The sequence below is a fragment of the Biomphalaria glabrata genome, chromosome 15 (assembly GCF_947242115.1).
Source record: "Biomphalaria glabrata chromosome 15, xgBioGlab47.1, whole genome shotgun sequence".
Taxonomy (NCBI): Eukaryota; Metazoa; Mollusca; class Gastropoda; family Planorbidae; genus Biomphalaria; species Biomphalaria glabrata.
In genome coordinates this window covers 3,895,732-3,998,188 of record NC_074725.1, presented here as the reverse complement: position 1 = coordinate 3,998,188, position 102,457 = coordinate 3,895,732, and the positions used below count along the sequence as shown (strand labels likewise).

Genomic DNA, 102,457 nt, shown 5'->3' with positions numbered 1-102,457 from the left:
TTATTTTGCAGACACGTTTTTTAAGCATTATATTACAGAAAACAAGTATTGACCCCAAAACCTCTTCAGTTGGTCTGTAACTCTCTTTCACCCGTACATCCTGTCAACTAATGTTCACACTTTCAAGCTGTTATAAATTCATCTAAAATAGCATGCAGTACTATAAGGTTAATATTTTACCAGTGTATCCAATCCTACAAAGACCGCACCACAAATGAGGAAATTCGAAATTGTATCAGAATTGCAATTGGGACCCACGTGTAACTTACTGTCGAAAAACGCAAGCTTAAACTATACGGTCATATCACGATCTCCTCACGGATCCCTTCCTGTAGCAAAGGCACCAGGGTCATCAAAGTCAAAGATAGAGATTATATTAAATGCAAAAGACTCAGAGAAATTGAGAAAGACAGTCGACAGATCGTGTGTGGTGCGGTGCCACAACAAACTAAGGAATAGTTGAATATTAATCCAATTTCTAACGTAACTCTCTAACCTAAACTGACTAAAAAAATACCTTTTTGATCTACATTTAATTAAACATAATTTATAAAAATATGTCCTATTCCTACTAGTTTTGCGGTAAAGCGCTTGGCTTCCAAACCGGTGTCCCGGGTTCGAATTCTAGTGATGACTGGGATTTTTAATTTCGAGATCTTTAGGCGCCTCTAAGTTTACCCAGCTTTAATTGGTACCTGACATTTGTTGGGGAAATGTAAAGGCGGTTGGTCGTTGTGCTGTCCACATGGCACCCTCACTAACCGTGGGCCATAGAAACAGATGACCTTTAGATCGCAAGACCTGAAAGGGGAACTTAACTAGCTTTGTACCCTGACACTAGTTAAATAAAAAGTAAATTAAGTATGGGTAGAAAAGGCCGACGATGAAGTTTTAGAGACATTCGAGTCAAATTAGATGCAAGTGAGTTTGCTTTAACCGTTGTAAAGCTACAAGTTCGTCTTGTTTTGCCTGCTTTGTTCACGTCAAAGATCAACCGTTCCGAGCTGAAATAAGTAGTAGTGTATTAAGTCTACTTAGAAGGGACGTTTTTTAGCCGATCTTGTTGCAGACGTGATAGAAGTGTACTTTGAATGGACGCCTTTCGCCACTGTAAAAGGGTAGACGTTTTGTTTCATAGTGTTAAATCTTTTTCGAGTCTCAAATGTTACGGCTGTCCCGCGACCTACATGAGATCTCTCCAGCTGTCTCTTTCAAGTGCCAACTATTTCCAGCTGCTTTTCTCTATGCAAGTGAGGGCAAAATGGCACCGTTCCACGTGATGAAAAACTCTAATTACAGACCTACGTGACTGACGTATATTGAGTGGTCTACACATTCATTATAACTAACTTTTATTTTTAAATCTCTGTAGGCCTACTCCTCCATGTATTCCTGATCAGAGGCGGCCTTAGGGATCGGCAAGTGGGGCAACCGCCCAAGTCCCGCGCCGTAAGGGGGGGGGGGCGTGATAAAGAGATTCTTAAATTTTGTCACCCTCAGCCCATCGTAGAGATATTCGTGGCCATGATTTGACACGCCCAGAGCCCCACGCACCGGTAAGGCTGCCTCTGTTCGTCACATCAACATAATCAAGACCATCCTATTCCACACTTTTTAAGATGAAGAACTGGTCTTATCAGCTTCCCCACCCTCCTTTTCTTAAAAGAAAACATCTTAAAGTATTTTATTCTTTTAATAGTGTGTCATATTTGGATTACACCGTCTCATGGAAAATATGTTTATTTAATGAAGATTCATCTTCAATATGACTACGATATGCCGAAATTTCGCTTTGCTAGAAACAATGTAACATCAAGCAATCTGTGCTAGTTATTCAAGCTATCCCTTTGTCTTTCGCAGGTCCGACTTTCACTTACCACGGTATTGTGAAAGGATTTCGGTGTATGTGTGTTTGTGGTGGATGATGAGTGTCATTCTTAAGTTACCCTCCTGTCCTGTACCTGTCCAGTGGCTGAATGGGTCAGCCTAGCGGTGGTAACGTGAGGTCAGGACTTCAGAACGACAGTTGAACGGCTAGGCTGTCGGTGTTGTGAGATAGAAACTAAGTATTGAATAAAGTGTTGCAGATTGATATTAAGTAAAGCTATACGAGTTTCTTGCTTTGATGGAAACAAATACTCCGTTTATTTTTAACACCACGGTTTTTTCGAAGAATTATTCGGCGGCCGCCCGTTGTATATGTACAATATTGTGAAAAAAAAATAAATACGTCATCGAAGCGCCGATACTCTACCGGAGGGGGGTGAGTTTTTTTTTTTTACTATTTGTTATAAATGAAGGGAGGAAGGAGGGGTAAAAGTGCTTTTGGTGTTACGTAATATCCAAACGTTCCCTAAACTTTTCTGACCGTCAAAATTCGGATTTTTAAAATCAATATTGTAGGGTAGGGGGCCCACTTAGCTGTCACCCCCTGAATTGGTGTCGCCTATAGTGTGTTTTATCGTATAAATTTAAATTACAGACGTTATTTCGAAAAAGACGATAATTACGTGATACTACGCTCGCCTAGCGCTGGCATGATTATCTCAACTCTATATCGAGGGTTCAGAACAAATGTCCCATAGAAACACTATACCTATAGGGACCTACTATACCCGCTCAGGGGTCAGCATTATATTTATCATAGACTGGCATTGAGGAACCAGGCGAATGAGGGCAGCTAGAAATATCTTACAAAATTAAAATTGTACAGATGAGAAAAAAGCTTTGTGTCAGAGATGAGAAAACCTGCTGTAGTCTTGCATAACCACATAGATTAACCCTTTAAACGCGTGTGGTACTTTGGCCTCTAAACATCATTCCATTTTGTGTGCAATCATTGTAAAACAGCTTAAAACACTGAAGAACTGTGTCTGGAATAAATACCGCACAAACCTATATAAATATATATTCTGTGAAATACCCTCAACTGCCATTATGCCAGGTCAGTTTGATATGTATGTCTAATGAGCTGTTTAAGAAGTTAACAGAATTGTAAAACATTAATCGTCACTAAATTGCTTGTATGGAATTTATAAAATGATTTATGTATATTTATTAAGTTTATCATTAAAAAAATGAATATTTTTAGTTATATGGCCAAAACAATTAACCTAAAAATGTATGTGCAATATGGCAATAAGAAAAGTCCGTGAAATACTATCGGCATCCCCGTTTTTATTCAGTATTCTATATAATCTCAAACATTAAACCGGATGTTTCAGATTAACGCGTAGTTATTTAGCATGACTGACGGAGTTGGATGAGGAGAAGATTATTACTTCATTTCTGTCATGAACTGAATGAATTGTTTGTTTATATATACTGGATTTGATGACATAAGATCTAGATTAAATCTGACGAATTTCCTAATTTGTGATATCCCTAAGCGACTGACGCTTTAAAGCGTCTTTCGTTAGATTGCTGACAAAGCTAAAACTTTAAAAAATGACGGTCGCAGCTGGATACACTGGAGACTCAAACGCCCCGTTAAGAGATGTGAAAAAGATTCAATTTGGAATACTGGGTCCAGAAGAAATAGTATGTTTTGCTCAAACAATGTTTCCTTTTTTATAATCAGGCTACCTAAGGCTAATCTAGACCTAGAGAAGCTAGTCTACATTCCATCATCCATGCATGTCTTGTGATAAAATCTAAAATTTAGATTTTCATTTTCAGATTATATATTATCATGATTATGAAAAAAATAAAATGACCTAGTTGACAGTTGTAATTCATAAATCTAGATCTATGTACCAATCATTGTTACACTTAAATTTAAAGCTCCTTTCGGATCTTTCATACGATTAACAATGTAACATTCTAGTCAATCTAGAATAATCTAGTGGAGGCTCTTATAGTTTGAACACCCCATCGAATTCTCCTTTTTGAATGGGTCGCTTTTTTTTGTTTGTAATTCATTTGTTTTTATGTTTGGAGCTAAAAACGACGTTTCGGGACTGCGCATGTCCAATTTTAGATAAATTCCGGTAATTTTGTTCCGTTTTTCCAAAGCAGATGGCAGTTATTTAGATTCTCGGTAACCATGTATGTTAAGCTGTTGTTTTAACCTCCCCTGGCAATTCATACCCATATAAGGGATGAAGGCTATATCATGAGCCTGTTTGATCGTAGGCTGATGGGCATATCAAAATAAGCTTCCAAACATCTTTAGAAAGACATTCCTATCACATTTATACCGTTAGCTGTTAAATAAAATTTAAAAAGGGGGTGTCCAAACAAATAATAATGAATTCAGCTCATTCTCCTTTTTGAACACAGCAAAATCGTATTAAGAAATATTATTGGGATTAATAAATCTATGATTTTTTCAATGAATAAACATGACCTAGATAGAGATATCTAGAATATATAACTTATGAATGAAAGAAAAAGTGTGGGCTGCTAATTTGAAGACAGAGACCATGCCCACTGCATGTGATCACGCAAGATAAGCTGGCAGTGAGGAGAGGTATACACTCAGCGTGTAGTGTCACAAACTATCCAACAGGCAGTGGAGGGAAGGGGGAGAGAGTCATGAAAAGAATTATAAGCATCTATGGGAGGGAGGGGATGTTAAGGTTTCACAAAACGAACATCCAAATTATGAAAACAAGAAGAGGGTCCTTGGATGGGAGTTAAAATAAAGACAAAATACAGTTTCTACACATAGATTATATAGGTATTTAAATAAATAAACTATATACCGGGTATATATATATATATATATAAAGAGAAAGAGAGAGAGTATATGAGGAAATAGACTATAAATACATATTGCAAAATTGAATCTACTTCTTTTACTACAATCTAAATAAATAAGTAACACAGATATAATTTATTAGCAATTACATAGTGGTGTTCAAGACCGGTGCTCACTCTTCAACTAAAGGAGAAAGCCCAAAAACTGCGTTCAAAGTAGGAGCATGAAGTGACCTAATTTATTTTAAAATAAAATCTTGACTATGGGTGGTAATTCAAAGGAACACAGCTATTTTTATAGTCCTTTAGTTGCAGAATAAGAGTCTGCTTTCAGTTTTTTTGTAAGTTAAACCTTCACCAAATAAAAAAATAAAATAAAAAATTGACCTAGTTCCCGAAAGTCGGTGTTCAGTTATAAGAATCTACCATAGTTGGTGTACACAGTAGTGAGGTTGAGTGCTCACTAGATTTAGAAATAGTAGAAAGTTCTAGAATCTTTCTAGATGACAATTAAACAGATCTAAAGTATGTGAAATCTTACCATCAAAGAACCCCTTTGCCTTTGAAGAATGGTACATGCAAGAGGGATTTCAAGCTACTAAATTTTATGATTATAATAGAACCATATAATACAATCATATATACAATCATACATTAATTATATTGTCTTTAAGTATTGTAGATCAAACCAAAGAAGAACAATCCTTGAATTGAATCTATCCCTGTTGGATTGTTGGGGCACAATACAAAATTTGTAAACCATCTTTCTCCATTCCTCTCTGTCTTTTGCCTTAGATAGTAAGATAGAACCTCTTTCAATGGCAGGTCCATCCATTCTATTATTTCTATGTTGTCTTCCCAACGCTTTCTCTGCCTTTTTTTTTTTCCCTGGTACTGTTCCATATAGTAAGAAAGGAAGGTCTTCGTGAGCAAAGAAACTCTTATTAGATCTATATAAAATGAATTCAAATACACTAAAATATAAATTATTATGCCAAACTAACTAGAACCTGAATTATTCTTAACCTTCTTAACATTTTGTTCCTTTATGGTTTTTTTTTTAATTCTAGTAGCATCAAGGAATTTCCTGACCTAGATCTATAATTAGCCATTCTAGATTGAGTTGCAAATTTCTAGAAATTACTGTAAAAAAATTAGTGTGAAAAACATTCAACATCTCCCCTGCAGAAAAATCTTTTCTCTTATCAGCTCAATACTTTTATTTTAGAGATCCCAAATAGATACTTTCAGCCTTGGCACATAACAAAATGTATGATTCAGTATGGGGGAAATTATTATTTATAACCCACTGTGCCGTATGAGCCTCTTATTAACACTTTATTTAATAATACTGTTTATATATATATATATATATATATATATATATATATATATATATATATATATATAAAAGTATGACCTTTACATACAAGCATCACATCAAGCAAATCTTTTAATGTTTTTTAATACTTACAAAAGAAATTACTTCACAAGAAAATCCAGACCATCTTCTCCCCTTTTTGTTTTAATAACCTAATATACACACATCTATGTGCAATTGTTTATCAGTAAGGATTATAGACTGTTGTTTTGATCAATACCATTAATTAAATTCCAAGACTATTTGACATTTTGATTGAATTTAATTTCACAACATTTTTTCAGCGTCGCATGTCTGTCACAGACAATGGAGGTATCAAATATCCAGAAACAATGGAAGGGGGACGCCCCAAACTTGGTGGCCTTATGGATCCCAGACAAGGTGTGGTAGATAGAACTTCCAGATGTCAGACCTGTGCTGGCAACATGACAGAATGCCCTGGTCACTTTGGGCACATCGAACTTGCCAAGCCAGTGTTTCATGTGGCATTCTTGACAAAAACAATAAAAATTCTCAGATGTGTTTGCTTTTTCTGTTCCAAACTGCTTATGGACCCAGTAATTATCCTTTTTTTTTTTATTATTATTATATATATATATATTCATAAGTATTAGTAACTTTTTTTTAAAATTATATGCCATTTCTCTAGTTATATAGTCTGAATTCTTTTTAATGTTTGCTTTTAGTCACACCCCAAAATGAAAGATGTTATCAGTAAATCCAAAGGTTACCCTCAAAAGCGTTTGGCACATGTTTACAATCTGTGCCGAACACGAAAAATTTGTGAAGGAGGAGATGAAATGGAGAAAAGGAAAGAGGAGGAGGAAGGTGGAGGTGAAAACCAAGAAAATGAAGCCCCTAAGGTAAGTGATTATCTTTATATTGTAAACACAAATTCAACACAGACTATGCCAGTTAATTTGTCTCGTCCCCTCCCCCCCCCCCCCTTTTTTTTTTTTTTTGCTTTAAAGTGTATTCTTCTTATTTTTCTGTATTCTATCAGTTTTTTTGGCAGGAACACCCTACCTCCCTTATTTTTTCGTTTGTTTCTTCCCGATTATTATACTTTTGGCTTGTAAATTTAAGTATCTGTTATCTGTTAAGTTCAATGAGTATGGCCCACTTTATATAGCACCCCCTCTACATAGCTATGTTGGGCCTGGGAATTCTAGTATATTTTTGTCAGGTGTGGACTATTGTCTAGATCTACATTTTAAAAAGGAATCAGGCTATGGAGCGAACAGGAAGTAGGAAGTATTTTATTTAATAACAAAAGTGTAAATTTGTGATATGTCTGCTTTTAAAAAAAAACATGGGTCAAAATAGCGGATAAAAAAATTGTTTTTTTTTTTTTTAATTTAATGGCTGCGGTTACGATCATAAAAATATCTTAGTTGTTCTACATCCACGGTGGTCCCACAGCAGGTGGGAGAATTAGTGATAAGTGAATGAATCAGTCAGGGCCCTTAGGAACATAAAAATGTCAATCAAGGGTGTAGTGTGTTACTAAAGTAATATAAATTTAATGTCAGAGACCATTTCCTCAGTTAATCAGGAACATGGGCAGAGTTTTGAAGACCAGTTACTTTGAGATTTTAGAAATTTTTATATCATATTAATGTAAAAAAAAAAATCATGTAATTTTAGAGTCATGGAGGTTGTGGTCGTTATCAGCCCAACATCAGAAGAAATGGCCTGGAACTTATGGCTGAATGGAAGCACACCAATGAAGAATCCCAGGAAAAAAAAATCCAAGTCACTGCTGAGAGGGTGCTGGAAATCTTTAAGAGGATCACAGATGAGGAGTGCATAGTACTTGGCATGGACCCTAAGTATGCACGTCCTGACTGGATGATTGTCACAGTGTTTCCAGTGCCGCCTCTCCCTGTCAGGCCAGCAGTAGTTATGTTTGGCTCAGCAAGAAATCAGGTTTGTTCCTTTTTTTTTTTCTAAATACCTTTCTTCTATTGTAAGTCCTTTTCACAAATTTCAAATTTGTATTTGGAAAACTTCTAAAAACTAATGTCCTTAATTAAAAAATAGTTGAAAGTGTTTAGCTGTATCATTGTGATTTAAAATGTTTAACTGTTTGCCCTTGATTTGTATTATAATGTAGGATGACTTAACGCACAAACTGTCTGATATTGTGAAAGCCAACAACCAACTAAGAAGAAATGAGCAGAATGGTGCAGCAGCTCATATTATTCAAGAAGATACAAAAATGTTACAGTATCATTGTGCCACTCTGGTTGACAATGAAATTCCTGGCCTGCCAAAGGTAGGGACATGGATATGTACAAAAATAGTCAAACTTATTGCAATATTTAGGGTGAGGGTTTTGGTAAATGTTATGAGTAGCTTTACTGAAAGTTATGCTAAAACCTTTTTTGCTAATGTATTCTATTCTAGGCTGTGCAAAAGTCTGGTAGACCTCTAAAATCTGTCAAGCAAAGATTGAAAGGTAAAGAGGGCAGAGTTCGGGGAAATCTCATGGGGAAACGTGTGGATTTTTCAGCCAGAACTGTCATCACACCAGACCCTAACCTAAGAGTTGACCAGGTCGGTGTACCAAGAACTATTGCCCAAAACATGACATTCCCAGAGTTGGTCACTCCCTTTAACATTGACAGGTACGTGTGTTAATAGAAGTAACTATTTCATGCTCGTTGTTTGTTATATTACATGTTTTTGTTTAAGTGTCTTTTTTGTCATCAATTTATTCAATGACTGTTTGAGTGATGACTTCTTGTTTTTGTTTCTATTACTGAGTTATCCTTTGATGACTTCTTGTTTGGCTTACTGAATCATGGTGACCAACATTTACTCTAATTTTTTTCTCTGAGGATAACAAAAAAGCCAAAGTTATTTAAGAATAGTTTGCTAATGTTGTATATTGATAAGGAATTCTTTTATGTTTTCAGGATGCAGAATCTGGTCAGGAGGGGTGCCAATCAGTACCCTGGTGCCAAATACATTGTCCGAGACAATGGTGAGCGCATTGATTTGAGGTACCACCCCAAAGCTAGTGACATACACTTACAGATAGGCTACAAGGTGAGCGCACAATTTTGCCCCTACATGTATTAATAGCATGAACCACCTGGATAGTTTAGAGTTAATTATAAACAGCATTTGACAGGGTGAGAAATAATGTCTTGTGTGTTTAGGTGGAGAGACACATGATAGACAATGATGTGGTGGTCTTCAACAGACAGCCCACCCTGCACAAGATGAGTATGATGTGTCATAGGGTGAAAGTATTACCCTGGTCTACCTTTAGGCTTAATCTCAGGTATTTTATTACTGCACTTTACATTAAAAAAAAATTTTTCAAATTAACATACTTAATTTTTTTTGTATAGGATTTACAAAAGCATAATAGACTGAAGCAGGCCTTGTTGGTTCCCATGATGAAATTTGTATTTGAGTTAATCATGATATATAGCAAGACACTCTAATTTTTTTCTGAGGACAAGGCTTGGATGTCTGACATGAATGGATTAGCTTGTATGGATAGTATCAATAAATGTGTGAATATTTCATAACATGTCTTACTGTATTTATAAAGTGTAACAACACCATACAATGCTGACTTTGATGGAGATGAGATGAATCTGCATCTGCCACAGTCTTTGGAGACAAGAGCAGAAATTTACAACTTGGCTGCTGTTCCTCGTATGATCATCACACCACAGGCTAATAGACCTGTCATGGGTATTGTACAGGACACACTTTGTGCTGTCAGAAAAATGACTAAAAGAGATGTCTTCATAGACAGGGTGAGTTAATGCATTAGAAATTCCTTTCCTTCAAGTTGAATATAATCTGATATATTAAACAATGATATTAAACAAGAGCAAAAGTTTAAGAAAAAAAAAAGTTATCAAAATTCTATTAGGAAAACATAGCTAATTGTAAAATCAAACTTGTTCAATTGAATCTTTGATATTAATTAGTTTAATTTGCTGTGCAAGTATAATGCATAGCTGAATTTGAAATAATGAAATATCACTCACTTAAATATTTTGTTGTAAGTAACATTTCTAACAAATAATAGAAACAAATATTTAAAAAAAAAAATTAAATCTTGTATCATTTGTAGCCAGTTTTGAAATAAAAAGTTTTGAAAAACTAATTTCTGTGTAATAATAATTTTTTTTTTTTTTTGTTTCCTTGGACCACAAGTAAATGTAGAAAAGCATTATTTTTTTACTTAAAAAAGTTGATTGCAGTATACTTGTATCAACAGGCCCAAATGATGAATCTGTTGATGTTTCTGCCCACTTGGGATGGACGCATGCCTCAGCCAGCCATTCTGAAACCTGTACCACTGTGGACAGGTAAACAGTTATTCTCCCTTATCATCCCAGGCCGTGTCAACTGTAACAGAACCCACTCTACACATCCAGACTCTGAGGACAATGGTCCTTACAAGTGGATCTCTCCAGGAGATACCAGGGTGTGTATAGCAGATCTTATTTTATTCTTAATAATGTTTCTTTATATCAATTTTACTTGACATAAAGGGAAGGTGTTAAAATATATATATATATAATCTATGGTTCCTGTATTTAGAATGTTAACACATGTCCAGTGATGAAATAACTATTTTGAAGCATTATGAAATATAACAAGACACTCTAATTTTTTTCTGAGGACTTTTTTTTTTTATTAAATTTTATGTTGAGAAATCTATATATTTTTTTTTTTTTTTTATTAAATTTTTTGTTGAGAAATCTATAAATATGTATTCATTGTCATGTCCATCCTTCTTTAATACTGATATGTATATTTGACAGGTGTTAATTGAAGATGCTGAACTCATCAGTGGCATCATTTGTAAAAAGGCTCTGGGTACTTCTGCTGGCTCATTGGTTCACATTGTGTTCTTGGAGATGGGTCATGATATAGCTGGAGAGTTCTATGGCAACATTCAGACAGTGGTCAACAACTGGCTGCTTATAGAGGGCCACAGCATTGGTATTGGTGACACTATTGCTGACCAACAGACTTACCAAGATATTCAGGACACTATCAGGAATGCTAAGGTAACTTTTGTTTTCATGTAAACTTCTCTTGCTCTTGTACTTTTTTTTATAGATAATTTTGATCAAATATTAAATGGACTGGATATGGTCAACTTGTTGAAAAGTCTAGCAATTTTCAATTATTTTACCTCTGACCGAGGTTGTAAATGCTTGGTTGAGCATGGCAAATAAAAGATAAAATTGAAATATAGAACAATAAAGTGTATATATATATTCAATAATGTAGAACAGAACAAACCCTCATTAATACTCCAAGGTGTCTTCACTTTTATTTTAAAAATATCTTAAAATAAACAATAGCTAAAAAAAAACATTATGTTTGTGTACTACAAAATATTCTTATTTCTGTTGTCAGAATGATGTGATAGACGTTATTGAAAAAGCACACAATGATGAACTTGAACCCACACCTGGTAATACTCTTCGACAGACTTTTGAAAATCAGGTTGGCTACTTTTTCACTTGAGTAGTCTTTAAGAATTTCAATGATGCAAGGCCAAAATATAGTTTATTATGGTACACTTTTTTTTTATCCATTGAAGAAAAAAATGCTTAGTTTTTAGTAATAGTATAATTAGTAGTCTATTTGTTATTTCTATGCTAACTAGTTTTCTATAGGTTATATAATGATTTGATGAGTGTCAATAAGTTATGACATCAGAATTCACCATTTGCACCCTTCATATGGGGCAAAAAGAAAAAAAAGTTTATTTTGTTTGAAAACAAAATTTCAGGTGAACAGAATTCTGAATGCTGCTCGTGACAAGACTGGTAGTAAAGCCCAACAGTCCTTGTCAGAATTCAACAACTTCAAGTCTATGGTCGTTTCTGGTTCCAAGGGATCAAAGATTAACATCTCTCAGGTAGTTTTTTTTTTCTTACATAGTAACTTGTACTTTAGTGAAATTATTTCTTAATTGACCATTTTCTTAGGATCATGGCTGCTACAATTTGACTTGTGAAGTCTATTGTTGTCTTTCTACACTAAACTGTGTTTGTATTCAGGTCATTGCTTGTGTGGGTCAGCAGAACGTTGAAGGAAAACGTATCCCATTTGGTTTTAGATATCGCACACTACCTCATTTCATCAAAGATGATTATGGTCCTGAGTCCAGAGGGTTTGTGGAGAACTCTTATCTAGCCGGTCTGACGCCTTCTGAGTTCTACTTCCATGCTATGGGAGGTCGTGAAGGTCTTATTGATACAGCTGTCAAGACTGCAGAAACTGGTCAGTTTTTTGTTTTTTTTATTAAAGAAAAGTAACTTTTGTCTTTTGCTAGATTTAGTGATAGTCTAAAATTTACACTGGAACAGATAACTTAATATCAAACCATTTGAAAATCTTTGTCTATTCTATGATTGAAAATATATTTAAACATTTTGCAATTGTCTGATGATGATAGTTTATATTGATGCTCAAATGATATCAATATATTATTCACTCTAATTTTTTTCTGAAGACTTTTGATATAATATTAAAAGTAATCTTTAACAACATATTGTATTTTAATTTTGCTCAACATTTGTATTTTATACAACTATTTTGTAGAATACATTTGCTATGAATCTGTTAATGTTATAGTGTACTTAACATTTTTAGGCTACATTCAACGTCGGTTGATCAAGGCCATGGAGAGTGTGATGGTCAAATATGACGGCACTGTGAGAAATCAAGTTGAACAACTGGTTCAGCTGAGGTACGGTGAGGATGGACTTGATGCATGCTGGGTAGAGTTTCAGTCTATTCCTACTCTTAAGCCATCAGATAAAGCATTTGAAAAAAGATTCCGTTTTGATGCTACAAATGAGAGGTAGGTTTTATTTCAAGAAGTTACTTTGTTATTTACTTGTTTTTATTACGATGAATGTCAACTAACTACTTAATGTTATAAGGTATACTATAAAAAGTACAAGTGTCTAATGATGATCATCAAGATTGATACAATATGATATCTTATTATTCACTCTAATTTTTTACTGAGGACATTTGATACTTTTAGCAACCTTTAACTGTCATTTTAAAAAGTACAACTTAGCTTTGACATAGATTGATTGGGGTATAAACTTTCATCTCAAAAGCTTCCAACATAAGCTTCCAAAATATTTCAGTCTCTCTAAAAATAATATTCTCGTTCTGTACGAGACATAAATGCACTTAGTAGACAATAGTTTAAAATCTTCTGGTAACTTCCTACAACATAGCAATGTATTGGGAGTTGACAGTAGAACACATTTTTTCGCAGTAGGAGTTCATGTGTTTACTGTCTATTTTATTACTATAAGAAAGCACAAATCTAAACTAGTTAATTAATGTCAGGTCTATGAGGAAACATTTGAATGAAGAGGTGATCAAAGACATGATGGGCGATGCCAGTCTGATGGCTGAAATAGAAAGAGAATGGGAACAATTGAATGAAGACAGGTCTAACATCCGACAAGTGTTTTCAACTGGTGATGCCCGCATTGTGTTGCCCTGTAACATGGACAGAATCATGTGGAATGCACAGAAAATATTTAGAATTGATAAACGCAAACCCTCTGATCTGCATCCTCTGAAAGTCATAGAAGGTTAGACATTTGGTTTATTCCTTTTGAAAGTTGTGACTCAAAAAAAAAAAAAAATTGTAGATATTTGTATTAAAAATATTAAACTAGTACACTTTCTATTTCTTTGATTAATTTAAATGACTAATTGTGACAAAAAACATATCCAGGCTTAGCATTGATAAAATCTACCAATATAAATGCTCAATGATTGGCTAATGAAGATTCACTTTGCATCTCTAGGTGTCAGAGACTTGTGCCGTAGGCTAGTTATTGTAGTGGGTGAGGACAGGATCTCTTACCAAGCTAATGAGAATGCCACTCTGTTGATGAAGGCTTTGATTAGATCAACATTGTGCACCAAGCGTGTGGCTGAAGAGCACTGTCTAACTTCTGAGGCATTTGAATGGGTGCTTGGTGAAATAGAAACCAAGTTCCAGCAGGCAATGGTAAGGCACATTTGTAGGGAGATCATTGAAGCCTCTCAGAACTATTTGAGAATGGGCATGTTTTTATTTTGCTAGGTTTAGGCCTAATTTTTATTTTTAGAAAATACTTGCATCATAGCTAGCTATTTGTTTTTCTCTTGTTAAAATACACTGCTGATTGGTTTGGTATTAGTCATTTGATTTATTGGATTGTTTTTTTTTATTTAAGAATTGACAATCACTGAAATAAAAAAAAATGTGTAACATTGGATGGACATGACATGTCTTGCCAATAAACTTTTATTCAATACTTTTTAGTTTTTTTGGCTATTAGGGTTCTTAATGAATATACTTATTTCTTAAAGGAAAATAAATTCTAAAAGATATACATTTTTCTGTTTTTACTGGTAAATACATTTAAAAAATAATTGATCAAAATGGCCAGTGTCAGTAAAATCAGATGAATTAAATTATATTGTAAATATGATTTTGCTGACATTGTTACTATGATTATTGTCATAAAGCTCTACAGGTAACTACTATGGCTACAAAATATTACAGGAACAAATTTTCACTGAGAAAATTATAGCTTAGTGCATGGCTTTTAAAATAAAAATGGAAACTATAAATTGTTTATTTTACACACACACAATGATAGTACGATTGTTGCAAAAATGACTTACTAAATAATTTTTTTAAAAGTGTGTTGCAATCAGTCATAAATTTGAAAATAGGTTATTGAAATGTGTTGATATACTTAAAGGTAATTATTGAGCTGTAAAAAAAAATAAATCTTGCAGTCTGAAAAAGGATACATCTATTTCTGTAAAGGAATATTTCTTTTATTTCTAGGCACATCCTGGAGAAATGGTTGGCGCTCTGGCTGCCCAATCTCTTGGAGAACCTGCAACCCAGATGACACTGAACACTTTCCATTATGCTGGTGTATCTGCCAAAAACGTCACACTTGGTGTGCCTCGTTTGAAAGAGATTATAAATATCTCCAAGAAACCCAAAACCCCATCTCTCACTGTGTACCTATTGGGTCAGGCTGCACGTGATGCAGAGAGATGCAAAGATGTCTTGTGTCGCCTGGAGCATACAACACTTCGTAGGGTCACAGCCAATACAGCTATTTATTATGACCCTGACCCAATGAACACTGTGATTGCTGAAGACCAAGAATGGGTAAGTTCTTAAGTTAACTAATTTGATCATTTTTTGTTTACCATTTACTAGCTACATGAGTATTCTCTGGAGGTATTCTACTCCTCTCTCAGAAATTGTCTGCATTAGTGTATTGACAAACTGCTCACTCCTTCTTCTTGCCTTAGAAAATTTTTTTCTGGCTGCCTTATTTGCTTTTTGAGAAATGTCTTCACCTTGTCCAGTGTTGCTGCTTGACAGAGCTGTCAAATCAAGAAGGTCTTTGGTTGGTGCCAGGGTCAGGACTGTCCATTATCTTTAATTCACATTTTCTCCTTCAAAAAAATAGTGCTTGCATTAGTTTAAATTTGTCTTGCTTTCAACATATTTCTGAAAATTATTTTTTTTAGGTCAGTATCTATTATGAGATGCCAGATTTTGATGCCTCAAGAATATCTCCTTGGCTTCTTCGTATTGAACTTGACAGAAAGCGTATGACAGACAAAAAACTCACCATGGAACAGATCTCTGAGAAAATTCAATCTGGGTTTGGTGATGATCTGAACTGTATTTTCAATGATGATAATGCTGAGAAGTTGGTACTGAGAATAAGAATTATGAATTCAGACAATACCAAATACCAAGATGCAAGTATAACAAATAGTTGTGTATATTTAGCAGTTCAGATTTTTTAAGTCTTCACGATGATTTTTTTTGTTTTCATCTGCTTTTATTTGTATTTAGGAAGAAGAAGTGGTTGACAAAATGGAGGATGATGTTTTTCTGCGTTGTATTGAAGCCAATCTTTTGTCTGACATGTCTCTACAAGGCATTGAAGCTATTGCTAAAGTAAGTCAGTGTTTAATATTATTAGGGATACTTTTCTGCAAGGATTTTTAAGTTAGATTTGAAAAACATAAATTTACTAAGAGTAAGGTGGATGGTTCACTTCCTTTTTTTCCAGGTTTACATGCATCTACCAAATACAGATGACAAAAGAAGAATTCATATTACTGAAGAGGGTGAGTTTAAAGCTGTGAGTGAGTGGATCTTAGAAACTGACGGTTCAAGTTTAACTAAGGTACTCAGCGAGAGAGATGTAGACCCTGTCAGGACCTACACAAATGACATTGTGGAAGTTTTTGATGTAAGTATTAATGTAAATAAATATTTCGTTAGTTCTGTCACCAATTGGAAGTGTGGTGGCTGAGAGTAATGTGCTTGGCTTTCAAACCCAGTGATTTAATTTTGTGTTCTTTGGGTGCCTCTGAGTCCATCCATCTCTAATTGGTACCTAACACTTGTTGAGGAAAAGTAAAGGCATTTGGTCATGCTGGCCACCTGACACTCTTGTTAACTGTGAGCCACAGAAACAGATGACCTTTACATCATCTGCTCTATAGATCGCAAGATTTGAAAGGGGAAACTTTACTTTTTACTGTCACCATAGACATTTTGAGTCAAATTTCTAATTTTATTTTTAGATTATTCCACAAATTAGACGCTATTATCCAAGCCTTGTTTGAGAACATTTGATAATTTAGCCATAGAAAATTTTATTATTATTAAGCAAAAACCTTTTATCAAATTACATAGTGTAATCAGCATTCATACTAATTACATTACACAAAAACTGACACAGAAATCTCATTCACAACATTGACATAAAATTAACCCAGTACAAGACCATCAACATTCTAACAGATTTTCATTTTGTTTTAAAATGTTTGCCCATACCTGGTGTTAAGTGTACACTAATAATATGTTTCTAGAATGGTACTAGACATGACAATGACAAACTGCCTCTCAAATTTTTTTTACACTTTTGTAAAGAATAAATTAGTTTTTTAAACTTAATATTTCTTTGCTGTACTTTCAGACCTTGGGTATTGAAGCTGTGCGTAAAGCTATTGAACGTGAGATGAACCACGTCATCTCTTTTGATGGTTCTTATGTCAACTATCGCCATTTGGCCCTGCTTTGTGATGTTATGACCTCCAAGGGTCATTTGATGGCCATTACTCGTCATGGTATTAACAGACAGGAAACTGGTGCTCTGGCTAGGTGTTCTTTTGAAGAAACGGTAAGATCATTATTTAGTTTACACTCATTTTATTTCACACCAAAACATTAAAAAAGTCAAAGTAGTGTAAGTCTATATAATTTTGACAGTTTATATTTAATGGTAATGTAATTTCTTTTTCAGGTTGATATTTTGATGGAGGCTGCTTCTCATGCTGAGATTGATCCAATGAAAGGTGTCTCTGAAAACATTATGTTGGGGCAGTTGGCTAAAATTGGAACTGGTTGCTTTGAATTGCTTCTTGATGCAGAGAAATGTAAATATGGTATGGAAATTCCATCTCAGCTTGGCCCTGGACAGTTAGCAGGTACATTTTGGTCACACTATATTCTAAACTCTTTCCAAGCTGATTTAATCAGTTTATAAAAGATCATTTAATGAAATACCAGTCTAATTTTGAAAATTTTAAATATCAATTTAATAGCTAGCTTCAAAAAAAAACATTTTATGAATATTTTAAATAATATTTTATGAATTGCCTGCTGTACAGAATAGACTTGTGATGAAAAATTGTTTTTTACTAATTTATTTTCTAGGTGGAGCTGGAACTGGTATGTTTTTTGGTGCTGCAGGATCACCAACAAGTTCAATGTCACCACAGATGACCCCATGGGGTCAAGTTGGCACACCAGGCTATGCTAGTGCCTGGTCTCCTGGAGTAGGCAGTGGCATGACACCAGGTGGTGCTGGATTCTCTCCCTCTGCTGCCAGTGAAGCTGGCTACTCTCCAGCCTATTCTCCTGGCTGGTCACCACAGCCTGGATCTCCTGGTTCTCCCAGCTCTCCTTACATTCCATCTCCACGTGGAGCTTCCTCGCCTGGCTACTCCCCATCATCTCCAGTCTACTTGCCAAGTTCACCAGCCATTGCTACACCCCAGAGCCCAAGCTACTCTCCAACTTCCCCATCTTACTCCCCCTCCAGCCCTGGCTATTCACCAACCAGTCCAAAGTATTCACCAACTTCTCCCTCTTACTCTCCTACCAGCCCGTCTTATTCCCCCACATCTCCTTCATATTCACCAACGTCCCCCTCTTATTCCCCAACCTCCCCCTCCTATTCACCTACCTCTCCAAGCTACAGCCCAACAAGCCCCTCCTACTCGCCTACATCCCCTTCCTATTCTCCAACCAGCCCATCTTACAGTCCTACAAGCCCATCTTATTCCCCTACAAGCCCATCTTATTCTCCCACTTCTCCTTCATACTCCCCAACCTCTCCTTCTTACTCTCCCACTTCCCCATCATACTCTCCCACTTCCCCATCTTATTCCCCAACTTCCCCATCTTATTCTCCCACCAGTCCTGGGTACAGTCCCACAAGTCCATCCTATTCTCCATCTTCACCCAATTATTCCCCAACTTCTCCTTCTTACTCTCCCACGTCTCCTTCATACTCCCCTACATCCCCATCCTATTCTCCCTCCTCTCCTTCATACTCTCCATCTTCTCCATCTTACTCTCCCTCCTCACCAAACTACTCTCCCTCATCCCCATCATACTCTCCTAGCTCTCCAAAGTACAGCCCATCTTCACCATCTTATTCTCCTACATCACCATCTTACTCTCCATCATCTCCGCAGTACTCTCCAAGCTCACCAAAGTATTCCCCATCTTCCCCTCAGTATTCCCCATCTTCCCCACAGTATTCCCCATCTTCTCCATCTTACTCCCCCTCATCCCCCAAATATTCCCCAACCTCACCAAGGTACAGCCCAACCTCCCCAGACTACTCCCCTTCCTCCCCACATTACTCCCCAACCTCTCCCTCTTATTCCCCTTCATCCCCCAACTATTCTCCAGCTTCACCAACCTACTCTCCATCATCATCGCCCAAGTATTCTCCCACATCGCCCACCTCCTCCCCTGCATCGCCTGGCTACTCCCCAAGCAGTCCAGCGTACTCTCCCAACACTCCTCATTACAGCCCCACTAGCCCTCATTATGGCACTGATCTGGAAGATGATGACCAGCCTTAAGTGCCATGCCAACTGTTTTATTGAATGTCTATTCATATCATGCCAACTGTTTTATTGAATGTGTATGGTATTCATATGCCAACATTTTTTTTCTTGTGAATTGTGATGATTATTCTTCTTCTATTCTAGTGAAGAAATAACAGTTTTCAAAAGTTTTCAACATTAAGTTGTTTCTTGTGTTTTATTTGCATTCATTCCTTTCAACTGGTTTATCATAAGTTTGACTTAAGATAGTTTGTTCTTATGTATGTGGCTTTTGAATTTATTCATTATATCTCACTAAATGTTGGATCTTAGTTTCATGTATATAAAAGAATTACCTTTGTAGATAGTTTCTAATGAGTTTCCTACAATTTGGATGGGAACAAATGAAAGCAAAACTATGTTTCTATTGATTTTTGTTTTTGTAATGACAAATTATGAAAAGTAATTGTGTTACTTGTTGAGATGTCAATAAATGATGGAAAACGTCTCTTGTTTATTTGTCTACATTTGTTGACATGCATACTTTCACTTGTAGTTTTACCATCAAAGGTAGCTTAGGCACATTACTGATTTCATAATGGACCTCATTCACATATCGCCATGTGATAATATTGATAAAACAAAGAAAGTTACTTATCACGTGACAGCCTTTATGGATTGCGTAATTTGTATAGAAGAGATAGAGAATAGCAAAACGTTTGTTTACAATTGGTGAATGAGGTCTATTGTCCTAATGCAAAAAAAAAGACATTTCTTTTAAAATATTTCTTTTAAAAAATGCTCTTACCCAACAAAGTGCACCTGGATTAGGAGTAATTATGATGTAGGCTACAAAACCAAAAAGTCACTTAATGCACTAAATAGTCCATCTCCACTGCCAAATGCCCCCCCCCCCCTCCCTGCCATTAGGAGAAACGTTATTTTTGGTTACGTTTACTCTACAAAAAAATAAGCCTCTAGGGGCTAACTCTCTCAGAACTTCCCTTACGAACCACTGTCGATCTTGTTTCGTACTAAAATTGATGGTAACATCTGGTGTACTCGGAATGTACTGTTTTCCTACCTTGGTGGAAACTTAAGTAACATTACTGTAATAATGGCAATGTCTTCGATTAGAGTGCTCTGTGTTTCACACGACTACGCAAATCCAGTTGTGAGCTGCATTGATTTCCATTTGACTTTCGAACTACAGAGTGCGTTACAGTTGGCACAGATGAAAGAAGGGCTTGCTAGCCCTTTTACCTTCACCCATCCACCCCCAAGGAGCATCGCCACCTTATTTTGACGGGCTCAATACAATGTGGAACTATGCAACAGCGTGGGCAGCCGGACAATGGCTCAAGGACCCCGCCAAACTGACGCAAATGAGCCTCTTATTCCTAGCATCTGGAAGAAATCTGTCCATTTGGTCACAGGTCCTGGCGGCATTTGGCACGATTCTATTCGTGTGTAGGCTGCCGAGTACACGAACCACTGCCTAGTAAATCTCGTTTGTTTTTTTCATAACAAAACTCTTGCATACAATACCCATTCGTAATTTGTTCTAATTAAGTAAAAAAAAAAAAAAAAAAAGATTGCTATTAACTGCTAGTGTGGGGCGGGGGTAAAGCGAAAGGCCATAAGAACCGAGGAGCGTCGCGTCGGGTTTGAATCTCGATGGAGACAGAGATTTTGAATTTCGGGATTTTTAGGACTAGCCATGAGTCAACTCAACTCCAATGGGTTCCTGACATTGGCTGGGAAAAGTAAAGGTCGTTGTGCTGGCCACATTACACACTCGTTCAGTGTCGGACATAGAAACAGATGGCCTTTACATCGCCTGCCTTATAGGCCTAGATCGCAAGGTCTGAAATGGTAATTTTCTCGTTACTTGCAAAATATGGAGAAACTGGATTTGCAATAGCTTTTCTATTTTTTTTGAAATCTTAACGTAACAGAGAGGTCAAACAGACTACAAAAAAATTAATAGCGGCTTTTCCCGTAAAATGAGATTGAAAACATGAAAAAAAAATTAATTAATTATTTATTTAAACAAGATACATGAAAAAAAAATGCTTTAAAAAAATCATATTAAGCTCAGTTGTAGGCCTATCAATTAGTTTGGAAAAGTCATTTAATTCAATTTGTCATAGATCTTATTATTCTAGGCTAACAATAATAAATATGTACGATTAGAAATAGGTGTACCGATTGTTTTTGTTAAGCGCAATGTTATGCTCTTAGGCTGAGCTTCCGCAGTAGGCTACTATGGTCCTATCACTTGTCAGGACCAGTTGGGAAAGGGGTGTGGGAGAAAGATGGTGGTATTTGTGTGAATATTACTGTGATATATTTTTAAAGGCATTAATAAATAAAAAGTTGAACTACCTGAATTCTAACTCCAGAGGCTCTAGACTCCGTAACCCAACACACTAACCACTGTACTAGTATAGCCCATAGACATATATATAGTATAGCCTAATTGCGTATGAGAATATAAAATTTTAGGCCTATATTATAGTTACGTATTGTTATTTTCAAACTATAAAGCAAAGTATAAAGGGAACTTATACAAATTATACCACAATTTATTTCCCTGACCAAACAAAATAATTTACTACCAATACTTAATTAACTAATTGGTTAATTTTTAAATTTATTTTTGTTTTGTCAGGTAAAAGAAATAGGCTACTTGTGCGAAATTTCAGCTTCATCCGAGATTGGGTGTGGGAGAAATAACGTGTACAAACTTTTAACCAGACAGAGAGAGTTGATATAAGAAAAACAAAACAATGCTTATTATAAGGAAAAGCATCACACAATAACTGCCATATCTCTCAAATGCTGCAATGTTTATCTCCCCTTTCCTATTAAAAAAACCACTAATTGATTAGCTAATTGGTTAATTGGTTGGTGGGGTCGATAGTCAGTTGCGTAATTAGGGTGGGGGAGAGGGGGGGGGGTCCAAATTTGAAAATTCCAACCGGGTCCCCACTTGAGCGGTAACCCCAAATGAGTGTCCGAAAATTTTTACATTAAATATTAAGCCATTATCTCATGTCATGATGACGAATGTCAAAATGCAGGGGTCCCTAATGAGGTCAATTAAGCCCCTCGTTCCCAAATCCCTGGCTACGCCACTGGGGATAGTAAAAGTGATAGGCCTTCTAGAATTTACGGCCGTGTGTATCGGAGGTGGGCTTTTCTAAAGCGGGTCTTTCCATTCAAGCAAAAAGTCTGTCAGAAAACATAACGATTGGCAGGGTGAAAAAAAAACAACAACAACAAAACAAAAAGGAGTTTCTAAAGACAGGAAAATAGGAAAAAGAGAGTGCGAAAAAGAAAGAGAATGGCTCTTTCCAATTCAGTGTAACAGATAGTAGAATTAACGGGCTAAAAAGTATGTTTGTGTGGAGGGGATCGTTAAATTGCGGACTGTTTATTGGGGAAAAAAATGTAGGTGGTGTCCCGGCCAAAACAGCCTGGGAACAAAAGTAGTTCGTGTTTCTTTGTGTGTGTGTTGCCTTCCTAATGCGTATATCAGATGGGATCTGCATGCATACGAGCACAGGGGTTGTAGTAGATTTAGTTCCGACATGCTTAAGTATCGCAGATTCGTTTTTAAATGGACAGGCGATATATATATGGGCTTGGCCATCCAGTTTAACCACTAATTCATATGATGATAAACACATGCCAAACAATTTATCATTGTAGGCCTACATCTGTTTGTCATTTTTAATGTGTGTGTGTACTTTATATAGATCTATAGTCTTTCATAAATGTGTTTATTGCTCTGATTTTGTAATATAAGATCAGTTCTACTAAATGTGTGAATTGTGAAATCTTGAATCGTTTATTTAAATAATACACCGCAAGAAAATAGAAACACTGAATGTTCCTTTTTGAATGAAAAATATCATGGACGTTTAAAAATATGTGTCTTTAATTTTACTTTTTTTTATAAAAATGAATAATAATTATTGCAACATACGATATAAATATTTTTATAACACGGTTAGACTCTATAGATGACTGCAAATATTTCCTGGCATAAATAATGCTTTTACACCGCTTACTTCAGCCCACCCTAAAATGGCGTTTACTCTGTGAACGGCGACACTATGAGCACAGTCACAAGGATTAAGTGATGATTTTAGTCACATTAGTATGGAAATATATCTAAATTATAGTGTAATTATGTTCGGAGTTTTCTTTTTGTAAAATTGTTAAGGTAACATGTCTTATCTAGATCTCCAGAGTTTATTTAAGATATTATAATTATAGATCTAGTTATTAAGGAAATTAGAAACTAAGTAAAGTCTTAGTTTTATGAATCTTTTCTTTATCAACTGTATCAGTCTTTATCTTCTTCTTAAATTTAATAAATTACTTCAACTTTCGTCATTTCAGTTAATATTATTAATTAAGTTAATAATTCTTGGTAAAACATCATAACGAATGATAGTCTAAGTGAAGTGTCTCTTAGTCTTATTAAAAGTTATATTATGGCCTGCTAGTTGTTAGACTAGTTAGACTCTAAGAGTCACTCTTTCTTATGTCACTTATGATGTTAATTTTCTCGTTACTTGCAAAATATGGAGAAACTGGATTTGCAATAGCTTTTCTATTTTATTTTTTTTTTGAAATCTTAACGTAACAGAGAGGTCAAACAGACTACACAAAATTAATATTGAAAACATGAAAAAAAAATAATTATAATACATGAAAAAAAAATGCTTGGTAACTAGTTTTAAACTCTTAATAGTCTTACATAAACTTGATAAACTAGAATCTAGATCTTGTCTACAATGTCTACATATACTATCATATAGTATACTGATATAGTCATATATGAATATGATATACTGATATAGACATACATATCTATATTATAATACTTTTTATATGGACATAGAATTAGAATATAGAAATATAGATCTAATAATAATATTATAGTAATAGACTTATCATATCTATAGATCTATTCTATTTATAATAATTATGACTAATTCTAGTAAATCTAAGATTAATGATTAAGTAGAATAGATCTAGACATTAAATACTATTCTATCTAGATCTAGCTATGTCCCAGAGGCCCAGGCCTTTTGCCTAGATTAGCCACTTTGGTTATAGACTCTATTTAAAAAATGTATATATATCATTATATGGGCTAAAATAAAATAGTTTTAATAGTTATTAGATTTAAGTCAACTTACTAGATCTCAAGTCTAAATGTCATAGATACTAACCTTTTTACTTTTGCCTTTTCCTATACATTTGCCCTTAGTCTGTTGGGGCACCATGCAAGATTTGTCGACCATCTTTCTCCATTCCTCTCTGTCTTTTGCCTTAGATAGAACCTCTTACACTGGCAGGACCGTCCATTCTTTTATGATGTCTTCCCATTGCTTTCTCTGTCTGCCTCTTCTTCTTTTTTTCTGGTACTGTTGCCTTAAGGAAGGTCTTTGCAAGCCCCGAGACCTTTTAATATGGCCATAGATTTTTAGCTTTTATTTTTGGTTTGTGATGTGGTCTTTAAATGTGTCTAATAAGATACTTATTAAATCTTAACTAGATTTAATATTCCTAGTTATTAAATAGACATAGAGTTATGGCTTTCTTTTTAATGTTCATTTTCATGTTGCATTTGAGTGTGTTGGAGTCGGGTTGTCAACAATTTGAACAAAGAAAACATCAATAGTATTTTAAAGTTAAATATATAATGATTAGAGGTACCCATACTATCAAAATCAAGATAAGGGCATCGGGACACACACAGCATCAAGGCATGGCTGAAAACAAAATCACCGAAGAGTAATTATGCTTAAATTTTGATGGAAAAGAAATGATACGGACTGTAAAATTCTCTTGGGTTTTCACTTAAATTATTATCCAACTACATGGCATACTATATGAATACATTGCATGGAGAAAAGTGATGATTTTGCTAAACATCAGATACAGTTTATTGGTTGTCATTTCTACATTCTCTACATCTAGGTTTTCTTCACTTACTGGCATTTCTTGTTCTCATCAGATTCTTGGTCACTTCATTTAAGATGTGAAATGAAAACTTATTTTTTAAAAGTTATTTTGCCAAATGTGTGCTTGTGTATCCTAGGTGTAATGGCCTCAAATGCAACATTAGCTTCTCTCCCTTCATAGTGCTAGTTAGAATTCCTGGAGTTTACAATGAAACAAAATTAATGTCTTTCTAGTTCTGTGATTTTCTGAGAAATGAAAGCAAACTTCATAATTTACGACAACAGTTTTTGTTTTTAAATTTGAAAATAGTCATTACTTTAGTGAGACTACTGTAAATGGTTCTGAATATATTAGAGATTTAGTTGAGAATAGAGATGACTAGATACTTGTCTATTTACTTTTTGGGTTATGACATTTTCTTTTAAACATTTCTAGAAAAAAGATACTATACATAATGTCAACATACTTCTCAGTCTAGTTTTAGAAAAATAAATTAGAAATAGTTTTTTTCTGTCTATTAGTCCCATTAATTTTTGTAGCATTTATTTATATATTCAAATTTAAGTTAATCTTACTTTAACATCTGGAGTGTCTAAGTGTGTAGTTAAGGCCTTGTATCCAATATTTCTGACTCAATTATTCTGATCTGGCTTCTGTTTTACTTCATATTCTAGATCTCAAGGCAGCAATTTGAAAGAATTCAGACCACAAAATGAAGGAATATAAAGTAGTTGTGTTGGGGAGTGGAGGAGTTGGCAAAAGTGCCTTGACGGTCAAATTTGTATCTGGGACTTTCATGGAAAAGTATGATCCTACTATAGAAGATTTTTATAGAAAAGAAATTGAAGTCGACTCAGCGCCTTCTGTTTTGGAGATTCTTGATACTGCAGGAACAGAGCAGTTTGCTTCAATGAGAGATTTGTATATTAAAAATGGTCAGGGGTTTGTTATAGTGTACAGCATTACCAGTATACAAACATTTCAAGACATTAAAACCATGAAAGATCAAATACAGAGAGTGAAAGGGATTGACAGGATTCCCATGATCCTCGTAGGCAACAAGTCGGATTTAGACAGCCAGAGGGAGGTGTCCTCCTCTGAAGGGGCTTGTCTTGCTCAGCACTGGGGCTGCCCTTTCCTTGAAACCTCCGCCAAAAGTACAAATAATGTGAACGAGGTGTTTATAGAAATAGTGAGAGAAATGAACTCTACCCCCTTGAAAGATAACAAAGGCTGCTGCACAGTTCTTTAAAACTTGACTTGGATATTTTGTAGGGTAAGTTTTGTTTTTACTTCTAATGAAATATACTTTTGCACTTTTAAACTTATGATATATTGAATTTAAAAATCCTTTTTTTTTTTTAAATTTCACTAGTACTATGGTCTGGTAGACTGCATGCAGACATACTTATTTTTCTAAAGCTGACCAGCAATATTAAAAAGTATTTTTTGGCATCAACATTATCACATCCTCATCATTGCAAATTTCCATAAGGATCAATAAAGCAGTCTTAGTCTTAATAGGATGTCCTAGATCCCTGTACTAAGTTGTCCTTAATCTCGTAACTAGCAATTCACTTAATGAATTATTTTCACCACTGTTTTCCCATTGTACATTGTAGTCTCTCTTTTTAGAGACCCCGAAAGGGGAAAAGACGCTTTTAGTTTTGTGTGGTCTGTCTGTCCATCCGTCCCGTTTAAATCTCGTAAACTAGAAGAGATAGTGAAAATCCGACATCATAATATTTTAGACCCTTCAAAGTTCTGATGCAAAGGCTACTTTTTTCTTTTCTGAAAGCGAAAAATCTCATCATATTTACTTTCACCTATCCCTGTCTTTGTTTTATTTATTTACTCATTCTCTTTATTTAAAATCAGCACTTTCTAAACTTCCACATTTTGAGCTGTTCTACAGTTGTGCTGTCAGTTTTTCTTAGATTGTTTGTGTCATTCCTCTCTTTTAGGTTGACCATACTTTTACTTTGTCTCACTCTCTTGGTAATAATACTAATAATCTTTATTATTGTCTTACAATTTGTGCATTATACAGAACAAAACATGGTTACTATAGAAAACCAAAATATACATTGACATTTGTTACCTCTCTCTTTCTCTTATGTGTTGTCTTCTCCCCCCTCTCTTTCTCTCTCTCTCTCTCTTCTCTCACTCTCTCTATTCTCTCTCTCTGTGTTGTCTTTGTCTTCCCACTTTTGTGCCATCTCGAGCTCACCCCCTGCTCCTTTCTGATGGCCACTGCATGTGATCACATCAGACCTCACCATCTTGTTGTTAGTCCTTGAGACCAGCCCCTAGACCTCGTGCAATGTGTGACCTCTCCTGGCCTCCCTAGAGGCAGCTGTTGAATTCATTAAGCACTGTCTCCTACTTGTGTGCGGTTTAGATTGTAGATGAGTGCAGTCCCTGCCAACACGCCTGGTGTGTATGTGTGTGTGTAGTGCTGGCCTGTTGCGCTCCCTCCTAGAAGTTGAAAGTGTCTCTGTGTCATCATGTTGGCTTTCAGTCTTGTCTTTCCTGAGCTATTTATAAAGCTTTCATAAATCTTATCATACACTTATTGAAACAGCCAGAAGAGTGTTTACAGTAATCTGAGCCTTTTTATTTCCTTATATGTATGTTTGAACACATTATGAAAAAGTTCATCAATATGTAACAGTATTGCTCTTCTCTCTCTCTCTCTCTCTCTCTCTCTCTTTCTTCTAAACTTTATCACAAACTCTAGAGAAGTTTATAGTGAACCGTCTCTAACAAAGTCTTCTTTAAGTTTAAGAAACTGGTAATCCAATATTTTGACTTCATTATTGGATGGGAACAGTCCAATGTATTTGTTGACTTAACACCGGTCTGTGTTTTCGCAATGTTTCCTTATTTCGATGTTGAAAAAAAAATCGCCATGACACCACATTCGACCTTAAAACGGTTTGAACAATGTTCTTTTAAAAATGTCTATTACTTTAATGAAACGTTGTGGCCTAGTGTGGTAAAGCGCTTGGTGGTCTAGTGTGGTAAAGCGCTTGGTGGTCTAGTGTGGTAAAGCTATTGGTGGTCTAGTGTGGTAAAGCTATTGGTGGTCTAGTGTGGTAAAGCGCTTATTTTCCGAACCGAATGGTATCGAATTCCAGTGAGAATTGGGATTTTGAATTCGGGATTTTTATGGCGCCTTTTCCGCCCAACTCGTAAACTAGAAAAGATAGTGAAAATCCGACATCATAATATTTTAGACCATTCAAAGTTCTGATGCAAAGGCTACGTTTTTCTTTTCTGAAAGCGAAAAATCTAATCATATTTACTTTCACCTATCCCTTGGTCTGCCGGACCTTTGGGATACCACACACGATTTGTCAACCTTCTTTCTCCATTCTTCTCTGTCATTTGCCTTTGATAGAATTTCACTCTGATATTCTTTCTGATAATATTGAAACCTGCCTTTTTACCTGCCTGGTTGGACCACTTCGGGGACCGATTTTGAGTTTGTGTTTCCACACAAACTGTCTTGGGCTTTTTCCGCCCAACTCTAATGGGTGCCCGACTCGTTTGGGAAGTAAAGGCGGTTGGTCTTTGTGCTGGCCTTATAAAACCCACGTTAACCGTCCACCACGGAACCAGCTGAGCTTTACATCATGTGCCCCATTGATTGCGGTCTGGAAGGGTTACCTTTACTTTACTTTATTACTTATAAGTTAATATAATAATATTGTCTTGTGTGGAGTGTATGAAGTGTCACTACGTGTATTAGGAAAGTATTTTAACGCCGTGACACATACTTCCCAATAGTGCTAATGTTTCACGTGAAGTCTGAACGATATTCTGTAGAAAGAGTTAAACCATATGAACTAGAAGAGTTAAACCATATGAACTAGAAGAGTTAAAACATATGAACTAGAAGAGTTAAAACATATGAACTAGAAGAGTTAAAACATACGAACTAGAAGAGTTAAAACATATGAACTAGAAGAGTTAAAACATATGAACTAGAAGAGTTAAAACATATGAACTAGAAGAGTTAAAACATATGAACTAGAAGAGTTAAAACATATGAACTAAGTCACTAGGCCTCTCCCTCCTCTAACCTTTTCTCGCACTCGGCTTATTATCGCAAACTGCGTAGCTCAACTCTAGATGTGAAGAGGACGGTAGCAGCTCAGACGTTTATCTCTGACCCTGACATCCCAGGCAGTGTCGAATACCGGCCACTCGTTTGACTGTGGAATCTGGATATCTCTCTACTCATAAGTGGCTAGGGGCGTATTCGTGAGAGGGGAGGTGTCGGCTCTATGGCGGAACGTAGAAAATAAATATGAATACATGTATCTAGAACTAATCGCCAGATGATGCTAATTTGTATTTATGTCCAACGTTGAGATAAAATTATGCCGACAGAAAAATAGAGGCAATAGGCCACACGTGGCGCAGTCAAGTCTACACCATTAATGGCACCCCCCCCGCCCCCATCTCCCACACTTGATGTTGTTGGTCACGAGGAGATTGCTGCTGCATGAGAATGAAGAGACACCAACGTTAGGACATGAAATCAATGTAAAAACCTTCCGACAAAAAAAGAAATTGAGCGTTCTGTACAGAAATCACTCCGCTTCACTTCTTCGCCCTTTAGAAATTAAAATGTATGCTTACTTTTATGACCTGCTTGCATTTGTGCTAGTGCTTAGCATTGATGCTGTCGATACAAATCTATTTTTATTGTAACGTTCAAAAAGTGGGAAGGGCCAAAGACAGCTATTTAAACAATTAAACGTAAAATAGTTTGGCAAAATGCTGGTCCCTCTTTGTCCATCACTGTTACGCTTTTACTATAGATGAGTGTGATCAGCATCTCCTTCCTTCCTTTAAGTCATTGTTTATGTAGTTCTGCCACAACTTTATTTGAAATGTATAATGTAAAAATACAACACTCTACTGTTTGTACATTTCTACTACAGTGTAGTGCGTACTTGTTAGTGGTGGGTGGATCGTTACGTCCTTAGGCAGCGCTACCGTTCCCTCTTATGAAACCTTGTATCCATTCTATTACGACTGTTGTGTCATTCAACGTGTGAATTTCTTGCCTTGGTCTAACGTTCACCTTGCCAGGGAGCGCCCAAGGAGTTACTTTTATTGACTTACCACGACTGTCACACCTACACGCGCGCGCATCCTAGAAAGTAAGACTTAGTGTCACCTACATATTTACCTATATACTTGAGCCCCCTCCCCCCCCTTTATTTTTCGTCTAAATTTTAACTGAAAGGATCGCGAAGATTTCTTTTCCTCCACAAACTTGGTAGATGAATGTGTGTGTGTTGTGTATATTGTAGATGAGTGTGGGTGTGTGTGTGTTGTTGGAGGGGAGACCGTTCATGGTAGATGAGTGTGTTTGTGTTGGTGGGGTGCGGTGAGACTGTGACCACATGCAGGGACCAATCACAGGCCTGTCGTGTCAGTTGGGTGAAGACAGATTAAATTAACTGAGTGGTATATGTCAACAAAACCCGCCCCGGTTCAAGTCCGTGTTTGGCCTACACTACACGGCCGTCTGTCTTCCTTCCCACCACCTGACGTATGCAGCTCTTCTTAAGAGTTACCGGTAGTTTGTATAGTAGGTTTTAATTACCAGCGGGTGAGTTGCCGAGGTAGCAGCAATCTCTTAATGCATATCTTATTGTCAAGTAGGCCTACCTTATGTTTCCATAACTTAACACTGCTTTTCAAAACAAAATAAAATAATTGTCCAATCAATTAATGAATAGCTGATAGGCTAAGAGCGTCTTAGAACAGCGGCTACTCGGGGTATCTTTGCCCCAGTAGTAAGGGCCTCAATAATAACACTCAAATTAGGGGGGGGGGGGGGTATTTAATCCCATTTAACAGTCCCAAACAATGCATTGGTATATGTATTACTATAGTTAGGTCTCTCTATTTTGTCTGAAATATGTCATTTTTTAAATTTAGAGAGTAACTTTTGAAACAAATGCCATAACACGCATGTCATAATCAGTACAACTATAGACAAAATATTAGAACTATTGAAACAAAATGTAAACTAAACAAATAGCAGAGTACTTTGTGTGGAATAAAGTCATAAGGTCCAGTCTAGGGGATAGCATTGAAGAACTTGACAGGGATGTACAAGTTAAGACACAACGACTAAAGCGTCATGTTTTCTGATGTCTCTCTGACGTCATTTCTCTGTTTGCCCCATCACATCCATGATGAACCGTTTGCACCCGCGCTGCATCATTCAAGCCCATGACCTACATAGAGGTGTGCATGAGTGAAACATATACATCACAAGCAAACGTCTGCTTTTCGAGGAGGTATTTACAGCACCATAGAACTAGTACAAAACAATCTCCCGCGTTTCATGATTAAGTGTTTTTTTTTTTATTGTTTTATCTTTCTGCCGATTTCATTGTCTGAAAAACCAGGCCAACACGGTCATCACTTATCTATCTCTCTTTCTCTCTCTCTCTTCTTATTTTCGTGTGTGCAGTTTTTCTAGGTTATCGCCCGGCCCAGTGTGGTGCAGTGAAGCATTAGTATGTCTGAGATAAGCTGCTGTTAGTAGATCAGGGGTAGACAACCCACTCGATGTTTAGTCTGACATAAGTCTACCTGGAATGTGCCCTAATGTCGTCACCGTTACCTTGTAGGTCAAGTCAAGAGGGCCCGAGAGCGATCGTGTCGAGGAGCGCCCTAAATCACTGTCAACTTGCTCTGCAGGGTTGGACGTGTACTACATATAATTTATCATCCAAAATAATTACAAAGAACATGTTTTATTACCCAGGCTCATTTTCTAGTTCACCGTTTTGTCGTAAAGTCCCTGATTTCGATAGCTAAACACAAGGCGAAAGCTACTGTCCTGTAAGGGTTTATATATAATAACTCAAAGGTGTCTCTTCTAGCGTATAATGTATACACATTGATCAAATGAATGCATCATGTTTCATTTTTCAAGTCTTCATTTGATCATCTAACTATTCGGACTAAGGCCTTTTTGTAAATATTACAATTATCCCTGCTTGTACAAAGACGGCATCATGAATGAAGAGATGAGAAACAGGATTAATACAGCAATTGGACCCCACGATGACCTGCTTAACCACTGTCAAAAAAAAAAAAAAGTTAAAATCTATGGACACATCACAAGGTTCTCATGGCTCGCCAAGACCTTCCTTCAGGAAACAGTACCAGGAAAAAGAAGAGGAGGACAGAGAAAGGGATAGCAAGACTACACAAAAGAATGGACAGGCATGTCATTGAATGAAATTCTATCCTAGGCAAAAGACAGAGAGAAATTGAGAAAGATGGTCAACAGATCTTGTATGGTGCCCCAACGGTTCAGCAGACAAAAGGCTAGGTGAAGGAAGATACAGTCTGCAAAGTATGTACTCTGAGTTTGAAACTAAAATTTGGAAAGAGATCAAATGCTTTCGGAAGCTATAAGACCTCACACACAGGAGAGTTATAATTGTGGAATGTAAGTTGAAGATCATGTTGACACGGAACGGTCCTAGAGACACAATAAACAGATGTGTGTGTTAGCGCTAGAAAAGTTCCTCTAGTCAATATTTGTGTTGTTTTTAAAGTGTTATCTTGAAATTACATTTTGGGCCATTGTTTCCCTCAACGTTTTATTTGTGTAGTCCTAACAGGAGACTTTCTGTCTTTAGTGTCTTGTCCGTTTGGTCAGAACATCAGCATTGTTTGGCACGGAGATGGGTGCTAGGAAAATGATATGGTGAACAAAACAAATCTAAGTTTGAATGAGAGACATACATGTGAAAGATTGCACAGATTGAAAAGGTCCAGTCTATTCAATACCGTGTTGCCACTTTGACATCAAAACTAGTGAAGACATCTTTTTGCTATAGTGACTTTTTAATCACTTAAAAAACAAAATGTATTTTGGCGCTTTAATGAGGAGTGTACCGACCAATCCTTGGTGGACAGCATTAGAAGACTTGACCATCCGATAGACAAACGTTCATTGTTGTTGTTTGCCATAATCAAAATCAGCATTGAAAAGTCAAAAGGTTGATTTGGTGTCCATGGCAACTACGCTTTAAACAATATTGTTTTGTACAGCGCATTTGAAATCTCGCTCACCAAGTTTGTCGCTATCTGGTCTGGTCATGACAGACAATACGACAATACATGGGGTGGTGGTGGTGGTTGTGTATACGCACAGAATGAGTAGGGCTGCATACTCTTCCTGCATGAGTCAGTTGACTCAAATGTTTACACACCCCTCTTTTTTTCCCCCCACTCTGTCGCTAGAAGCGTATTATAAAGTGAATGGATCATGTCAACGGTCACACGTGTACGTATTGGTAACACCCCGACGTATTACACATGTGTGAGATATATACACATCTGCGAGATGAAATTATTTGTACGCTAGTTCGTACACTACGAGAAAGATTCCATCTGCTGGTCTTCTCACACGACTCGGTAATTCCATCATATGACGTCATTTGCTGCATCAGTCAGCCGGACGTGATTATTGAAAGGGGCTTAGTGAAATATGTTGAACTCGAAGTCTAGTCTAAGCCGACACTGGACTTTAACAAGTAGTCACAGAGAGTGGACCGACCTTTTTTTTTTTAAGCGGCCCCCGAATTGGGAAAAGACGCTATTAGTTTTGTGTGGAATGTCTGTCCGTCCGTCTCGTTTAGATCTCGTAAACTAGAAAAAATAATGAAAATCCGACATCATAATATTTTAGACCAGTCAAAGTTCTGATGCTATTAATAGTAACAAACACGGGAGGCTCCTTAGTAGGGGAGATGCCTATTTACCATAATTTTAACACATTTATGCAAACGGTTTTAGATTTTTTGTAAAAATATTTTTTTTTTACATTTTTATTGCTAAGTTAAGTAAGTTCTGTTATATTAACTACTACATTTACACACACAATTTTTTAAAAAGTTTTTTGAAGAGAAAAAATCTATTTAGTATGCATATAATTTGGACATAATTTAAAACAACAATTAATAAGTATTATTATATATGAATTATCGCGTGAACAGTAGCAAAACTAAAGAAAGGGAATTTTTTTTTTCTTGACAAAACAATTAGAGCAATTATATATTCATTATAAGACATTAGTTACACCAGGTTCACATCTAACTTCACATTCACTTTCACCCATCCTTTGGTCTGTTGACCGCTGGGGCACCACACAAGATCCGTCAACCTTCTTTCTCCATTCTTCTCTGTCATTTGCCTTTGATATAATTTCATTCTGATTTTCTTTCTGAAAATATTGAAACCTTCCTTTTTTTTTTTTACCTGCCTGGGTGGACCACTACGGAAATACCGCCCATGGTAGCAGCGTTGTATTGTGTCTGTGTATGTATTGTGTCTGGGTATGTATTGTGTCTGGGTATGTATTGTGTCTGTGTATGTATTGTGTCTGTGTATGTATTGTGTCTCTGTATGTATTGTGTCTGGGTATGTATTGTGTCTGGGTATGTATTGTGTCTGGGTATGTGTTGTGTCTGGGTATGTATTGTGTCTGGGTATGTGTTGTGTCTGGGTATGTATTGTGTCTGGGTATGTATTGTGTCTGGGTATGTATTGTGTCTGGGTATGTATTGTGTCTGGGTATGTATTGTGTCTGTGTATGTGTTGTGTCTGGGTATGTATTGTGTCTGGGTATGTATTGTTTGACAATGTTTTATAACGTATCGGAACTTACGAGTTTTTAGTTGTCGAATCAAACTGAAGCAGATCTAGATCTAGATAGATTTTGAGAAGGGGTTGGCTGAAAGAGAAATAAGACAGATGATGCTTTAATGGACGGGAAACATGCCTCCACGTGACTGTTGATATTGAATGTGTAGTGTTATGTGTTAGATAATGCTTTGAAGGCAAAAGTAATTAATTATTATTATTATTATTATTATTATTATTATTATTATTATTATTATTATTATTATTATTATAGAGTGGCTTGTTGACACACTAATGTTTTGCATTAGGTCATGCTCGGCTACAATTTTACGTTTTCCATACAGCCTTGTGTGTGTGTGTGTGTGTTTTACATAACTAAGTGTGCGTGTGTGTTTTACATAACTGTTTTACATAACTGTGTGTGCGTGTGTAAAAAAAAAGTGTGAACACCTTCCTCTTTGTATGTTACTTAACAGCTGTAACACAATGGTGAAATCGTCCCTGTGCGGGTGTTCTATCAGTGTCGAGTAGTGAAATCATTATCTTGCATCCGTGTGGTTTTATCTTCCAAGAGTCAAGTGAGCATTCAGGAGGGGGAAAAAAAGGAGGGGGGATGCGTTATCAAAAAAGTTGACAAAGACCTTGACATCAGAATTTGGTTTTCTTATTAACAACCGCCACTCGAACAAATGACGGGGTAGCAGATAGTAGGACCTACATTTTTTTTTTTTTAAATAATGACTTCTTCATGCATCACCTTAATGGAGGTTGATAAATATTGTAAGGTTGAACCCTTTATTCTCTTTACCAAGAGGCCCGTATAAGACATTGGCCCCAAATCACCCCAATAGAAAGAAAACTCTATGGAGAGCTCCCTGATTTGGAAACCACTGCGCAGTTCATCTCATGTATTGGTCTAGTCATATGAACACTCCAACATAACAATGAGAACGAAGAAGAAGAAGAACCCTTTATTCATAGTGTACAGTTAGTTCTGGCTTCGTTTTGTTCTTTAATATTTCACACAGCTCAATATTTGTTTCTTGTTAATCCTTCAGATTACTTTTGTGTTCTCCTTTTGATCCAACACATTGCTACATCTATAGTAAAAGAATTAGAAACAAAATCATTTTGTTCTTTCTTCAAATCAGAGCTTTACAAAAAAATTTCCACATACGATGTTTATTGCATACAAAAATGTCAATAATATAAAACTGGATTTAAGTGTTTTTAAAGTGATTGGTTGTAAATTTGGCGTTGGTCTGTGTAAATTGTTTTCTTGTAAAATCGCGCACACACAAACCTATTTTTTTCCCCTCTTCCTGTGAGTCTCTTAAGGTTTGTGTTAGAGCGATGATGTGTTTACAAGTGTTTTGTTATGGACGTGAGGAGCAGGATAAGATGACCTTGTTAGATTGTTACAGACAACTTCGCATGCCTGGCCTCTACAAGAGGGACTCTCAAAAAAAGTATGCTGTGCATCAACATCTTTCTTTAGCAGCAGGACCGTTGGATGCCTGAGCACCTCAGGATGCCCTGAGCACCACGATGTTGTGATGCCCTGAGCACCACGATAATGTGATGCCCTGAGCACCACGATGTGATGCCCTGAGCACCTCGAGAGGTTATGATGCCCTGAGCCCCTCTAGAGGTTGTGATGCCCTGAGCACCTCGAGAGGTTATGATGCCCTGAGCCCCTCGAGAGGTTGTGATTCCCTGAGCACCACGATGTTATGATACCCTGAGCACCTCGAGAGGTTGTGATGCCCTGAGCACCACGATGTTGTGATGCCCTGAGCACCACGATGTTGTGATGCCCTGAGCACCTCGAGAGGTTGTGATGCCCGGTGTAATATATATGTGTGTCTGCGTTTGGTTTGTACAAGAATTGATTGTGAGCATCTTAAATTGGCTTCACTTGCACAACTTTTCGTAAATGACTTACTGAACGTTTTTTTGACTCCCAGTGGAGCGTAGGTCCTCAACTGTGCATTGGGCTCTGTTATGGGCTATTCCCCTCTGTTGGGTCCATGTCTGTCCTAGTCTCTGCTCCTTGTTGTAGTGTAGTGATCTCTTTCGTGTTTGCTTTGGTCCATTTCTTAAATAGACATGTCTAGCTACATTCGGTAATTTGCCTTAAGCCGAAGACTGTCCCTTTAGTACGCTAGTTTTTTTTTCTGCAGTAAAAGAATAATGCCACGAGCTTTTAAGTGTGTGTGTGTGTGTAATCACTTCCATAGCAGCGATCTAGTCTAGCCGAGGTTACATTGCCGGCCGAGTGACAAAGGAGTTACAGTTTCTTCCTCGCTTGACATTACCTTCTTTTTTAGTTTGACAAACAATGCTGCACCCGGTCTCCAATGAAAATATTAGCTACGTTGGTCTTCGTTACCGCCCCCTACCCTCTTCCTGTGGTGATGGGCATTGGGGGGCATTTGAAAGTCTTAAATTCTGTAAAAAGAAAGTCCCCAATAAAAACTTTATATAGGAATAAGTAAAGTAAAAAATTAAAAAAATTCGATGAATAAAAAAAAAAGGGGGGGGGGGGGTAATTTTGGACAAAAATAAACAAAAGACTTGTGGGTGTTACTAGGGAGAAAACAAAAAGTGGAAACATTTAGTTTTGCGATGTTTACCATAAATGGTGTCAAGGATAGACTTGGTTTAGTTAGACTTGTGTGTGTGCTAAGGTGGTAAAGGTTCCTCCACTCAATAATGAATCCCAATGTTACTATTGGAACTATGTTTAGTTCACAATAAATAAGACATTGTTTCCCTTAACCTTCTGTCTTTGTGTCACTGTGTAGTCACAACAAGAGACTCTTATATCTTGTGTGTGTCCATTACCAGTGTTGACAGTCACTGATATAGATCTTGACAAGTTTGTTGCAGCAAAGATGTTATCATCTCAGTGAGTAGTGCTTTGAGTGTCCCAACACACGCTCTGACCAGGTTGTTGACTCCAGGTCTTTGTCGCAACTGCTGGACTGTGTCCAAGTACTTTGGCATATGTGACGTAATACTTGGATTCAGCACTTTCTTTTGTGTTTAGTTTGTAACATATGAGTCTTGGTAATGGCCTAGTCTAAGTGTTTGATTGTGTGTGTCTTGACTGTACATGATTGTGTGTGTCTTGACTGTACATGATTGTGTGTGTCTTGACTGTACATGATTGTGTGTGTCTTGACTGTACATGATTGTGTGTGTCTTGACTGTACATGATTGTGTGTGTCTTGACTGTACATGATTGTGTGTGTCTTGACTGTACATGATTGTGTGTGTCTTGACTGTACATGATTGTGTGTGTCTTGACTGTACATGATTGTGTGTGTCTTGACTGTACATGATTGTGTGTGTCTTGACTGTACATGATTGTGTGTGTCTTGACTGTACATGATTGTGTGTGTCTTGACTGTACATGATTGTGTGTGTCTTGACTGTACAAAAACAAGTTTCCAGCGTGAGCACAAATTTGTTAATATGTATGTTATTTTTATTCAGATTTCATTTGTTTATAAATTCAAGAAATATGGGATGCAATATAGGTTTGTTGTCATGTAATTATAATTGACCCAATATTTTAAAGAATGTATGTAATTTATGTAAGAGAAATATTCAAGTCCCTATTCTAAATAAAAGAAAAAAGCTTGTTTTAAATAATTTAATAAAATGGTTAGGACACAGGGCAACGCAAGGACTGTGCGCGTTAAAGTCTCTGAAGCTTTGTTTATATGTTATTATCATTTTGCCAGTCTATGAAACGTGCATCAATTAGAATAACACACAAGCTTAAATCTTCGCCAGTGTACTGTTAGCTTAATCAGTGGTGGCCTCGATTTGATATTTCTAACGAGAATGTCACTATGTTACATTCACATATCAAGCATAATTTTGCTATGGGACGAGGGCTGGTATTGGAAGACGCCAGAGAGACAACTAAAACTAAAGAAACTAAACCTGCACACGTTCATATTACACCTGTATGCTCTGTGACTTCAACCAAAATACATGCATAAATATGTACATTATTCGCGTCTATGAAACTGGGAAGAGGTTTGTTCCTTTGAATGTCGGCTAGTAACACCAGTACACACTGAATCGGTTGACGCCCTGCGTCTAACCAGCGACTTTGAAGCTCAGCAAGGGTCGTGCATACATGTTCTCTCAGTCCCTTTGAAAGATTCATAACTGGTGAGAACAAACAAGCTATCATATAAGTTTCGTGTGTCAGTAGGCTATCTCTTACAATCTCAGTGGGTCTCAAATGTATCACCGGCGTACGCTTTTCTAACTAGACCCTCTCAAGTTTATGTACGCATTTCCAATTAGGAACTATTAGTGCTCCATAGTTTTCCACCGATGAAAGTAAATTCCGATAATTTTATTTGAAGGATCCGCTTGATAAAAAAAAAGGGGGGGGGGGGCGTTTCTTTTAATAAAGTCTTCTTAAACGTATATTTTATAACAATGAAGCAGCCGTTTGTAAGCATTAACTAAACGTGTTGTGTTGATTTTCCCCCATATTATCTCTATCTGTCCGCCGAGTTTCTGCTTAAGTACACACGCAGACACCAGGGACGAGGGATTCTGGGATACACGATAGAATTCCGAAATACACGATAGTAGACCTAAATATACGATAGTATACTTTAGCGCCCCCCCCCCCCCTTTTTCCGTTAAAAAAAAACGTTGTTGAGATTGTGCTGTCTGTGACCACTAGTCACATTTAAGTATCCAAGTCTAAAAGTGCGTGTTGACTATCTTCCTTATCAAACTAATTGCTACTTTTAGTCTCACGAAAGAATACACGCTTTGATTGAAACATGAAGTTTGCCTATTGTATGCACATGCGTATAAACAAAGGAGCAAAAGGCATCTCACGTTATGAGGTCTTTTGTCGAAAACTTGAGGCGCTAATGACACTCCTGATTCACGACCGTTTTCATCGCGCCAGAAATACAGTAAGAACCCACCCTGTTGTTGTATCAATCGAAGGGATAATGGCAACTGACCTCACAGACACATTCGATTTCTTAAGAGGATCCTCATTACCTGTCAAATGGGCATTACTGCTGCAGACCTGTGACATGATCTGAAAAGTTCTTACTGGATACTGTTAAAGGGACTAGAAGGAAGGTAGTGAATGGAAATAGGAACATGCGTATACAAATAGATAATGATCTAAGTAGCTCAATGCTTCCATCGCTACATGCTCCCAACAGAAAGTGGAATGTGTTCTCCCACACCCCCACCCCCACTCAGATGTGTGCGAACATGGCAACACTAGCCTTTTAGATAGCTCTCTTAAATGTTGTAGTGTTACAGAAGTAGTGTTTCGTAGTGTTACAGAAGTAGTGTGTTGTAGTGTTACAGAAGTAGTGTGTTGTGGTGTTACAGAAGTAGTGTGTTGTGGTGTTACAGAAGTAGTGTGTTGTGGTGTTACAGAAGTAGTGTGTTGTAGTGTTACAGAAGTAGTGTGTTGTAGTGTTACAGAAGTAGTGTGTCGTAATGTTACAGAAGTAGTGTGTTGTGGTGTTACAGAAGTAGTGTGTTGTAGTGTTACAGAAGTAGTGTGTTGTGGTGTTACAGAAGTAGTGTGTTGTAATGTTACAGAAGTAGTGTGTTGTGGTGTTACAGAAGTAGTGTGTTGTAATGTTACAGAAGTAGTGTGTTGTGGTGTTACAGAAGTAGTGTGTTGTGGTGTTACAGAAGTAGTGTGTCGTAATGTTACAGAAGTAGTGTGTTGTAGTGTTACAGAAGTAGTGTGTTGTAGTGTTACAGAAGTAGTGTGTCGTAATGTTACAGAAGTAGTGTGTTGTGGTGTTACAGAAGTAGTGTGTTGTGGTGTTACAGAAGTAGTGTGTTGTAGTGTTACAGAAGTAGTGTGTCGTAATGTTACAGAAGTAGTGTGTTGTGGTGTTACAGAAGTAGTGTGTTGTGGTGTTACAGAAGTAGTGTGTTGTGGTGTTACAGAAGTAGTGTGTTGTGGTGTTACAGAAGTAGTGTGTCGTAATGTTACAGAAGTAGTGTGTTGTAGTGTTACAGAAGTAGTGTGTTGTAGTGTTACAGAAGTAGTGTGTTGTGGTGTTACAGAAGTAGTGTGTTGTGGTGTTACAGAAGTAGTGTGTTGTAGTGTTACAGAAGTAGTGTGTTGTGGTGTTACAGAAGTAGTGTGTTGTAATGTTACAGAAGTAGTGTGTTGTGGTGTTACAGAAGTAGTGTGTTGTGGTGTTACAGAAGTAGTGTGTTGTAATGTTACAGAAGTAGTGTGTTGTGGTGTTACAGAAGTAGTGTGTTGTGGTGTTACAGAAGTAGTGTGTCGTAATGTTACAGAAGTAGTGTGTTGTGGTGTTACAGAAGTAGTGTGTTGTAGTGTTACAGAAGTAGTGTGTTGTGGTGTTACAGAAGTAGTGTGTTGTGGTGTTACAGAAGTAGTGTGTTGTAGTGTTACAGAAGTAGTGTGTTGTGGTGTTACAGAAGTAGTGTGTTGTAATGTTACAGAAGTAGTGTGTTGTGGTGTTACAGAAGTAGTGTGTTGTGGTGTTACAGAAGTAGTGTGTTGTGGTGTTACAGAAGTAGTGTGTTGTAGTGTTACAGAAGTAGTGTGTTGTGGTGTTACAGAAGTAGTGTGTTGTAATGTTACAGAAGTAGTGTGTTGTGGTGTTACAGAAGTAGTGTGTTGTGGTGTTACAGAAGTAGTGTGTCGTAATGTTACAGAAGTAGTGTGTTGTAGTGTTACAGAAGTAGTGTGTTGTAGTGTTACAGAAGTAGTGTGTCGTAATGTTACAGAAGTAGTGTGTTGTGGTGTTACAGAAGTAGTGTGTTGTAGTGTTACAGAAGTAGTGTGTCGTAATGTTACAGAAGTAGTGTGTTGTGGTGTTACAGAAGTAGTGTGTTGTGGTGTTACAGAAGTAGTGTGTTGTGGTGTTACAGAAGTAGTGTGTCGTAATGTTACAGAAGTAGTGTGTTGTAGTGTTACAGAAGTAGTGTGTTGTAGTGTTACAGAAGTAGTGTGTTGTGGTGTTACAGAAGTAGTGTGTTGTAGTGTTACAGAAGTAGTGTGTCGTAATGTTACAGAAGTAGTGTGTTGTAGTGTTACAGAAGTAGTGTGTTGTGGTGTTACAGAAGTAGTGTGTCGTAATGTTACAGAAGTAGTGTGTTGTAGTGTTACAGAAGTAGTGTGTTGTGGTGTTACAGAAGTAGTGTGTTGTGGTGTTACAGAAGTAGTGTGTTGTGGTGTTACAGAAGTAGTGTGTTGTGGTGTTACAGAAGTAGTGTGTTGTGGTGTTACAGAAGTAGTGTGTCGTAATGTTACAGAAGTAGTGTGTTGTAGTGTTACAGAAGTAGTGTGTTGTGGTGTTACAGAAGTAGTGTGTTGTGGTGTTACAGAAGTAGTGTGTCGTAATGTTACAGAAGTAGTGTGTTGTAGTGTTACAGAAGTAGTGTGTTGTGGTGTTACAGAAGTAGTGTGTTGTAGTGTTACAGAAGTAGTGTGTTGTGGTGTTACAGAAGTAGTGTGTTGTGGTGTTACAGAAGTAGTGTGTTGTAGTGTTACAGAAGTAGTGTGTTGTGGTGTTACAGAAGTAGTGTGTTGTAATGTTACAGAAGTAGTGTGTTGTGGTGTTACAGAAGTAGTGTGTTGTGGTGTTACAGAAGTAGTGTGTTGTAGTGTTACAGAAGTAGTGTGTTGTAGTGTTACAGAAGTAGTGTGTTGTGGTGTTACAGAAGTAGTGTGTTGTAATGTTACAGAAGTAGTGTGTTGTAATGTTACAGAAGTAGTGTGTTGTGGTGTTACAGAAGTAGTGTGTTGTGGTGTTACAGAAGTAGTGTGTTGTGGTGTTACAGAAGTAGTGTGTTGTAGTGTTACAGAAGTAGTGTGTTGTGGTGTTACAGAAGTAGTGTGTTGTAGTGTTACAGAAGTAGTGTGTTGTAGTGTTACAGAAGTAGTGTGTTGTGGTGTTACAGAAGTAGTGTGTTGTAATGTTACAGAAGTAGTGTGTTGTAATGTTACAGAAGTAGTGTGTTGTGGTGTTACAGAAGTAGTGTGTTGTGGTGTTACAGAAGTAGTGTGTTGTAGTGTTACAGAAGTAGTGTTTTGTAGTGTTACAGAAGTAGTGTGTTGTGGTGTTACAGAAGTAGTGTGTTGTAATGTTACAGAAGTAGTGTGTTGTGGTGTTACAGAAGCAGTGTGTTGTAATGTTACAGAAGTAGTGTGTTGTGGTGTTACAGAAGTAGTGTGTTGTGGTGTTACAGAAGTAGTGTGTTGTAGTGTTACAAAAGTAGTGTGTTGTAGTGTTACAGAAGTAGTGTGTTGTAGTGTTACAGAAGTAGTGTGTTGTAATGTTACAGAAGTAGTGTGTTGTAATGTTACAGAAGTAGTGTGTTGTGGTGTTACAGAAGTAGTGTGTTGTAATGTTACAGAAGTAGTGTGTTGTGGTGTTACAGAAGTAGTGTGTTGTAGTGTTACAGAAGTAGTGTGTTGTAGTGTTACAGAAGTAGTGTGTTGTGGTGTTACAGAAGTAGTGTGTTGTAGTGTTACAGAAGTAGTGTGTTGTAGTGTTACAGAAGTAGTGTGTTGTGGTGTTACAGAAGTAGTGTGTTGTAGTGTTACAGAAGTAGTGTGTTGTGGTGTTACAGAAGTAGTGTGTTGTAATGTTACAGAAGTAGTGTGTTGTGGTGTTACAGAAGTAGTGTGTTGTAATGTTACAGAAGTAGTGTGTTGTGGTGTTACAGAAGTAGTGTGTTGTAGTGTTACAGAAGTAGTGTGTTGTAGTGTTACAGAAGTAGTGTGTTGTGGTGTTACAGAAGTAGTGTGTTGTAGTGTTCCAGAAGTAGTGTGTTGTGGTGTTACAGAAGTAGTGTGTTGTAGTGTTATCAATTTGTTTTCAAAGCGTAATGATATACTTTCAAAAGAAATACCCCAAAACATTCCTCATTGTGCCGCCCCTGTTTAATTGATAACATATTGCATCTACAACCAGAATCCCAGAATCAAGTATTGATACACGAACAGTCCACTGGCTGATAAGCAATGACTTAGTCGTGATTCATCTCTGTGTGTGTTGACTCACTCTGTTGACAGTAGCGCGGTAATGGCGGAGCCACTTAACATTAGCTGCAACACACAAAAACACTTTTGGAGAGTTTTGTTTCTCCACTTTGTCTATTTCCTAGTGTCAAAACAGGACACAGGTCGTTGAATTGAGACAATATTCACAGTATTTAATAATACAGTTTCACATTTTGGACGGATACATTTAGGCCATATGAGTGTCCTGGGCAGTGACATACATAGTGGCTTACAAATTTAATTATCTTGAGACCAAATCCATAACTAATTCATGACTACAGTAATATGAAGATAAATGACTAACAGTAACTTTATGACTACAGTACTAATATCTTTAAAGTAAGTAAAGTAAAGTTCCCCTTTTAAGACCTTGTGGTCTGTTGGGAGATGATGTAAAGGTCATCTGTTTCTGTGGCCTACGGTTAACGAGGGTGTCATGTGGCCAGCACAACCACCAACCGCCTTTACTTTTCCCCAACTGAGTCAGGCACCCATTAGAGCTGGGTGGACTTAGAGGCGTCCAAAGATCCCGAAATTAAAAATCCCAGTCTTCTCCAGGATTTGAGCCCTGGACCCTCGGTTCGGAAGCCAAGCGCCTTTACCGCTCAGCCACCGCGCCTCCTGCTCAGCCACCGCGCCTCCACTAATGTCTTTACTATGAAGATAAATGACCACCAGTAACTTTAAGACTACAGTACTAATATCTTTACTATGAAGATAAAGTCGAGGTAATGTTAGAAGAACTTGTCTCAGTTCGTCATGTCTGTTGAGTACATCTGACAGTGTTTTATCGTGTCTGTACTATGTAATACATGTCATGGTTACGTCATCTCAGAGTATATGTTATGTTGACATGTACACGTCGACACACACACACACACACACACACACATGTACGTTATGTTGACAAGTATACGTCGACACACACACACACACACACACATGTACGTTATGTTGACTTGTACACGTCGACACACACACACACAAATGTGTATTTATTCATGTATTTTCTGATTGTAATTGACGACGCAGACTTCCTAGACAGTTATACACACATTGAAACTGACATGATGTGTCTTTTCTTTACGTAATAGGTTTCTTTCTTTTTTTTTATCCTTAAGAAAACTTCCCTGTGTATATACCTTTTTTTTTTTTTAGTCCGACAATCGTTTCAAATTGAGTGTAGGGGAGGGGGGGTCCGTTCCAAATACTAACACGAAGAGTCTTTGTATATTTATCAATCAATCTGAAAGGGCCCTAGCCTAAAGTCGTGTGCACGTTGGTTGGTGAGGGGTGGGGGGTGGGGCAGAGACTCTCAGACAACGTTGGTGTCACCCCGCCCTTGTCAACAGAAGACGTCACCGGTGACTTGACTTGGTAGGACTGTGACCTAGTTTTCCCAGTCACACCTAGACCCATAGCCTAAATCTGTGACTTAATAGTTCAAAGCGGTATCGATCCTCCTGGTGAAGCTCATTTTCAGACTAGAACTGACCTAGTTAGTTCTCCTTTTTTCTCAGCGTGCACTAGGGGTGGGGATGAGAGAGCAGTCCCAGAATGCACGTTGCCACAGTATTTCACTTGGAAATTGTTCTTATCCAAAACCTAAATGGCCCTTAACGGCATGTAATAACAAGCGAAATCTAAAAATGTTGTTGTTTTTTTTTAAACAAAGCTTATTGACTGGGAAGAACACCGCATTTACAACTATATATCTCAATAATGTAGAATTTACTTCCCTTTTTCCGATGTCAAACAAAATAATGTATCTTTTTAATTTCCTAATTTGTTAGGTACTATACATAATTGTGTAAAGCTTCATCTTGACCCGAGAATGGGTTTGGTAGTAATAACGTGTACAACTATCTAAGGAAACAAAGCCTAATAGCTTAATACTGAAGGATTAATTTCCCTTTTTGGTATCGAACAAAACAATTACCAGTAATTGATTGACTAAGTCTTGAATTCTTTTTAAAGGATTCATGTTTGTGTTAGGTACAATAAATAATTGGCTTGAAGTTTCCACTTTATCCGAGAATGCTGTAGGAGAAATAACGTGTTCAAAATATGTACCAGACAAAGTGAGCTGATAGAATTTTGTAAAAACATGTAGTTTGTGTGTGTGTGTGTGTTTTTGAGTCGAGTGTAGTATGAGGGGTTTGTGAGGCCCACATGATGACCAACAAAGAACATTGTCTCGTAATAGTTGTTAGATCTGCAGCCCCCAGCCCATCCTCCCTCCCCCCCCCCCATCCCTCCCACCGGTTCTCCAGCCGTTGTAATAGACCCCACGTTTTCTTATCTGAACTCCAGCTGCAGCCATCAATCAGAGAGGATAGGGAGCTCAATTACTTCTACCATGTGTTGTAGTGGACAGGGGGGAGGGGGGCTTCTGTGACTCACCCCCCCCGGGTGCGGGCAGTGGGGGCTGTGTGGTGTCACTGAATGTGCAATGTGAATGTGGTAATTCTTAACCAGACATGAAAGAGATTTGAAACTTTGCCTACGTTGTTATCCCGACATATACAGTGGCGCCTTACTCAAATTAGGGCGCATTCTCCGTTAATAATCAGAAAACGCTCAATACTATTTTGTCGCTGATTTCCATTTTTTTTCTATTCACTGTAACGGTAAATGTATAGACCAATGTGTATGAGATTTATGTTAGTCATGTCTCTTCTCTTCATTGCTACTAGCCCTTTTCAGAGTAATTTTTTTTATGGGAGGAGGGTAATCTTGTTTGTGTTAAGACGGTGGTTTGTCTCCCTGTCATGGGAGTATTTACACTTTACTAGCCTCCCACACACACACTCTTCCGTATGGGCGCCCTGGGCAATCAATTCTAGTTTGGGGCGTTGAGAGGAGTGGGGTGATGGGGGTTGAAACATTGCACTCGCTCGTCTCTCGTCAGCAGCATGACATTAGCTCAACATCCAACTCTGGCTGGGATAGTCAAGTAAAACTAAGATACTGTCACGTTTATCCCTCCCAGAGCTACCTAGATCTACTAGTCAATAGGTTTGGTCTGAAGGAAGTAGAATGAGATGATCAGGGTGTGTTTTTAGACAGTAGAACTTTTAGGTCTAAATAGTAGGTGGGTAACATTCTTCAATAGAGTTGAGTGGATTGTGGGGTCCTCAGGGCTCGAAAAGACCCTCCTTCAGGGAACAGTACCAGGAAGAAGAAGAAGAGGAAGATAGAGAAAATTATTGTGAGGTCCTCAGGGCTCGCAAAGACCTCCTTCAGGGAACAGCACCAGGAAGAAGAAGAGGAAGATAGAGAAAGCTATGGGAAGACAACATCAAAGAATGGACAGGCAAAGGACTGAGAGGAATGGAAAAAGACTTTTGACATATCTTGTGTGGTGCCCCAACGGTCCGACAGACTAAGGGATAGGTGAAGGTGAGTGAATTAGGAAGACCTGGAAGAGCATCCGATTCAGACCAGGATTGGAACGCATAACCTTCACTCGATAGCAGTCGCTTTACCATGCATTCACATTGGAATATTTACCCATTTTAGAAATTCCTCAATGTACGGTGTCAACTACCTTCCAAGTTAAGGTTAGGTTTAGTTAGTTCTACTGGATTTACTAGTTTCACATTGTTCTCAGCACTGACCTGTGTCTCTTTAAACTTTCCCCATCTTGTTGTGAGTTTTGTACGTTATTGAACTGTGGGCACGTCTTTTGTAACGGTCGATAACTGCGTGGGTGTCATTAGTTATTCAGGAGCATAGCGGCCGAATGGTGAAGCGCTAGGTGTCTGGACCGAAGGGTGACGAGTACAAATCTTTGTGAAGACTTGGACTCAGGCGCCAACAGTACTGTTGGTACATGGGGGGGGGGGGGGGAAAGGGAATGTAAACGTGGTTGGTCGTTGTTCTTGCCACGTGTCACCCTGGTTAACTTTGGACATAGAAACAGATAAAATGTGACATCATCTGCGCCTCGAGGTTGATCTGTGAAAGATATCATAGGATGTGCTCACTTTGTTAGAAAGGACTGAAGGACATGCTTTGTTAAATGAATGACAGGCTTTTACAAGTGTCCGATATTTTTCTTTTATTGTCCATTTTATTGAATTCCTCAGCTGTTAATGGAACTTGACTATCGATTTCTGCTTTCCTGGGTGAGACAGCCCGATTCACTGCCTGCTCGATGGGAGGGCCACGCACGAATTATACAACAGAAACACACATGCACATTACATCTTTTTATTTCCTAAGGTTAGAGCGATCAACCCAGACACGGCTGATACATGTTCAATGGGGGCTTAGTTCATAGATCACGTATGTTCAAAGTAAGGTCGGGCTGATACATGTTCAATGGGGGCTTAGTTCATAGATCACGTATGTTCAAAGTAAGGTCGGGCTTCTCTCTGATAGTTGGACGTTATGTACTGTAGGATAGTGATGTCTTTTGTCCCTGTTGTGAACACATACAATGAGACTTTAGTTAAATAGGGTCCATTTTTACAATATTGTCATCTGTCACTGATTATATTCGCTACCATCTGTCACTGATGATCTTCGCTATCATCTGTCACTGATTACCATTGTGTTTTTTTTTTCTCCTTAGATGTCTGCATATCTTTGAAAATATGTGTGGGAAATCATTGGGACCTTTTTTTTTTTGTTCGATTAGGGCCACTTTTGGCATCGCTGTCTCCAGAGGGCGATACAATTAAACAAACGTACGGGCCTTGACCCAGCCCGCTCGTAGCAGTGAGATTCATTTGACCATAGTCCGTTCATCCCCCCCCCCCCCCCAGTGGCTAGTCAAGCGCTCTAATCAAACGTGAGGGATGGCCAGGGGGACATGATTTCTAGCCTTCAAATCAGAGTTGCTCGTATTGGCAATGGCTGTCCCGAATGGAAGAGTAGGAATACACTTAGCCGCCTATTTCTTGGCCGGTTGTTTCATTTTATAATGAAATTCTTAGAATTGATTTAAATCACTTAAATTGCGTACTTATCACCACAGAGCCGCCAATGTGTTCATGACCCCATTCAGTCCACTTGGAATGGAAAGGGAAATAACTCCAAGTGTAGTCATACCACGTTAGCAACAGATGAACTCCACATTCGTAATTTCTTATTAAAAAAAGATTTTCTTAGAAACTGAGCTTAAGAATGAATATAATATATACAATAACATAACGGTATGATTGTTAGTACTTTCTGTGATACTGGCAAAGTGTGTCATTAGCCCCAGCGAAGTTATTTCAGTCCTTTCAATTTGTTCTCTTCTGTGGTGGTGGCTAAGTGTCCTCAGGGCCTGGGGGGGAGGGAGTGTTCCCAGTCGTCTGGTAAACTGAGGGAACATGCTGCCCCAGCACTGCCTGATGTTGATTATACTCTGAGATGAGGGAACAGCGAAGGAAGAATTGTGGGAGAACATGCTGCCCCAACACTGCCTGATGTTGATTATGCTCTGAGACTTGACAACTTTTTTTTTTTTTTACAAATTGTAACTTTGAAAGCTGGAGCTGGATCATGTCAAGGGGAAGTAATATGGTGATCCTTGAAGCTCTTCCTGCTCCTCTTGATGTCTCTTTCGTGTTTGAACACACTGACTCAGCAGTTGAGTAGATCTACTGGTTTGGATGTAATTCTTGGTTACCCCAAAGCCGTGCTCTGTAATCTAGGACCCTAGCGTTGAAATTTAAGACTCGATAGGGCTGGCTGCCTAGGTCTTGTCGGCACTAAATTGAGTCCAGTATGAACTGTAGCAATGATGCTGAGGGATAGTGTGAGAGTAGACACGTGATCAGTTCTCATTACGTCACATGAAGTCTTCGGCTTCTCAATTAGTTGCTGTAGGTTCTGGTTTATTATCCTTCTCCCCCACTTTTTTTTTTCTAGATTCCAAACTGTGTTCCTCGAGGCCCTGAATAGATGTTCCACGAACTGCTGGAATAATTAATTAGTAGGTCACTACGTGAAGTAATCTCTCTCTCTCTCTCTCTCTCTCAAAAAAAAAAAAGAAGCAAAGTGTTCCGCTAAATACTCAGAATGTGCGAAGTGTTCCGCTAAATACTCAGAATGTGCGAAGTGTTCCGCTAAATACTCAGAATGTGCGAAGTGTTCCGCTAAATACTCAGAATGTGCGAAGTGTTCCGCTAAATACTCAGAATGTGCGAAGTGTTCCGCTAAATACTCAGAATGTGCGAAGTGTTCCGCTAAATACTCAGAATGTGCGAAGTGTTCCGCTAAATACTCAGAATGTGCGAAGTGTTCCACTAAATACTCAGAATGTGCGAAGTGTTCCGCTAAATACTCAGAATGTGCGAAGTGTTCCGTTAAGGAAAAAGTTTGGGAACCACTGTGATGTAGATTCTATCTTCCCGTCTTCCCATTCAGCAGACCATCTCTTCACAAAACTCATGTCTCTCTCTCTCTCTCTCTCTCTGTGTCTCTCTCTCTCTCTTGTGGCAGAAGCCACGTCAACATAGAGCGGCACCAAGGGTTCCGTTGGACAACACTTAGTGGTCCTCAGGGAGGAGCTCTGACTAAACACAGTCCAGTTGACTGCCATGCCCCGGCGTCAAATACCTGCTGGCACTCTGTTTCTATTGCACCCAGCACTTACACCGTGATATTCTGCTATCATTGTCCCAGAGTGCATTCGGTTTTTATATTAAGTTTGGCAAACTACATTACACATGCATCCGTTATCTCAAGTACTTAACACGCCGGGGGTCAAGATAGTTTGAAATTGTGTGCTGAACACGTGACCACAGGGGTCAAAAGGTTACCAAAGTTAGACAGGATTTCTAGTTTTCTTACAATGTTATCCAAGGGATGATACTCTTTATCCATTGGACACAGTTTTTGTTGATACAATCTAAAAATGTTAGCAAAATATATCTCAGGCAATACAATTAAGTTGGCCAAAAACAACATTAAAATCAGGTCAAAGTTCAACTACAATGTATCATGTCCAATGTCCCCAACGTTCCAAACCAATCAGAGAAGACTGAAGACTGGGGCCTAACACAGAAAACGTTCTCCAGAAGGTCTGTTTGAATTGAGACTAAAGGGCCCAATGCTTTCAGGCTTCTGTTTGAATTGAGACTAAGGGCCCAATACTTCCAGGCTTCTGTTTGAATTGAGATTAAAGGGCCAATGCTTTCAGGCTTCTGTTTGAATTGAGACTAAGGGCCCAATACTTTCAGGCTTCTGTTTGAATTGAGACTAAAGGGCCAATGCTTTCAGGCTTCTGTTTGAATTGAGACTAAGGGCCCAATACTTTCAGGCTTCTGTTTGAATTGAGACTAAAGGTCCAATGCTTTCAGGCTTCTGTTTGAATTGAGACTAAAGGGCCAATGCTTTCAGGCTTCTGTTTGAATTGAGACTGAAGGGCCAATGCTTTCAGGCTTCTGTTTGAATTGAGACTAAAGGGCCAATGCTTTCAGGCTTCTGTTTGAATTGAGACTAAAGGACCAATGCTTTCAGGCTTCTGTTTGAATTGAGACTAAAGGGCCAATGCTTTCAGGCTTCTGTTTGAATTGAGACTAAAGGGCCAATGCTTTCAGGCTTCTGTTTTCCAGAATTGGATTCAATGGAAAGAAATAGCATCTCATGTTGTGATGACCATTGAGCATCAGAGTTCTTTGCTGATGTAAGACAAAACCAAGGCCTATATGATGTGACACGAAGTGTTCTTTTCCTAGTTTATATAGTTGTTTCTGAGTGTATTCTCTGCACACTTAGTGGGCGATGCCATTGAAAACAATGAACAAGATCAAATATGCATATTTCCTTGTCTCTAACTGAAGGACGCGCTGTTAGTAGAGACCCTAAGAAGCGATGGGCTGGTTTTGAATTGAGCTTCAGGATTATCTGGATAGACAACACAGATAGAAAAGCCACCTTTTTCTGTAGTGGTCTCCCAACGAACGTCTTTTAGAATTGACTTGATCAGAAAGTGAAAAGTGGCGTCATGTTTCAGGGGTAAACAAACAAGAACTCAGACGTCAATCAAAATGTCTGAGCGCGTACCAGGTTACAGGCTCCGTGGACTATGGTCAGCTGATCTAAAGGGTTTTATGTCTGCACAAAAAGCCAAGGAGACCAAGTTAAGGTTAATAAATATTTTTTATTTAAACGAGGCTCTGTCTTACAAATTGTTGCATGGCACATTAACAAAACATTACAACGATAGCTCGCGAAGTGTACGTTCATCCTACAGTATCATTCAAACATTCCATGGGAAGTTGACATCACAAAGTTGGATTGGATTCGTTGATTGGATTGCTTTGGAAACAAACAAGCGGCGGTCTCTCAGCTTGTAGGCCTGTAGCATACTTAAAGGAGGAGACACCGAGTCGTGGCTACACGTTTCTAGCGTAATTAATGTGTCTGTCTCTTTAGTGGAGTGGTGGAACCATTTCCATTGCCACATCCTTTGCAAGACATTCAATGGAACGCTGAAATCATTTCGTAGTTGTTTTTTTTTTTTGGGTGGTGTGGAGGGGAGGTGCTGGCTGAATGCGCGTGTGTGTGTTTTCATTTTGAAATGACACCAGTTTTGTCACTGATTTATCAAAAAAGCCCAACTTTTAGTTACATTTGATCTAGATGTACCTAGTTGCGTACAATACGTCTGTACATTCTATTATGTGCTCTGTGCCTTGCTGCAGTGAGAGGTTCTATTGATTTGATAATCATCCTTGTTCTCACTGCCTAATGGAGACAGCGGTGTTCACTTATGAGTCAGGCTACACTGAAGGGTGGGACACGTCGCACTGAATAGGTGTTACCCACTAACACTCAAGTTTCTGTGCACAACTAAATCGACTCTGGCATTGTGGGGCCTAGAGAAACCAAATTTTGTATTTCATTCAGACCTTGTTTTACTTGAACTGCTGTGCTTCCCAAAAACGTTTTTTTTCGGGCTTTGGAGGGGGGGGGGTAATATAAATTTCTGACCCACGTATCAGGGCTGACATCACTGCAAACAATCGTCGAGTTCGATGGAACCAAGCCTCCGCGGCTTTATTAGGCACAGGGGGATGAAGTTTCTCTGGGGAACGCGTCGTGGGTCGAATACGTCGTAGATTAGGCACCCCTGCTTTCTTGTGGCCTAGTAAAGCTGTAAAATAAGGATTTTTGTTAACTAGCGAGATACTTCTGTCTGAAGCCCAACCAATGTTAACTATAGGTAGGGCCGACGGAGAAGCAACTTACGTTTAACACAGTAACTAGAGCAAGGAGCGAGCCGCCTTTCCAGTAACAATCGCTATTACAAACAAAAAAGAAAAAGATCACACGCCATCATGTACTATCGCCGATCAATAAGTTGAATTGAGCGTGGATGACGTCATGGCTTGTTTTCTGTCTGGAGCCGCCAAACAATAACTAACAATGACTTTAGGACCCATCCCATGTTTCCAGATTGATTTTGTATGAACCACTAAGTTATCGCGCTCAAAACCTAGACCAGTAGATCGATGATCTGTGCGAGTAATTGTTACTAAGTTTAGAACTTGTTCCTGCTGAGTCTGTTGTGTCATTGTGCTTTATATACGTTTTTATGTTTCAGATAAAACTTCTTTCCATTGTTGTCACAATGGGCCTGAATATGGACTATTCCATTCTTTTCTAATGTTAACACCACAGGGGTTCTGATATTTGATGGTAGACTATTCCATTCTTTTCTAATGTTAACACCACAGGGGTTCTGATATTTGATGGTAGACTATTCCATTCTTTTCTAATGTTAACACCACAGGGGTTCTGATATTTGATGGTAGACTATTCCATTCTTTTCTAATGTTAACACCACCACAGGGGTTCTGATATTTGATGGTAGTCTATTCCTTTCTTTTCTAATGTTAACATCAGGGTTTTGATATTTGATGGTAGACTATTTCATTCCATGGATGGCTGCCTGGTCGTGCGGTTTGCGCGCTGGACTGTCGTTCGGATTTATCGACGGTCGAGGGTTCAAACCCTGCCCGCTCCCATCCCCCGTCGTCCTGCGGGAGGCTTGGACTAGGAAGTAAACTATCTTCAACTCTGAAGGAACATCCGAAACATGTAAAACATTTTACAAACATTCGTTTGAAATGGAGTTAAAACTCGACATTGCATGCATACAGAGGGTTAAAGTATTTAAATACTGGACACACTAAAAGGTACATTGGATGTGTCCCTAGGGCTGGGGGGGGGGCAATGCCCTCTCAAGATAAAAAAAACTTATTTTGTAATAACACTATGTATCACACACCAGTCGAGTGTGGTCAAGTGGTCAGTGAACACCTGGTAGATAAATGATCTAGCCAGCCAGGGTCAGATAAGATCAGTGAAGTCACAGCACCACACACAGTGCAGACCAATTGAGTCCCGGAGGTAGGGGGGTCACATTGACCCAAGTACTGCCACTAGCCAACTTCACCTAATAAGAACATTTCCTTCCCATGTAGTCTTGTTTTGTTGTTGTTGTTGTTAGAATTGACTATGTTGGTCTGTGTAGACACTTCATAATCAGTGACAAGCATTCTCTTCTGTTATAGGGATGTGCGTTGGGTTGTAGTTATTCCAGCCAGCCCTTGTAGCTTAAGGTTTAGACAATAAATCTCAGAAATCTTATTGAAAAAACAATATAATTTTGATGTTTATTCATTAAGAGATACAGCTTTCAATTTGAATGTAGAGCTCTGTAGAAACACAAATGAAATAAGTTGTGCAACGATTTAACACTATACTTCAACTCACTTCCAAACTTCCGCCATACAGTAAACATCTACAATAAAGATAGTTTGGTTCTGTCTGTCTAGTTTGGTTCTGTCTGTCTAGTTTGGTTCTGTCTGTCTAGTTTGGTTCTGTCTGTCTAGTTTGGTTCTGTCTGTCTAGTTTGGTTCTGTCTCTCTATTTTGGTTCTGTCTGTCTAGTTTGGTTCTGTCTCTCTAGTTTGGTTCTGTCTGTCTAGTTTGGTTCTGTCTCTCTAGTTTGGTTCTGTCTCTCTAGTTTGGTTCTGTCTGTCTAGTTTGGTTCTGTCTCTCTTCTTTTCAACTGCCTTTTATTCACTCATCTACACTAATTCTACAAAAAAATGGCATCAGACTATTGACACAAACACACCTCAACAGCTACCTTCTTCTGTTGGTTTCAGGGCAGGCTGGAATGTGTTCAAACTTTGATTCAGTATGAACATCACTAGGTAAACTGAGAATCATAATTAACTATTTATTCCTTTTGCGAGAAAAAAAAAACATGATAAACTACCCAAATTGTATATCTTGTCTACAAAATACATTCCTAGATAATATAAAGTCAACTTATAGTCAGCACTTCACTTTAGCTTAATTCTTTTGACTCCCATTGGAGCCTAGAGCTGCAATAGTACTTCGGCATAGGACTTTGTTCAGGCCAATTCCCTCAGTTGGGTCCATGTCCATCCTGCCCCTTTTGTTCCACTGATCTTATCCATGTTTTTTTTTTTGGTCTCTCAGCCTTACTCTTCTCCTGTGGGCTCTAGTCCAAATTTGTGTTTTGCAATATTTTCTGTTGTTTGCAAAGTTCACCCAGCCCCATTTGGTGTCTTTTGATTTTTTTCGCTCTATTTGTCTTTTCTGGGTTGTTTCACACAGACGAGTTTGAGAATTTTTTTTTGCCCATCTTGCAAATTTAGAACTATGCACTTTGAAAGGGAATGTATAGTTAGTTCAGAATACAGATTTTTAAAGATTTAATAAACCAAATAAATCTGCACAATGACAATAATTATATCACTTGAATTGACCACTCCATGAATTAATATGTTTTCAGTAAGTCCAAACATCTTTTTTTAAATATGTAGTATCAAAATTTTCAACAAAATTTGACTAACAGAAATATTAATTAGTAAGTCTTCATATAGTACAGATTTAAAAATGAATTTCCTCTATTGTATAATTCATATCATCTAATTTACTCAAATCAGCAGCTACATATCTTTTTTTTTTCTCTCTCTGCAGATAAACTATTGCTGTGATGAATTGTAAGGTTTTAAAGCACAATAAAGGTGAACAACTCAAACAAAAAAAAAAGGCAAAGCAATCGACAAGAGTTCTCTCCTAATGACTGCCGTACACAGAACAGAGACTAGCTGGCCTGGTGCTTATTATTGACTTTTTTTGTTAGCTTGCCAGATTGGATTATGTTAACCATCTTCCTGACCCTTGTAAAAAAAAACAAAAAACTTGTATCTACAATTATGAACACATTCAAACTTCTCTAAATGATACTCAGTGTAAATATTGTGTCAGCCATGTGTCCAGCAACTCACATGTTTTGTGGGAGAGAATTACTTTCAGCATAATGTTAGGCATCTCTTAATGGTAATGGTGTTGACCAAAGGTGCTAGATGTCAGACTGAATGAGACTTAAGCAACTGTACTATTAGAAATATCCCACAACTAACTAATTTTGAAGGATTTTATCTTAGAAGCAAGTCAATTCAAGAATATTTTTTTTAAATTAGAGAGTGAAGATGTTTTTAAAGGGAGATAAATCATGAAACCGAATTAATTCCTTTACATATATATTGATACAAGTAAAGATATTGGAATACATTGAGTCACTTGCCAAGCGCTAAGGTGGGTGAAGACATTCGGCATTAAACTTCAGGATTGTTGTGGATCTGTTACATTGTCTTTTTCCCCAAAATTTGACCACACGAGTTGCATCCACTTGAAAGAATGGGTGCCTGACCACTTAGTTTGTTCAATAATAATTATTCAGCTGTCAAAAACAAAAATACTTTTTCTTCTTTTGACCTTTTAATAAAAATAATATTTGGAACTAAGACTTTCTGTAGAGCTTTGATGCAAGGTGAAAGGGAATGGTGAAAAGCAGGAAAGTCAATAGATTAGCTTGGACTATGACAATGCTGAGCAGAACAGAAAACTTTGGAAAATGCTGGCCTCCCCCTGCATCTAGCATTGCAAAATCAGCTAACCAGCTACCTGCCAGATATCAGCTAAAATTGAAAATGTATAGTGAAAGTAGCCATTGCTTTGCTTCAAAGAGATTTGATTGTCTGCTAGTTCAAATAGATCATAGAGTCAAATGAAAAAGTAAGAAGGATTTCAGGAACTAATTTTTTTTTGTTTCTTCTTGTAGTCCCAGAGTTTGTTCATTTTCGGTGACTTGATCAGTATTGGTCCAGTCTGTTGGCTTGCATGATTGATCAGTGTATGTTTGATTGGTATGCTGGTGTATATATGTATGTATGTACATTATTTAGATTGTAATTCAGCCCACTCTTTTTGTAAGTTTGTATTACCAGGTGCCAGGCAGTCAAGGACAAAAGAGAAAACAAAAAAATAAGTTTTTAAAGGCATAATCTAGGTGCAACTGAAGTAGAATGGCTGTCAAGTTTAGAGATGCCATAAAGTGATGTGTGTGTGTAAAAGTACTGCATACTACTACTGTTTAGCATTGCCATAAAATAGAGGACTAGCTGTGGTCCCTCTTCAGTTGTTTGACTTTTGACTCTATTCTGTTTTGAATGCTAGTCTACTGCCCTAAGACATAGAGGCTGCCATCTTCTGTCTGACTTCATCCTAGTGAAAGAAATTCATGCAATACAAAAACCCTAGTAAAGAGATGTACAACTGTAAGACTCAAATGTTTCCTTTTGTTGATGTCAATGTGTAAAGAGTGACACTTTGGAACAATGTTTTTTTATATATATGAATTCAAATATTTCTTTTGATCTTGTGCACAGTTCATTTCATCTTCTGCTACCAAAACTTGTTATTGTAGTAATTAAATTATAATTTATATTTTTTTAAATAATTGTTTACTTTTGTACAAAACTGAAATCAAAAGAATGTAAGTCTTGATATGTCTTGCGCCCAAGTTTTACTTGTTGACTGTCAGCCACAGCACAGTCATATCTAAACTTATTGAACTAAAACATTTTGAACCCTTGAACTTCTGACTAGCTAGTCACGCTAGACTATAACTTGAGATTTATGGAGACTGTAGTGGCCATGTGTCTCTGTGTGTCATGAGTCCTGTCTAATGGAAGCCTAGATATACTAAGTTTGAATGCTAGCTGCACCCAGTACACAATTGTTTTCTGCAATCATTTTCTAATACTTAAATCTGGCAGCAGCTTTCATGGTTTTGTTCTCTTCTTCGTCTGCGGTATAGAGCCTGTTGCATCATGGGAAACATTACAGCTGCCCATAGGTCGTGGGTGTTTTCATACTGAACTATCATAGGAAAGATCATTTGTCGGAGAAAACTGTATAATTTCTACCTTGTTAGGTACATTTATGAATTAGATCTTTTTCTATTTTTTGGTTTCACTGTGTCATCAGTTTGTAGGGAGTGTATTGATTAGCTATAAATGCAGGTGTCATAATATTTTATTAAATTTTTTTTTTGTTTCATGAATAATTTTCCAGTTCTTATTTTGTAATTACTGAATGGATTTCATTTTTGATCACAGTCACCTTCACTCATTAGCACTTAAGACTATTTCAGGACTGACTTAGAGAGCATGTGTTGCAGTTACTGAGTCTTTACCATGACAGTGTGTCTGTGACTTCTCTTTGCACTATTTATTGATTAGTATGTCACCTTCCAGTTGAAAAAGTCAGATCTAGGTTTATAAATGAGGATCATTATTGGAGTTTAAAGCTTTATCATTCATTATGGATCAGGACCACATCCAATTTTTGTATTTCATAATGCTTCTTGTATCCACTAACCAATGTTGCCAATGATAAGAAATTCATGGCATGGATCAAGCTGTTTGCTTCAGATTGCCAACATAATGGTTCAACAAGGATTGTTATCACACTCTTACCCTACTGTCCTGCAGGAATAGTTTGTCATAGTATAATCATCTTCTTTCTGTAACTTCTAAATCATAGTCATAGATCTATACCAACCTTGTAAGTTGAAGGTACTGCCAATCTTACTAATGTCAAATCTGCGTCTATTTTAATTACATTTTGTGATGCACAGCTTACTCATGATTGGTCATCTATAACTCAACTCCTGGACCAAAGTCATCTATAACTCAACTCCTGGACTATAGTCACCTATAACTCAACTCCTGGTCTAAACTTTTGTTTCTCTCTCAAGTAAATGAGTTCGAAGTTTTATTTCCTAGGTATAGTAAGTTCATATCCATTCTTAAGAATTTGCTGAGGGAACATTTGTATAAACAAAGGAAATGACCTTAGAGTATTTATTATGAGAGTGTCACTCCCTAACATTTGTGTGTCACTACTTGGTGTCAGTGTCTATTGTCTTGTAATTGACATTGGCTGGCATTATTCACCATGTTCCCACTCAGTGTTTAGTAGATTTGTCTGACTGATTGTTGCTTGACTTCTTTTTTTTTCTGTATACATTTACATCTTAGCATGCTGAGCTGGAACACAGGACTCAGATTCTGATTCTGTATGGCAATATTTATTTGACTATTTTGTTTGCAATATACATTGAGATGACAGACATTCTCTGTTAGAAGTCATTATGTAAAGATGTTTCTCCTTTGATTGACTACATTCTACTCATATATCTGACTATAGCAACAATTTTTGTTTAAATACATGTGTATGATGTGTATGATCACTTTTGTTAATGTACATGTCCAAGTGAGACCTCGGCCCGCAGAAGTTACTGGTCATGTTTTGTATACTTTACTTTGACACGCTGACCTCAGAGAACTTTCCTAACTATGGTATTGTTATCAAGACCTGGGACCAAACTGATGCCACCAGCTTATCAAGCAGTGTAGAGGAAAGAGAGAGGTCACAATTCTCACAAATAAGACATAGGACCTAGTAGCTAAATTTTCTTTTAGTTTCTACCATAGACTCTGACTAATGAAACATGTTAATTTCATAGCCAGTAAAAAGATAATTTTAGTCTGGTCTTAAAATGATTTTTTTTAAAAATTAACCATTATTATGAAAAACAATTAAAATGCTTTGTTTTTATTAACGATTATTATGAAAAACAATTAAAATGATTTGTTTTTATTAACCATTATTATGAAAAACAGTTAAAATATTTTTTTGTTATTTAACATTATTATGAAAAACAGTAAGTCTGGACCCTTGATTGAAATTTCAATTCTGTTCTAGTCAGATTTTTGTAATGCTAGGATTTAATTTTGATTTTTTTGTGTAAAACTCAGCAATAACAGTTGACATTTTTTGTTAGAAGACTTTATTTCCTGTAGCTAGTGCCTTATGTTTGTTTTAAACTCAACTATGTTACAATGTTAAGGCAACTTCAGATATATGCTTTACATTTGATATGGCGGCAATGTCTTTTTTTTTTTTTTAATAACAGATTCTCTTTCATGTATACTTATCTTTGGTCTGTGTGTGTGTGTATGATTAATTCAGCTCAGTAAATGCAGGTCTGATTGTTGCATGAATTATAATGTGTATGATTAATTCAGCTCAGTAAGTGCAGGTCTGATTGTTGCATGAATTATAATGTGTATGATTGATTCAGCTCAGTAAATGCAGGTCTGATTGTTGCATGAATTATGTTTTTTTTTAACTGTTTGCCCATTGTTTATCATTTTATTCAACTGGTGACCCCCAGGTCATAATTACTCTGTATGACGCAGGCCTGTTAAGTCAACTATGTATGAACTTTTGAACTTCATTCGGAATTGAAACCAAATGTCTTTTGATAACTATTTGATTTCTATGCTACTTGATGTAAATACAAACTTGTAGACTTGAAAATCATGCACATTATTTTGTGTGTTTCTTTTATTTGTTTGTCAAGTTTATTATTACAATTTATCCGTTATTGTTACACATCTCATAATCTTCTTGGTTTAAAAGGGAGGTGCTTTAACATTCAGCTCTACACTAATCCTCACACTAGAGATATTTTGTTAAAATTTTGAGCTTCAGTTTTTTTATATATTTTGAAAGCATAGAATTAAGCTCAACAAAATCTAGAGCCTAGTGAAATGGACTAGGGGCCCTTTAGACTAGGACTAGTCTGTCTCTCTTAGGACATGGCCACTATTTTTACAACACATTTATGAAGCTTTAGTTAATATTTAAATATTTTGTAGTAAAATTCTGAATCAGGAGACAGGGAGGGATGGTGATGAAGAGTGGGTTTTTAGTCAGTGGCTAGCAGTAGCATGTAAGATGAGCACAAATAAAGAAATGTGTGTGCTATAATTATCATCTCCCTGGGATTACACTTTGTGTGTTACAAAGCTACCCCATATTGGTTTTCCTGTTGAGTTCATTGTCATTATATGGCCTTAGTAAGAGGTGTGGGCCTACTACAAGCTGTGTACTTTAATCAATGTAAACAAAACAAGAGCTGTGGAGAGTTTCTTTAAAGTAGGATGGCTATGTCAAATTCAAGGAATGCTAAACTACAGCCCACATTTACTTTACCCACACAATGTCAACACCAACTGAGGAACTTTTTTTTTTGTGAAACCCAGAATGCAAAGATGCTAGAACCCAGCTAGAATTTACTTCTTATGCAGAATATAACAGGAATCCAATTTATCTTTTGTGGTCGATTGTTATAAATTAATACATAACTTGACCTTTTATTAGATCTACATTCAAACTCTCATATAGACATTACAGCTGGGTAAACCTCAGATTGGTTCTTGAACTTTTACTGAGGACACCCCCTAAATAAAATATATATGTGTGTCTCTAGTGATGTTAAGATCATCTATGTGTGTCTCTAGTGATGTTAAGAATCATCTTGTATGTCTCTAGTGATGTTAAAATCATATGTGTATGTTTAGTGATGTTAAGATTATCTATGTATGTCTTAAGTGATGTTAAGATTATCTATGTATGTCTAGTGATGTTAGGATCATCTGTGTATGTCTAGTGATGTTAAGATTATCTGTGTATGTCTAGTGATGTTAAGATTATCTGTGTATGTCTAGTGATGTTAAGATTATCTGTGTATGTCTAGTGATGTTAAGATTATCTATGTATGTCTTTAGTGATGTTAAGATTATCTATGTATGTCTAGTGATGTTAAGATTATCTGTGTATGTCTAGTGATGTTAAGATTATCTATGTATGTCTAGTGATGTTAAGATTATCTACGTATGTCTAGTGATGTTAAGATTATCTATGTATGGCTAGTGATGTTAAAATTATCTATGTATGTCTAGTGATGTTAAGATTATCTACGTGTCCAGTAAGACAAAAATGTTCATCACAAGGATGTAGGACAGTCTGGAGAATTTTGACCATTTGGATACTAGAGGAATCAAAGTGAATACATTTGAAATGTCTTCTTCAGTACCTTTTAGAGTGGATTTCGTTGCCGACACCTCTCCTGAAAACAGTATACATTTTAAAGGGTTCTCATTAGAATACGAAACATCTATCACTTAAAATATTTAAATTTTCTGAAACATTGGTAATAATGTCATTTTATTTGGTTAACAGTCAAACATGGATTGATAACTAAAACGAAAGTACAACTCCCCCAATAAAGCCTTAAACTCATATGTGTTATTTAAAAAATGACACAAAGTCACATCAAGTTTTTAATTCCTCATTTTTTTAGAATATATGTATATCTACACTTAGCTAACAAAAAAAAAATTATTTTTTTCAACAATGTAATCAGAAAACAAGTTGGCAACTCTCATGATACAAAATGTCTATGCTTTAATAATGATTAGAGTTAGGGAAATAATGCTGATGTTCTACTCTGGAAGATGATAACCAAGTTATATAATATAAAAGGGAAGTAACTGAGACAGACATTTGCATACAAGATTCAAAGTAGATTTCTAAAAACATTATTTATAGGGCATTCTTTTTTCGAGTCCAATACATTGTTTAACTTATCCAACATTTTTTTTAACTAGTTCATTGTCAAATTTTTTCTTAGAATCCATAATCAAAAACTAGAAAATGTCCACGGATGTCCAATAAATACAGTTTCAAAAAAATGATTAGTTTTATTCTGATGAAATAGCATTGTGGTACTATATAGTCTTTGACATGATTCTGGCAGACAGTGTTGAAACTGACAAGCTGATTGCATGCAGAGTCCAGAAAACTTCTTATCTATTAAGTTAATAATGAAGACGAAAAAAAACACACTTGAAATTATTAGTTCTATAAGAATGTAAAATATAATGTATTTAAAAATGGTTCTATTCTTATTTCTTTTCTACTTAAAAAAAACACACCCATCATTGATACAATACAATATTGGTCTATATTTAATATGTAGTACAACTGTACCTTATTTATGTTTTTGACAGACTGCGGTGAATTTTTTTTTCAGCCTAAGCAATAAATTGGTGTACAATGTAAACCAGAAATTAACGATGATTGTCAAAAAATACAACAAAATAATGCTTAATATAAAGAACTGTATAACACATCACAGATGAAGAGGGTCTCAAATCTATACACTAATTGAAAAAAAAAAATCAAGTCTAAAAAGATTAGTGTCTCTTTGCATATTAAAGGTTTACTGCTGACGATTGTGTCAAAACAACAATTTAGAGATGCAGCTTTAAAACATGTATGAGATAAAAAATCCCAGGGCACAAATGACAATAGAAAAAAAAAAAGTGAAATATTCTAAACTTCATAAGCAGACGAGATTTGGAACTCAAGCTAGAAACATTTTTTGTTTGCCACACACTCTAGGCTTGAGTTCAATTGAAAGAAAGCATTAGCAGACTATAAAAATGATGCATACTCTGGGAATCCAAATATATACTAAAAGAGAGGTTTTAGATAAGTGTACTCGATTAATAACAGGTTCACACTAATTCCTTATTTCTAACTACAAAAATTAACAAAAATTGAAACAAAAAATCAAGTTGTTAAAAAGATTAGTGTCTCTTTGCATATTTAAAGGTTTACTGCTGACGATTGTGTCTAAACAACAATTTAGAGATGCAGCTTTAAAACGTATGTGGTCAAAAATCCCAGGGCACAAATGACAATAGAAAGAAAAAAAAGTGAAATATTCTAAACTTCATAAGCAGACGAGATTTGGAACTCAAGCTAGAAACATTTTTTGTTTGCCACACACTCTAGGCTTGAGTTCAATTGAAAGAAAGCATTAGCAGACTATAAAAATGATGCACGCACGGTGGATCCAAGTATATATATATATACTACTAGAAAGGTTTTAGCTAAGTCTACTTGATTAATAACAGGTTCACACTAATTCCATATTTTTAACTACAAAAATTAACAAAAATACAACTTTTCAACACAATCTCACCAAATCTTGACATCTATTATACAGTTTAAAAAAGTACATTAAAAAAAACTGGTAAACACGAAAAATTAATTCAATGAATGTAACTCAACATCTAATATCTAGTAGGTCTGCCATTACAATGACCAATTAGTATCTTTTGGCATAGAAATAAATATCAACTTTTCTTCACAGTAAAAAAAACAACAAATCCTGTTAATACTGATATAAATATGGCACAGCAAAGCACTCAACTAAATAGACAAGAATATGTACTTAAAAACAACACAAAACTGAAAGACTACACACAAAAAAACAACTCGGCATGAGATCTTTATGGAATGTAAATGGTTCCATCAAGTCCTGACAAATTTTTCTGTTTTTTTTTTTTAGATATGTAAAGTAAAAAAGTCAAGTTCCAAACTTCAGACCTTGCAATCTATAAGGGAGATGATGTTAAGGACATTTTTTTTTTGGCCAATGGTTAATGAGCAGGGTGTCACAACGACCAACTGCCTTTACTTTCCCCAACTAAAGTCAGCTACTTATTAGAGTAGCTAAAAATCCAAAATCCCAGTCTTCACCAAGATTTGAACCCAGGGCCCAGGTTTGTAAGCCAAGTGCTTAACCACTGAGTCACCACGCCCTTCTTTTTAAATATAGTTCTTTAAGACTATGAATAAGAAAAAAAAGTTAGATCAAAATTCAATTTCTTACTTTCAAGATTAATGGATTAGATGCTGTTTTAAAGTAAACAAATTTTATTTATACTGCCCTGAAATTTAAAAAAAACAACAACACATGGTAACTGAATTACTTTAATGTGTTTATTCTTTGGTGAACTTAAAGGACAACAGCGTAAGAGAGGTGCCCCCATAGGAGCATAAAAATCGACTCAGGCACCATTTGGATCACACTGGCATAGAGGAAAGTAGCTAGCAGCGCAGGACATACAATTTAAGACCCAAAAGGAAAGCCCTTAGCGAAGACAGGTGTAGAAGAAAAAAAGGAAAAATTAAATAAACCACCTGTGGACAACGGCTTTGTCTGCACGAGATGTGGAAAAATATGCATAGTCACTGCACACATCATTCAGAATCAAAGAATTGCTATGACCGATATTATTGCAAAGACCTTCCTTCAGGGAACAGTATCAGAAAAAGAAGAAGAGGCAGACAGAGAAAACATAAAAGAATGGACGGGGCTGCCATTGAAAGAAATTCTAACTAAGGCAAAAGACAGAGAGGAATGGAGAAATACGGGTGACGAATCTTGCATGGTGCCCCAATGGTCCAACAGACTAAGGGATAGGTAAAGGTAAAAAAAAAAAATCAATGAAATGTATTTAATCATAGAAATGAGCTTTAATCATTCATGATTCACAAAATAATTATTAGACAAAAAAAAAATTAACAAAGAAAATCATCTAGTAATTGATCTTAACTCACTATTCACACCTTTACATGACCTTTACATCTTCTGCCCTATAGATCGCAAAGTCTAAAAGGGGGAACTTTTACTTTATACTTTTACACTAGTCACAATGTACAAGTAAGTCATCCTTCCAAAAAAAAAGGAAAAGAAAAATTCCTTATTTCTGTTTGTAAGAACATGATCTGTTATACTAATGTCACCTTATACTGTACACAATCAGCCTATTGAAATTTGTGAGCTCAACAGCAATGCAATGTTTTGTTTCTTCAACATAAACACTATTTGGAATCCTAGATTTATATATTACAGTCACTCATTGGCTGCTCAAAGAAAGGGAGACTACACAAATGGTACAGTTCCATTCCATTTCACATCTGCTCCGTACCATCTGCAATTAGAATAAAAGAACAGCGTTTTTGATATTTTGTTTGCAACACTCTGAAACGTCAAAACTAGAAGGCTTAAACAGGGACAAACAAAACCTAAAATTATATTGTAAAGATAAATCATATGTATGTAAAAATATAGCTATATAGCTGGGATAGCCACAAGAAATATTGCATTCCTCATTAATCTTCGGACTTGAAGACAAGCCTTATTGTTATTATTATATATCTATATAACTCTCAGGAAGATTGAAAAATATATCATTTATTACTTGGTCATTATGCAGTTTTCTAGTGGAGGAATTTTATTTTCTTCTTCCCTCCTTTGAAGTCCAGTTTTAGGCCGTGGGCGACCAACTCTGGTTTCTAGAAAATAATAATTAAAAAAAAAAAAATCAAAACACAATATTAAGTAAGGAAGATTTTTTCATAAATAGAATACAAAATAAAATAAAAAAATGAATGTTTAAAGCTTTAAAAACAAAGCAAATAGCTTTGTAACACAGTAGCCAAGGGAATTAGGGAAAACAGAGCTAATGGGTGGCTGCCTTGTCATGCAGTATGGACACCAGACTATCATCTTGATGGTTCTGAGTTTGACCCTGCCGCTATCATCCCCTGCCATCCTGCAGGAGATCTGGGCTAGGACGTAATTATCCTTTAGAAAGAACGTCCAAAGACATAAAACAAAACAATGGTATTTAACCTAACCAATCTTCAAATCTTGTTCATTATAATTTGGAAAACAAAGACTTAAGAGCACTCTGGTCTTATCTCTTTAGTGGACCCATGGGGATAGGGGGTATCGTATCCAGGAGAAGATTACCATGCTGCCATGTTCAATAACATAACTCCGCTTGAGTTGGGATTCAAACTCCAGCCCCCTTGATAGATAGCCAACTGATTGCCACTCATCCAATTTAAAACTCTTCTCATTTTATTTTCTTCTTCTTTTTTTTCAAGCATTTTAATGTATTCTGTGATCCATTCTTCACCATTAACAGAAAAAAAAAGTAGTTGCAGTTATCTTTTTGGAATGGACTTCACCGCACTCAATAAAACTGTTAGACTGTCACACTCAACTGGTGGACACAGTAGCAACAATCACATGATCAGAATAAAGCAATGAAGAGTTCCTCCAGAAAGTACTTAAGGAGGGTTGATGGACTTATTATTTGTATAGTTAAAATAGAAATAAAAAGTTGTTTCAAACTTCAGAAATTAGTTAGAACATAAAGTGAATCAAAAGAAAAAGTTTGATTGCAGAATAGAACTACAAGCAACTAGTTGCAAATTGGCACTTGAAAGAAAAGGAAAGAAATTAATTTTTTTGACTTTGAAAAAAAAAATGTGTTTTATCTTAGAAATAGAAAAATTAACATTCACATGTTAAATTCTCACATCATACAAGGAAATATTTTTAGAAAATTAGAAATGAACTATGTAAATTTTGACAGCTAAATTCTTCAGGACATAGGGTTAGATCTATAAGGCAGATGATTTAATTTCATCTGTTTCTATGGCCAATGGTAAACTAGAGTGTCATGTGGCAAGCCAGCACAACAACCAACTGCTGTTACTTTCCCCAACTAATGTCATGTAACCATCAGAGTTGGGTGGACTCAGGGTCTTTCTAAAATCTAGACATATACAAAGAATGACTTAAGAGAGCATATTTGTTTAGTTATTTCTCAGTAGTAGCTCTAGATGAAAATTTTAAAATCATTGTTCAACACTTTGTGTATTTTTTGGCCTTTTCTGGCCAATAACAAAAATGGGTTTATGGTTAGTTACTTAACACTTACCAATGGACAAAACAGTTGGCTTGAGCTGCGACAGTAGTCCTGTATAGTACCACATAGTAAATTTGTTCTCCACACGCCAGTCACTCACCAAGTCTGGGTTCAAACTGAACAATAGTCCAAACTGGCCATTGACCTTCGACACCCATATTGGATTTTTGGGAGTCTTCAACATAGATCCTACCTGGCAAGCATAAAACAAAGTATAAATGGATATATTTTTGTTATTCTTTATGTAAAGTAAGAGCAAAGTTTCTATGCAAGATTTCAAGGTTTATAAAGTTAAGTTCATCCACCCAAGTACACGAAACAGCCAAATTGTCTTTCTGACCGATGCCAAAACAGACCTTCAAAGCCTGAAAAACTTGGATACTTCCTATATAAAGCAACTCAGGACAGTTCTTGTAAACATTAATATAAACAGCACAGAAACTGTTCTTAAAAGTATTCCAGCACACACTGAATTAGAAGGCAATGAAAAAACAGACATACTACCCAAAGATGGAAGAATGAACAAACAAATGAAAATCCCTCTCTACCCAGAAGAAATGATGAAAATAATTAGAATAAATGAGAATTGGACCAGCTCACATCCCAATTACAAGAAAAAGGACGCCTATTATAAGCTATCTTGACATGACCAACACATAATTTTATCGACTCAGAACTGGACACAACAGAATAAGACAACATATGTTCCCAAAGCTTTAAGTTAGAATGAGCGAACCCTGCCCTTGTGAAGCATCACCAGAGAATACTGACCATGTCCTTCAAAGCTGCAAACTATATCAAGAGGCCTGAACAAGACTCTGGCCCCAAAACCCTACTATAGAGCAAAAACCATACGGAGAACTGAATGGTTTATCTCACATATAGGATTATTGATCTGAACCCTCCCAAATGTAAAATGAAAACGAAGAAGAAGAAAGTTTATCCATTTCCATGATCAAATATTTACAAAGATGTGTGTAGTACAATGGCTGACTGCTTTTACTCTTTCCAGCAGATGTAAAGAGTTCTATAAGAAGAGAGTGAATTCAGGGGCATATTCTCTTTGAAAAAAAGACATATCATCCCATCCTTGTTCACAGAGGGACAAAATGAACTGAATAATTTTTCTTTTTAGCTTAAAATAATTATTAGATCGTCATTTCAATGAAACATTAGTTTACATTGGAATGTGTCAAAACACTGAACGGAACTGAATTTTCAAAAGCTAAAAAAATTTTAGTAACTGAAAGATTAAAAAAAGAAAATTTCATTGCTAACAACTAAAAGAAACTCACTGGAGAATAGGAAAAAAAAAATTTATAAAATGTGACCCTTGTTATGGAGTGTGTGTGCATGTTTCTGATGTAACCATGTGGGCAGATGGTTTGGTTTTGTAGGCTGAAGAGGTTCTGAAAAAATTCTCGAGGTGGTCTGTCGTATTTCGTCTTAGAGATAGGGGTGTCAAAGTTGAAGTCGAGAGAACTAGTGAGAGACGTGGGACAGAAGGACGTGTATTTTTATTGAGTTAGAGCATGTTTAAAGTCTCATTTTTTACTTGTGTCTCCTAAAATATTTCCTAACTTCTCAAGTGTAATGAACTAAATAAAAATGAGAGCTCAGAAATAGCTCAATGAAAAACTCAAGCATTTCTTTACCTCTGTTCTTTTCTCTGGGTCTTCACCTTTATCCCAAAACATAAACCCAATTTGACTTCTGGTTTGTATCCCATGAACTGGGTGAGGCTGAAAAGAAAAAGTTAATTTATAAAAATAAATAAGTTCTTAGTTCATTTTCACAAATCTATCCCAGCATTTCATTTGGTGAATACACTTGGTATTTAGAGACATTCCTTCAAAATGAATATTATTATAACCTAGACCAAACCTCCCGCAGGGCAGCAGTGAATGACTGCAGACAAGATTAAAAACTGGGACATTATGATGACAGTCTGGACAGTCATACCAAAGGATGACTGCCTGGTCATGCAGTTTGAGTGCTGGACTGTCGTTCAGACTTATCGATGGTCCCGGGTTCAAATCCTGCCTGCTCCCATCCCCCATCATCTTGCAGGAGGTTTGGACTAGGAAGCAAATTATCTTCAACTCTGAAGGAACATCCGAAACATGTAAAATATTTTACAAACATTTTACAAGGATCAGGAACCCATCTGCTTTAGAAAGGCTAGTAATTTTCTAACAAGCCTCGAATGAAAATCTATCTACGTCAGCATTTTTTAATGGTGACAAGAAATAGCTTAGCTAGTCTAGGCTGTACAAGGAAACAAATTTATTTATTTGAAACTTGAAAAATTCATCTGACATACTTTAGAAACAACAATAAAGAAACAAAAAAAAAAAGTACCAATAAATTTCCTTTATCATCATATAAGAGTTCTCCATTATGTAAATGAGGTGTGGCTGAGCCAGTCAAGGCTAAATTGATCAAACTCTGAGTTGGATCCTCCATATCAGACAACAGTTTTAATTTGAAGCCTGGTTTGACCTTGATCTCTTCCCGAATCCTTGAAAAAAAAAAAAAAAGTCAAGCATCAAAGAATATGAAGAGCTCAGTAGAAATTGTTAGTGACTAAATAACAGGCAGTACATTGTACAGGTTCAAGTGATCTACTCTAAATAACAAGTGAACTATTAAACAAGCACACACAAAGAAAAGTAAAACTTACTTGGGAATTGTTCTAGACAAAACCAAACTGTAGAGAAACAAAATACAGCCATTGCCATGTTCTGTTTGAAACTGTTATAGAGAGAAAATCTAGTTCTGATTTCTTTTAAAGAAAATTTAATCAGATATAACAAAACACCCAAACACACTGATAAAAAACAGATAGGACAATAACAAAACCCCCAAACAAACCAACTAAAACAGATAGGACCATAGCTATAGATAACACAAATGTCCTGAATCAATAGTTTTAAATAGATACTTCCACTTTAATTAGCATGATGAGTTATGTTCCCCTGCTGCAACTAAATGAACAGACACAAGTGTTTACTGACAATTTGGTTTAGATTTTATTATTCACACATTCAGATTTCTAAGACAGAAATATTCTGCTTCCACTGGTTACAGTACATTGAAGCTTTTTGAAAGTGTTTTATAATTTTAGTCCTAGGACTGATGCGGACAGCAGAAAGAAAATCAAATTGACCACAGACAGACAGGCAAAGGTTATGATGGCACTGGATGTGACCAAATATGTAGGCCACAGCTAGGATTGTGAAGCCACTTTAAATACTGCACTCCCTCTTAATCTTCTGACTCGAAGTCAAGTCTTATAATTTTATTCTTATGTCCCTATAAATTCAGCACTTGGAAAATGTAAAATGTAGCTATAACATTTTTGTTTCAGATAGTAGGCTCCACAAATCAAGTCAAGGAGAGGTGACTAGTTTCTATGGCTGTCTTTTGAGTCGCACAAATACACATCCCATAGGGTCTGGCAAGAGGAAAATATTGTGACCTGTGATGTCAATAGCCACATTTGACTGAAACCCACCAAGATAGAGATGGGTCTTCTCAATAAAAGGTATTGTAACCTTCAGTTCATGCCTCCAACTACCAATGGTTTGAATGAGGGCATAAAGAAATGTATTTCTTAATTAAAGCATGTCTCACCACAAGTGCTAAGTATTGGACAATAAGATCTTTACAGTGCTAGACCAAATGTAAGCTTTCAAACAATGTTGCAAAATACACCAAGCAAATGGGTGCATATTGTGATATTAATTCAGTTCTTGTCTCCAAAGGGGTATTCCTTTAAGTTTCTCAGGTTCAGAGTTTTGTACTCTATCCCACAACCATTTTCTCCTTATTCAGTCTATTATGTTTTAATTTAATATTATTTTCAATAAAGAAATAAGACATTTATCTGGTTTAAAGTAAACTTTTGCTAAGTTTAAAAGGTTTTTTTCAAACAATGTGCAAAGATTTGAACAATCTGACTTATGACAAAGTGAGTTTCTACCTCTTCGAGATGTCGCTTGATAAAATTGTGTAAATCTTCAAACTTCTTGAATTCAAACAGGTGAAGCTATGTGTGAATATAATGTAAATAGGTAAAGTGAGTAAATCAATGCATTGACAGATTTCAAATTTTGGGGGATTCACCATGCCCTCTAAAAAAAATAGTTAATGTAAATTACAAACATAAAAACAAAACTTATTGTTTTGATTAATTTTAATTTCTGTTTAGAATTGAAATCACTATAGATGTTATCTAGCTTTCAAAATTTTAACACTTGATGAATGAATAACAATGCTTTTGGAGCACTTTATTAGTTGTATTTATTATGCTATAAATTATTTCTGATGTAGGGGTTGGCAAAGATATGCATATTTATAGATTTAGATTTGTAAACAAAATGTCATGTTTTTGTTTTTCACGATATACCAATGTCTCTTTTCTTTTAAAAAACAACAACAACAACACATTTTAACAAAATGTAAATTGATATTAATATCAATATGTGTAAAAAAAAATGCTCTTAACAAATACCATGGCACAAAATGTGAAAGTGAATCAACCATGTGACAAAAATAAAAGTGAAGAGGAAAAAAAAGAATAGGTATTAGAAATAACTTCCACTATTACTTTCTATCACTCACTAATTTTTATTTTATCTGCTGGAGAGCCACATACTGCAAAAAGATTTATTTTTAGAATTATTGACAATGTGTGTTGGATCTTGTTTCCTTCACAAGGATTAGACATTACTAAACATCTTATATCAGACTGCCTCTTGGACAAACTAGGCCGAGCTTAAAGTATCTTAAGACTACAAAAAAGTTGATTTCAACAAATATACTAAATATGAAATTTCAATGTGCTAGCTTTGTTTTCAAAATAGAAACTTTACCTTTTCTGTGATGGAGTCTGGCCTGTATCTGTAGTCAGGGCCGAAGCAAGGCTCCTGTTGTTTCAAACATACGCAGCATTTCCGTCTGTCTCCTGCCTGCCACAACATTTCACATACAGCACCAGCCAGAGCTCTTCTTCGTTCAAATGCAGTTGGTTTTAAAACTCTGTGTACAATATATATTTATATATGCCAGTTCAAGTAATGTAAGACTAGAACAATGTGTACAAAATATAGACATTACTTGGAGGAGAAATGAGATGATCAAGAGAGGTTTGAGTTTGGAGACACCTTACAAAGGTTTTGACTTAGACTTTGGTATTTTAGGATGTCTATTTCAGTTACAGTGGGTATTGATATCTGTAGCGGGAAAATAAAGGTGATTTCGCAGCCAAATTTCAAGCTAAAGGTCTTAAAGAGCAACAGTCCTTTCTCTTTTTTGCATGATTATTTCAATATTTGTACTCATTTGATGAGAAAAAAGACTTGTAATATCCATAACATAAAATAGTCTTAATCCAAAGCAACAAATTATATTATATTTCTTCTTCTTCTATGTTCTCACTTTTCAAGTTGGAGGGTTCAGGTCAGTAATCCCTATCTGAGACCCAACTGTGCAGTGTTTTTCTTCTTAAAGGGTTTTGGGGCCCTTGTCTTGTTCGGGACTCTTGATAAAGTATCCAGTCTTGATGGACATGGTCAGCATTCTCTGGTGATGCTCCATAAGGACAAGTTTCCCTAGTCCTAATTTTTAGCTTCAAAACAAATGTTGTCTCATCTGTTATATCCAGTTCTGAGGCAAAAAAATTATGTTGATCATGTCGGGATAGCTTATAATAGGCATCACTTTTCTTGAAAGTGGTGTGACAGTTGATCCATTTCTAAATTATTCTCTATCATTTTCTCTTCCTTTCTTCTAAGTAAGCCAGATCCAACAATATTTGACAATGGATTCAAGCTGCAGCAAATTCAGAACAACGCTGCACAAATAGTCCTACGGAAAACAAGATGAGATCTACTAATGCTCTCTTGCGCACACCCCAACTGTGAAAGCAAGAATCCACTACATGGTGTCTTTGTCATCAGTCCATCTACAATAAAGAAATGCCCATGTATGTTAGCGAACCTATCATTCTATATTTGCCTTAGAGAGCTCTGTGCTCCGTGGATTCAATCCATCTAGTGGTGCCACATTTCTCCCTCAAAAGTTACGGTTTCAGTTCACAGACCAAAGATTTGGAACTTACCCCTCTCCATTGATCTCAGACAGTCAGCTTGCTTCACTACATTCAAGAACATTTAGACCTATCTGTTCAAACCTTTTTAAAATTAGTTTGTAGCTCTCGTGCTATGTTTGTAGTGTTTTCACAGCCTACATTGTGTTTGTTAATAGCGCTTTATAAATTAAATTATTATTATCTCTTGGATATGATAATTCAAGTGTCAATATTTTACTTTTATAAAGTATCATTGATAATGAACTGGGAAATTGCTTACAGCTTACTTTTTCTTATTGGCAAAGAGCAGTGTCTTAATGAAGCCATCATTATTTAACAAGAAATAAAATGTATCGCTAAATTATTTGAATAAATTATAAAATCTCTGACCCAGCTTCTTGTAAGACAGATGACTTGTACTCTCTGTCAAAAATTAAATGTTTTAACATGAAGCCTTGAACACACAGCGCCAGTCCACGAGCACCACACTGTTAGAGAAATAGACAGATAAAAAAAAAACCAGTCATTCAAACATTTTATCTTACTATCAAATGAAGAAATAAAATAAAACACTCAATAGGCTAAGTTAACTTCTTATCTTACACTTTACATACAATGGTTCTAGTAGTATTATTATCCTAGCAATTATTTTAGTACTTTCATCATAGAAACTGTACCAAGACATTAGTAAAATAATGTTACCTTTTTAATGCATTTGGAAAGAATGAGTTCTTACTTAAGTTTTGATTTGACAGTCATGGGCAGACTGGGTGCCAAAATCTGCCCTGACATTAAGGAACGATCCGACCCTCAAATTGCACACCTTATGATGTGTATCAATAATTAGGTAAATTGTTAATACCAACTCTAGTAAGTCAATGTCAACTTTATTATTGTAACAATAGATTACTGTTTCAAGTTAAAGCACACATGTATATTTAGGAATCTGCTAAGTCTAAATCTTTGTGGATAAGAGTGTTTGTTCATCTGCTAACATATTCATATCTCCAGAAGTAAATGGCATTGTGCATGTTCCTTTGTGAATGCTATCAATAGTCATCAAATAGATCAGCAAGTTTCTTGAATTGTTTTTGTCAAAATGGCAAGTCATTTTACTGCATTTCTTGGCAGAGGATTCCATCAATGTTTCCTTTTAAGTTCCGTTATTGATGTTCCCAAATATGCTCATACTAATATGACTTCTATGAGACTACACAAAATATAGGCTTTATGTTGATTGTCAATCGCTTAATGTATAAAAAGAATCGGATCTCACCATAAGCACTGTATATGGGTATAGTTGAATCATTATGAAATATGTAATTAGTATTGGAAAGTAAAGTCTGAAAAAAATCTTTGATGAAAGGTGCAAACCAATTATGTTTATACCAAGTCATACCAAGTGGCCCATTGAACCAGGCCTGAAAGCCCATATAGCCAGTACTCTGCTGCATATAGTATTTTACATGTAATAAAAGAACATCTAAAAATGTTAAAAATAACAATTTTCTCACATCTTTTTTTTTTTGAAGGTTTTAATTGAAATATGGCAAAAAAAAAACAAAAAAAAAAAAAACAACATTTCAGTCACCTTTGAAGTTTCAATGCCAAAAGGAAAAGGACTATCTAACAAGTAAAATTTGAGTGTTGCCTTTTGCCAATCTTTAGAGAAGGAATGCATGGGAGAACCATAGACTATTGACCGTAGTTCCTGCAATCAGATGAAAAGTTAATCTTTGTGATTTATTTTTACACATGAATAAAATAAAGATGTTAATCAATGTAATGTGAGATTAGATGATTAAGAGGTTTCAATTTCCTAATCTCATTCTAACAAGAGTAAAAAATATAAACTTACCACGGCAGTATCTAACGTGATTGGAATGCCACCCAATGTATTGGACGAAGATTTTCTTGGGGTGTTTGGGAAAATGATTGTGTCGCCTAAAAATCAATTTAAAAAGACATTGAAATTTAGCATACATAACTGATGAAGATTTTACAAAGAAAATGATACATATTTTTAAACAATTAAATTTGATTAAAAAATCTGTTGTACTTTTTTGCACTGTACAACAGATACCCAAAATAAAAACAAAACAAAAATGTTTTCAATAAAAAAAAACAGCTTAACTCTTGAAATTATGATAACATACTAAAATACCTTTTGTATGTAAATATGAACATAACTGCGTAGAAAATATGAACTTATAAAAATAAAGGAATATCTTCAAATAAATTTTTTAAATAGCGCAGTCGAGATTCAAACCAAAGACCTTTGTTTAACTCCTATTTAAAAAAATTAATTAATTGTGCTAACCACGTTTAACTGTGATTGCAGGCCAACTGTCAACGTAAAATGTCTGAAGTCTTTGAGTAACCAAGGGAGGCGACAATGTAGGTATGGGATGATCAACGATAGAGCCATCAAAACTAGCAGCAAGACTTCTCTGATCATGTCAACAATTTCCATAGAAATAAATGCATTAAAAAAAAATAAAAACACACACATACAATTACACATATTTTAAAGAACTAGTAATTCTATCTTTACAATGATACAATGGAAACAGCACATTAATGAACAAGGTACATTTTAGAGATGGTGGGATGTAGAGAGCAAACAAATTGAAGTATTTTGTTTTACATGTTTTGGATGTTTCTTCAGAATTGAAGATATATTACATTCTAGCACAAACCTCCGGCTGCATGGGAATCCAGCTAATAATATGTAGACCTTTTCTTTTCACTCTCCTCGGCAGATAACCAGAGTGAATTGTGAAATAGTTCATGGAATGTGACCTCATTTCCCATGATGCAGAGGGGATTAATAATACACTAGGTGAATGGTGGGACTTTATTTTGAAGTGCAGTGTAATATAAAAACAAATGATATTCATATAATTTAATACCATTGCATTTTATCAGTAAATTAAAATATGCAAAGTAAAAATGAAGTATGGTATTATGTATTACATATTCTCTATTGTTTAATTCTTTCATATAGAGGTCACTCTATTTTTCTTTTAAGATATAATGTGGTTAGCATAAGGAATGAGGTATATTAGTTCTACAACTGAACTTTGCTGGGTGGCTGCCTGGTCATGCGTTTGCATGCTGGACTGTTCTGGTCCCAGGTTCACGCCCTGCCCGCTCCCATCCCAATCATCCTGAAGGAGGTTTGGACTAGGAAGTAAATTATCTTCAACTCTTAAGGAACATCCGAAACATAAAACATTTTAGAAACATCTGTCAGAAAAAAATTTAATTCTGTGAAAATCCCCCATACTGCCTACCTCACGAAACAAGCAAAAATTTTCTTTTAAATAACTTACTCTTCCTTGTATAGGGAAACTGGACTGTCTCTGAAATAAACAAATGCACTACTGGCTAATGACAATGTTACATTTTATTTAAACTCAAGAAATAAAAGGGAGGATGAGAGAAAATAATATCTTCTAGGTTTTACAATTCTATGGAGGCGCAGTAGCTAAGTGGTAAAGCGCTTGGCTTCCGAATCAGGGGTACTGGGTTCGAATCCTGGTGAAGATCTTTGGGAGCCTCAGCTCTAGTGGGTACCTAACATAAGTTGGGGAAAAGTAAAGGCGGTTAATTGTTGTGCTGGCCACATGACACCCTCATTAATTGTAGGCCACAGAAACAAATGACCTATACATCTTATCTTATATAATACAGACATTACTTCAAAAAAGAAGATGATTAAGTCCTACGTGTCATGCATTTAGTCATGCATTTTAACCAATGACTTAAATTCTGCCAAGTCACTGGTTTTCCTGGATAGCTCAGGCAACCCATTCCATGCTCTAATAGCACTAGGGAAGAAGGAGCATTTGTACAAATTTGTCCTAGCATATGGAACGAAGAATGTGCCTCTATCTTTGTGTCTTTCTGAGTATTTTATTAAATTTTGTATTTGTATTTGTAGAATATAGTTCAGTGTTTTATGTATAATTGCTACTTTACTTTTTGAGTCTTCTATCCTGATGGCTTTCTAAATTTTGAGAATTTACTAAAGGTGTTACTCTAGTCAAATGTGAATATTCGTTTGTTATGAATCTCAATGCTCTATTTTGTGTCTGTTCCAGTTTCTTAATGTTTTCTTGAGTTGAGGGGTCCCAAACAGAGGATGTATATTCTATTATTTTGGCATAACCAAGGTTAAATAACATTTTAGTTTTATGTTCTTATTTGATTTATAGAAATATCTTTTAATAAACTGTAATGCTTTGTTTGATTTTTTGATAGTTTCATCAATATGGGGATTCCATGACATGTTTTCATTTATTATATATAACATCTAAGTATTTTGCGTTTTTAGTCTGTGTTGCTGGTTTATTTTAGTTTTTTTGTTACTCTTAATAACTGACATTTTTCTGGGTGGAAAGACATGCTCCAATTAGATTCCCATTTCTGTAATTCATCTCATTCTCTTTGTAAAATTTCTGTATCTTGTGTTGTTTTTATTGTTCTATATATTATGCAATTGTCTGCAAATAATCTGACTTTTGCTCCTCATCATCAGAACTATAGATCGCAAGGTCTGAATGGGAACATTTACTTTACTCTTTTACATTTATATAACATAAATTAAATAGATACAACTCTAAGAAGCCTAGAATTACATTGTGAGCGAGATAAAAAAACAAACTTTTAACATTAACTAAGAGCAATGACTTGTTATACAAGAAATTTTAGGAACAATCTCATAATAATCGGCAAGTGTTTCAGAATTATATCTGCACAAATCTTTAGACATTGTGATACTGACGGCGAAGTGCTGAGCTGCTGAAGCAATAGTGTCAGTAAAGGTTTAGGATTTTTAATCAATATTTATAAAATGTTTTCATGGAGTCAAACCAGCTCTACTGGGTACATGATAAGTAGTGGGAGAAAATGAAAGTTGAGATTTGTGCTTGTCAAATTATCCCTTATTAACCTTCATTCCTTTTCTTGTTTCGATTGTCTTAGAGATAAAAAAAAAAGGAATAAAACATTAGGCAAAAACAATTTTGTGTACTACACACCAGCCCTGCATTACTCTCTGGAACATTTTTTGGAAAGGAAGCTTGATTGATTTGTTTACTGAGCGCCTAAAGACAGCACGGCAAACCTTCTCCCAGATACCTCCTCTCTCCCCCCCCCCCCCCCCACCCATTGGTCTACAAATGAGATTAGACCATATCGCACTGAGCATGCTATAAGCATGAAAGTAGCGCTATATAAAGGCTATAATTGTTATTATTATTATTTTTAAAAGTGCATAATATTTGTGAAAATTAATATTAGCTATCATTTGAAGCCCATACAACAACATTATTTATAATAGTGCATTGTTTCTTTACGAAACAAAAAAAAAAAGAAGGAAAGAAAAGTAATATGGCAACATTAACTTCAAAATGTGTCTAAAAGTTGGCTTCATAAGGAAAATCCAAAACTATGTATGCTTTAAAATAACAATTAATACATTCCAAGTGGGTAGCACCTCATTGAACTCTTAATCTTCACTCTAAGATGGAGATTTGCTGAAGATATAGAAGATGCTTACTTCAGGAGGTGTTCATCTTTGTAAAAAAAAATATCCCATTTAGAATAACTTACTTTTGGTTCATTGCCAGGGCCAATTTTAGTTTCAATATCCAGAAAACTTAGAAGTCTGGTTAACTTGTCTCTCTCTGTCAGCAGTGGATCAGAAGCATTATCCATGGCTGTAACATACTGCTATGACTTTCGGCTAATGTCTCAAACTATTAAAGAATTAAAAAGTACAAAGTAAATAATATTTTCTTGTTTTAAATTTGTTATTGTTTTTTTTTTATCTACATCTTTCTAATAATGTAATTTAATAGATTATCATTCTTAAATTTGAAACTACTTTGACTTGTGGAAAAGAGGGGTGGATAGCGATGACACTGATAAAAATACTAATTACTGAGCACCTGATAAACCATCCGGAAAAAAAAAGTCCAATCAAAAAGAATGTGGCAATGCAATACTAAAGCTAACACCAAATAAAAATAGGGCTGCTAATGGAACCAACTAGAAAATATTGCATCTATCCATCCCAGTGGCGCTACAGCCCATGGAGGGCCCTGGCCTGCTTTAGCACATCTCTCCATTCTTGTCTATCCAGTGCTTTATGTCTCAGTGCCTGACTTTTAGCTGTTGTAGATCTGCCTCTACGTCATCCATTTCCAGGCTTAGGTCATTTTGTGATCAGTCTGGTTTTTCATATGTGTTTTAGATTTTGTAGCCCTGCGCATAACCATTTGGGGGCTGCCCCTTTCAGCTCTATGGATAGCTGCCTTTATTTTCAGGTAAGATGCCCTAGCCTTTGTGGATCCTTCCACTTCCTGCAAAGCAGCAGGTTTTATTTTAGTCGCTACCCATCATATCTGGAGGGTACCTGCGGAGGTGCTCGATGGGAGATCATAAGCCTAGGGCTAGGACATAATTATCTTCTCCTTTGATAATATAACCATAGACATAATCATCAAATGACATCATGTCATAATAAATATTATTATATCAGATCTATATAAGATAACATTAATGATATGATAAAATCATAAATAATCTTATCTACAAATATTGCAGCCTGTGCTATTATTCTAGATTTTACTAGAAATTCTAGATTAGACTATAAATTAATCACTTATTAGATCTTGTCAGTAGAATGATCTAGTAGTGAGTGATTATAAACCTAGACCTAAGAGTCGTTTAGACTACTTTAATTAGTGTCTTTAACTTTAGTTAGAGTTTGACTATTATTATAATTAGTAGTATTACGTTTAATTGTTGTCCTGTAATGTAATCATTAATGGAGTAAGGTCTGGATCTTGTAAGTTGATATATTAGTAAATCTATTGAAGTTTGGGTTTTTATTTTGATTTAACAATTTCATGCACAGAAGTAAGTAAAGGAAAGAAGACTGAAAAGAATATTACTATACTATTAATTAGTACTATTATCACTATGGACGCACGACGCCAAATTTCTAAATTTAAACAGCTTCCGCTCGATTTCATTATTATTAGACATTGATTGATCTGTCTTGTGTTTACCTTGTTAATGAATAAATAAAGTAAATCATTGCTGAAAGCATACAAAATATAAAAACTAAATTCCAAATAAAATAAAATCGTAACTTCATGTTGCTAGAATTTCCAATAGATCTAGATCTACATCAATCAGTATTTCACGGTTGATTGAAAACAAGACTAGAGATATCAGAGACCTAAATTTGTATTTTGTTTCGTTTCTTTGAAATTTCTTTCATAAGATTAAAAAAAACAACTATTACCGTATATGATAGACATAAAATATCTATCAGGGCTAAGGCAGAATTTATTTATTTTTTGTTGTTGCCCTCAAGCCCAATGGACTTTTTTCTTTTTTTCAAAACGTAGATCTAGATTTTTTTTTCTTCTTTTATATAGGCTAGTAAAAAACAAAAAAACAACAAAAATGCAAGGACTACCACATAGTATGTGACATACTATGGCTATGGCCTATCCTAGGATTACCTTGGAAAAAAAAAAAGATTCCATGAAATCCATGTATCATACATTGTATGGCATTTTAGTCCCATTGTACTTTGTGAGGAAAACGTCTTTCTCCGAGTTGAGTCATCTCTTTTCGTCCACTGTGTTTAACCTAAAGCCCTGTTTTAACGTAAACATTTTACAAAAGAAAAAAATCACAAACCTCGAGGAGTTCTAAATAACAGATTTCTTTTGAACAGCTTTGAATATAGGCTACAAATGCTGAATATAGGCTACAAATGCTTATTCAAGAGGGAGGTTGTCAAAAAATATGTCATCTTTCTCCAATGTATTAGTTTGTGAATGTAAGCAAGAAAAATGGACTGAAATTCGTAATATGATAAATTATGCAATGACAGTAAAATCCAGTTTCACACTTTAAACCAATGCCTGCAGGAAAGGAGTACATGTCCTACTTTTACCAACTACATTCCCACATGTACTCCAGAATGAGAACAACTGACTATGATTATGTAGTCCACACCCAAACTGAAATTTTATACTTAGTCCACAGACCTCAGAGCTTTATTTTAATCTTCTTCATTGAACTATACTGTTGAGCACTGTCAGCTTTATATCATCAGGCTCTATAAGTATAATTTAAAATGAATCACTTTCCAAGGCTCTAAACCAGCCACCAAAGCTTAATATAATGGAATCATGTTGCCTTTTTTTTAAATGATATCTTTTTTTATAGTGCACCTTTCATGCTATAAGTAGTAAAAGCATGTTCAGTGCTCTCTGGTCTCTTTTGTGGACCATAATGAGGAGGGGTATCTGGGAGAAAGGTTTCCGTGTTGCCATTTATGTGCACTCGGCAACCACAATTCAGCTTAAGACTGGATTCAAGCTCGAGCTCCTTTTGATAGGTAGCCAAGAAGTTGATGCCTCTCAGAAAGACATCTCACATGAAATAAAATAAATATGTAGGCCAATACAAGTTAGGCACAATGTAAATGTTTCTAAGTGTGAAAGTATTCACACGGCTAGAAAAAACAACATCCTGTAGCTAAGTGAATTTTTACTAATCATTTAAATGTCATTCTAATTGACTGAGTGATTAAGCGCTTGGCTTCTGAACCTAAGGTCCTGGGTTCGAATCTCAGTGAAGACCGGGATTTTGAATTTCTGGATTTTTAGGGTGCACCTAAATCCACCCAACTCTTTAGTTGGGGAAAGTAAAGGCAGTTGGTGGTTGTGCTTGCCACATGACACCCTGCTTGTTAACCCCTGGCCACAGAAACAGATGACCTTAAGATCATCTGCCCATAGATCGGAAGGTCTGAAAGGGAAACATTTTACAAATAGTAACCGAAAAAAAAGACTTTTTTCATTCACTCACTTGATACACAGCAAATTCAACTGGAGGAACATCAACAAAATAAAGAAAAAAAAAATTTCAACTTACAGCAACAAGTTTTATTAGTAGTACAACTGTTCATATTTACTTTGGTCTCTATCACTCTATGTATATTATATATTTAAATATACACAAGAAACAATTACATGTGGGTCAGACAAATCATTACTCATACTAATACATAATATGGTCATTTAGCTCAGCAAGAGACAGAATAATAAACTCTCTAAACTTGGAGGGCTAGGAAAAGGCAAGGTTCCATGACCAAGGAAGTCAAATTTTTCCACAATAGTTCAGTGTTTGAATCCTAGGATTTTTATTTTTGGAACCTTTAGGGCGCCTCTCAGTCCACCCAACTCTAATGGCTACCTGGCATTAGTTTGGGGAAAACAAAAGGCAGCTGGTCACTCTGTTGGCCACATTATACCCTTGTTTATTGTGTGCCACATAAACAAATGATCAAACAAATCATCAGCCCTATAAGTTGCAAGGTCTGAAAGGGAAAATGATAGCTCATAGATTACAAACCATTTGGTATAATCAAGGCAAAAAGATAAGAAGAAAATAGTGTAAAATGTATGCCTTCAAGTGTGCTACAAATGCACAGAGAAATATTCCAGTTGTTACATTCTTTTATGATTATTTTTTGTTTCCACTTTTAAAAAAGAAACCATATTTAATCAATTATAAATGATACCTTCCATTAAACATCTCATATTATAAATTTACAGTCAAATACATCTTATAGCAGTCAACTGAAATATAACGACCATAAACAGCATGAAATTTAATCACACAAGAATAACATTTATAATCCGTAACAATCTAACACAAGTTTCCTCATGACATGCATTTTCAAAAAATAAAAACTTCCTTTAACTGCCTTCCATTAAAATAATCCAGTATGCTTGAGTGGCATTGTTTTGGTATAAATAGACATACATATCATATGTTGTCATAGTCATCTTCATCCAGCTTCCTCTTAAGTGGGTTAACAGTGACTGTCGCAGATGGGGATGGTGTTACTGATGGTGTGGTCAACGAAGTCAATGTGGTTGTGGTACTTGGCTGACTCAAGTTGATATTGCTGGTACTAATGATGCGGCTAAGGCCAGATGCTCCGATACCAGCTAATGGGAAAAAAAAAAGATTCAAACATTCACTTATATTTGTACAATATCTGTACAGAAACAAACACTAACAAGGTTACAAAGAAAGTTTGTGTGGAAACACAAACTCAAAATCGGCCCCCAAAGTGGTCCACCCAGGCAGGTTTCAATATTTTCAGAAAGAACATCCAAATGAAATTATATCAAAGACAAATGAGAGATAAGAATGGAGAAAGAAGGTTGACAGAACTTGTGTAGTGCCCCAACGGTGCAGCAGATCAAAGGATAGGTGCAAGTGAATGCAAAGTTAGATGTGAACCTGGCCTAACTAGTTCCCTTTTCAGACCTTGTGGTCTATAGGGCAGATGATGTAAAGTTCATCTGTTTTTGTGGCCTATGGTTAACAAGGGTGTCATGTAGCCAGCACAACGACCAACCGCCTTTACTTTTCCCCAACTGATGTCAGGTACCCATTAGAGCTGGGTGGACTCAGAGGCGCCCAAAGATTCCAAAGTTGAAAATCCTAGTCTTCGCCAGGATTTGAACCCGGGACCCTGGTTCAGAAGCCAAGCGCTTTACCGTTCAGCTACCGTGCCTCCCCTGGCCTAACTGAAGTCTTATAATTGATGTAATTGTTTTGAAAAGGCTCAATCTCTTTTTTTTTAATATTTTTTTTTTATTATTCACTTTCCAAAGATACATTGCATAAAAAAAACTAACTAATTTTATAGTACCACAACAACAAATGTAAGAAAATGCAGTTTACAAGATTACTATTCATTTTAAATTAGGTCTAATTTATAATGCATACTAAATAGCTTTTTCTCTTTAAAAAACTGCCTGCATGTGATTTAAAAAATTAGATTTTTTCGCTTTCTACATGCTTGACTGACCATGCCAATGTGTTATCTTTTTTGCCTGACCACTCAACACTATTGCGTATACCCAAGGAAAAAAAACACCATCAACTATACACACTACACTTTGACTACATGTGTAGGCCCACTACATCTATCTGACCAGGTTGTTAAAATCAGTCGAACACACAGTCTACTTATGTTTTTGGTAGGTAGGATGTGGATGAAATTTTTTCTTCTAAAGTTGGTTTTCCTAATGCTCTTAGTTCTATACAACTGTAGATCTAAACACAGATATCAATAATAGGCCTACAGACAACAATTAAATCTATGCTTTCGGCACCATCTAAGGTTCAAACTATAAATAGGTATAATTGATGTTCCCGCTGCTAATAAAATATCGTTTGCCGCAAAGAATTAATCTAAAACAATAAATATTGACCTACAACGCTTCAGATTTCAACTATTAACAAACAGCTACTTTCAGTATTAATAAGTCCTTGAAGCCAGAAACGGTCCCTGGACTTAAAATTACAAGCCTGATGATCAGTTGTTGGTCTGAAATTCATGAATACATACATCCACCCACTATACAAGCCAGATTTTACTTTTGAGAGATTTACATTAGTAACTAGTTAAATATATACGTACATATTTTACATTGACCTTCCCACACACACCCTTTACAGTTGGTGGCCTCGTACATAGACACACACACAGTCATGCTACTCAGATTAGTTAATTAGGCCTATCTGTTTATACATACTGTTAAGCTTTAATTCATCAATCAGTAACAGAGTTTAAAACAATAAGATACATAAAAGGAAAAAAAAAATTAATAGGTATGTTATTTAAGTTTTGCAAATGTTCAACACAAGGCATGTAGGTATTTGGCTCTGGCTCCGGCTGAATATCATATTTTAATATTCAGCAATATTCGGCTCTGGCTAAATATCAAAAAGTACTATCCAGTCATTGATCTTATTTAATGTCATTGGCTCTGTGTTATGGAGTGTGTGTGTGGATGATGAAGAAAGGGAGCATTCATTTTTGGTCTTGGAGAATGATGAAATCACGACAGGAGACAGGGTTTGTCATAATCATGTTAAGAACGTCAATTGAACTAGTAAAGAGTAAAGACATGTTTCGTAGTGAGTTTTTGTTTAAATATCAGTTTATTTCATTACTATTAGATCTTCATCTCATTTCAAGTTAAATCTGTGAATATTGTAATAAAATTTACATTGAGCTTTTGTTCAGAAGAGAAGTTGGTTCAAGTTATTTAAAGTTTATTTATCAAAGATATAATATGCCTACATCAGATTAGTTTTACTTGCTGTTTGGAGCAACAAGCCAACGAACAATCATCAACACTCTGCTTTAGGCAGTTATCAGGATTCCAAGCCAAGAAAGAGACTATTGTATAGAACCAAACTTGAAAAAAAACAACTACTTGTATTTTGTATTTGCTTAACTGACAATTCACAAGACTTATTTTTTTTTTAAAGTCAGACTCTTTATCAAGTCTCCTAAATCAACATATGGCTTCTTTCAGTCATGAAGAAAGTGTGGATCATCTCATTAACCTAAGGCATTAGATATGGGTTGAAAAATGTTAACTTAAACCATCACAGTCAATTTGATTAGTTTTAGCCATAGAATTATTTTTTTTCTAATCCCATTTAATCCCAGTTTTTTGGTATTTTTTGTTTTCAAAAGTTCATTTTTGTTTTTGTTTTTAAAAACACTAAATCAATGGTCTCAATGTTGTGACAACTCATGCTCAAACAAAAGCTTGATCCTATAGTAACTATCTGTTGCTGTATGCAAAGGTCTGTTCTTTAATATCATTTTCTAAAGCTTACATTTTCTTACCTAATAATTTATAGCATTCAAATAAATAAAATATGTAAAAAAAATATTTTCAATACATTTTTAGGTATTTTGTATTTTTGCTTAACTTTTTTGGTATGTGATGTGACTACTTGGTAATGATAAAAACATTACCCAACAGACAATATACAACTTACTAAACAAATAGCTAACATAATAATAGGTCATTGGAATCTTTCTATAGAAGTATGTAAAGTTGACAGTTCTGACAGTGGGATAGGAAAATAAATTTCACAGAATGCTTAGGCTACTTACCGAGACCAGGATTTACTCTGATTGTTGGTTTGGGAACAGTTTGTGGCTTGTTAAGTATAGTCACAGTGGGCTGAGTCAAGGTCTTCGTAACAACAGCCAATGTGGGACCTGTGTATGTCTTGACTGAAAAGAAAGCATAAATGAATAAGTATTGACAATTGCTCCAATGTAAAGAATGTAGTTTTGCAGGAATATTTGGATGTGTGTAAAGAATGTAGTTTGCATAATAATTTGGATGTGTGTAAAGAATATTGCAAGAATACTTGGATGTGTGTAAAGAATATTAAATGGGTTCCGCAAGGTTGTTATTGCCAGAAGTGGTAATGGATGTAAGCACTCCACTACCTATAAAATGCTTCCTAATGGCATGGGTCTCAAATAGCCTCTGACAACCAGTCCAACTCCTGGCCTGCACGTGTGGCTCAGATATTGATTCCTATGGAACTGTTCTCACTAACAAGAGAAGGGGCAAAGGCAAGTAAGTGGAACCTAAACCAGTAAGTTTTAGAATATTTGGATGTGTGTAAAGAATATTGAAAGAATATTTGGAAATGTGTAAAGAATATTGCAAGAATATTTGGAAGTGTGTAAAGAATATTGCAAGAATATTTGGATGTGTGTAAAGAATATTGCAAGAATATTTGGATGTGTGAAATTAACTGCAGTGTTTCTTAGTGCAAAAAAAAATGTTCTGACAAAACTCATCTACCTTGTGTGTTGACACCTATTCTAGGATTCACAGGTAAACCATACTGGACACTTCTTGGCTGAAGACAAAAAAGAATACAGCATGATAGACTAAAAATAACATTAGAGAATAATTTACAAGAGCAAAAATTACTTTCTAAGTGAATCTTTCCAAGCTACTAAAGCACAATCATAATAAAATTTGTTGATCTCAAGCTCTTCCTGTCCACTTGATCTTTCCCAATTTTTAACCACGGATCATATTGGAATAGCTTTAAGGGAGACAATTCCATTAGAAAAGACAAGTGATGCTTAATAATAATGAAGAAAGATGTCAAGCCTTGGGTTCACACATAGTCTGGTTCTTAGTTTTATAATAATGAAGAAAGATGTCAAGCCTTGGGTTCACACACAGTCTGGTTCTCAGTTTGACTGTGCAGCACCAACACATTTCTCAGTGTTGGTCCACTGGCCAGGTTATCAAAAAGGAACAAAGCCTCTTTCTTTCTCTTGTTCCAGACTCTTATTTCCCTCTTGTTGCTTTAGCAATATGTACACTCTATCTCTAAACAGTCATGTCTTTGTCCAGTGTTGAATAGAGCACACTGCAAGCACCACTGCAGGGGGAAGCACACTGCAAGCACCACTGCAGGGGGAGAGTTATTACAATAAAAAGAATTTAAATCCACTAGACCAACTTTATCTCAAGCATAAGTGGCAATGAACAGAACTGTTGAGCTGAGTCAAGAAAGAAAACACTCACAGGTGTCACTGTCACTTTCTGTCCTATAACTTTTGATCATCTTCTTAATAAATACATCTTAACATATTTGTAATGACTTGTCACACCAGGTTCTGCCTCGTCTCAAAATGAAACCAAAACCAGTGACTCATCTGGGCACATCCATTGTCTTCAGAGACAGAAGGATCCATATATATATATTTGTAGTGTACCATGAATTCTTACAATATGCCAAGAGGCAGAAGATCTGCAAATGAGGAAAAGGGCTTTATATTTTCGGTTTCGGTCTAAAAGTAGGTAAGCAGTCGGTCTTAGGGAGCAGAGAAAACAAAATCAAAAACCATATGAACTGAACTGAAACCTACTAGGCAGAAGAACAACACTTAATACGTATGTCTGCAATGATTAAACATTAGCTTCCCATTGGCTGACAACAACAACAAAAATAATAGAATATGCATCCTCCGTTTGGGACCCCTCAACTCAAGAAAACATTAAAAAACTGGAACAGACACAAAATAGAGCAGTGAGATTCATAACAAATGAATATTCACATTTGACTAGAGTAACACCTTTAGTAAAATCACTAAATTTAGAAAGCCTTCAGGACAGAAGGCTCAAAAGTAAAGTAGCAATCATACATAAAACACTGAACCATAATCTTCAAATACAAAAACAAAATTTAATAAAATACTCTGAACGACACAAAGATAAAGGCACATTCCTCGTCCCATATGCTAGGACAAATTTGTACAAACACTCCTTCTTCCCTAGTGCTATTAGAGCATGGAATGGGTTGCCTGAGCTAGCCAGGAAAACCAGTGACTTGGCTGAATTTAAGTCATTGGTTAATATGCATGACTAAATGCATGATGCGTAGGACCTAATCATCTTTTTTGAAGTAACGTCTGTATTATATAAGATAAGATAAAAAAAGATATTATATATATATATATATATATATATATATATATATATATATATATATATATATTATATAAGTTTTACAACAAAATAACATACTGGTGTGAATATATACAAACAATAACAACAACAAATTAACTGTCATTCAGACACAAATGTTTCCTCCAGAACTTAGCCCTCTGAGACATCTCTAAGTCCCCTAGAACTTTGAGGTGATTAAATAGGGACATGTCCCCCAGAGACACTTCAGTCATATACTCTGGTCTAGATTCCCTCCCCACCCACCCACCTGCCAGTTCTATAGCTATTGGTCTACAAGTCCTAAACAGTCATATGTCTTCATTACTTTAGGCAAAGACCAGTACATAAGCAACTGTAAAGTGAAGTAGTCACATGAACTGATAAATACATTCCTGTAGTGTAAAGTAAGTTTTCTGTTGCTTCTTTTAAAAATAAAACACCATTTCAATTCTATGACTAGCATTCATTTTAGTTCTGAAATTGTATTGAATTTTAATTAAATGTAAGTATGTACATATATGTTTCCCAAATACTAATCTGCTAAGCAATTAATGCATATTATTCTAATTATCTCATCATTTCAACGTTAATATTTGTTCATATACCAGAGACACCAAATTGTGAATGAATTTTAATTTCAGATTCTGTTACAAGCATTTGTCCTTGACATTTTAATTTATAGCTGTACACAGAACAATCAAGTCAAAGAATGAAGGACATTGTTTCCTTGGACGTATATTTACTGGCCATTTGTGTGGTCATCACTGGAAACTGCTGCTACGGCAAAACTGTGATTATGTTTCCAATCCCCACCAGGAGCTATGTCCTTTACCACTCTAAAATTGCAATGGCGCTAGCAGAACTCGGCCACAGTGTTCACATCTGCCTGACGGAGCACTCTGCAAAAGAAGGACTGGTCAGGGAGAGTGACCGGGTTCATTTTCTGATCTATGGGCAGAACCTGGGTAATGTGGAACAAACGTTGCTTCTGAGCACCAACCTAGTAGAGAAGTTTTGGAAGAGAGAAACAGTGGGCTTGGGTATGTCCAGTTTGAAGCCTTTAGCTGACCACATCAGACATTTTGTTACAGAGGTAATGTCAGACAATGTCTTTATTGAGAAGTACAAAAGCCTGAACCCTGACTTGTTTATTCTGGAATCGACTGTGTTAGTCCTCAACATGGTTGTCCTGCCTTATGCGATGGGCACTCCATTTGCTTTATTAGGAACCTTCCATGACATGATTCTCACAAGGACCCCTTTCAGTCCAGCAGTGGAGCCCTTCCCTCATGCAAGTTTTACTAACAGGATGACATTTTTAGAAAGAGTAGAATCTACCCTTATGTGTCTTGCTAGACTTACCATTGATCCATTGACGGACGACAGTCTGGTGGCTAGCTTTGCACCACACAAGCCACAGCTGTCTGTTTATAATATACTACGTAGAGCGGAAGTCTTTATTGCGGAGACAGACTCCATTCTGGACTATCCACGGCCAATGATGGTAAATACCAAACTTATTGGTGGCTCTTCTGCCACAGAGCCTAGAGCTCTGCAGGGGCAGTTTAAAACATTTGTGAATGAGTCCCCTAAGGGCCTAGCTGTGGTAACATTTGGTGCTAGTGATCATAAAGTACCTGCAAGCATACTGGATAAAATGATGTCAGCCTTTACGCAACTCGACTTATCAGTCATATGGAAGAGAGACAATATGACATCTCCAGTACCTCCAAATGTTCTCACATCAGAATGGATCCCACAAAATGACCTTCTGGGTCATCCCAAAACTAAAGTATTCGTATCCCATTGTGGTAAAAATGGACAGTATGAGTCTTTGTATCAGGGTGTTCCCATACTCTGCCTACCTATATACGGTGACCAATTTTACAATTCGAAACGCATTGTCACCAAAGAATTTGGACTTGATGCAGACATAAGGGACATAACTAGTGAGGAGCTAGCACAACTTATCCAACGAGTGGCTTATGATCCTAAATATAGAAACAACATTCAGAAAGCATCCATGTTATTCAAAGAACTTTACAAAGTCCCCAGCAAGGAAGCAGCTTACTGGTTTGACCATGTCATGAGATATGGTGGAGATTACATGAGATCACCAGGTCAAGAAATGCCGTTCTACCAGTTTCTTTTGCTAGATGTCATGGCCTTTGTCACACTTGTAGTCGTTATCTCTTTGTTGATAATGTATGCCATATTTAGATTATGTTTTACATGGATACAAAAACGCAGGCATGAGAAAATAAAATTGCAGTAACAATAAACTTTATCAAGCATTACTGCACAGCGATTATTATTTTTTTATTACTTATATGACATGTTAATCAGTCAATACACATAAACATTAAATGTAGTAGAGTTTAAACACACACTAATTCAGCTGTAGAGATTGAGCACATACAAATACAAAGATTTTAAGATAATGAAATTAAGCACGCCAAAACAGAGCCTTAAATATGCAACAGATATAAAAATACTGATGCAGAGTCTTGACTCAAATACGAGTGGGTAGTAACTAAGCTCAAATACAAACATATAGAAACTAAATGCGAATTCAGACATTTTAAAGATAACATCTGATTGTATAGAAACAGAAGCTGAAAAATAGTCCATGAAGATAACTGTTGTGACACTGTTACTTTGTGTGGTCAACCGTGACACAATAACGTTAGTTGGGTTTTATGTCTATTAGGTTTTAACTAACTGTAGATTTGTTTAGAGCTACCGAGCTATATTTATAAAATGACTATTATTAATTGTAAATACATTAAGGTCAATAAAGGTGCATGAGCTTCAAAGAACTGAGTCTATTTATTTATAAACTGGATAAAAAAAATGAGACAATGCCAGCTGTGTAATCCTCCTCATCATCATTAGGCAAGTGTCATAATGTGTCAAATTCCTTCTTTCTTCCCAGTCAACAGCTGTTCTTAACAGACTGTCAAGAGAGTGGCCGGTCCATTCTTTCACACTCTTCAGCCAGCTTTTCTTTGGATGACCCTTTCTTCATGCTCCCTCCTAGGCACTGGACCAAGAAGGATGATTTTTTTTTTACAGTGAGTTATTTCAGCTTTCGTTTCTAGAAGAATTCCTCCTCTTTGCTAGTTGGAATGTTGACTTATGAAAGTACAAACTCGTTTTCTTTTCCTGACATCTGATACCCATCAGTTTTATGTAGCATTTACACTCAACTCATCTTATAGCCTAAGTGTTCAGCGTCCAACTTAAACAACCAAATAACTAGCAAAGTAAACAGTTTAAAAGCTGATAAATTGAAGACAAATACACAGTTTATGAGTTCCATATGATTAAAGCACTGCTTAGGTAACTCCTTACAAAAATTTTAACAGCTTATGAATAGCAATATACATCTCAAATATATGGTTTAGAGCCCTGAGGACAAATCTGATCAGTTGAGGCGTATGTGTCAAAAGAACATGTACATGTGCAAAAGTTATTCCAAATTGTTGTAACTAAACTGTGACGCTGGTCAGTGTAGCCCTATGTGTAATCAACCGCCACATGTGACACAGACCTGTGTACTTAGGACCAGCTGAGTTAAGGTGAGAATGAGATTCAAGTACAAGTTGTGTATAGCTGTTATGTTCAGACATTGACATCTGCCAATTATTGGATGGCTGCCTGGTCGTGCGGTTTGAGCGCTGGACTGTCGTTCGGATTTATCGACGGTCGAGGGTTCAAACCCTGCCCGCTCCCATCCCCCGTCGTCCAGCGGGAGGTTTGGACTAGGAAGTAAACTATCTTCAACTCTGAAGGAACATCCGAAACATGTAAAACATTATAAAAACATTTTTTATTAAGTACCTGTATTTAATTGTTTATTTTTCATTATTTATTTCACTTATTAAAATGTCTTCTTATATCAAAACTCAAGTTGTCAAGTTCTTGACTTTTCATATTGTTCTGTCAAGGGTTTATGGAGAATCGCTTGGATGCAATAGTTGACTTACAATAGTGGATTTTCTATGAAAGGTATAAAATTGTTTTTCTTTTTTATTATTTATTAAAAACATTTGTAGCAATAATGATGTGAAACCTGATAATTGACACCTTCTACAAAGTGGACAAGACTGTACATTGATGCACTCTGAACTTCAAGTAAAAAATGATGTGGATAAACTAAAGTCATGTTGTTATCAAAAATAGCTTTCCTAATTCTTTGTTACCCATGACATTATGATATGCTTGTCTCACCTTTTTAATTGTTTTCAACTTGTAGTTAGGGGCAGTGAGACAATATCTATCTGGTGGCAGCCTGGGTCCTATGTAAGACTTTACTAGTGGTAGAGGCTGGCAGTTCTTTTGTCTGGCAATTTCCATCAACAGCTGAAGAAATAAGAAAGTGACAAATCCATGTGAAAGTGATGAAATAAAATAAATCTATAAATCCAAACGACAGTCCAGCGTGCAAAGAAAGAAGGACCTTTACATAATTTAACATAAACTAGGTTAACATTTAAGTGGAAGTAAGATTTGGAACCGATGGGTTTTGAGTCATTAGCTAAGAGTTTTTCTATTTAGGAAACCATTGTTAAATATATTTCTCATTTTGTGGTGAATCATTCTTAACTTAGGATTTTAAGACCCAAATGTCCAAGGACAGGTAACGAAATTTCATGTTTCTGCGCACATAGTTTAAAGAATGTGCCACATTAACTTTCTCCGACTAATACTAGCTATCTTTAACTGCTAAGTGTCCTGATCCTAACCTGCGTTTTTTTTCTTCACATCATTTTAACTATTCACTCCCCCCCCCCTCCCCCATCCATCCATCCCAGTGGTGCTACAGCCCATGGAGGGCTCTGGCCTGCTTCAACACATCCTTCCATTCAGATCTCTCCTGGGCCTTTCGTCTCCCCGCCCTAACCTCCCCCCTCCCCCCCTTTATTTCTAATACTATCTTTAAGCTAACACGTTCAGTCATTATTTCTTTTTTTTTCACATCATAAAGGGCAGCTAAATTAATGTAAATAAGAAATAAACAAAACACTAGGTTCATACATCTCTAGGTGGAGGTGTAGTGAATGAATGGTCCATTTTCATCTGAACGGCTAACCTAACATCCTCTGTATCAACTGACTTCCTGTTGGCATGGTTTGAATACACTTTAGCATCCTCCAAGACATCAGTTACATAACCTTTTAGGGAAATCAAAAAAATAAATAGTTAATAATAATAAAACATATAATAATAGTAATATATATTTTCCATAAGGAAATTTGTCTTACAATTTGTGCATTTTATTGGGATTATTGAAATCTTTCAGTGGGATGTTACTATCAATGAGTAGCTATGCTAGCGCTGGCGAGTGTGGAGTTACAATCATCAAGTAACATGGAGTACAACATTACTTTTACTATCTTTATAATGTTAAACTTTTTATTTTCCACATGTGAAAGGGAATGTTCTTTGTTTAGTTGTAAATAGGATGAGGTACCAAGACTTTAAAAAAAAAAAAAAAAAAAACATTGTGTTTTTTTAATAGTTCCACTTTTTAGTTTATTTCATGGCGGTTCCGCTTTTTAGCTTATTTCAAGGGACCCAAAATATTTTTAAAATAATACAATTTCTTAGTGCATTTTATAATGTTTAGGTTTGTGGTTTGTCAATATTTAGGATTAAAAGTAGAGTCCTAAGGTTAATTCTTTCAGTATATCAATTTTTTAATGAATTTTAAAAATATTTTGTTTTTCCATACTTAGTTTAAATTAATTAAAAGAATTTTTTAATTACAATTTTAAATCCAATTCATTTTCGTTTGAAATAAAGTGTAAACATGTTAGATTTTAAAATAAAATAACCTATCCCTAACCCTTGCAAAGTTTTGTTCATCCCAAAAACTCCATTTTTTCTATCAAAATAATTTGCAATGATTTGTTCAATATGTAAATATAACCTAGCTGATTCAATATATTTATAATAACATAATGAAAAGGAAAACACAAAAACCGCATTCAGTATAGAGAAACGAAGTGAACCAATTTATTTTTAAATAAAATCTTAACAATGAGTAGCTTAATAGTATACATAGGAAGCTAATTTTATTGTCCACTTGTTGAAGAAAAGGAATATGCTTTCATTTTTTTTTTAATGTTAAACCGGTTTACTATTAAATTAAACCTAACCAATCATTTTGGTTCACAAAATACATAAAATAAAAATGTCTCCTTGTAGTACTTGTAGAGAGCCGAGGCTAATTCCCAAGTATTCTAAAGTGATAGAATCATAGATCCATAAAATTTATTTAAATTTTAAATTAAAAGTATTTTAATTTTTAAGCTTGAAGTTCAAGTTGGGAACTGACTCAACTTGACTCACTCAAAGTATCAATAATCAACAAGAGTCAAGTCAAGACTCACGATATGTAAATTCCAGCATTTGATTAATAAGCCGTGGTTCGGACTCCAGAACTCCCATGTCTTTTAGTATAGCAGACATAACTTGTGCATCTTTAGGGGAACTTTTGGCCGGTGTTGACATTTTCGATGGATTTAGAATCTAATAGATCTCTGGATCTATGGATAGTTCGATATGATAGATTCTATCTAAACGGATAAACAGCTACTAATCTCGATTTCTTATGAGTGATATCCCTTGAATGAGGAAGCGTAGGCTAGGTTTGTATATAGGTCTGTGATTTGTTTTTTTTTAATATTCTATAGTCCATTTTATATCGGTACAATCACTTCTATACATCTTATCTTATCTTATATAATACAGACGTTACTTCAAAAAAGAAGATGATTACGTCCTACGCGTCATGCATTTAGTCATGCATATTAACCAATGACTTAAATTCTGCCAAGTCACTGGTTTTCCTGGCTAGCTCAGGCAATCCATTCCATGCTCTAATAGCACTAGGGAAGAAGGAGTATTTGTACAAATTTGTCCTAGCATATGGGACGAGGAATGTGCCTTTATCTTTGTGTCTTTCAGAGTATTTTATAAAATTTTGTTTTTGTATTTGAAGATTATGGTTCAGTGTTTTATGCATTATTGCTACTTTACTTTTGAGCCTTCTGTCCTGAAGACTTTCTAAATTTAGTGATTTTACTAAAGGTGTTACTCTAGTCAAATGTGAATATTCGTTTGTTATGAATCGTACTGCTCTATTTTGTGTCTGTTCTAGTTTCTTAATGTTTTCTTGAGTTGAGGGGTCCCAAACAGAGGATGCATATTCTATTATTGGCCTAACCAAGGTTAAATAACATTTTAGTTTTATGTTCTTATTTGATTTATAGAAATTTCTTTTAATAAATCCTAACGCTTTGTTTGATTTTTTTGTAGTTTCATCAATATGTGGATTCCATGACAGTTTTTCATTTATTATAACACCTAGGTATTTTGCGTTTTTAGTCTGTGTTACTGGTTTGCCATGAATAAGATAAGTGGAATTAATTTGTTTTAGTTTTTTTGTTACTCTTAACAACTGACATTTTTCTGGGTGGAAAGACATGCTCCAATTTGATTCCCATTTCTGTAATTCATTCAATATTCATCATGGACATGGAATATGTCTAGAGTCTAGAGATCAATAATACAGCTCGATTGATCTAAATTCTATATCTAAATGTAGAATCTGTGTTCTCAATTCTTGAGACAAAGGTGCAGATCTGAACTCTAGATAGATCCCTAACTTAAAATATTTTTTTCAGCTTGTTTACATATTCATATAGATCTAGAAGACTAGATCTTTCTTATCCCGCCCCCCCCCCCGGTGACATCACTGTATAAAAAATATTTGGCTTAAAGATAATGTCATAAAAGACTTATTTCACTCTGAATTAATTTATAGACGATGATGAGAATTAAATAGAAGCACATGAATGGAATGAACTAAGAAACCAATAGCACATGCCACTAACTGCACAAACTACGATATTTCTATATTTAGTAGGTCAGAAAGCACAGAACAATTCCAAATGAAGAACTTGCAAAATGATAATTAATTTTTTTTAAAGTTATATATTGAAAAAAAAAACGTTTAATTGCTGCCATTTATCCCAATGCTGCAAGATTAATATCCTCTTTTCTACGTAAAACAAAATTAATTAATTAGCACTGATTAATTAACTACTTGGTTAATTTTTGATTGATTTATGTGTTGTCATCGACAATAAATAAATGTACAAAGTTTCAACTTGATCCGAGAATGGGAAGCAGCAGAAAAAAAAACGTGTGACAGACTCCTGCCAGACGGAGAGAGTTAATAAAAGTTTTGGGAAAAAAAATCACGAGGATGAGCAGTAGAAACAAAAACATTTAATATTTAAATTGTCTAGCTGCACATAGAATGTAAGGCGTAAGGTTTCTTGGGGGAGTAAAACGGTTCAACTTAAAAGGGAGGTGACTTTGTTTCGCAAGTAGTGAATCGTCGGCAAAAAAATTAACTCAATTACATCCCTTGAATTGGGGCAGTGGTGGGACATAGTGACAAATGTATATATATATATATATATATATATATATATAATATTTATTTGTTTCTATTTATAATATCGGAATTATTCTTTAGGTTGTTTGGTTTACAGCGATTGGAGCGTATACGGGGAAGGCAGCATGCCATTTTCTTTTTCTCTGCGCCCAAAGCGCAACAGGGCATTCACAGACAGGGCTTTCCAGGTTACTCAATCTAACTAGCAACTAGTTTTGGAAAGAGCTAACTAGGGAACTCTTACGCAGATCATAACATTGGGGGGAAAAAAAACTAACCAAACATATGTTCAGTCTAGGCCAAGTCAAAAGTCACATACCATGTCTATGCCTCTGACACGCTTCCCTCTCTCTCGCCTCCTCCGTCAGCTACGCCACTGCCAAAGCAGGAAATGTGTTGTCTGACACGTAAACTAGTGTGGGACGGTGCAGAGTTCCTTTAACGAGGCGAGTCATTAAATGAAGGATTTATTTGTCAAGGATAGAAAACAAAAAATATTTTCTGGGGAAAAATCCTCCGTAAAAATGTTCCCTGAACCGTTCTTGTTTGTCGTATCATGTATCATCAATGATGTATCAAATAGAATCTCTGCCGCCCGAAGCTCATTTCCAACTGGCACATATTTTCCTGGACAGCATTCCTGTCAGCGATGACGTAGAAAACGGTTCCACGTGACCTACGATTTGATGAATGGGACGGATCCTTACCTCCCCCCTCCCCCCGTCCCCAGCTGCATGAGTTCAGGTGAAGCGTGTCTGCCCATTTAACCAACAAAAATCTTTCTCATTATTACGTCACAGGTCTGCTGATCGGCCTTGATCGCGAAGGTCAAGGCTTCCTCGGTAAAGGCACTCCTTTCAGAACTTCCAATTTATGGCGATCGTCTTCTTCTTCTTCTTCTTCATCGTTCTCATTGTTATGTTGGAGTGTTCATATGACTAGACCAATACATGAGATGAACTGCGCAGTGGTTTCCAAATCAGGGAGCTCTCCATATAGTTTTCTTTCTATTGGGGTGATTTGGGGCCAATGTCTTATACGGGCCTCTTGGTAGAGAGAGCAGTTTTGGAGGACGTGGTCGGCATTTTCTGGTGATACTCCACATGGGCAGATTTCACTGGTTCCAATTTTGAGCTTCCGGAACATGTGTTGTCGCATTCTGTTGTGTCCGGTCCTGAGTCGAAAGATTAGACGCTGGTCTTGTCGGGATAGCTTATAGTAAGCATCATCTTTCTTGTGATTTGGATGGGAGCTCGTCCATTTCTCATTTATTTTATCTACAATTAATTTCTTCATTTCTTCTGGATAGAGAGCAGAGTTTACTTGTGAGTTTGTTCTCCCACTCTTGGCGAGTGTGTCAGCCTTCTCATTTCCTGCTAGTTGTATGTGAGCTGGTATCCATTGAATGACAGTTTTTTTGCTGTTGTGGTTGAGCTTTGTGAGTGCTGTTCTGAGGTTTTTAATATAAGGGGAATCAGAGTTTTGCAGGCTTTGGAGGGTTGTTTTTGCGTCTGTTAGAAAGACAATCTGACTGTGAGGGGAACTTGGATGATTTGCTAGCATGGTAGCAGCTAGTGCTAGTGCTTCCCTTTCTGCTCTGTGACTGTCAGAGAGCTCTCCAGTTGCAAAGGATTTTTCTAGTTTTCCTCCATCTGGCCATTCGATAAGTATTCCAGCTCCTCCATTTGTGGTGGCTTTATGGGATGAGCCATCCGTGTAAACTCTGATCCACTGATTGCTAGGGTAATTGGTATGTAGAAAACAGTTCACTATTTCCTTGAGCTCTGTTGGTCTGTAATCAGATTTTCTTTTTATGTTTTCAATATGGTCCCTTATAGTAGGAAGAGGGCTTTCGTCCCAGGGTGGAGATTCATTATAGTGTATCGAGGATTCCAGAGTAATTTTTTCAAGTTGGTGTTTCTTTTTTAGGTTTAGAGATTCCTGTATGAAATTGGTCCTTTTGAGACGGTTTTTTGTGCCAGTTTTGTGGATTTTTGTTCTGAGTGGGTGCCTCTCCAAGGTTTCCAATTTTGTGAATTGGGAAAGGATTTTTATTTCTCTTCTTTCATCCAGAGAGATCAGGGCAGCGGTTTCCTCCATAGCTCTTATGGGTGTTGTTTTGATTGCTCCTGTCATTATCCTTAGACCAATATTTTGAACCTTGTCTATTTTTCTAAGGTTGGTTTGGGCTGCTGAGCCCCATGCTGTGGCACCATATTCTAGTACAGGTCTTACATAACTGGTATAGGTCTTTTTCAGGATGTTGTGATTTGCTCCCCAATCTGTGCCAGCTAATTTTTTCAAGAGGGATAGTCTCTGGATGCCTTTACTCTGTGTTTTATCTATTTGGTTTTTCCAGGTTAGTCTCGGGTCATAGGTGACTCCAAGATAAGTAGGGCTGTCATTTTTTTCTAAAGCTTCCTTATCTAATGTTAATTTTATTGTTTGTTGTTTTGTTGACAGTGAGAATATGGTATATGTTGTCTTTTTTGTGTTAATGGACATGCCCCAGTCTTTGGACCAATTATTGAGTTTATCAAGAGCATCTTGTAATCGAAATTTCGATGTTCCTACATATTCTTCTGTGCTAATTAAGGCAAGGTCATCTGCATACATGCTGCTCTTAACTTTTTTGGGTAGGTTTTGATTTAGATCGTTTATGAATATTAGGAAAAGTGTTGGGGATAGGACTCCTCCTTGGGGGACACCATTTTTTATACCCACTGTGTGGCTTCTTTGTCCTTGCATGCAAACTAAGGCTTTTCTATTATTTAGGTATTCCTTTATCCAGTTGTACATTCTGTGGGATATGTGATGCTGGATTAGCTTGAGCAAGAGACCTTGTTCCCAGACTTTGTCAAATGCTTTTTCTAAGTCAACCCACACAATTGTTGTTGGTTTCTTTTCTTGAAAGCCGTCTTCTATTTCTTGTGTGATGAAGGCAATTTGATCTTCTGTTGATCTGCCTTTTCTAAAGCCAGCCTGGGCTTCAGTGAGTAGGTTATTTGACTCAAGGATCCATGTCAGCCTTCTGTTTATCACTCTTTCCATCAGTTTGCAGGTACAGCTAGTGAGGCTGATGGGACGGTAGCTATCCAGTTTATTTCTTGGCTTGCCGTGCTTTAGTATAGGGATCATAATGGCTTTTTTCCAGATGTTTGGAATTCTGCCAGATTTCCAGCTAGCTGGCGATCGTCTGATTCTATGGCCGACGGTTGACGAGGGTCTCATGTGGCCAGCATAACGACCAAACCGCCTTTCCTTCCTGGTCTGTCAGGTGCCCACTGGTATTGCCTGACCTCGGCGGTGTTCTTAAACAAATCCCCTACTTCATAAAGACCGACGGGATTCGAACTCGAGACTTCTCGTTTCGAAAAGTAACGAACTGGGCCACCGCTTTCACCTTTACGTTCTGTCCAGTCATTCGATCTGTACTGAGGGCCTAAACGTGATCAGTCAAGAAGCCAAGTACTACAGAAGCAGCAGTGTTTCAATGAAGCTATTCTCACATAATAGGCTACCATCACCAAGTGCAAGGACTCAATGTCCTCAGGACCCCCTCCCCCGTGCAAGGACTCAATGTCCTCAGGACCCCCTCCCCCTCCCCCCCCCCGGTAAAATTTCCCATGAACAAATACAACATTTCAGAACAAAGGTAGGCAGGTAACGTAGTGACTGAGCTGTAGAGAGCTTGGCTATCGAACCAAGGGTCCCGGGGTTCGAATCCTGGTGAAGACTGGGATTTTTTTTTCTGAGTCCACCCAGCTCTCAGCCTGGGTACCTGACATTAGTTGGGGAAAAGTAAAGGCGGTTGTGCTGGCCACATGACACCCTTGTTAACCGTGGGCAGCAGAAACAGATGCCCTTTACATCATCTGCCCTATAGATCGCAAGGCCTGAAATGGGTAACTTTGCTTTACTTTTAAATAATGATACCTGGTTCGAATTCCGGTGAAAACTTAGGGCGCCTAAGTCCACCCAACTCTGACATTAGTTGGGTAAGAGTAAAGGCGATTGGTCGTTGTGCTGGCCATACGACACCCTTATTAAGAAACTGACGACATTATAGGTCCCATAGATCACAAGTTCTGAAACGGGTACTTTACTTTACAGCTATCTTTACACACTATTCAAATGCAAACTGCCAACTAAGATGAGACCTGATGCCGTGGGAAAAGTTAAAAAATTAAATGTAATATGTAAATAATTAGAAACAGACAAATTGAGCCAGACCCGGGGGTTCTTTGCGCGCACATGCAATGTATATATTTAACCTGTATGAATATTCTAATTCACCTCATTAGAATTCTCTAGGCTTTTACCATCAACCTTGAAATGGTCATTCAAGAAAATGCCTTTAGTATCGGGAAAAAAAAAAATTATACAAAGCCTTCTTCTACTACACAACAGGAATTCCCCCAAGTAGGACGCGCTCTTGGCTATTTATAGATACTGGCTCGGCGCATGTGTATTTTTTCCGTTCCTTTCTTTCTACGATCGTGTCAAAAATAGCCGCCACGCCAGAGTAAGGAAGGCGCGTTAATTTCAGCCCGCGTTCGCCTGTTACCGTGTTAATGACTTCCCTTGTGTGCCTAATATTGTCTGCAACACAAATAACAAGGTCGCGCC

The 102,457-nt window shown here is 36.4% G+C and overlaps 5 protein-coding genes across 12 annotated transcripts; 3 read left to right on the top strand and 2 right to left on the bottom strand.

Moving 5' to 3' along the window:
- The first annotated feature begins 3,202 nt into the window (after positions 1 to 3,202).
- On the top strand, positions 3,203 to 19,781 carry LOC106061006 (DNA-directed RNA polymerase II subunit RPB1-like). Of its 2 annotated transcripts, none has more exons than XM_056012129.1 (24): positions 3,203 to 3,540; positions 6,367 to 6,639; positions 6,769 to 6,945; positions 7,730 to 8,011; positions 8,199 to 8,360; positions 8,492 to 8,712; positions 9,004 to 9,136; positions 9,250 to 9,374; positions 9,651 to 9,861; positions 10,332 to 10,541; positions 10,882 to 11,130; positions 11,486 to 11,575; positions 11,865 to 11,993; positions 12,136 to 12,358; positions 12,731 to 12,941; positions 13,448 to 13,698; positions 13,918 to 14,123; positions 14,955 to 15,290; positions 15,659 to 15,895; positions 15,993 to 16,097; positions 16,213 to 16,395; positions 17,128 to 17,331; positions 17,455 to 17,638; positions 17,868 to 19,781. In XM_056012129.1, exons 1-24 carry the CDS (start codon positions 3,448 to 3,450, stop codon positions 19,307 to 19,309), a joined length of 5,937 nt encoding a protein of 1,978 aa, XP_055868104.1. In that variant the 5' UTR covers positions 3,203 to 3,447; the 3' UTR covers positions 19,310 to 19,781. The 2 variants fall into 2 exon arrangements, with proteins under 2 accessions (XP_055868104.1, XP_055868105.1); XM_056012130.1 differs by having other exon boundaries at positions 15,659 to 15,899; positions 15,997 to 16,097.
- A 3,033-nt stretch (positions 19,782 to 22,814) lies between these two features.
- On the top strand, positions 22,815 to 60,748 carry LOC106060994 (ras-related protein Rap-2c-like). Of its 5 annotated transcripts, none has more exons than XM_013219037.2 (3): positions 22,815 to 22,986; positions 25,936 to 26,537; positions 55,991 to 60,748. In XM_013219037.2, the coding sequence occupies exon 2, from the start codon at positions 25,974 to 25,976 to the stop codon at positions 26,511 to 26,513; it is 540 nt and encodes a 179-aa protein (XP_013074491.1). In that variant the 5' UTR covers positions 22,815 to 22,986; positions 25,936 to 25,973; the 3' UTR covers positions 26,514 to 26,537; positions 55,991 to 60,748. The 5 variants fall into 5 exon arrangements, with proteins under 5 accessions (XP_013074491.1, XP_055868131.1, XP_055868130.1 ...); XM_056012156.1 differs by having other exon boundaries at positions 22,815 to 23,016; XM_056012155.1 differs by lacking the exon at positions 22,815 to 22,986 and adding an exon at positions 23,252 to 23,467.
- A 1,768-nt stretch (positions 60,749 to 62,516) lies between these two features.
- LOC106060995 (inactive ubiquitin carboxyl-terminal hydrolase MINDY-4B-like) lies at positions 62,517 to 81,184 on the bottom strand. Of its 2 annotated transcripts, none has more exons than XM_056012154.1 (15): positions 81,028 to 81,184; positions 79,565 to 79,710; positions 77,281 to 77,310; positions 76,266 to 76,395; positions 75,804 to 75,889; positions 75,537 to 75,656; positions 74,336 to 74,433; positions 72,729 to 72,894; positions 71,837 to 71,902; positions 70,535 to 70,605; positions 70,213 to 70,372; positions 69,507 to 69,593; positions 67,864 to 68,044; positions 66,331 to 66,424; positions 62,517 to 66,060 (listed from the first exon to the last, which is right to left on the bottom strand). In XM_056012154.1, the coding sequence occupies exons 2-15, from the start codon at positions 79,667 to 79,669 to the stop codon at positions 66,012 to 66,014; spliced, it is 1,443 nt and encodes a 480-aa protein (XP_055868129.1). In that variant the 5' UTR covers positions 79,670 to 79,710; positions 81,028 to 81,184; the 3' UTR covers positions 62,517 to 66,011. The 2 variants fall into 2 exon arrangements, with proteins under 2 accessions (XP_055868129.1, XP_055868128.1); XM_056012153.1 differs by lacking the exon at positions 81,028 to 81,184 and adding an exon at positions 80,753 to 80,965.
- A 1,720-nt stretch (positions 81,185 to 82,904) lies between these two features.
- Positions 82,905 to 95,987, bottom strand: LOC106060996 (transcription initiation factor TFIID subunit 9-like). Its single transcript, XM_013219040.2, has 6 exons — positions 95,754 to 95,987; positions 94,396 to 94,532; positions 93,589 to 93,720; positions 87,691 to 87,748; positions 86,982 to 87,104; positions 82,905 to 83,997 (listed from the first exon to the last, which is right to left on the bottom strand). The coding sequence occupies exons 1-6, from the start codon at positions 95,872 to 95,874 to the stop codon at positions 83,813 to 83,815; spliced, it is 756 nt and encodes a 251-aa protein (XP_013074494.2). The 5' UTR covers positions 95,875 to 95,987; the 3' UTR covers positions 82,905 to 83,812.
- On the top strand, positions 89,636 to 93,250 carry LOC129923134 (UDP-glycosyltransferase UGT5-like). 2 transcript variants are annotated; one of them, XM_056012866.1, is made up of 2 exons: positions 89,636 to 89,759; positions 89,997 to 93,249. In XM_056012866.1, the coding sequence occupies exon 2, from the start codon at positions 90,065 to 90,067 to the stop codon at positions 91,628 to 91,630; it is 1,566 nt and encodes a 521-aa protein (XP_055868841.1). In that variant the 5' UTR covers positions 89,636 to 89,759; positions 89,997 to 90,064; the 3' UTR covers positions 91,631 to 93,249. The 2 variants fall into 2 exon arrangements, with proteins under 2 accessions (XP_055868841.1, XP_055868842.1); XM_056012867.1 differs by having other exon boundaries at positions 89,755 to 89,857; positions 89,997 to 93,250.
- Positions 95,988 to 102,457: the final 6,470 nt, after the last annotated feature.

What these genes read in the sequence shown, in the direction of transcription:
- LOC106061006 (XM_056012129.1), top strand. Translation starts at nt 3,448, where the DNA reads ATGACGGTCGCAGCTGGATACACTGGAGACTCAAACGCCCCGTTAAGA. An exon ending in TTGGCTCAGCAAGAAATCAG is followed by an intron (nt 8,012 to 8,198) that starts GTTTGTTCCTTT and finishes ATTATAATGTAG; the next exon opens with GATGACTTAACGCACAAACT. An exon ending in TGGCCCTGGACAGTTAGCAG is followed by an intron (nt 17,639 to 17,867) that starts GTACATTTTGGT and finishes TTTATTTTCTAG; the next exon opens with GTGGAGCTGGAACTGGTATG.
- LOC106060994 (XM_013219037.2), top strand. Translation starts at nt 25,974, where the DNA reads ATGAAGGAATATAAAGTAGTTGTGTTGGGGAGTGGAGGAGTTGGCAAA.
- LOC106060995 (XM_056012154.1), bottom strand. Translation starts at nt 79,669, where the DNA reads ATGGATAATGCTTCTGATCCACTGCTGACAGAGAGAGACAAGTTAACC. An exon ending in GTTTCCCTATACAAGGAAGA is followed by an intron (nt 76,396 to 77,280) that starts GTAAGTTATTTA and finishes TGACATGATCAG; the next exon opens with AGAAGTCTTGCTGCTAGTTT. An exon ending in TCTGTCTTACAAGAAGCTGG is followed by an intron (nt 72,895 to 74,335) that starts GTCAGAGATTTT and finishes TATTGTACACAG; the next exon opens with AGTTTTAAAACCAACTGCAT.
- LOC129923134 (XM_056012867.1), top strand. Translation starts at nt 90,065, where the DNA reads ATGAAGGACATTGTTTCCTTGGACGTATATTTACTGGCCATTTGTGTG.
- LOC106060996 (XM_013219040.2), bottom strand. Translation starts at nt 95,874, where the DNA reads ATGTCAACACCGGCCAAAAGTTCCCCTAAAGATGCACAAGTTATGTCT. An exon ending in AGTTGAAAACAATTAAAAAG is followed by an intron (nt 87,749 to 93,588) that starts GTGAGACAAGCA and finishes TTTTGTCTTCAG; the next exon opens with CCAAGAAGTGTCCAGTATGG. An exon ending in AATAGGTGTCAACACACAAG is followed by an intron (nt 87,105 to 87,690) that starts GTAGATGAGTTT and finishes CTTTCTTTTCAG; the next exon opens with TCAAGACATACACAGGTCCC.